Below are 141,154 nucleotides of genomic sequence, written 5' to 3'. Positions count from 1 at the left end.
GTTGAGATGAAGTTTCTACTTCTTGAGAGAAGGTTGGTCCTAAATTCAATGAGGTATTCAAATGGATTGGCTGTGTATCAGAAATGGTGTTGTGAATATCCACATTTTCATCAGTTAGGAGAACGTTCTCTGATTGTTCTCCAGATGCTTTAGCAAGCATATCCAAGTTGTTATCAGGATCAATTCTCTTCCTTTTGTTTCCAATATCAGTAGAGGTGTTGCCAGGAGTGATTTCCTTTTTCATGTGACTCAGATTTTTTGTTCCAAAAGTAAACCATTGATTATCAAAGAGTTGTTTAGACTCATCTACATGGTTATCTCTAAAAATCCTAGTGAGTAACATTCCATAAGGTAAGGCTATCTTTTTGATTCCAGAATTTGCAATTGTGATCATGTGTTGAAGAATCAAAAAAGGTAAATCAAGTGGAATACCTTTAGATAGATGATACATGACAAGTAGATCATTATCAGTTACCTTATCTTTGCTTCCTGTCCTAGGAAAGAAAGAATGTTGGCACATGTTGTGGAAGATTTTAAACTCCTTCTTAAGCAGAGATGATGGTGGTTGTTCCCTATGAGCTCCTTCATCAGTAAACATCTCAACGATCAAAGCATCTTTGTTTATGTTTTGAGCTGCATACCAGTCTTTTCCATACAGAGTTTCTCCATTTTTCTTCACTTCAAGTAGCTTACTAATTGAGTCTGCTGTAACATGGATTTCAACTCCTTTGATGTTGGAGATGATCAAGTCTTTGTCAGGATGTACCTTGGCATTGAAATAGAATGCTTGTACTAACAGAGGCATTGTGGTATCTTTCATCTGGAAAAATTTTGTCCATCCTTGTGGTTCCACAAACTTGAGCAAGTCTACTCCTCCCTTAGCAATTTCTTCAAAATCATAAACTCTTCCAGAAGCAACAGGTTTGGTTTTCCAATATTGATCAAACTTAGCTTCTTTATCAGGATGAATGAGTGGAACTTCAAGCAGCTCTCCTTGAGGTCTTTTCCTTTTAGGTAAGCTCTTCTTCTTTGGAACTTTGACAGCAGTACCAGAACCCTTTTTGATTGAAACAGGTGAATGTTTTGCAGGTACAGATTTTGATGAGGTGAGAGGTTCAAGCACAATTTTTTCAAGTTCAGAATCTGAGATAGTTTTGTCAGAATCTGAATCATGAATGGTGTGTACAGTGTTGTCAACAACAGGTTTCTTTCCTGTACCAATTCCAGACGTAATACGAGATGATCTTCTGATTTTTGAAGAATCATAAGATTTGGCTTTCTTAGATTTGAAAATGATTGGTGGAGTTTCAGCTTGACTTGGTACAACAATGGTAGGTTTAGGAGTGGTGGTACCATCCGTTTTAGGGTTAGGTTTCTGGGTAAGTTGGATGGTTTCTTCTTCTGAGGGATCGTTCTCAGAAGGTTCATCAGCTTGTTCTGCAGGAGGTTGAACATTTGATTGTGAAGGAGGTTCAATTAATTTGGGTGGAAAAATCTGAGAAAGAGGTTGCAGATCTAAGGGTTCATTTGGATCATAGAAATTGGATTGATCAAAGGTTTGAGGGTTTGAGGAGTCAGATGTTTCTGATGAAGATGAAGAGTTTGATGAGGATGAAGGTAGAGGTGGAAATGGAGCTCGTGTACTTCTTCTTCCTGGATTCTTAGTTCGTGCCATTTTTGAAGAAAGAAGAAAAGATAATTGATTGAAGGTGATGTGATGAAATGATGAGTTTAGGTGAGTATAAAAAGAGGTGGAAGCTTGGGAAGGAGGAAGAGTGTAGTAGGCTAGGTGTACTTGATGGTAGAGATGAATAGTGAGTTATTGTACTTGATTTTAGAAAGGAAAGAGGAGAAAGAGAAACCAATCGTGGTAAGCCAATGAGAGGAAGGAGAACATATCTTCTTTAATGCTTATCATAAATTTAAAAAGCAAAAACCAAGGAAAAAACCGTTTGAGAGTAAATTCAAAAATTTACTTAAACGCAGATCTGAGAACGTTCTCAGAAGGTTGCAAAAAGACTAAGTAATTTAATATTTCAAGTCTGGCTTGGATTTCTGATGATTTTTAACTTTTCCTTGATAAAATTGAATCGTTCCTCAACTAATGGCTTAGTAAAAATATCAGCTAACTGATTTTCAGTATCAATAAAAACTAATTCAACATCATTTTTGTTAACATGATCACGAATAAAGTGATGTTTAATTTCAATGTGTTTTGACCTAGAATGCTGAATGGGGTTTTTTGACAAATTAATAGCACTAGTGTTATCACATAAGATTTTAATTTTTGTGTACCTTAATGAGAAGTCTTCAAGTTGATTTTTGATCCATATTACCTGAGAACAACAAGTTGCTGCAGACACATATTCTGCTTCAGTTGTTGAAAGTGCTATGGTGTTTTGTTTTCTGCAACACCAACTTACAAGAGCTTCTCCAAGAAATTGACATGCTCCACTGGTGCTTTTTCTCTCAACTTTGTCACCAGCATAATCAGCATCACAAAATGCTTTTAACTCAAAATGTGATTTATTTTGGTACCAAAGACCAACATCTGGTGTACCAACTAGATATCTGAAGATCCTTTTTACTGCAGTTAGGTGAGATTCCTTTGGTGATGTTTGAAATCTAGCACATAGACCTACTGAGAAGACAATGTCTGGTCTACTTGCAGTTAAATATAGGAGTGATCCAATCATTCCCCTATATTCCTTTTCAGATACATCTTTTCCCTTTTCATCTTTGTCCAAGCTTGTTGATGGATGCATTGGTGTTGACATTATCTTGGCCTCATTCATCTTGTATTTCTTGAGAAGATCCTTTATATATTTTTCTTGACTGATGAAAATTCTATTTTCATGTTGCTTGACTTGCAAGCCAAGAAAGAAACTAAGTTCTCCCATCATGCTCATCTCAAATTCACTTTGCATAAGTTCAGAAAATTCTTCACATAACTTTTCATTAGTAGCACCAAATATAATATCATCAACATATACTTGTACAATAAGTAAATCATGTTTATCAATTTTTCTAAAAAGTGTAGTGTCAATTTTTCCTCTAGAAAAACCATTTTCAAGTAAGAATGAGCTTAATCTTTCATACCAAGCTCTTGGAGCTTGTTTTAGTCCATAAAGAGCTTTGGTTAATTTAAAAACATGATTAGGTTTTTGTTGATCAATAAACCCAGGAGGTTGATGTACATAAACTTCTTCATTTAAAAAACCATTTAGAAAAGCACTTTTCACATCCATTTGAAAAAGTTTAAAACATTTATGTGAAGCATATGCAAGTAAAATTCTAATGGCTTCTAATCTAGCCACTGGAGCAAAAGTCTCATCATAATCAATACCTTCTTGTTGATTATATCCTTGAGCTACAAGTCTTGCTTTATTCCTTATTACCTTACCATTTTCATCAAGTTTGTTTCTGAAGACCCACCTTGTTCCAATGATTGAGTGATTTTGTGGAAGTGGTACTAGATTCCAAACTTCATTCTTTTCAAATTGCAGGAGTTCTTCTTTCATGGCTTCAGTCCAAGATTCATCAGTGATAGCTTCATTTATTGATCTTGGTTCTATCTGAGAGATCATTGCCAGATTATTCTCCTTGTTTAGTAAAGCTCTTCTAGTTCTTACACCATCTTCAGTATATCCTATAATTTGTTCTGGTGGATGATAACCAACAGTTCTCCAAGTCTTTGGAGGTCCTTGAGCTGTAGGTTCTTGATTCTCATCATTTCTTTGTTCATTTCTTACTTCTTCCTCATCATTGAAGATATTGGTATATGATATATCTTCATATTCATCAAACTTGACATGCATGCTTTCTTCTAGAGCTTGTGTTTTCAAATTGTATATTCTATAAGCTTTTGAGGTTAGAGAGTAACCTAAGAATATTCCCTTATCTGATTTTGAATCAAACTTACCTAAGTTGTCTCTGATATTCAAAATATAACAATAACATCCAAAGATATGAAAGTAGGAAATATTTGGTTTAATTCCTTTCCAAAGTTCATATGGTGTCTTATTTAAAATTTTTCTTATGGTAACCCTGTTCAAGATGTAGCAAGAAGTATTGATGGCTTCAGCCCAAAAATATTTTTCAACATTTGATTCATTTATCATAGTTCTTGCCATTTCTTGTAAAGTTCTATTTTTCCTTTCAACAACTCCATTTTGTTGAGGAGTTCTTGGACAAGAAAAATTATGAGATATACCATTATTGTTTAGGAATGACTCAAAGTGAGAGTTTTCAAATTCTCCTCCATGATCACTTCTTATAGAGACAATATTGGTACTTTTCTCATTTTGAACTTGTAAACAGAATGTTTTAAAAGCTTCAAAAGATTCATCTTTATGTTTTAAAAATAACACCCAAGTAAACCTTGAAAAGTCATCAACAATGACAAAACCATAATTTTTGCCACCAAGACTAGTAGTTTTGACTGGTCCAAATAAATCTATGTGAAGTAGTTCAAGAGGTCTTTTTGTTGAAACAAAATCTTTAGGTTTAAAACTACTTTTAACTTGTTTACTTTTTGCACAAGATTCACATACTTTATCTAGGTCAAAATTAATGTCAGGTAAGCCTCTAACTAGATCAAGTTTAGAAAGTTTTGACATAGTCTTCATACTTATATGTCCAGCCCTTTTATGCCAAATCCATTTGTCTCTTTCAAGGGAAACAAAGCAGGATTCAGTAGGTAGTTCATCTAAGTATATGACATATACATTCTTTATTCTTGATCCATAGAAAAGAGTTTTGTCAGATTGTTTTATTTCACATGTATGAGATCTAAAAATAACTTCAAGGCCATTGTCACATAATTGACTAATGCTAATTAAGTTATGTTTAAGTCCTTCTACATAGTGAACATTTTCAATTTTTGCAGAGTTATTCTTACCAATAGTACCTTTACCTTTTATACTAGCTTTTTCATTGTTTCCAAAGGTAACTGTTCCTCCTTCCTTCTCTTCAAATGAGAGAAAGCTTTGTCTATCTCCTGTCATATGTCTTGAGCAACCACTGTCCAAGTACCAAGGCTTTTTCTTCATTGCTAGATGACATTCCTACATTTGAATTTAACAAATTCTTAGGTACCCATAATTTTTTGGGTCCTTGAAGGTTAGTACTCTTATAAGGCATCTTCTTATATTGATAAGATGATCTCTTATAAGGAGGTGTTGAATAAAAATTTCTTTTTAGATTGTTCTGAGAATGTTCTGATCTGTAGAGAGATTTCTTTTTAAAACAAAATGGTTCAAGATGTCCATCGTTGTGACAAAATGTGCATTTATATTTTTGAAATCTTTTTTCTTTATGAGGAACAAAAACATTTTCAATCAGTTTTTTATTTTGAAGAGGTTTGTATCCCAATCCATTTCTACTATATGAATTAACTTGTGATCCTAATATATTTTCAAAAGTTTCTGTGGTACTGACAAACTTAGTTAAGTCTTTTTCAAGTTTAGACACTTTTTGTTTTAAAATGATATTCTCTTTTTGAATCATAGAATATTCTTTCATTTTCTGATTGTCTCTAAGTTCTTTAATTTGCTTAGAGAGTCCTTCATGTGCAAGTTGCATATTTTTAATCATTTCCTTCATTATATTATTATCAGACTTATATTCATCTCTTTCTTTGGTTAACTTAGTGACTTCATCTCTAAGTTGACCATTTTTAGAATTTAGAATTTGAGAGTCATATAGAAGATTATCAAAGAGATGTTCAGTTTTTTGACATGATGAGCAAGGATCTAGAGTTACCTCTTCAATGTTTGCATTTGTCATGAGACACACATTAGCTTCTTGTTCTTCTTCTGCTTCTTGTACTTCATCCAACTCATCCCAGGTTGCCATCATGGATTTGTAAGGAGAGTTCTTTTGTTTAGGACATTCATTCTTGTAGTGTCCAAATTGGTTACATCCATAGCATTGTATTTTGCTGATATCCACTTCTGGTTTAGGTCCATTTCTTCTTGGTGGAAAGTTCTTCTTAATCTGATTTCTTCTCATCATTAGCTTTTGTATCCTTCTAGATAAAAATGCTAACTCTTCTTCATCATCTTCTTGAAGAAACTTGTTGTCTTCCTCCACTGCTTCTTTGTTCTTAGAATGTTCTTTAGTCTGTGAGTCTAATGCAATCATCTTGTTTTTCATAGGTTTGTCTTCCTGAAGAATGGACTCATGAGCTTTTAAAGATCCAATGAGATCTTCTAATTTAACCTCAGTGAGATCTTTTGACTCTGTGATTGCTGTTACTATGTGTCTCCAACTCTTTGGTAAACATCTAAGCACTTTTCTCACTCTTTCATGTATAGAGAATTTCTTCCCTAACGAGTTAAGTTCATTTATGATGATTGTGAATCTTCCATACATTTGATCAATTGATTCATCTTCCTTCATTTCAAATAGCTCAAATTTTCTAACACCAATGTCAATTCTTGTTTCCTTGACACGACTTGTACCTTCATGGTGAGTTTGGAGTGTTGTCCACATTTCTTTGGCCGTTTTGCATTCCATGATCCTGTCATATTCTTCCCTACACAAAGCACTTTTAATAAATAATTGAGCTTTAGTGTTTAGAAGTACCCTATCTGCTTCTTGAGTTGTCATTTCATCTTTTGTCTTTGGAGTAGTAGAGTCTTTTACTAATGGAGTGTAATCACCAACTTCAATCACTGTCCACATGTGTGTATCTTGTGATCTAAGAAATAGTTCCATCTTGTCTTTCCAATAGTAGTAGTCATCTCCTTCAAATAGTGGTGGCCTATGTGAAGATCCTCCCTCTGATATAAACTTTGCGCTTTTATTCATTACTTCCTTCCTGAATCTTTTCCTCTAGCACTTGTTAGATGCTCAACCTTAGAGGTAGAGCTCTGATGCCAATTGAAGTAGCAAAGTTTTTCACAAGAAAGGGGGGTTTGAATTGTGAACCTTTAAAAATTGTCCTTTTAAAAATTAGATATCAAAACATATGTTAGAATGATCTCAGAATAAATAGTATAAGTTAAGATAATGATCTTAGAACAATCTCTGAGCTGCAAACAAAACAATAAGTGATTTGTGTGTGTTTGTGTTTGCATAAAATTAATATGAGTTTAAGGGAGAGAAGAGGCACAATAATTTTATCCTGGTTCACACCTTAATAGTATGGGCTACTCCAGTCCCCACGCTCCTGTGAGATTGTCCACTAAGAGATTCTACCGATCTCAAGATACACTTCTTCTTTGATCTAATCCAAGATCACAATCTTCCAAGCTTCACTTGCTTGATCTACCTAAGTCTATCCTAGACTTTATGAGGTGTCACTCAATCAATAGTTATGTATTGACTTGAGCCAATCTTTACAATTTTGATAATGGTTTGGATCTTAAAGCTTTCTCACTCAAACTAAGTTGAAAAGCTAGTTACAATAAAATCTCTCTTTGTTCACTCAAAATGGATACTGATCCTAGTATGATATTACAATATATGGAGTGAAAGAGATCTTCAAAGAAGAGCTTTGAAAACTTGTATCACAAAGACAAGTAGATTGATTGTTGTAGCTAAAACTCTTGCTCTTCAATGTTGCCAAAGCCTTCCTTTTATAGTTGAACCTTGAGTCTTCAGTTCCTTGGTCCCAAAGGAAGTTCTCCAACGGCTAGTTGATTCAAAATAGACAGCTCATGCTGAATTGTTGAGTGGATAAGCTCAAACTGATCTTTCTCAGAACGTTCTCCCTGCTGTTCTTCATATTTTCACTTAAAAGGGCCAAAATGACAGCTTGCAATGGGCTGTAGATAGTTGTTCATTGCTTCCTCACCAAGTATATCCGTTATAGACCATTTAGGCACGTTTTGGCCAGCTGTAGATGAGCTTGCAACTTCAAAAGCAAAGGACAGTCATTCTCAGCATCATTCTGAGATCGTTCTCCAATCTGGGCGAATTTTGCACTTGATCTTCAAATGGAGAATGATGCAGACCTGTGGCCAGCTGTAGTATGAAGGGAATGCAGCTGTGATGTCCTTGCATAACTATTCACTTGTCCTTTCCATGTACTTCCTTTTCTTGATTAAGAATTAATCTCTTGGAGAATGTTCATTAAATAATGACATTGAAGGTACATGACAACTATGAGTTAAATGTGTGTTGTCTCATCCTTATTGGTCTATGTAATTCTTGTCCAAATATTCTTGATACACCTGATTAGATGATGCCTTGAGAAATTATCATGTTGCACATGCTTGATCATTAACTTTGTCCAAAGAGGAAAGTCACTTTCTTTCCAACTTATTCCTTGCCTTAATTGTTCATGAACTGTTGTGATCTTGTGAGTTAAAACCAAAATAAAGTGCTTCTTTGTCTTGTATATGGTTGACTTAATGATATAAGTGCTTTTGCATTTATTCTTGTTCATGAGGAGAATGTTGCACTTAAACCAGAGATCATTCTCAGACTGATCCTGAAGCTTCTCTTTTTGCCAAAACATAATGAATATCATTGAGATTAGAAGCTTAATTGTTCCTGACTAATTAAAACACTCAAGAGCACTTGTTAGATAACAATGAGATCAGAATTACATTTAAAATATAATTAAGATGTTTGTTATCTTTAAAACATCAAATTGGGATTTTGCATTTTGCCTCAACAATGTCATTCAGTGAAGTGAAAAGGAATAAAAGGAGCTTTCCAAAATGGAGCATAGCTGCGCTCATTATTTTGTATACATGTTTAGAACATTGTAAAAAGTTTCTCGAAAAAAAAAACTCAATAGTAATTTTTATGTCGAGATTTTAATTACATTTATCTTTATCTTTTGAAATTTTAAAAATTCATATCTAATTCTCCGCATTTAAAAAAAATTCAAGTTATATAAATAAATTTCGGGTTTTGCTAACGAGTGTCCTCGAACAATCTTTAAATATTAAATTTAAAAAAACTATTTCATAAAGATTCAGAAATCAATGAGATGGGGCTGGGCCCTTTTTTTTTTAATAATAAACGGTATATATATAAAATAAAATCACCATAATTTTTTTGATAAGCACCAAAACAAAATAAATTCTATGATAAAATAAAGGAAAATACTAACATGTTAAAACATTGGATATGGTAATTTTGACTCAAAAATTGTGTAATCAATTATTTTTATTTTTTTTGTTTTCACCCTCTGGTTCCTAGGGGAAGGGGGCACTAGTAGTCCAGAGTTCGGAGCTAGTTCTGACATTAAGTGGTTCCAGTCCCCTCCCAAATGCAGTTGAGGGGGATCGAACCGTGGTCCTCCCTACCAAGTTCAGCGTCAATCACCACTGAACCAACTAATATTTGGTAAAATGTGTAATCAATTTCTTAAATGTATCAATACAAAATCACTATCTTTAAATTCATTAACTAGCATAATATTCGTGCATATGCACGGATCGCAGCGTTGCCGCAATATTTTTTAATCGTAGGGTGAGTAATGTGTAGTACGAAATTAGTCCTGTTATATTACTTGGATAATATGATCGAAAATTAATTTTCAATCATTTTGAAAACGAATGGAGTAGTAATATGGGTTTATACCGACTTGTATTTATTTTAGTTATCGTTTTTTTGTTTACAATGTTGGCAATGAGAACCGAACCTAGGTCCTCATGCATACTATCCAAATCTTTCACCACTAGACCAAACCTAGTGGCTTTATTTTAGGCATCGTTCTTGTATTTTTTTTATTACACGTTTGTTTGAATTATAAATATTACTAAATATTAAAGTTGACAAATTTGATGAACCAAAAAAAAAGTTGACAAATTTGATGAAAAAATAATTTTTGTTTATAATAAAAAAATTGATATAATAGTTATTTAAATTTTTCATTAGCAACAACTTGTGTATAGTAGTTATTTAAATTTTTCATTAGCAGCAACTTATTTTCTCGTGTATAATAGTTATTTAAAAAAATATTAAAAAAAACATTAATGACAACTTGTCACTTATATATAACACTACCTCCGTTCCTTTTGAATGCCACTTTAAAAAATAAAAACGGTGGAAGAATTGGTTCATATAAAAATTGCATTTAGGGTGTGTTTGGTTGTGAGAAGAAATTGAGAAGAGAGAAATTGGTGAGAAACAGTATGAGAAGAGAAAAAAAGAAGAGAAAAAGAGTAGATTTGTAATATTGTTTGGTTTTAAAAAAAAAAAGAAGAGGAATAGAAGAGAGAGATTTTGTTTTTTTAAATAATAAATTAGTTTTTTGACAAATTTAAATACTAAATTTTTATACTGTCTTTTTAAAAAAAAAATTCTTAGGGTTAAATATATTTCTCAAGTTATATATATATAAATAAACTCCGGGTCTTGCTAATAAGTGCCCTCGGGACACTCTTTAAACATTCAATTTAAAAAAACTATTTTATAATAAAGATTCAGAAATCAATGAGAGGAGCTGAATGGGCCGATTTATTTTAATAATAAAAAGTATATATATTTCTTGCTTTTTCGAAAGAATTCATATAACAACTCGAAGACTTTGCAAAATGTAGCTTAAAGGAATCAAACCCCTTTCATGAATTTCAAATCTAAAACTTTTTTTCCCACAAAGCCAAACTAAAGATGATTAATAGATATCAATGATCATTTTATTATTGTTACATATGAGATTTGGTCTTTTACATTTATTTTAGGTTTTAAGTTGATCGTCTCTATGTTTAAAAAGTCTTAACCAGATCTCTTATGTTATTGATGTGAATATAAGTTCGTCATTTTCGTCAAATTTTGAGTTAATTTCATCTAAAACTTCCATATGGAACGCTAATAACATGTATGCCACTTTGTTAGCCACTTCGTCTAAAGTACTTAAAACGTCATATGATGATTTTAGCGTCATTTTAGTGTCGTTTTAAGTAGTTTTTAGTCAAATTGAGTCATTTAGGTACTGATTTAGTGAAGTTTGCAAGAAGTTGAAGATTCGGATACATAGCTCATAAATGGGTGTTTCAAGGCAATTATATGAAATTTTTTAGAAGTTTCGCACAACAGCTATTTAGTTGGATGTGCCACGCGAATCTTGATAGAATAGTTAGAGATCAGGTCCTATTGAATGTGCCTCGCGCGGCCCCGCAACAACGGATCATGTTTTTTTGCATTTCTCTATGTGTAAATATGAGTAGCTAAGTCATTTATTGATTAGGTTCATTAGATGATCTTCCTTGGATCAATTTGAAACATGTAAATTCTAAGAATCTTAGTATTGCAATTTTAATCATCTCTCAAGCTTAAATTCCATGCAATCTTCACATATTTATTCTATCTTTCCCATTGCATACAAAGAGTAAATTAACCATGTATTTTGACTAACATGGAGATATAGACTAGCTTATCAAGATCTTCTATCAAAGTAATACGATTTTCCTTTTGTGTTACCTTTGATCTTTTAAAATATTTTCTTCTGCAACAAGATGAGTCTAAACAAGCCAGAAACCGACTAAGACCTGAACTAATAGTGTCATTTCATGCAATAAGGAGGGAGGGAGGGGGGGGGAGAGAGAGAGAGAGAGAGAGAGAGAGAGAGAGAGAGAGAGAGAGAGAAGTATGTCTAAGATGCTGGTGACAGACTAACAGGATTGAAACACATCCTCGAAGAAAATGAGTTCTTGTAAAGATTATAACTCACAATACATATCCCAGTCCTTCATCAAGTTGCTAAAGCATCTTCCTGCTAAAACACATTCCAAATTTCTAGTTATGTTATGGAGTTCATGTCCACCTACAGACTTTTTTGAGAAAATCTATTTGAATTTGATTCTAGCATCTAGTTTGTATTTAACATTGAACTTATTCTTGAATCAAGATTAATCAAAAGTGTAGATTTGGCTAACCTTTGGACTCTATAAATGATGAAAATTTTTGAACAAATATAAATGATGAAAATTGATAGTACCAGCTCAATAAAATTCAAATTTCTTAGGGTCTAATATTTTAGCGGACATTAATTACTATTCACCAACGGTGGAAACAATTTTAATAGACATTCCATCATATATTTATACAGAGTTGGACACGCTGCTCTAATATCACTATTGGATCATGAGGGAAGTCCGGTGGATCATCTACATTAGACTAAGAGCAATCACATAATGTGAGTTTAACACCACATTTTTAACCAAAATTCATAGGTTTATGGGTCATCTCACATATAAAGCATTCAACATTCATTTTTTTATCAAATTTGAGATTTATCTCAACTCACAGATGCCACAAAATGGTTATAATTATAATCTTTGGTGTTTCACTTAAAATAACGCAAAATAAGCTCTATATCAACTCTTATTTCGACTAAGATGCTATATCTATTTCAGCCTTTCCCTTTGAGCTAAGCCTTGATTCCACAACATGAACAAAGCTTATTCACCAAAACACCAAGACTTCTTGAGGTGAAAAGATTATGAAGGTATATGATGAAACACACGAAAAAACACGTTTGAAATGTGTTTCCCAATTTTAAAATATTTTCTTAAGATATATTTTTTAACCAAACCAATTAAGTTCTTCATCAGATCATTTAACTCAAGTTAAAACATAAACATGAAGTTAAATCACGAAGAACTTAAGTAAAATAAATAAGAGAAGGGAAGAGAAAATAACACAGTATTTTTTATATTGGTTCACTAGTAGCCTGATATATAATCAAGTCCACCCTTTTTAGAATGCCTTTTGCTTTCTGCCAACAAATCTTTCATTATAATCGACCTGATTACAATCACTAAGGTATTTCTATATATTAAATGAGTCGTATCTCTCATACAGGCAAACTTTACGGAAACAAAAAAATATTAAACAATTAAGTTTACAAAAAACTTCAAAATTTTGCGATCAATTATTTTCGACTAAAATTTTGTTCCATAAAGAACTCCCTACTTACATTTTGACGACAATCATAAACAGTTAAATCTTAAACAGCGAGTATATCTTAACCGTTTTCTAAAAAGTAACAAAAAAAAAAATTAAATTTCTGACAATGTTAGGACGTTTCCATTGACATTAATAATAAAAAAAATCATTGTGTCACACTTGAACATATATTAGCAATACCAATTTGTGAAGTCCACCCTTGAACATATATTCAAGTGTGACACTTGAAAGTATGGGTAATATATTGTTCAAGTGTGACACAATGATTTTCTTATTAGCAATACCAATTTGTACTTATAATACTTTGTTAACAAATTCGTTTGACAACAAAGTATTATGAAGTTTCACACTTGAACATATATTGTAGTCAAACCGGCTATTATCTCTTCCTTCTTGTGATGAACTTCATCAACTACTTTGATGTCATAGTCATTAGTTATTAATTAGTATATAGCCCCTTATTAATTGGTTTTTTGTTGTTGATGAGGTGAGTTCATACTACCGCTTATTAGAGAATCAAATAATATAGGACAAATTTTATAAAATCTTGAGCTTTGAATCTATTCTCATGTCCACTAATAATCAAAGGGAAATTGCCCCAAATACTTTCGAGATGTCAGTTTTTTAGACATCTGAGATAGTTGTTTCTGAGATGGTTAAGATTGTTGCTTCTGAGAGGGTTGAGATAATTCCTTCTGAGATGGCTGAGATTGTTGTGTACACAACCTCTTTGATGTACCTAGATTTATGTAAAAACAAAAAAGTTGAATATATAAAAATAGAATATAGAAATAGAAATATAAGCAATAACTATATTATAAAAAAAATAAATTAGTCACCTTGTGAATCACCATATTCTCATTCAACATGTTCAAAGTATGATGGATCACAATACACATCATAACCCTTTGGTGTTTTGCCTTTATCTTTGTTCTTCACTCCTCCTTTGGTTTTTATTTTTTCAGGTGGTGGACACAATGAACTTGAGGCTGGATAAGCAAGTTCAAACACTTTACTCTTCAACGCTCTTTTGCCAACAATATCAAGTGACCGAAATCGAGTCCATATTGTCTTGGTTGCATGACTCATGTCCAACTCATATCCATCCTCTCTGTGTCATCCTCCAATGGTTCTTCCATAGTTAATTTCTTCCAGTGACCGTGAACTGAATCTAATGGTATCGGTACACCGTTGGTTGTATATCCACCCAATTCACAAGCACAAGGCAACTCACATGTTGACCTAAGTTTGCAACCACACAAGTTTTTATCTGTTCCAACAATGTCAATTCTCTTCATCTCATCAGAAATTAGTGTCATAGCGGCCCTGGAGACAAAGTTTCTCAAATATTGAAAAAATGGACTGTTGTGTGTCTTCTCTACATAGTAAAAACTATTTTGAAAAGACTTCTTAATTTTGTCAACTCCTAGTATTATGTTGTTATTCATGGCTTCCAATGACTTGCATAAGTCTTCTTTGTTGTGTTTCAACATTTGCTTCAGTTTTCAATGTGCAGACTCAACTCTAAATATCAAATTGCAAATAATAGTCAATTAAACGCCAAAAAAAATAAAAATATAATTACAATTTTGAAATTAAAAAAAATAAAAATATACCTATTAGTCGTTGTGTTTCCTAAATGAATCACTCGATTGGTCCATGCTGCAACAAATTGTTCTTTGTGAGGAGTCAACCAGGTGTTATTGACATATTCGACAAACTTGCTTGAATTAACACGTGCTTGCTGAAACGCATTCAGCCGCTGCTGATACTCCACCTCATCTTGCAATGTGTACAATGCCTGAGAGCTTTTGTGTCATTAATTTTTGGAGCATCTTTACTCTGAACCGGGATAGGATCACCAACAACTGACTTTTGTGTTCCAATAGGATCCTCAACACTGCAATTTTTTTTTAAAAAAATTCATGAGGTCATCCATAATGTCCCCATACACACCATTCTTTTTAGAAGCTTCTTTGCAAAATGTTGTCAAAACAAAACAATATGCACCAAAACGGGCAAGCTCAATCACATCGGAATCAATTGGATCATTAACATCCACCATGTTCAAATAATCAATTTTAGCATCCTTGGTCCATCGCGACAATACCAAAGTGCTAGGAATGTGATCAACATGTTCTTCCTTCATCACATAAAAATAAGAGAACAAGGAAGTCCACGAGAATCAAACAACCGGCACGAACATTGGAATGTATCACCATCGTAAACAACTGTTTTTTCATATTCATCACGATAATATTTAGTCAATGTATAAAACTTTGTATCTTCAATTTCCTTTTTATGTTTAACAATCAATTCACCGGCCTTCATAATTTCTTCTTTCACTTCTTTGAAAATCTCCGCTGTATAGATTTTAGCAGCACTGCTCTCAATCAAACGTAGTTGAGTTGTCAACACAGGTTCTGAAAACTTTACCTTAAAATCTTCAACAAGTTCATTGTTTCTGTAGCCGCTCTCAGAGCCTGCTCAAAATTTTGCATAAATTCAAAGATGCATCCTTTCTTTCTGACATAACTCTTTATTATTGCATTGATTGCTTCACATTGAGACGTAGTTCTTATACGTCCAAAAAACTTATCCCGCAAGTATGCAATTGCCCATAGTAACTTGTTCTCGTAGGTTTTGATAACCCAAGGATGTCCTTCAACTCCATTTTCTTTAATCATCTCTGACCAATACTCTTCAAAATCATCATTTGAAAAATTTGAGAACATGACTTTTTTAAATCCCTTCAAAAAACCTGAATTCTTCACATTATCACCTGCATTCTTATTCAAATGTCAGGCACATAACCGATGGGTCGAATCGGGGAAAACCTCTTTTATAGCCTCCCTCATAGCCCCATCTCCATCTGTCACCACAGCTTTTGGGCGTTTATTTTCCATACACTCCAAAAAACAATTCAACACTCACTTATACTTCTCCGTGGTCTCATCTGATACCAACGCAGCGCCAAAAATTATTGTTTGGGAATGGTGGTTACAACCTGAAAATATAACCAACTAGAGGTTGTATTTGTTCTTCTCGTATGTTGTGTCAAATGCAACCACATCTCTAAAACAGAAGTAGTCAGATCTACTGGTCCCATCAGCCCAAAAAAGAGACTTCATCCGTCCATTACTTCCGGCAGCAGCATATTCAGCATAGAGCATGGGATCAGTAGCTGACTTTGCATTAAGATAATGTAGCGATGCGGTAACATCACCATCTTTAACAATATCACGCATTTTTTTTAACAAAATAATTGTAAAGATCTTTCTTCGTAAACCCAACACCACCATATCCACCCTTCTGAGCAACCATGTACCCCATAATATGACAAGTTATAATTCCACGTGATTGCATACCATCAACCTGAGCTCTATCTGCTTCACTAATTTTACGATAAACTAGGTGTAAGTGCACAAACCTAGTTGATGTTAATTCATGGTTACGAGTCTCTTCAAACACAGATACTACAAATCTACCCTTATCGGCTTTGTATGTCACAAGAAACCTAGCCGTGCATTTCGTACGTGTCAAACGTCGGTGCTCTCTTTTCCTATCTAACCTAGATATGTGTCTCTTATCTCTTAAACCTTGTCTACTGTATACAAAAAGCTTGTTTGTTATTATTTTACTACCATCAGGCCCTATTTTCTTCTTATCATCACTTTTCCTAACGGAAAAACCTTTACATTTACCGTATTGATAATAAAATTCATAAGCTTCTTCAACACTACCAAAATCCATAGTACGAATTTCATCAGCAGTCATAGAATTAATATGTACCGCTCTTTCACCTACATATGCTTCATCATCAAAATCATGGGCATTTCCATCATCATCACCATCATCATCATCATCATCGTGGTCACCAGTATCATCGCCATCATCTGACTTATCATGCCCACTGGATACCGAATAGCTGGAATCCTCATCATCAGATGTATGACTATCAGTTGAACTAACTTCATTCGAATCAACATCTACATATTCATCATATTCTACCATTGTTGTGAACCTGAAACACAACAATTGTCACCATCAATAAAAATACCTCCTAATTCCATAATTAAAATGAAAGGTAATTAACACAACTGAAAATCAAATTTATACTCCCAAATTGGATCATGCCTCCTAGTTTTTGGGTGAAGTGCAATACTGATGGAGCCTCTAGAGGTTCTCCAGGTATTTCTTCTTGTGGTGGCATCTTTAGAGACCATCTTGGTACTTTTTTAGGTGCATTTTCGGCTAACATTGGTGTTGCAACCTCTCTTTATGCTGAAATTTGCGCTGCAATTTATGCTATTGAATTTGCTTCTGCTAAAGGATGGACCCATCTTTGGCTTGAATGTGACTATATCCTCTTAGTTCAAGCTTTCACTAATGTGAATGTGGTCCCTTGGAAGCTGAAGGTTAAATGGAAAAATTGTCTTCATATCGTTAGAAATTTTCGTTTTAGATTTTCTCATATTTATAGAGAAGGAAATACTTGTGCAGACAGATTAGCTAATGCGGGTTTTTTTGTTGATGGGTTAGTCTGGTGGGATCAATTACCAAGTTGCTCTAGAGAGAGTTTCTTTAGAGATAGAGTTGGTTTGTCTAATTATCGCTTTCGCTAATCTTGTTTTGGTGGGTTTGGTTTATGCCCCCCCACCCTTTCTTTTGTTTTTTCATTCTAATAATACTTTTGGTGAGATGGTAGAGGAGTGGTAGTGCATTGAGGTGCCAACATAGTTGGGATGTCGATGAATTACTATGATGCCATGCTCTCCATTTAAAAAAAAAAAAAAAAATTATTACAAATAAATCTGCAATTCAATTTCAGCATGAACCCTAATTTCCAATTGAAATCAAATTGATTTTCTGCATAAACACTAATTCCCAAATTGAAATCAAATTAATTCTTAATAACTATTTCTGTTTCGTATTTACCTTAGCAACTGCACACACAATCTTCTTTCACAAACTCGCCGTCGAATGGAGTTCCGTTCAAACTCAGAAGAAGGAAAACGATGAACTAGCAATGTCTGTTCGTCCAACAATGGCGAGCGTTTTGGAGGTTAATGTTGTTGTTTACACTTTGTTGGTGATAAAAAGAAGTTCAGGAAAACGAAAACGATGATGTTGTGTCTTTGTTGGTGATGAACACAAATTCAGAAGAAGGAAAACGATGAAGTTTGATTCAAAAAAAATTACAAAGATTATTTTGTCATGTTGTTGTTTTTTTTATTTAATTTAGTTTTAATTAATTTACAATCATAATTAAAATTAACAAAATATAATATTGGGGTAATTGTGTAAGTTTTAATATGTAAGGGACTTAGTTGAAATATTAAAAGATGCTAAGTTATATGGTAAGTACCATACATGAAGCTAGGTTGTACCATATCATTCAAAGTTGGTCAACACTGCATCCTCATTGGCCAATTTTGGAATGTACCAAAACATTCCAACTAAGGAATGTACCATAGAATTTTCCCAGAGTTATTTCAATATCATTATACATGTATAACTATACATGTAGGATATGGATTGAGTGCATTCACTTTCACCATGCAGTCATGCATTCACACCATCTAATGATTCAAATTTAATACTAATCAAATAAATAAAAAACAAATAAAATGATCCAAATCCATACATGTAAGTTGTAACCAAATCAAATTTAAACAGTTTAGTGTAAATTTTCATGATTTGATTTCACAATCAAAATGATTCATCATAGATGATAATAAGTATATTACCATATTAAAATAAAGGGACAAAGGCCAATGAAAGAAAAAATTATAGATATTTGACCTCGGGTAGCCTGGTGTCGCGCCGCGAAAAACGCCCGAGCGTAATTACGCGCGAAATGAAACACAGAGTCACCACCAAACTTTATTTATTCCCGAAGGAAAAAGAAAATATCGATAAAACCTATAAAAGGGGTAAGACATGGTCATCACAACTGATGTTTCGGGAGTCGATTATGCAAGGGGAAGGTATTAGCACCCTTCACATCTGTTGTACTAAACGAGAACCTTCTTATTAGCTTAGGGTTAAAAGTGTTTTTCAATTTGTTTGCATGTTTTTTATTAATTATTGAAGCTATTTACAAGGGGAAAAAATTAGTTTTTTATTATTGGGTTTGACAAGATGTTAAATCTTACTCCTATGTATTCTCAGGTGCATTCAAAGTTCGGTAGAAAATGTTTGTGTGTTGGTTGTTTTTAGTGAAAGATGTTTAAGTCGCATTCTTTATATAAATGAATGATATATTATATTGCATTGTTGAAACATGTACAAGTATATGGTGTATATATATCACAGGAGATATACATCACAGTAATTGAAAAGGCTATTGTTATGCCTAAACTTAAGCTAATTGTAACTAACAATAAAAGACATAATTCTATACAATTATCATATCCTTTAATGATTTTGATTTCATCGGATATGTGTTACAGCTGGCCCATTACGCCCCCTCAAGATTAAGGTTCCATCAGTGACCTTTATCTTGGATGTGAGTTCAGTGAACTTAGCCGTAGGCAGAGGTTTAGTAAGTAAATCCGCCAGCTGGTCCTTTGTAGACACATGTGTAACAATGAGTTTGTTCTCTTGAACTTGTTCCCTAACAAAATGATAGTCCAAGGATATGTGCTTCATTCTTGAATGGAGTACAAGGTTGGAGCAAAGGTAAGTAGCACCCACATTGTCACATAATAAACGAGGAGGGTCATTCATCGGAATTTGGAGCTCATGAAGCAGGTTTTGGAGCCACATTAACTCAGTAGTTGTAGTGGCAACTGCACGATATTCTGCCTCGGTGGAAGATCGTGCCACAGTTCGTTGCTTTCGTGAGAGCCACGAAATGGGGTTGCCTCCAAAGAAGATGATGTACGCTGAAGTTGATGTTCGATCATCGCTGTTGCCCCCCCAATCTGCATCCGAGTATGCTACCAGGTTGTTTGTAATTGTTTTTCGTAGCATAAGACCATGATTCATGTTGGTGTAAGCCCTAGAGGCCAATTACTTATAATTGAATAATAGATGTATTGAATAATTTACTTATCAAATAAAAGGCTTTTCTTTATTTATTTTATATATGATAAAATGATAAAGTCCCTAGAATAGTCAGTTCACTTATGGAACGTTAAGTATGACTTAATCGTGAGATTCCATTAAATATAAGAACACTATTCTTAAACATATCCATAGTCAAGTTTTATTGTGAAATGGGATAACGATAAAGCATAAAGACTATTATGTTGGTAGACTGATGATCATATCTCACTGATCATGGATAATGAGTTATCAAGTCTTCACATAGATATAAATGTTAAGGGTAACTTTATATCGGATTGACCCACCATGAGAATACTACATAGAGTGTTATGAAATGTCATAAGTTTTCTCATAGTGATAAAAGGTGTATTCCACCCTTCGACCTGAAACCACTATGTACCCTAGATGCAGGAGTGTAATACCTTGTTGTCATTCAAACGTTATCCGTAACTGGATAATTATAAAGATGGTTGATGGGTATCCCACGAATCATGCTGAGGGACATGAGTGACCTAGATGGAATTTGTCCCTCCTACATAACGGGAGATATGTCTATGGGCCCAATATTGAACTAGACAAGGATGACATACTATGCCTTGTGTTCAATATAGACATGAGGACAAAAGGGTAATTGTGCACAAGATATTTATCACGGAAAGGTTAGTCAGATCACGTGACATTCCTATGACTTGGGTAACAGTGATGTGTTGCTAGATACCGCTCACTGTTTATAATATTACGATTAATATTATTGCCAACGTCATAAGAACCTACAAGGGTCACACACATAAGGACAGTTAAGAAGGGAAAAATAAGTAAGACTTATTGTGGGGGTGCAGTTAGTGAAAAACGGTTATTGGGCTTGAGAAGCCCAATTTCGTGTAAACTAAAGACCTCATAAGAAACTCTATAAATAGAGCCTTATGAAGTTCAAAAGTTACACTTTTGAAACCCTAACTAAGTTTAGAAAAATTCTGAATTTCTCTAAACCCTAAACCGCACAAAATTCCCTCAGCCTTCATCCAAGAACAGCTAGCACTGTGAGATCGAAGGTTCCTGTTCGTGTGGACTAAGTGGAGGTGCTGCAAGTGCGGTGCTTGTGATCGATAAAGGCGGCCACAGATTTGTTCTTCAAAGGTAATATTCTAGACCTGATCATGCTCATTCGCAAGAATCCATTGATGGGAAATCTTAATTTTAAAATTCCGCTGCGTTTATAAAAGTGTTTTATGAAACGATTTCCCAACAATTCATTGTTTGTTTGGTGTACCGAAGAATACGTTTCAGATGCTGCAAGTGAAGAGAGGTTGGTTTATGCATGAACTGTGACAATTTATTGATGGCGTATGACAAGTCGGGACGAGTGAGATTAAGGTACTGAAGTCCACCAATTATCCTGCGATACTCGGTGGCATCGGTGGATGTTGTGCCATCATGGAGTTGTAGCACGGCTGTAGAAGAAAGTGGAGTGGAAGATGGTTTCGCCCCCTCCATGTCAAACCTTTGTAGGAGCTCACGAATGTATCTGTGTTATGTGAGAAAAATTCCATTGCTGGTAGGAATTATTTCGATACCCAAAAAATAATGAGGTTGTCCCAGATTTTTCAATGAGAATCTATGAGAGAGTGCCTTGATGAAGTGTTGAAGAAATGTGGAATTATTACCTGTGAGCAGTAAATCATCTACATAGACTAAGAAGTAAGCCATAATTTCACCCTTGTGATAAGTGAAAAGAGATGGATCACTTTTGCTTGTTTGGAATCCGTAAGATAGAATGAATGCCTTGAGAGAATCATGCCAAGCACGTGGAGCTTGCCGAAGACCATAGATTGCTTTGTGAAGTTTGCAAACATAGGTGGGATGTTCCACATCTTTCATACCCGGTGGTTGATCCATGAAAACCTCTTCAGTGAGTGCTCCTTGTAAAAAAGCATTGTTTACATCAAGTTGATGCATTGGCCACTGATTTGAGATTGCAAGCGTGAGAATAATTTTGATTGTTTGTGGCCGAACAACTGGGGCAAATGTCTCCTTGAAATCAATACCATGACATTGTGTGAATCCCTTTGCAACAAGACGTGCCTTATAACGAGCAATGGAGCCATCACTATTTCGCTTGATACGAAATAACCATTTGCATCCAACAATATTTTGTCCAGCCCTTGGAGGCACGAGAGAGAATGTGCCATTTCTGATTAATGCTTCAAATTCATCTGCAATTGCCTTGCGCCAATGAGCATGTTTCATGGCCTCACGAATATTGGAAGGTTCCAAGTTTTCTGGTAGGGGATGTTTGGATACAGTGTACATCCTCTTTGGTTTGAATATGTTATTCTTGGACCTTGTGATAATTTGGTTTGGCTCATGAGAGGGTGGTGGAACTGCAGAGTTATCAGTTGTGATAGTAGTAATAGAATCAATAGAAGGTGTAGAGACATCATTACCTGACATAGCATTTGAAGGCATGAGTTCCTGATCTTCAAGGGACATAGCAGATGACGTGAGCGGGTCATTGTTATGGATTGGAATGTCGGTATGAAGAGGTTGAGGTGTGTCAGTTATAGTTAAGGATGGTGATGGTGTGGGTTTGGTGAGTTGAATGTAAGGGAATATGTGATCAAAAAATTTGACATGCCTAGAAGTGTATATTTTGTGAGTTTTAGGATCAAGACATATGTAGCTGTATTGGGATTCTTCATATCCGAGAAATATGCATGGTTGAGACCTTGGTTGAAGTTTGTTGGAAGCATAAGGTCGCAACCATGGAAAACAGAGACAACCAAATGAATGGAGATGTGAGGGAGTTGGAGTTTTCTTATGAAGAGTTTGGTATGGTGACTGCATGTTAGGAACAGGTGTTGGTAACCTATTAATTAGGTACACTGCAGTTCTAAATGCAAATGACCAATATTCGGGTGGCAATTTTGACATATGTAGTAATGCTTTTCCAGTTTCAACTATATGTCGGTGGCGTCTTTCAGCTGGGGCATTCAGTTCAGGTGTATATGGTGGTGTGGTGAGGTGAGATATGCCATGAGTGTGTAAAAATGATTTTAGTTTGATAAATTCTCCTCCATTGTCAGAGTACAATGTGACAATTTTTTCTTTGAAATAATTTTCAACAAGATTTTTAAATGTAGGAAACAAAATAGAGACATCTGATTTATTTCTTAATGAATAGAGCCATACATATTTGGTAAAATGATCAACGAAAATTACATAATAAGAGAAACCATCTATAGATCTAATGTGGGCTGGACCCCATACATCAATATATATAAGTTCTAATGGTTTTTCTGTTTTAATACTAGAGACAGAGAAGGGTAGTTTATGACTCTTAACACTATTGCAGGATATGCAAGGTTCTTGTTGGCTCTATATTTTGCAAGATGGAAGTAGATGTCTTAGAATGCGGTCAGAAGGATGCCCCAATATGTGATGCCATGGTGGAGGAATGGATGTAGTTGTGACATATGACTTTGGTGGGAATGATGGATTGGGCATGTGGTAGAGTCTGCTGCTATGCTGCCCTCTTAGAAGAGGTTGCCTTGTCTTCAAATCCTTTATCATGAAATGATCAGAAAAAAATTCAATGGAGATAGAGTTAGTGTGACATAGAGATGAAACAGACAACAATTTTTGTGTAATTTTTGGCACATGTAAAACATTTGATAGATGAAGTGATTTAGAGGGAGTGTGCAGAATAGTTTTACCAATATTAGAGATGGTATGTCCTGAACCATCACCAACCACTAGTTGATCTGAACCTGTGTATGGTTGAGCGAGATGCAATTGATCCAGATCATTAATGATGTGATGGGTTGCTCCTGAGTCTAGAATCCAATCCGAGACACCTGGTGGCATGGCTCTAGTGTGATGAGCAGTGGGAGTCTGGTTCCTTCTTGGAGGATATCCACGCAGCTTGTAGCACACTTTGGCTGAGTGTCCTGGTTTTTCACAGTATTGGCACACTATGCGCCTTGATGGGCTTCCTGATTGGTTGTAGGCCTGTTTTCCAGTTCTATTGTAAGACTGCTTCCCTTTGTAAGCAGTATTTGCAGTAGCAAGAAGAGGGGTTTCTTGCACAGTTTCATCTCTCTTCAAATAGTTTTCAAAGTCTGAGAGGAGATCATGAAGATCATCAAATCCAATAGGATTTTCTCTAGTTCTGAGTGCAGCAGTGACCTCACGGTACTCAGTTCCAATTCCATTCAAAGTGTGGATGACTAGATCAACATCATCTACCGGAGAACTTATGATGGCCAGCTCATCAGATAATGCCTTGATACCATGAAGGTATTCAGCAATGGATTTTGATCCTTTTGTGGATCTAGAAAGCCTCTCTTTTAGATGCATGATTCTTGAGCGAGTTTTGCTCGCAAACATCTTGGTGAGAGTATCCCAAGCTTGTTTGGAATTTTTCACATTACCTAACATGGTAATGATGCTGGCATCAACAGAAGAAATAATGGCATGAAGGATCAATTGATCCTGTCTTTTCCAGCGTGTATAAGTTGCATCAGTTGTGGCTGGACTTGTATTAGTGCCATCAACATAGCCTATGAGGTCATAACCCACAAGGAGTGCATTGAATTGAACACTCCAGGCAGGAAAGTTGCTGTTAGTCAATTTCAGTGATGAATGTGTGTTGAGTGCAATAACAGAATCTTTGTTTGAGGTTATGGGAATTTCAGAAGTTGTGGATGAAGGCATGATGAAGAAAAAGAAAAAGAAAAAAATATGAATCAATGCTTTTAAGATATTTGCTCTGTATACCATATAAATGAATGATATATTATATTGCATTGTTGAAACATGTACAAGTATATGGTGTATATATATCACAGGAGATATACATCACAGTAATTGAAAAGGCTATTGTTATGCCTAAACTTAAGCTAATTGTAACTAACAATAAAAGACATAATTCTATACAATTATCATATCCTTTAATGATTTTGATTTCATCGGATATGTGTTACAGCTGGCCCATTACTTTAGTGGTTAAACTTATGCTTGTATATGGGTTTAGAAACCCATACAAACAAGTAGCAGCCCATATTATTAACAAAGATAAAATAAAAGAACTCAAATAAAATTAAACAAAACTAGCCAACTCTCTTTTGGAAAAGGAGTTGGGTGGATTTAGAGTATGGTGGTAGTGATGTTGTGTTTCTATGGTGGTTTTATTGTGTGGTGGTTATATCGAAGATAGTGGTAGTGAATGATGGTTCTGTTAATGAGTTGTAGAGATTTTGAGTGAAAGTGATGATGGTGAAGTGTTTTGCAGAGGTGGTGATACTGATGGCCGTCTCTGAGTATTTAGAGGTCCAGGGCAAAAAATAAAAATGGACCCCTTATAAAAATATAATATATCTAAATTGTAAATAATTTCAATAACATCAAAAATAATCATTCATTGTTGTGACTAATAAAAAAAAAGTCATATTGGAATTAATATTATCAAAATACATTTTAGCTACTTAAAAAAAAACCCTCCTTCTAGCATTTTTTGAAGCAAATTCATCAACCAAATCTTCATATTGTATATTCTCCAACAAGTCATTCTCAATTGCTTCGAGAAAGAGAGGAGAAGGGAGGATGAAAAATTCCCCTTTAGTTTCACGGTGCGGTGACGAAATTGGTGATTCGGTGAAGAGAGGAATCGGAGGATGAGGAAGTGAAATCGCTGAAGTTGATCAAGGGTGAAGAAGGGGTGAAAGAGAAAGTGTTTAGACGCAATATACCACTTTTCTAATTATGTTTTTTTTTTTTTTGAAATATATTTTTGTTTTTTTTTTTTTATCTAATTATGAAATATATTTTTGTTTTTTTTATCTAATTATGATTTTTTTTTTGTCTAATTATGTTTTGTTGGGCCATAAATGTTGCTGGGCCACTATTGTTGCTATTTAAACACCCCCAATATTACTACCTATTACCTTTTTTTTTTGTGGCACCCTTTTTTTTGTGGCCCTGGGCTGGAGGCCTGGAAGCCCAGGCCCAAAACCGGCCCAGTGATGAAGGTGGTTGTAATGGTTGGTTTGTGAGTGAAAGATGAAGATTGAAGGTGAGATGGTGGTTTATGGTTGTTATAACAATGCTTTCTCTGCCTCCATTTTCTCTTCTCTCCCAATCTTTGATTCTGATTTGAGCTTGAATTTATACTCAAAGGATTAGGGTTTGGTAGATAAGAGAGGAAAGAAAAACATCACCTCTAACCATTGTTGAGTATTTGATTGAATTGGGGAAAAAGACAAAGCTTTGAGTTTGAAAAAATGGAAGTTGAGGGCAGCAAAGTATTTTATGTAATCCCGCCCAATATTCTTAACAATACTGTCTAAGAGATAAAGAGATGGCAGTTTTTGGTCACTTGGTACCTGGAAAGTTACTAACATTGTTCAATTAAACATGCCTTTTCTTATGACAAATGCATAAACAAGCAATGGGCTAGAAGCAAGATTTCCCTAACAAATGTAAACGAGAAATTTAAACCAATAATAATAATAAATATCCCAATATTAGAACTTAGCATCAAGGTGAATTCTTCGGTATACGTATTATGTGGACATGTACCGGTACACTGCTGGGGTGACAAGCATTTAATGCATATTTTATTTCTTTATTAAGTTTTCTATTTTAAATACTACTTTTTAATATTTGCAAATGTATCCTTCACATTAATATAATCATCAATCATGTTCCATAATAAATCAAAGCATATCAAATCTTTCAACCTAGTTTTTTTTTTAACAAGATTTAAATATTTTAATCCTTCAATATTTTCACCGTTTGATTAAATTCATGGGTCATATAAAATGTGTATCCTTGGATTTTTTTTGAATAATTTTTTTAATATTATTAGTTTATAAAGTTTAATATTTATTTATAATTTTTTTTTTTGACAGTTATTTATAATTTTTTTTGTTTACATATTTATTTATCGTTTAACCATATATTTACTTTTTTTACAAAAAAAAAAATTATAATTTTTAATATGTGTATATATTTTATTGTAATACTATTAATTTTTAGTGGTTCGTAATATTTTATAGGGTTAAATAAGTTTTTAGCCTCTGCAAAATTATTAAATTTAATTTTTCATCTTCATAATAAAATATCATATTTTTATCCCTACTAAATTTTTATGCATGCAATTATAGTGATGTTGTTAAGTTGATGTGTATTTATGATTATTTTGCAAATATAAAACATTATAACAAGTTTGTCCAAAAATAAGGAGCTCAAAATTTGATTTTTAGGTCAAAATATTTGTTACCTTTATCTTGATATTTTGATATAGAAAATTCATATTTAATTCATACCCGTTTTGAAAAATACTAAAGTTTTGCAATAAACTTTATATATTGATCTATTCTAGACATGTGTCGCGGCGTGAAAAATCCTCGAGTTAAACACTCGGAAAACAGAGTTGCCACCGAATTTTATTTATCCCAAAAAGGGAAAGGAAAATATCGAAAAAAATCTTGAGAGAAAATGGTCCGAAAACCGTGAGATGGATTCGGGAGTTGGTTATGCGTGGGGAAGGTATTACCACCCCTCACATCTGTTGTACTCAATATGAACCTTTTAGAGGGAAGTTGTTTGTTTGCTTTAATGCGTTTTCAATATTTGCTTAAATGTGTGTTTCTTACTTCATCGATGTGGGGGAAAAAGTTTGTTTTTTATGATTATGCCCGACAAGATGTTGAATCTTGCTCCTACGTAGAAAATGTATGTTTGTGGGTTGGTTGCTTTTAGACGAATGGCGTCTAAGTCACATTCTCGTATTTAAATGTTGCTTGTATGCTCGCACTTCGGAGGCTTAAGCATTGTTTGTATTACGGAGAATGTCTCATTTTCGTATTTAAACGCTGCTTGTATGCTCGCACAGTGGAGGCTTAAGCGTGGTTTCTATTATGGAGAACAGACAAATTCACCCCGCTTGTGAAAAGAGTTTTATTACTTTTACTACGCGCGTGAGCAGAGAAAAGGTTTGAATGTGTCAGATTGCTTTTAGGAGTTTTTATGAAAACGTCCGAGAATGAGGATAATCCGAGTCATGAGCCATACGTCAGGGCCTCTAATCATCCAGGGAAAGAAATTCATACGTCAGACTATCCCTTTTTATTCCATTTAATGATTAAGTTCTTTTATTTGATTTGTTCAAAAAAAGTTCTTTTATTTGATTTAAGAAAACCAAAAGGAAAGATGAAGCATATGATGAAGTATTTTAACGTTTTTTAGTGTTCGAGAGTGAGAATGATTCAAGTCACAAGTCATACGTCAGGGCCTCGAATCATCCGGGGAAAGAAAACCATACGTCATACCTTCCCTTTTTCATTCTATTTATTATTAAGTTTCAAATGATTTAAACAAAACAAACAGAAACAAAGAAATATGCGTGGACTGAAGCTTTTGTCAAACCGATTAATTTTGTCAATCATGGTTGTTCAAATAAGTGTTTTGAGAATGAGAATGATTCGAGTCACGAGCCATACGTCAGGGCCTCGAATCATCCGTGGAAAGAAAGTCATACGTCAGACCTTCCCTTTTTCATTCTATTTATTAAGTTAAAGAACTTAAAAAAGGTACTTAAATAAAAGCATTCATGAGATAAAAGTACTTAATTAAATAAGCATTTATATGAGTAATCAATTATAAAAATAAGCACTTATGTGAGTAAGCACTTATTTGGATAAGTACTGGCTTTGAATAAGCACTTAGTGCCCGTTTGGCCCTCCTTATTTTAGCCTTTAAAGTTACTTTAATAATAAAGTTGAAAATAAAAGCTTTAAACTTAAAGTTAAAGTTATTTGGTATTTATTATTTTTTTCAACTTAATTATCACTTTTAAATTAAATTTGTTTGGTAAAATAGATTAATAACTAACTTATCATCAATTCATGATCATCTAAATTTAAAAGATAATTATCCTAATAATATAACAAACTTAAAAAAAGATAATAATAATAATAATAACAACTTAAAAAAGATAATTATCATAAATTCTTTTTTTAACCACTTATATTGTGTTTTTTTCATAAAAAAAAAAAAGATACTTCTTATTTTAATAACTTTATCAAAATTGTGTTTGGCCCTGCTTCTCCTTAAAAGAAGTAGAGAAGTAAAAAATAAGGAGGTCCAAACGGACACTTAATCGATTAAGCAATTTTAGCAATTAAAACTCAAAACCCACAGAGGATGCAAGCAGAGAATGGGGGCTAACATATAGCAAAACAGAAGGACCAGGCCCAAGCCCAGTCTCCTTCACGTCCAAACAAAAGAACAGATTCAGAGTGGTGAAGCTCTATGATGTGTGGTGCAGCGCTCAGACCCGGACCTTCAGATCTATCGGATGGTTATGATTTAAAAAAGCCAAAACAGATCTGGGTTATCAATTCTTTTTAAAAATGATCAGACGGCTGTGTTATAAACTAAAGAGGGAGCCAATGACGTAAAGACACGTCATCGTCTTCAACCTCTATCTTCTTCTACCTCAAGAAGAAATCACGATGAACACCACCATGGAAGCTCAATGAAGCTTTTCAGAAAAAGTCAAATTGGCCTAAAAAATCACAAACGAATATACCATTTCGCTTAATTTTTCACACTGATCATGAATCCATAATTAGATTTCACAGTAGAAATCCATAAATTAAGCGACACCATGGAGAGAGGCACTGCCGCCGCCGGGATGGGGCCAAAATTGAAGGTACAAGAACAATTTACTGTAACATGTTTTAAGAGACACACGAAATTGAAGGTACGGGATGCCGTCATGGAGAGAGACACACGAAAAGAGAAAGAAATGTTTTTTCAAAGAAATGTTTCAGGAGAGTAATTTACTGTAACATGTTTTAAGATTTTAAAATTATAATAATTTTCATAGGTGTAATTTGGAATTTTTGTAAATTAAAAGAGTAATTTAGAAAACTTATATCTAAATAAGTATTGAAATCACATGTTAAATTATCATTAATGTGGACCAATTAAAATTATACACATCAACGGTGTACCAGTACACGTCCATGTTCACCAGCATCAAATCAAATTTCACCAAAAGTTGACTTCAACCCTATTTGAGAAAGGAAACTGACCCCATGTCAGACACAAAAACACACGTTTCCAAAGATTCTTAACCCTATTTGAGAAAAGAAATTCAATATCACTTCCAATAACTTCTCAAACGAAAGAAACAAACATGTGTTATAAAAACCATATCAGATGTCATTTGGAGCCCTTCAAGCTTTACTTGTGAATTGTAAGCTAACCTAAAGGCATGATGACATGAAAAACCTAAAAGGGGGAATACTAGTAAAATGAAAAAGGTAACAAATTCCCATTAAGATTGGAACAAAAAATTCATAAACCAATTTGGGGATATACTGTTTTCGAACTTGAACCCAATGAAATTGATAGGGTATGCATTTATGTTCAGATTTACCCAGAAATAATCACAATCAAAGACAAAAATCAGATTACGATTCACCAAAATATGAGCTATTTAATGAATATCCTAAAAATGGAATAAATCATCCAAATCAAAATGAAAGACACTAAACAAATCACAATCATAGGGGGAAAAAAATTAGGGACTAACAAAAAGGTGAATGAAACTGAGATGAAAAGTTCATGCAAACTAACTTTGTGTTGGTTATGTGGTCGTGCGGTGGTGATGAAGTGATGCGATGGTGATGAGCATGACAGCTGCCTGCCTAGGTTCGTGACAGAATAAGAGGGGGAATGAAATTTTCATTTCTCCCCTTCCTAATCTAGCCGTTGCTATACACACTAAATCCGCCGCCAAAATACACACTAAAACCACCAAGGATTTACAAACAGCAAAGGCGGTGGAAAGGACGCCACAATAACCGTCAGGATTCAATAGAGCGGCGGCAGTTCAGTAGCAACTGCCTCAATTTGCCTATAGCTATTTGCTTATTTTCTTGTAGTGAAAAATGCAATTTAGTTTAACTTGTATGCAAAGTGTGGAAGCACTCTCACAAGGCATGAACTATTTTATGGCCTAATGGAGAAGTATTTAACAAAGATCTTTGGATGTGAATACATAAAATGACACCTACTGCAATCAGGTTTTTTGAAGAAATGTTTCTAGATGGAATTGAGCCTAATTGCCTATAATCAATCATGTTGGATACTAGTGCATTACCTCTGTGAAGGACAGGGTGCCTCTTGTTTCTAGCATATATGCGATTGTAGTAAAATGAAATGCTACCAAGAAATAACAATTGGCATATGCTTGCACAGTTTATTTTTTTAACATTGGTACAAGAATATCAATTACTTTCAAGCAGTGGTTAAAATAAAGGCAGGATCAACTGGTTTTTTCAGGCCTGTTCTATTCACAACCTCGAGGACAAGGTTGTCGTGGAAGTGGTGGAGTAATCAACAATAGTCGAGTAAATTTTTGCATGTATACAATCAACATTGAAGTTGCAGCTAATGTTTTGGTACTTCTACACTAAAATAAGTTCAACGAAAAAAATGCATCCACTAGAACAAGCATAATTGTCACATTTGCAGCAATCAAACTTCAACCAAAGCAATTGACAATTAAGCATAATGTAATATCGTTAATTTATAATAAGAAATACTGTCTACACCAGTTTTTGTTGATATAGAAATTCAAGTTGATCATCATTCAACTGTGACTGTTCAATTCCAGTAACATAAACACTGTTGTCAATTGTCTTCATCCAAAGACTTGACATTAAAAATGCATAAGTGAAAACTAAAACAAACTCAAATGAACTCCTATAGTAACCTATTGTGGAATTCCCTAAAAAGATTAACAGAATTAAAAGATCTCAGCTACTTATCTTCAACTGCAACAATCTTGTATTTTCCTGATACCTGTTGCTGCATCAAAAAATCAAATTAAACTTGAACATATAACACAGATCTACAAATTAATTTTATTCAAACACTCAATAAAAACAATCCTCATGTTTAAAAACAGTGCTATCAAAACTACATCAAGTAAAAAATATTTCAGAATTTAATAATCACTGACAAAAAATTGATTCCAAACATTTAAATGATAGTAATTTTAACATATTGGTGAATTTTTTCCTAATGAAATACAAAGCAGCATTAATAATAATTTATAACATTTATTCAGTCATCAAATAATATTGATAGATCTTCTTAAAAAACTGATTATAAAATAAATAAATAAATGTATCAAAGAAAGATGTTACCTTTTCCCAGAGTTGAGAGTGAGATTTGCAAAAACCAGCAACAACAGTAGCACCTTTTTTCCCTTCTTTATACTCAATACAAAGATCCTCTTTGATTCCACAAGTAATATGAAAACCCAAACCACATTTAGGTTCAGAACAAACCAAAGCACACCCATCACAGCACTCACAAACATAACACTTTTCCAACCACCTCTTCTTTGGAACTTTAGAACAATCAATCCCATCTCTCCCTTCTGGATCTACAAAAAACACTTCAGGCACAAGTAAAGCACAAACCAAGTGTGCCCATTTTCCATCTATTGTTTGTTTCATTGCTCCCTCTGTATTCGGACAGAGGGAGCAATGAACCAGATCAGTGTCGTTTTTAATAAAACGACACCGTTCACAAAACCAATCCCCTTCAGGGATTTCTTTTGCTAATGGGTTTCCATAGCAAGAAGCATGAACCATTAAATTACAACCGTCACAGAAAACAATTGGATCCTCCGCGTTAGCGTCTGTGCTCTGACACACACAGCATAAAATCCCATCATCATCAGCGACAACATCTTGGCCGTTGTCGTCGTCATTGTTGTTGTTATCGGTATCATGTTTTTGAGGTTGTTTCTCGGTTGGAGTTGGTGAGTGAAGAGCAGGGTTGTATTCGACATTGAGATCGAATTTTGAAACGACGTCATTTGGGGCATTGTGGTGGTGGTGGTGGTAAAGGTGAGGTTGGAGAGCACAGACTCTTTTTTTGGTGGGTAGAGAATAAATAGATGGTGATGGTGTTGATTGTGGATTGTGAAAAAGTGATGTGTTTCGAGATTCTTTGCGTTTTTTGGTGGGCAAGAGTGAACATGGACTATGTTGTTGTTGCTGTTGTTGTTTTTGTTGAATGAGTCTGATTCTCTTGTTGGGTGGAAGGTCGTTGAGGTTTGTGGTGAAATCCATTTTGAGGGTGAAGAGAGGAGAAGAATAGGTTTTGGTGTTATTAAGGATCTGACTATTTGATTAAGAAGGAAAGTTTTTTTGGTTTTGCGGGAATTTGAAATGAAATTGGGAGGGATTTGAAAAGGAGAGGGAAGAAATTGGAAAAAGGAAAATGAAAAATGAAAATATTTGGTGCGTTGAAAAATTGAAAAATAAAATATAAGGCGGGAGAGTAAAATTTTTGGAACCTGCGGGCGGTTTGTTGAATGAAAGAATTTGGATTGGGATTTGGGCGAGACAGATATGGGCTTTGTTTAGTTATTTCTGCTATCTGTAAGATGTTTTGCTTCCTCCACCCCCCCTATGTCTCTCGGGCTCTATAAAAACTTACAACTGAAAGAAAAATTACATCGAGATATATTTATTACAACATAAAAGTACTTTAAAATAAAATATTAGGCATCAAAATTAATAAAACATGAATGGCTTGAAAATTGAATTTGCCATTAACATCTCCCACTAGGGATAAAAGATGAGGTGGGGAACTTCCTACCACTACCAGGGTTTTTTTTTTTTTTGGAAAGCTCATTTGTGTTGCATTCCATTTAATTAGTCATAATGTTAATGGCCCATAAAATCATCATAAAAGGACATCGATGAGATTGTGAAGATTAATTGATGATGAACTATGCAACCATATACAATAAAAACTCTTTATAATTAATAATGTAGGACTGAAGAAATTTATTAATTTAGAAAGTTATTAATTTATCGATAAATTAATAATTATTAATTTAAAGAGTTTTTAAGTAATTATATTGTACATACCAAACAAAAAGACAAATTAGTCAATGCCTCTTAGAATTACGTTGCAGCGAACCTTGAGACTCAACGTAAATTAGTAACTACTGTGTTCATATGCATTGGAAACAGACAACTATTGAATCATATTTCAATAGAGTGTAATATTTTTTTTCTTCAGTTTGTATGAATTATTAATTTATGATTTTCTTGGGACCGAAAATTATAAAGGGATCTCCCGAAAAATTATTATCTTATTATTTTATCGAGTTTTTCAATTTTTTACATTGGCCCAAGTCTGGACCGGACAAATTTATTATTTTAGAGAATTTATTAATTTACCGAGTATTAATTTAAAGAGTTTCTACCGTACTACAAATGAAATGGTGAAAATAACATAAAGAAAATAATTGAGAGAAGTGAGTAGATGAGAATGAGAATGAAAGGATGGATGAAAAAAATATGAAGAAAGGTTATAATTTATAGACTTCAGCAAGGTGTGTGATTGGCCGATGTTATATCACAACTGAATCAGTGACCATTGGCCAACAAACACCATTTGACTATAATGCTCAATTTTTTTACTACCTATCAGTTCACATTTTAAAAAACGAATATCATTCGTATGATATGTTACAAACAATGGTTTTTTAAAAAGTGCATTTTTACAATGCCCGTTGCTTAAGATTTTAGGCGGTAAAATTAGAAAAGGGGCGCCCGAGAAGTTCGGGGGACATGAAAAGAAATTCTCTTGTTTGATAGGCAGTTGGGCAGAATCGTTATCCTGTCTTAAATTAGAATGACCACTTTAATTTCGGAGTATGAATCTTGAGTAATTCTCATGTGATCACAAGAGTTTAGACAATTTATTTTGGCACATAAAATAATGTATTTTTCTAAGGAGTTTTTTTTATAATTTGCACATGTTAAGAAGTTTAAAATAGTAAATTTGTATTGGAATTTGTGTATTTTATATTAATTGTATAATTTTTTAATAAATAATTGTTGTTTTTCAATAAAAATTTACTATTTTTAGTTGTTTTAACACGTGCAATATTATATTGTTTTTGGTCACGGCCAATTAAAGAAGTATGCACCATTAAATAATTTTAAAAAAAAGCCTAAAATCTTATCTTCTTGTTTCGTCTCTAACGAACAGATATTCTTGAGGTGAGGTTTACTTGATTGATAATATTAAATAATGTGACTAAATTATTTAATATTTAAATTTTTTAAATTGTGTGTGACTAAAATTTTTCATTTAGATTTATGTCCATATAAGAATTCCTCTCTTAACAATTTTTCTCTTGGGTTGTATATAAGGGAAATTCTTAGAAGAGATGGTATGATGGAATTAGATTTTGTTAGGCTAGAGAATAAATATTTCTTTACGTTGGAGCTTAGTTCTAAGAGAAGTTAGAGAGATCATCTACTACTATTATCTTTCAATCATCCATAATACACCATTTTCCCCTCAATTGTGTGTTTACTTCTTATTTTTTCTGTATCCATTTCTTATTTCAGTTGCAGGATTTTTTTTTTTATATACACAAGAGGGCCTTAGCCCGGAAGGAAAAAAAAACTCCTATTATCAGCAGAAAGTAAATCTACAACTTGAGGACATTCATCGAAGAATATGATATTCAAATCAAATGTTGCGTAGGTACGGGTACGGTACCGGTATCCGGTACCGGTACTGGTACGCGGTACGATATTTTTAGAAAATTTAAGGTGCGGGTACGTTAGTATAAAATATTAGAAAAATTATTTTTAAGTGAATTATTATCATCATGCTTTGAAAATTTAATTTTTTTTGTCTATCGTCTCAACTATTTTCATAAAAAATGAGAGATAATTGAAATATAATAAAAAATTATAATATTTTAAGAGAATTTTCAACGGTCAATATGTTTTTTCCGTATTCATCATCATAAATCAACCAAATAAAAATGGGTACGGAATCGGTGCGTACCATACGAGTACCATGGAGTATCCGGTACTGATACGTACCCGGTACTGATACGTACCTGGTACGCGGTACGATATTTTTAGAAAATTTAAGGTGCGGGTACGTTAGTATAAAATATTAGAAAAATTATTTTTAAGTGAATTATTATCATCATGCTTTGAAAATTTAATTTTTTTTGTCTATCGTCTCAACTATTTTCATAAAAAATGAGAGATAATTGAACAATCAATATTTGCCAAAGCATCCGCACACATATTCGCTTCTATATAAAAGTGAGTAATTCTAACTTCCAACTCCCTGGTTCAATAACCTTGTAATGCTTTTCATCAATGAGACTCCAGTAGCACTACTAGTTGCACCAGTTTTGATAACCTTTACAACCACCATAGAATTAATATCAAGCTCCACACATATTTCAGCCCCTCAAAACACCCCACAGCTCTGCCGTAAAAGCGCTACAAACACCAATTGCAGGATCATTGTATTCAAAATTTACTACCGAACATTTATTCAAAATTTACTAGAGAATCTAATACAATGTTATTATGGAACTTTCATCTTGGAAGTTGTGCATTCAATTAGTTAAAAAGATAAAAAGTTACATTATGAATATTAATTTTGTCATTTTTTTATATGTTTAACTATTGTCCGGAAGCATTAATTAGCATGACACTTATTTTTTATTTTTGGCTTAAATATGAAAATGATCATTGCAATTACGGCTTGTTTTGATTTTAGTCCCTGCAACAAAAAAAAGTTTGATTTTAGTCTCTGCAAAATACCAAAATTTTTAAAAAGATCCTTGAGGTGAATTTTTAGCTGACATGTCAAGTAGTTGATGATTTGGCAGATGCTGACTAGGATTTTTGATGTCGTAGAATTAACAGTTAATTTTTATTTAAAATTAAAAAAAATTGAAAATAACATGTCAGATTTAAAAAAAACAAAATAAAGTGAAAAAATAGAAATAGAAAATTACAATACACTTACAAAAAAATGTTAATATATTATTATATTTAAAAATATATTAGATTTTAATATCAAAATAGAAGAAATAAATCACACAAAGAAGAAAAACACGGTTTCTGCTCATCTTCTTCAAACCGATAGGGGCTAATTTTATTTTGACGGGAGGTTAATTGAAATTGAAAGTTAGGATAAGAAAGAGTTTGTTCATCCCCTTAAAATTATAGAGTTCTTCTTCGTGAGTTCTTCTACTGTTTGTTGTTGTTCATCTTCCTCAATTTTGTTTTTGTAATTTTGTTTTCTACTATTGGCTTTGTACATCACCATGGGTAATTGACATCCACATACATGAAGCTTTTCTACTAAAGAAGACGAACCACCTTTGCTACTCCACATTTTCTTTCTTATTTGCGTGATTTATCCTTCAATAGCAACTTTGATTCATGAACCCTAATTTTTGCCCCTTCTCTTTACGTGATTTCTTTCTTCTATTTTGATAATTTATTTATATATATTTTTTAAACAGGAAGTTGCTTCCAAAGCAAGCCCTCAAAATATATTGATAAAGAAAAGATAAGATACAAAAAAAAATAAAAAAATAAAAGAGGGGGGCATGAAACCTAACCCTCAACAAAAGAAAACTTAATAAAATCTATAATAAGGCATTGACGATTCCTACCAAAGTCACCTCTTAATTGAGGAGGGATTTGGTTCCACCAAGTAAATCCAGGTAAAGACAAACCTAAGCTAGCTAAGTTATCTGCACAATGGTTGCCCTCTCTATATATATGTGAAACAAAAAAGTTCATGTTGGAGTTCCTAACTAAACAGTTATCCCATCTATTTCTTAAGGTCCAAGGTACTACCTTTAAAGAGGAGAAGGCCATCACCACAAGCATGGAATCAGATTCTAACCAAAGATGTGACCAACCTTTGTTGACCGCAGTTTCAATGGCTATCATAGCACCAACAAGTTCAGCATTTAAAGAGGAGTACCAAGGTTGAAAGAGAAAGCACCTGATCAGTGCATTTTGGCACATATTTTATGGCTTTGTACTTTGACATATTGGAAGTTTTTCTAGCCTAATATTAAATTTTTATCATGTTTCTAAACTTTGGGTCATAATTGAGCTCTAATGTATTTCTTTGATTAATTTTCGGATTTAATTGCATGTTGATCCTTCTCAGTCCGCAGGTCATAACTTGAACTATGAGTATCGGATTGAGGTGTGCGAATATGCGTTGGAAAGATAAGAGAAAGAGCTACAACTTTCATGTTAAGTCCAGAACCCAGTTCGGAGCGCAAAGCAGTCAAATATTTACGTTTATGTTCCAGACTTTATGAAAATAATGTAATTTCGGGTCAAACTTATGTTTTTCGACCCGTAGCTTTTTAAGCCCAATTTTCTCTGAGTACTTAAGCAAAAACACAGCTAGGGTTTCATTCATTCTGAATTCACGCAAAATAGAAAAGAAAGGCTGCTACATTCTCATGGAGAACTAGCAACCCTATGTTGATTCATTGGTATACAGGAACATCGTTCATGACTTAATCTCTGTTTCGAGTTATATATTGTGAGACTTTTCGGATAGATTCGTCGCTTGTATGACTAGTTCGAATAGGAATTGATATAGGCTTTTTCGCGCTTAGCAAAAAGGGTTGGTCGAATTCTGTCATGATATAAACCGTGTTCTAAGTGACGCTTGTTCACTACCCATGGTTAGTTGAACACATTCTTTGCTTAATTGAACGAATTCATATAAAACTGCTTATCGCTTGTATAATTGTCTTATAAACCAACCAAGACATGAATATATAAACAATATTTTATGTGAACCGAGGATAGAATCATAAACGAAGTTTTCTGAAAACCAATGGATTGATCGTCTTTTTATCAATTGAATTTCTAATACTCTTTCGATCTAAACAAACCCAAAACCCCATATTTAATTGTGTTATTCATCATTCTTATTTTTACTAATTATCATATCAGAGGTCCTTGTGAGACGACCAAGGTTTAACTACCTTGTTACTACGTTTTATAATTATAATACTTATTTTTGACCGCGCACGACAACGAACAACACCTAAAAATAAAGCATCTGAGTTCCTAAATATACCTCCACAAGATGGAAGACCTGGATTACCCAATGAAGCGCCATCACAATTGCATTTAACCCAATTAAAAATAGGAGGCTGCCACATTATGTAACACTCCTATATTTCATATATGCATTTTATTGATTTTCATTTGATAGTAATATTAATTATTTTATATCCTATTTATTTTATTATTTAGAATAAGACCATGCATTGTGTTATCCTTTTCAATGGTGTTTATGTGTGCTTTGATCTATGCTCTATTTTATACGGCTAAGTTGTGTTTGGTTTTCTTGATATGGGCGATGGGAAAAAAAATACTGACCCTTACCACTACAGGTACAAAGCTTGAAGATGAATATTGTTGGTGTGTTGAATCGTTGCGTGCGCAGGGAAACAAAAGAGGGTTTTTACTTAAGTGTAATTTAAATATTTTTGAAGTTCATGACTTGTAATATTTTTGGATTCAATAAATTTCTATATTTTCGGTTCAACAATTGATATATCGAAATTTTAAGAAAATAGTAATGATTTGTTTTGTGATAAATTATAAATAATAATAAAAGAAAAGTTTATTTTCTAGAAATAATATAATTAAACGTAATATCAAAATCCGGGACGTTACACTGTGTATTCTAGTAACTTACACATTACTTCTTTTATTCTAGGAGCATTACCATGCTTCATCTTCACATGAAATTTTCACAATAACACAAATTCAGTGATATTAGATTTAGCTTGTAAACCAGAGTTATTACCTGACAAAGAAACTGAAGTTATAATAAGGTTAATTACTGACTTCCGATGCATCTTCTTACTATTAAACCTTCTTTGATTCCTTGCAAACCAAATGAAGTTTTACACAATTTATAATTGCAGCAGCTATGACCAAGTTACAAAGAGGTGACCAATTTGGGCATGCATAACTTGAAAGCTTCATTGACATCACTAAACTGACAGTTAGCATTTAAACAAGACCCAAGCCAATTCCAAATTTTCGTTGCAAAGTTGGAGGTCATAAAAAGATGAGAGTTTGTTTCAAAAGATAATGTATTTACTCTAAAAAAAAATGATATTTTTTTTTAAAAATATAATATATTTTTGAATCTAATATATTAACTTTTTTTTTTGTAAGTATATTAATTTTCTATTTTTATTTTTCAATGTATTTTTTTTTAAAAAAAACATTTTTTAATTTTTAAATAAAAACGACATGTTAATTCCACGTCATCAAAAATCCTAGTCATGTATCTGCCAAATCATCAACTACTTGACATGTCAGCTAAAAATTCACCTCAAGAACCTTTTAAAAAGTTTTGGTATTTTGCAGGGACTAAAATCAAACATTTTTTTTTTGCAGGGACTAAAATCAAAACATGCCATAATTGCAGGGACCATTTTCATATTTAAGCCTTTATTTTTTGGCAAATTCTATCATACATGTGATAATTCTTAATGTACCGGTACATCGGGTAATTAAATTAATATGTAAATAAATATTTTTTAAAGGGAATCATTTTTCTTATCATTAAAATGATTATAGTAACTAAATATATTATTCATCAAAATTGTCAAAAATATTAAATTTGATATTTTTTGAATTTTTATTCATCATTAATTCATTATAGTCAATGTTGAATTTTTTTTCTAAGAAAATATTAGAAAAATTAGTATCATGCTTATAAACATTATATTGTGTTTTTTCTTGTGATATTATTATTTTTAAAATAATAATAATCGGTTAATAATTTTTTAACTCATAAAAATAATCGTTAATTTAACAATTTACTGACTTGATGTACCGGTACATTCAAATTATTCGAATGTACCGTAAAAACTTCTTATTTTTTACTTTTGTTTCCACTACCAATATCCAACATTCCAATGTACCGAACCACTTAATTTGATTCGGGACATCAAGTGATTCCATTACCTACACTTATTTTAATATGTTAGGAGTAAAAAAATATAGAAATCGATTGAACAACAATTAACATCCCCTAGTAACTCACTCATAACTATAAAATCTTACTGTCCCACGCTGGTCTATACATTACTTCCCATGTTCTCCTTTATAGCAAACAGTAGTAACGCACAGTTTCCAGTTCCCAAAACATAAACTATGGTTTCCATCACTTAATAGCAACAACAAAGTCCTCGTGAGAAGCCTTTAATTTAGCTTTGAACGGTGAGCCATCAATTAAATTCAACACCAACGGCTACGATTTCAATTATACCCCACTAACGTAAATTTGGGGCCCAAGTTTCAACAATCATATTATAGCGGTGGACCTCATATGAACCTTGCCAACCAAACAAACAATCATGGTTCATGCAGCATTTTTTTATCTATTACCATTATTCAACATCACCAAATCTATTCAATTAAAACAAATTAACATTCCTTGCTCATCATTTCAACTTCACTACATTTGTTACACTAAAGTAGACAGCAAAAAAGAAAAGCAAGAAACTGATGGAAGGTTTATGGAATCTTGTAGACAATTTGAAGATTTCAACACTAGGTGCTATTCTTCTACTTGCATGTGCATTTTTTGCACTTGTTTGCATTTGCACTATTATTGTACTTAAAAGGAAAGGTAGTAGTAATAATAAGATTGTGAATCAAGAGGGTTTTATAGAAGAGAATGACTCTACTTCAACTGTCACAACGACGACTACTACTACCACTACCACCACTACTACGACAGATGTTAGTAAGACTAGTACTACTAGTTCTACAAAATGGTTAGAACCATGTTGTGGATGGATTTCAGTGAAAAGGATGTTGATGGAGTCAATGGTGTGGAGCAAGGCAAGAAAATTGGAAGAGAATATTGGATGGCAAAGAGAGAGGGGATCTCCATTGCTTGGAAGCTTACAAAGGCATAGTGTTGAAAATGGATGGAAAAGTGTTAGTCATGATTCAGCATCAGCAGTGTGGCAAAGACCAATACTTAGAGGGGAAAAATGTGAGCTTCCTAGTTTTAGTGGAGTTATTCTCTATGATGAAAAAGGGAAATTGTTAAATGATTCTGTGAATGAGATAGAATGCATGGAAGTTTCTAAACAGGTAATCATTTAGTCCTTTCATTACTATATAATACTGAAATCAATTATTGTAGATAGGATAATATGCATGTTTGTTCCTAGAAATGTAACAGTTTGGGCCCCTCTCTTAGGCAATCCCGGCACTGCCGTGGGAATCGAACCACGTACCCTGGGGCTCAAGTACGTGTTCAATCCATTCCCACTACGGGCTGCTCTAACAATAATGAAAATTGAAAACATTGAAACTTGGAAGAGATAATTAATTGATAATGAGTCATTACAAATGTAAGAATCACTTGTAGATCTATAAAATCAAACTGCTGAAATTACTTGTTTATAGCTGCATGTTACATGAACCTGGCCTGGATTCAAATACTGTATTGAATTTTTGAAGGAACAAACACTTAACTAAACAAAAGGAACAATTTATTTAATTTCTCAAAAATGTCTTATATAGAGACAGAGATAGTAACTTCTTATCGCTATGTAGAAACCAACATTAATTGCTTCAAGATATTGAAACCAAACAATGTTGCAAAGTCCAGTTTCAGATAACATATTTGCTGCATTTTGTTATTTCTAACACCAATAGCTTTTTTTGTGCAGGAAGACAGAGATGTTACGGTGAGAACTACACTAAAAGATTTACTATAGTACTTATGTTACTGTATTTTTCTTTCTGTTCTAAGTTATATCTGTTAGACAATGAGGTTTTACTGTAATGAAATTATCAAATATCACTCTGAAGTCTGAACATAAAACTATCAAGAAAACTGCAGTTTTTTCTGGTGCACTCAATCACACGTTTTGCATTTTACTGAATAATTTCCAAAGCAATAACACATTCACAACCTTCCAAAGCAATGACTAGTTTGTAAATACAGCTTATAAGCACAAAGTGAAGATAGTTCAATGCTATCTGGGAAATATGGAAACAAACACAAAATGATATTCAATTCAACTAACATGTGATCATTTCATTTAAAAAGAAATCCTACTTTAAGTGGAGTATTTAAAACTTAACACTAGTTTGTAACTACTCACAAAGTTGATCTGAACCTAAAGCAGATAGGTAAAATTTTCTCAAATGCAGATAAAATGAAGAATGTGGATCATATAGGTACCCGAAATCGGTAGGGTGGATAATATTGATTACGAAATTTGGCTATCTCGGAGATATATGCCTTTGTTACATTACAGTGTCAGAAAATTAAGGAAAGAACTATGAAAAAGGTTGGAGACTAGCTCTTTACAAGATGAATGAAATCTAAAAATCAAATTAAGTTGAAAGCTTTCAAAATCAAAGTTGACAAAAGACAACGCAAGAAATGGCCTTAAATATGATAAATGGGCAATTTCAAATTCAAGTATCCCTACGTACAAATTGAATCAATAAACATCGTATATTCAATCATTCAAATTACATAACAACTCTAAAACGGTAAATTCAAAGGGACACCGAGTGAGGTTTAAAAAGAAGTATGTAGTTCAAACCTCTAAAGCTAACATAATCACAAACTTACTAACATTTACCTATCGGAGAATATTTCATACATAATGAATGTATGTGACAAATATCAGGAAAACACCTCGAACTGACTGTGGAAAACAATAAATCATAGTCACAAATTGTGTGTTCACCTTTGCCTTTGTCAGCATTGAGCAACACGTTATCCGTACGACACTATCAAGGGTTCTCTAGAGTCATCGCTAGATGAACTCTTGTAGTAAAAGTATAATACTAATTGTATCAATCCCAAAACAGTACCTATCCCATTTGGTACCTAAAAAGTCAAATAAAAAATGTAGGTATACAAACCAACAGAATAAACTTGTGAATTCTAAAACTAAAATAAACATTTCAGAAAGAAACAGAGAAATGAGGTGAAATGACTCTTACATAAATGAAGACATCGTCACTGAGCAATCCATAAAGAAAGAACGAGACACTCATTAAGAAGGTAGAAAGTGAAAGATAAAATGGCATAAACTCGACACTCTTTGTTCGAATAACCAATTTCTGCGAAATATATATAGACAAACACTTTCAATTTCATCAATCTTGAACCAACAAAAACTAGGAAATTTCAGTATTGCATAGATTTCTAGGAAATGTCAAACTCAAACTTACAATTATAAACAGTGGAGAGGCAAACATAGAAATGAGAGAAGCACAACTCAAGAGTCCGACAATCATTCGGCGCATAGAAGTATCAGTTATTTTCAAACTCCCATATAGTATGATAACAAATATGCCAAAAACTGCCAGCAATAATCCAAACATTCTCACCTATAAAAATGCAATTTAGAAGATTAACACATTTTAGTAACAATTAACAAACCATTGTTTTTTATCTGTAAATTTATCATAATTTTTCCATGGCTTAATTGATGTTTATTTTAGGTTTCAATTTGGTCCCTTAAGTTTAAAAAGTTTTAAGTTGGTCTCTTATGTTATTGATGTCAACATAAGTTCATCCTTTTTGTTAAATTTTGAGATGATTTTGTCTAAAATTTTCATGTGGCACCCTCCTAAATTGTCCGCATATGCAAATCTGTTAGCCACGTAAACGTTTTAAATAGAAATTTGACTAAACTTAAAACTTTTTAAACGTAAGAGACCAAATTGAAACATAAAATAAACGCAAGGGACCAAATATGCAATTAAGTCATTTTCCATAATATTAGAAGAATAACCTTTTTTGGTTTCTCAGCATAGATTAAGAATAAGAGAATGTACACAAGCTGAAAAGCTGCTCCAATTGAATTAACAGTGGTAACCAACAAATTATCATGTGATATAAGAGGAGTTCCATACCACAAGCAGATCAAGCAGTTCAATAGAGAATAAATATATGGCAATCCTGAGAACATTTCTGTTGACCCATTTCTGATAATTCTCCTAAATGTGGGTCTATAATTCATAACATAATAACATAATAAAAGTTAATAATTACAAAGATAACCATCAAAGTTCAATTATTTTTTTTAAGAAACTTACATTGGGGATACAAATAACCCAAAAGCAAAGATGTTACCTACAAATAAACAAAACAAAAATTGAGATCAAATTAAAGATAAGTCTAAAGTGTTAAATGTAGTAATCTACTATTGAAGTAAGAGAAAGAAAAATTACCAGCAATTCCAGATGCATCTTTACCAACTTCACAAATGGAGTAAGCATCAAACAGAGACATTCTCCAATTTAGCACAAAAAAGCTAAAACCTCAATTTATGATTTATTTGATGAAACAGGTTTGAGATATGCATGCCACTGGCACTGTGTGGCTTTTGTTTCTCTCTGTCACTCTCTGCTTTTTGTAAGTCACAATTATCCTCGTTTTCTAAATCTGTGTATTGTTTACCTCAACCACTCACTACTAATGATTGACCTTTGGCACTTTATATATCGATTTTAATTTTTCAAAATTCACAATGCCTAAAGTTTTGTTTTTGTTTTTTTTTTTTTTTATGTTGTTGCGTTTTTTTAGTTGAATTTGAATTAGGGTTATGTTAACTTGTGCCCATGTTAAGCTACCTAAAAATAGAAATATAGCTTTTAATGATAGAAAACATTTAATGTCTAGAGAATTGAATACACCACAAGTTCAATAAATTTTTTCCACATTTATCTCCTTAACATGTGCCCTTAAGGGCACAAGTTAACATTCTCCTTTGAATTATTTAACCACTAATAAATTGAAAGAGTGCATTTGATAGGCAAAAGTATAGTTACTCGACAAAATAATATAGTAAATGTGATTGAGTTACTGGACAATTTTTTGTATTGTACTTTGTTTGATGATTAGTGCATATGACAATCAATTTTGTATTGTACCTTGTTTGATATGTTAAGCACCGGACAAAATAATACAGAATTTACTGTAATGCCGTTTTTGATTTAAAATGATTGATTTTACATTGTATAAAGTCACAAAACAAAATTTTGAAGATACTATAAAAATATTTTATTTATTATTTCAATAAAATAACAATTATTTAAACAATTAAATTATAAAAACTACATTGTATATCAATAAAATTTGTAATAATCAAAATCAAATCATAAAAACTCCATAAAATTAATATCCAAAACGCACACCAAATAATCATAACAACCAAAGTCTAATGTTGATAGGTTTCAACATAAATCTTAATTAAAACATAAAATATAAATGCGACTTGTCTAATAACACGTTTGAATATCATCATCAACTATTTTTGTTTTGTCATGTCTTTTAGTTTTTGCAAATCAAACGCACCCAAAGAGATTTAATCCCTGTAAGTTTAATTTAGGTTGTAGGATATCACACTATATGTGTAGGAGCCGGGAAATCGAACCCCGAACACTCTACTATTTATCTTTAAGGTGGATTTTCTAGTCAGTAAGCTACTTGACAAAAAAAAGAATTGAAAGAGATTTGAATTGGCTGCTGAACAAATTTTTGTTTTAGCAATATCTTTTCGTGTACAACTATATATAGGAAGTAATCCCTTGAGTACCGCGAAACTCAACAGAAACGATAAATTTTCTCTACAAATTTTAATGCTTTCGCAACATCTTATGTGAGGCTCATGCTTATAAGACAATTAAATTAATTAACTCAATTGGTAAATAAACTCTTTTCTTACTACCCATAATATATTGGTCAAGACCGGCCCAAGGGTAAGCCAACAAAGCAATCACCTTAGACCTAATTTTTTTTTATAAAATGACTTAATAAAAATGCCTCATATTCTTAATTTTTTGGTAAAAAAGTTCTCATGTTCTACTGTTTTCAAAATTAAATCAATAGATTAATCTTATTTATAATTAGGCTTAAATGTTGTTTTGTCCCCCAAATTTTATAATTGTGCAATTTTAGCCCCACAAATTTTAATTGCTTGATTTTAACCCCCAAGTTTCAATTGTTAAACTTTGGCCCCAAGTTTACCCCCATATTGTATTTGTTAGCCCTTGTTGACTTTTTTTTACTAAAAATTGCTTATGTGGCATTTTAAAAAATATATATTTTAAAACTAAATAAAATATGTTTTTCAAATTAAAAGTATGTTTTAAAAATTTAAAAATTTTATAAAATAATAATATTTGCTTTTATAAAAATGTATTAAAAATTGGTTTTTGAATAAAAGGTTTAATAATAATAATTTTTTTTTTAAAAAAAGTTTATAAAGTTTGTAAAAAATAGTTCATAATTTTTTTGTACTTTTTTATATCAAAATTATTTTATAAACTACATATAATAAAAAAATATTTTATAATATATGTAAAAAAACAATTTGTATCTTTTTAAAAAAAATTGAAAACATTTTTTTATTTTAAAATATTTATTTAATTTTAAAATGCCACATAACCAATTTTTAATCAAAAAGTCAACGGGGGCTAGCAAATGCAAAAGAGGATAAACTTGGGGGCCAAAATCGAGCAATTGAAATTTGAGGGGCTAAAATCTAGCAATTGTGATACTTAGGGGGTTAAAATCAAGCAATTAAAATGTGAGGGACCAACATCGCACAATTATAAAACTTGGGGGACAAAACTACATTTAAGATATAAAGATTAACGGCATATAAAAAAAATGCAAATCGTTAATTTTGATGTATCTAAATAACATATAAAATGATTTTGGATTTGTCTGAAGTTTTACATAAATTATCTATATGATATAAACTTTTCAATCTAATGATGGATTTTATAAAATTTATATCGGTTAAAACATTATTGAGAGGTGTAACATTTGATGTCAAACTAGTTGATATCATTTGATCCCGACTCATTTTTTTAAGAAAATTGGAAATACATTAACTTTTCAATAAATCTAAAACATTGTTTGATTCTTATATTAAGAATTGTCGGAGTAGTACTTTACATTAAATATATCTTTTTAGAAAGGACAAGTAATTATCGTACACTGTCAACTTTTCTAAATAGTAATATGTGGTTTATACTTATAAAAAGGAATGGAGGAAGTATATTTTGTTTTTTACAAAAACCATTTTTATCATACTATTTTTATGATTTCTAAGCATCTAGGATACAAATTTTAATCATAAAATTTTGCTATCTTACAAATATTGAATTTTATAAGTTTACAAATTTGTTATGACATGGATCCGGTAATTTCCGTATATAAGTTTCCACCCTATCTAAATAAAAATTAGTGCCAATTATTACCAAGAAAAAAAATAAAATGAAAAACTTTAGTTTAGTGGCAATGATTATTCCAGCGCTAATCAAATCAATTTTCGATACGGACATTGGAGGCGAAGCGCGTAAATGAAGAAATAGTGAGGGGTGTTTATGTAATTACAGTGATCCCCTGGCTCCCCTTAACTGTCTCGGTTAATACATATATAGACGCGTACATATATACGATTTCACAGCTCCACCATTTTCTTCTTCTCCTCTCTCATATAACATAACACTCTTAACACCATTTTTTTCTTTCATCTTGATCCGTTACCATTTTGTAAGTTTTTCTCTCACTTTTTTCTAATTCACTTTCCATTCTGTGTTTTCTATCATCCTCGTTATTTTTTATGATCTGTGTTACGGATCTGTTATGTGATTTTTGAAAGCGATTGTTTTTCTCTGTTCATGATTTTGGTGTTTGATTCTGCCACGTCAGCATTTCAAACCTGGTTCTTCTTGTTGTAGTCTAGAAAATAGATCTGTTTTGATTTTTTTAATTCTAGCTTCTAACTTATGCTTCAATATGTGCAAAATTAAGTAGTTACATTTTGAGGATGTTGTGTAATTGAATTGATTTTTTCGTTTTCGGGTTGAATTTTATGCGTTTCGTGTTCTACTGCGTTTTAATTTTGTCATTATCCCTAGATCATTGATTAATTAACAATGTAACCTTTTTTTTTGTTTGATTGTAGTTAGTTACCTTTTTTTGAGGTTACAAGTAGTTAGTTACCTTTGTTTATGCATATTAATTACTTGAATAATGTAACCTTCTTTATTATTGTAATGTTTTATTTATCTTGAAGTTATCTTCAGTTTTTGTTTTATTGTTTTCTTTTGGAAGTTAGAAACTAAAGATCTATTGCTAACTCCAATAAGAGCTTACTTATAATATGATTCTGTTTTTGTTTGAGATTTGAGATTATTAATACTTGTGTTTGTGATTTCTATTTGATTTTATATTCAACAGAGATAGCCTAACATGGCTTCATATACCCCAAAGAATATCCTCATTACTGGGGCAGCTGGATTTATTGCATCACATGTAGCAAATCGGCTTGTCCGAAGCCATCCCGAGTACAAAATCGTTGTGCTTGACAAACTAGATTATTGTTCTAATCTAAAGAATCTCCTTCCGTCTAAATCATCTCCCAACTTCAAGTTTGTGAAGGGAGATATTGGTAGTGCTGATCTTGTCAATTACTTGCTTATCACCGAGTCGATTGACACAATAATGCACTTTGCCGCTCAAACTCATGTTGACAACTCATTTGGTAACAGCTTTGAGTTCACCAAGAACAACATATATGGAACTCATGTCCTATTAGAAGCCTGCAAGGTTACTGGCCAGATCAGAAGGTTCATTCATGTCAGTACCGATGAGGTTTATGGTGAGACCGATGAAGATGCTGTTGTTGGAAACCATGAAGCTTCTCAACTTCTCCCCACAAATCCATACTCTGCAACAAAAGCAGGAGCAGAAATGCTTGTCATGGCTTATGGCAGGTCATATGGATTACCTGTTATCACAACACGTGGAAACAACGTTTATGGGCCAAATCAGTTTCCTGAGAAATTGATTCCAAAGTTCATCCTCCTTGCTATGCAAGGAAAGAATCTTCCGATTCACGGGGATGGTTCTAATGTGAGGAGTTATTTGTTTTGTGAAGATGTTGCGGAGGCATTTGAAGTTGTCCTTCACAAGGGAGAAGTTGGCCATGTTTACAATATTGGGACAAAGAAAGAAAGGGGAGTTATCGACGTAGCCAAGGATATATGCAGACTTTTTAAAATGGATCCAGAAAAAAGTATTAAATTCGTTGAGAACAGACCATTTAATGACCAGAGATACTTTCTCGATGATCAGAAGCTGAAGAACATCGGTTGGTCCGAGAGGACCACGTGGGATGAGGGCCTGAAGAAAACCATAGAATGGTATACCAAAAATCCTGATTGGTGGGGGGATGTCAGTGGTGCATTGCTTCCTCATCCAAGGATGTTGATGATGCCTGGTGGAATGGAGAGACATTTTGAAGGATCTGAAGGGGAAAATACCGCATCACTCAATTCATCTAATAATACTCATATGGTAGTTCCATCAACCAAGAACACTGGCGGTCAGCAGAAACGTCCTTTGAAGTTCTTGCTCTTTGGTAGAACAGGGTGGATTGGAGGTTTGCTGGGGAAATTGTGTGAAAAGCAAGGAATTCCATATGAATATGCAAAGGGTCGTCTAGAGGATCGTGCATCTCTCATTGCTGATATTCAGAATGTGAAGCCAACCCATGTATTTAATGCTGCAGGTGTCACCGGAAGACCCAATGTTGATTGGTGTGAAACTCATAAAACAGAAACCATCCGTGCTAATGTTGCCGGTACTTTAACATTGGCTGATGTGTGCAGAGAGCACGGGGTCTTGATGATTAATTATGCTACTGGCTGCATATTTGAGTATGATGCAGCACATCCGGAAGGCTCTGGCATTGGTTTTAAGGAGGAAGACAAGCCCAATTTCATGGGATCTTTCTATTCCAAAACTAAAGCTATGGTAAGTTTCCTTAAATACAATGATCTTATTTATTACCTTTGCATTATGATTTTTTTATTTCAAACTGTAAGTTCTAATTGAATTTTGATTAGGTTGAGGAACTCTTGAGAGAATATGACAATGTATGCACCCTTAGAGTTCGCATGCCGATTTCCTCTGATTTGAGCAACCCACGCAACTTCATCACAAAGATTTCTCGTTATAACAAAGTTGTCAACATTCCAAACAGCATGACAGTATTGGATGAACTACTACCTATTTCAATTGAGATGGCAAAGAGAAACTTGAGTGGAATCTGGAACTTCACAAACCCTGGTGCTGTGAGCCACAATCAGATCCTTGAGATGTATAGGGATTACATTGACCCCAGTTTCAAGTGGCAAAATTTCACGCTCGAAGAGCAAGCCAAGGTGATTGTGGCTGCTCGAAGCAACAATGAGATGGATGGTACCAAATTAAAGAAGGAATTCCCAGAATTGCTTTCCATCAAAGAATCACTTATCAAGTATGTCTTCGAGCCAAACAAGAAAAAATAAGCAGTTTTATGTTTTAGACATGGCGGTAATGTGTTCGAGCTACATAACATAGTTAACACATCATTATCATTCCACTGTTGTTAGTTCCACTCAGTTACTGTGTGTAGAGTGTGGCTAGTATTACAATTACATTATTATTAGGTAATTTTCCTAAGTATTAATTTCAATTTCTTAGTGTTCTCTGGTACTTGCAGCCTAAGATAGATGTCTTGTTATGAAACCAACTTGTGATGAGCAAACTTTTTTTCATCTTTGTAAGCCTTGTATTCTTTTATTGCTCATCGAGAATCAAAATTGAAATAAGAGAAGCTTTATAATTTTTGACATTATTATTGAGATGTACTTGGATATTTGTCTGTAATACATAGTGAAAATCTTGTAATAAGAGAAGTTATTTATCATTTTCATAAACTAAGAAATGTTAATTTCTTATCTGTGACTGTGTGTTAAATTTCAGGCGTGTGTTTCTTTATATAAGTTTTTTTCTAAGACGTGAACACTTATCATTTTGAAAATTATGATTTGTTAAGAAACATACATTTAATAATGTTTGTACCAAAAAAAAAATGAATAAATAAAATAATGTTGTGGAATATTAAACACTGGGCACTATTTAAATATACGGTAAATTCTAATATTGATCACTTCATCAAGTGGTCCATGGTGGACCATGAATAACATTATAATAAATATGAATTTTATAAAATCCACCGTTGGATTGAAAGTTTATATGATATGGATCATCCATAGAAAATTTAGAAAAATTGAAAATTATTTGATATGTTATTGAGTATTGAGACCCATCAAGATTAACGGTTTATTAAATACCGTAAATCTTGATGGGTGTCAATAACATATCAAATGATTTTCAATTTTTCTAAATTTTTTTATGGGTGATCTTTATGATATAAACTTTTAATCTAACGGCAAATTTTGTAAAATTCGTATTCGATAGATCACTTGTCCACGGTGAACCACTTGTGAAGGTGGTCCTCTGTAGCATTAGCCTTAAATATACTAGTATTAATTAAGAAATTTTATTTTAAAATTCGTGTATTCAATATCTTAAAAATGTAAAAAGTTATTTTTCAAATATTTAATTTGATATTTGATTTTCTTTTTTAGTATGATTAACAAATGTCCCGGTACACCGTTTAACATAACTCATTTTAAACACTATTTTTTTTGTTTTGTAGAAAACTTAGATAATCGGTTGGGAATGATGCATTAATTCAAGATAAGAAAGACCTTATAATGAATTGTTTGAGAATTTTTTATTTTATTTTTTGTTTACAATTGAACTGAAGATTGAACCCAAAACTTCTAGCATATTATCTAAACTTTTTACCACTAGATTAAATCTAGTGGCTTGAGGGAAAATTAAATTAAATTCCTACTAAAAATGCTAGAATTTACTTACCCACATGTGAACTCTAGATTATTAGAATTCCTTAATTTAACAACCAATTGATAAATACAAACAAAAAAATAAAAATAGGAAGACCTTAAATTCACAAAAATAATTATATTTATATTCTTTTAAAATACTAACAAAAGCGTAAATTCAGAATCTCTTAAACCGGAAAACTTTTTTTTTAAGCTCTTTGGAGTTAAACATTGGTTTTTTTTTTTTTTTTTTTTTTTAAGTTTGGATTAGCTTATTTTTCAGAGACCTATGTACCCTCTTTTTTCTGGCTACTTGAAGTATATTTATAATTTTTACTTCGGTATTATATTGTTCAATACGTTCACGGATAAGTTTACTAATTTCATCTACACGAAGGGTTACCAATTACCATTAAGATTGATTGAGTTTAGGCAAATAGTTTATGCAATATAAATTAAGTTTTATACTATTTTATAAGTTCACACTGATGAAAATTGTATTTTTATAAACTATTTTATCATAACTACCTTGACAAATTTATAATACTCCTTTCGGTCCTCTATATAAGAAAAAGTTTGATTTTTAGATTCATTGAAAAGTTAATGTATTTAGACAACATTGTAGTCTAGATATATTAATTTTGGGAATGGATTCTCTCAAGTGTGATTTACACTTGAGAGAATAAAGTGTAATCTAACACCATCTAAATTCATTTTCTCTAAATTTTTATATGTTTCTCTCTCTTGATCAATGGTAACAAACCACACTTTATTCTCTCAAGTATAAATTACACTTGAGAGAATCCATTCCCATTAATTTTACAATGAATTTAAAAAGTAAAATCTTTTTTATATATAGGACCGGTGAGAGTAATACATAAAAATTGCATAAGGTATTTAAATAAGTTCAAAAATAAGCTAATCTAGTTAGCTTTATTCAAAATATTTAGATAATTAGATTAGATTAGATATATAATATATTTATTCTGGGTTGTACTAAGTTTAAGATTTTGTATTCATCCTAACGAGTAGTACCACGCACGCATAATCATATGTCCGCGAGCCTCACGCTACACGCGAGATTATTAATTTACCACTGACAAATGCACGAGGCTTGTATATCTTTATTATTATTAATTTGATTTGATGAACGAGGCCTATTTAGCTTTATTATATTAGTAATGTATTTATTGGTCTCTCTGTCTGTTTCTTCATTTAAGCTTTCCTTGCTTGTGACTTCTATATAACTAAATTTAATCAGATAAATTAGTGCAATAAACTTAAAAAAAAAAAGAATTTTATTTATATTTTATCATGAAGAAAAATTTTTGCTTCTAAATATAAACACTATTTGTTCATAATTTTTTACTAATATATAAAAATAAATATTACCAGATGAAATATTGTTCAATTTGTCTCAACGAATATTTTCAAAATATAAAATTTTCATAATTTTTTATAAAAGATATATCAGTGAACAAAGCTGTGCACTGACATATGTATAGAAATCTAAAACGACAAATAAAAAGGAACGGAGGGAATATATAATAAGTCTTTTTTAAATTTTTTTGATATATTTATTGCTTCTTGTTCAAATAAACTCCTAGTTATTATTAAAAAAAATACAAAAAAACTCCTAGTTAAAAAAAAATATTTAAAAGTTGTTTCAACTACATCTCCACACATAAAACGGATACATAAACTACACTATCAACTTTTTTAACAAGAATGACAAAAGCAATAGATATTTATGTTTAGGGTGTAAGATGAATAAATTTGGATCGTCTCCAATTTTTCTCTTAGGTTAGTTATGTTGTAATAATTTTAGCTATTTATTCTTGTTGAATTTTTTTTTAGCTATTTATTCACTTTTTTTTTTATCTTCTTAAATTCTTTTTTACTTTTTGTGATTTATCAAACTATGGAGATATAAAATATTGTGAAGGATTAAAATCTATTAATGTAACCTGTAGTTGTTTGGCAAAGCACTTAATTCAATCTTGCAGTTGTCCCATAATAATTGTCACTTTTTAAATAAAATTTTGTCACTTTTAATTTTTAATGCAACATTAATTTTTTTCTCCAATTATATCATCAATCTAAATTTATAATTCTCCATTTTGCATTTATGTTAACAGAAATAAACTATGAATAACTGGATAAAATTACTACTATTATCTTTCTTTCATAATCATCTTTTCTGAATCTACGTGAAATGATCAAATGCGACGATTATTATGAGACACGGGTGTTAGAACAAAATGTGTTCAAACAATATCTCGTTCGTTATTTCTTTTGATGCTAACAAACACTTAATATAACAAAAGGAACAATTTATATAGTTGTGCATTTAAGTGCGTAAGAATGAGATGAAAGCCTAAACATTATACAAAAGTCCCATGATCAACAACACAAAAGGATTAAGCTAGAGCTTAATCCTCTAGACAAGCACAGTAGAAGAAAAGAAATTAAAGATTATGTTCTATCGATCATCTGGACTGCACTCCAAGACTTCCCCAAAATGAAAAAAGTAAGAAAGTCCGGTCTCAATATGCAAGAAGAGATATATAAGATTGTGTTTGTCTAGCTCTATCATTTTCGAGACAACATAGAAAATTAGGAAATCAAATCAACATCTCACTCCATATTCTAGACATCAGTTGATGACCTTCATCTTTATCTCAGGCCAATCTCTACAAATTTGGCGAAGATGTGTGCAATCATGATTCTCAACCAAGTATCATGATTTTATGTGGAAATAGAAATGCACCAAAGTTTTTATGCCTTGAGCTTTTCACATGGGAAGTATACACATGTGTATCTTATGATTATCACATATCAAAGACACTTTGAATATATCACTCTAACTCGAATCAATGTATTAAGATGCTTTCCGGACTCGTGATTCTTTTATACTCCCAATATTCCAATTTTAACCTAGTAGAAAAATTCGGTTCGCACAAATCGAATTTTTTCTAGTGCAAATTCAGAGTAAATTTCGATTTTTAGAAATCGAAATTTGTTTTCAAGGTAAAAAAACTTCGGTTTCTACAAACCGAAGTTTTTTCAAGAGTAAAATTGGAAATTCAGGAGTATAAAAGAAACACGGGGGGTCGGGAGAGAAAACATCATGTATTAATACTAATCTTAATCTGTTCCGAACTGGACTAAAGACTATTATGCCGGTAGCCTATTTACGGACTATGCCCAATATAGCTTATTGAAGTCCCAAGCTAAGGGGTATTACTCTCTTATGGTACACTACCCATAGGGGATAAATAACCATTGTCATGAGATATTTGTTATTCATTTCACTCACACTATGAGACCCTTAACATGGTTATTTCCATTATCTCCTATATATGCATTGTTGCACTCATCCTCAAGGCACACACATTTCACTCATTTCATACACACTTATATTAAGTTGTCACTGACTTGAGCCTTGAAATGCTAACATTTTTGCAAGTACCATTTCCCCATTGTAACCGAGCTTCAGCACCAACGTTTGCAGCACCTAATCTCAATATAGGAACCATTCAATTATGTCTAGCAGTGATGTCGTTCTTGTTCTGGACTAGGCCTAGAAGCCCAATCACCGAGGAATTGCCAAATGGACTTAACGAGCGAGGCCCAGCAAAGAGCAGCCCATAAACAATTCCACAAGTCAAACGGTCACAATGCTCGATGTGTTGTAATGGCCAATCACCGGAATGATGAGCATTAACCGCTCATCATGGCTTTTCTAGCCGTTTTCCGGCTGCCACTTGATGGACATTAATGCCACCGAGGGTCTTGGCCTAGCGCTGGGGGCTATATAAACAATCTTCCTTCAACATTACAAAGTACATTATCTTTACTCCTACAACCATTGCTTCACCCAAATCACTAACTTTAGCGTCGGAGCAACTGCAGGTACACAACCTCCTCTCATTCCGCCGGGGTTCGGAGCGGACCAACGCCAGACACAGTCGTCTCTCTGATTAGGTAAGATCAGTTGTTAAACCAAAATGGATTTTAGGACAATGCCCCTTATGTTTTGATGACAACAATGTATAAAGAGAATATTGGGATACTTTAAAGTATGTTCAATTGTGCAGGACAATAGACTAATATTCTACATCTGATATCTGATAGTAGAAATCTACATCTTCATTGATTGAACCCGTGTATTAGGGAGGACGTGGTTGTGCTTACTTCGAGCCTTTATCCTTCACTGTGCAACTTAAACGCTTATATCTCTATTCAACACACACACACATACACACACCCCCCCCAAAAAAAAAAAAAATTGATATCAATATATCCCATATTCTTTTGTTTTCTTTTCATTTGATATTTCTTATTGGCTACCCATTTTTTTGGGTAGAAGTTAGAACACTTTTGAGGTGCATGTAAAGGGAATGCTAGAATTTGAAACTTCACACAATCAGGATTGAATAAATTTGATTTTGGTTTGTATTCAATTTTTATTTGTTTTTAATCCCTACATTTAAAAATATTGTATTTTTAATCCCTCATCATTCACGAGTCTCTTATGAAAGACTAAAACCACACAATTTATAAATGTTTAGGGATTGAAAACGAATAATTATTTTGTACGGATAAAAATCAACTTGTATCAATGTTTACAGAGACTAAAAATATATTTAACTATATAGTAAAGAGTGTGGTAATGCATCCGCTAGTTCCATCAGAAACTCTACAACATGATCCGGTGAGGCAAGAGTATACCGAGCATTCGTTCGGTTTCTCCCTACAGCACATGAGAAGTAATTCTCTTTCTTGAGGTCAAGGACATTCCATGATGTATTTTCTTGAGCAGGGCGTCGTGGTGAACTGCAAATTTGATTATTTGTTTTCTTCTGATCAGAATTTGAGACTGGTTTTTGTACCTTATTTTGAGATAATGATTTTGGTCCATTTTTACTACTAGCTGGGATCTTTAAAGCTTGTTTCTTCTCAGCAGGAAACTTTACTGCTTCTGTTGTTGACTTACTTCGCGGAAGACTCACACCAATAGATGGAAGATCTGGCTCAAAAAAGGTATAAAGATCTTCATCCTGTAACAAGAAAAAATGTTCAATCCTCTAAAGTATTTATATAGATAAAAAGGACCACAATTTCATCACAATTAGACATGTAGCACTTTTCATTTTATGATTGTTCATCGCATGTTTTAGAGGAATATATATACAAGATAAACAATATAATAAAACAATGATAAATGAAAGTATAATTCACCTTCCCCAGAAAATGTCCTATACAAAGAACATAATCAATTGGTGATGTCATGGATTTGCTATGAACTATCTCACCAAGGATGCGGTCAATAGCGGCTCCCTATTTGTAAAAAGAATTTAGAGTAAACATTTAAATATGTACAAAAGAAAAATATTTTTGATGAAAATGAAACTGAATCCCCTACAGCTGTGATACTGTGCAACATCTGTAGGGATTGTTAGATATAGAGGACCTGGGTTCGATGAGAATACCTTTGTAACACCAACAGCTCTAACTTCAACAGATCGGCTCCCTTGAACAACTTCAACCGACGAATTAGAAATCGGACCTGTCCATAGATGTTGCAGCATGTCTCTTGCTTGAAGTTTACCAAACTCAACATCTGCTTGAAATTCAAGAATCAGTAACAGGATCAAAAGAGAGCTGTGAAATCAAAAAAATCAATTTCTATATGAACAACTCAAGCAAGCACCTGCATATTTGTAATTCCAAACAAGTGAAGTTTCCCTCTCCTCGAAATCAAAATGTGACCGCGGTGTTCTTTCTGTGAAGTACTCAAAAACATGCTGTAATACAGAATTGGAAATGTAAGTCGACGTCATATATAAGCAAAGTCACATTAAAAGAAGTGAAATTTCAAAATGAGCGCTGACCTTCACGCTGTCGACCCATTCCATATTCAGATGCTCTGGCATTGTTGTCATCCATTCACCCTTTGAAGGTTGTAAAAACATCCCATTCTCTGCTGCCAACCACATGTCGTATTCTTTGAAGTTCTGCTATAGAAAAACTTTAAAAGTGTATTCATATTACATTTCATAAGGAAAACAAGTAAAGTGCCAAGAATTACATCATCTAGGACTTTTCTACCACTTCCACTGAGAACAACTACTGTGGTATTTGGATCACTGCAAAGTGCTGTCAAGGGTTGTCTCAATTCAGGATGCACCTTAAGTTCCATTTCTTTAATCTGATCTCCAGTTTTCTCAACTGGTTCAGTTAAAGTTCCATTGAATCCCTGTATGTGAATAACAAGTCTCAGTACAAATGTTAACACAAGAATCCATAATAGGAATGCATTGTAAAAAAAAAGTTCTTCAACGATAATTGTTTTGCTTTAGCGGTGTAAAAAAAAAAGTTCTTCAACGACATGTATCGGTATCCAACACTGACACACGCAATTACATTCAATTAATTTATTTTCTCAAATTATAATAATCGGTGTCGATGTGTCAGTGTCATGATGTCCATGTGAGTGTTCATAAACTACCTTACTCTTGCAAAGTTTTACTCTTTGGGGATATTTATATATTCAGGAAACCTCGTATGAGGAGTAGTAATAGACAAGGAAACAAGTAATTCAAAGAAGTCATGATTTTCAGAGTGAGACAGCATACCAAAATGAGCAATCTATTAGTTGAGTGTAGATAACGTCTGATTGCAATGTCAGTTGGAAGCCTAGGCGGAACTTGTCTTGTCCTTAGTTGTGCCTCAATAACAGTATCATTTAGTTCACTGCAAATAGTCAAAGATTCATAAGGTAATGTGGATCTTCCTGAAAATCAAAGCAAGATATGATTTCTTTACTTACATATTTCGGTTAATAAATTACCATAACACATCATTTTGTCTTTCTACTATTCCTATTAATACAGAAGCAACACGAAAACAAACATCATATTTAAGCATGATTCTATTCTATCTGCATATAATTGCGTAAGTTTACGAGTCTTATATCTAGAGACCAAGTTTTTTTTAACAAAAGGGAGTTTATAATTAGGAACACAGGTAGTACTTTAATTCTATGACATGTTTTTAGAGCATAATTAAAAAAATCCAAATACTAATATGCATACCTTACAAACGTTCCTGCCCATTCTTGTGCAGTGTGGGATTTCACATGAAGAAAATTATGCTTATGTCTCTTTTCTCTTTCTGCAGGTAGCATATTCAGAGCTCTTCCAATTGCAGTAGCAACATCTGTAACATTCCACGGATTGACGAGAATTGCCCCAGCACCAAGAGACTGGGCTGCACCAGCAAACTACAAGAAACATACCAAATATCACGTGTCAGATCAGCATTATATATATCTAGTTACATGAAAGAAATATGAAAATGTTAATTAATCTATACCGCAGATAAGAGCTTTTTATAAAACAGCATTAGAACTATAAATATATAGTTTAGACAGGAATAAAAAGATGAAACATCAATACCTTTCATTTATTTAAGAAGATGAATTCTAAAAGATAACTGGTGCCAGAATCGATTTATAAATTTCTATTTTCTCTACGAGGAGATTGTGAAGAATGTTGTGGGATCTCAATAAGAGGAGAAATGCTCCTAAAAGCTTATATACATAAAGGCCTTTGGTCTTGAACCATGAACAATGCTCCTGCCCGCACTATCTTGCGAGTAAATTGAAGTTTTATTTGGAAGAATGTAGGAGGAAAGGATTTAAATTTAAAAATCTTGACCATAGAGGCACACATACCATATAAAAAACACTATCCTAAAAGCTTAAGCTGTCAAGTAAAAACTCAACACTATGCAAAAACACTATCCTAGACAGTTTTGCCAGGACCAATTCTAAGATCTTTTTAAACTATTCTTTATCATATACAATAATTCAACTTTATCATAGCATTAATCGAAAAATTGCAAAAAAAAATATATAATTCTATAATTACTTCACTAAGAATGAGAACCCCTTTCTTTTTCTCCTGGCAGGCCACAAATTCATAGCTGACAAGATTCATTCCATCCCTTAAAGATGTGACTAGCGCTACATCTGTGTAAAAAATAGAGAAAATGAATACAATTAGCAGAAAACTTACAATAACAAGAATTGAATATCAACAATAAGTTTCGATTTTCCAAAGACAATAAAACGGTCATAAAAATGTGTGGTAAAGTAGGTATCATCTATCCCCTCACTAGTTGTCTTAAAGCTAGACTTTATTTCACACAAAACACATTTATTTTCATTAAATGTTTTCATGATTGCTGCATGTATACTTATGAAAAATAACATGTGGCCAATGAAAACGGTTGAAGCAAATCTCTTTCGATTGTAAATTTTGTATAAAATGACTTATTTGCATAAAATGTTTGTTTTCTAATGTCACAAGAACTAAAATCAAATGACAGCAAGTGATGAAAATGTTAAACTTGTTGCCTTTTCAAAAAACAAATAAGCATAACCGTGCATGAATAAGTGAATAGAAAACACAATGATTTAGAAGAGAAAGCATTTTGTTTATTAAAAATGCACTTTGATTCTCATGAAGACAACTAGCATATCACGGATGCTTCATAGTGTTCAGATTTTAAGACCATAAGGTAAGACTCAGGATGCAGTTTGGTTGTAAGGTAACCACTCTCAGAGATCATAACTTGTCAAATCAGTTTCAAACCCTTTATCTTTCCATGTGCATCATAAACTTATAGATGAAGTGAAAATTCAAACAAGAAAAAATCAACCAAATTACTGCAAAACTTAATAATGCTGATGATTGACAATATCATTGAAAAGTAGCTGGTAAAGCTAAAAAAAAAATGTAAAAGTACACAAATTTACCAGTAACTGCATACAAAGCACATAGTTCATGAAAGTCAAGAGAGCGATCCTGTAGAAACAAAAAGAAATCATGAGATTGTGAAACATAACAAAGTCATCAGTGAATTTAAGACTCATAATCTATGAAGGTCAGATAATTCAATTGTGAAAAAGTAGATAATTCAATTGTGAAAAAGTTTCGGTGTCCAACACATATACGATATTGATAATTCTTGATGTGTACTTCATTTTTTTTCTTCTTTCTTCAAACAAATTCCCCAATACACCATCAATAGCTCTTTCCAACTAAAGACACATTGTCACCGAGATACAACTAGTCAATGATGACGGCCTTTTTAACGATTTGAATTTTGTGTTTTCCAGGAGAAAAAGGAATTTTTTTGGCACCCTCCCTGTCTTCCTTGGTTCTTCCCTTAGTTGTCCTGACTCCTGAGCCTACTGGTTGTGGTGGTATCTTTAGAAACTATCAAGTTAGCTTTGATGGCAGTGATGACGCTTATTAGTGACTGATAAATTGTTATTAGTATTTAAGACGATAGAGAACATGAGGAAGAGAAGTTATCACGGTGTGATGGCATTCAAAGGAGACACACTCAATTGGTGGTTTTCAAGGAGAGAAATCAGTTGGACTGTTACATTCTTCACCTTTGCGAACACATTAAAAATCTCCCTAAAGGAGGTTGAAATAACAGATAATATGATAGAAACTAACAATATTATTACACGGGCAGGACCTCTAAATTTGATCATCCGTTAAAAAGAAAAGGATGTACATGTGATGGTAAGTCAGATTATCATCATATCAAGAGCGTACCAGGTGATGTATAGGAACAGTAGTCAATGATCCAAATCGTCCATTGATGCGACCGACAATTTCATGAACCTGACTTGTAAGCTTTTGATCTATATATAAGAAAAGAGTATAACCAGTCATGATTCAGAAACCGGAAGTAAAACCATCCACCACAATGAAATAAACCATTTTCATGCCAGTTTATATGCTCCCACGGAGTGCAAAGACTATTGTTTTGTCCAACTTAAGATTTTACAAAATAATAGTATAAATTACAGTAAAATAGAAAACATTATAACATCCATTTATTAAATAAAATAAAATATAAATTAAAAGAGAGGAGCCTAATTTAAAGAAAAATGTAGTGTAGATGACATTACAAATAATAAAATAATAGCATACATTCAGGAACATCTGTTCTTGTTGGGACAGCGATTTGAAGCAAAACTACTTTATCGCGCCAATAAGCATTTTCTTCCAAAAACTTTTCAAATGCTAGAATTTTTTGAGGAATTCCTTTAATCATATCAAGCCGATCAACGCCTAACATTACCTGCCAAGACAGAATAATTCAATTCATAGAACCAAATCAAATTAACAGTTAGCTTTTATAAGAAATGAAATGTGGATCAAGGCTCTGCATATCAAATAAAAACAACTTGAAAAGGTGGAAAACAACATCTTCACTACAAACAATTCAATATAATTTTTGGACAATTTCAAAAGAAAAACAATTCCTTATAATTACCACACAGAAATAGCTTGATAAAAGCTTGGTGCATAGTGAAGTTCAATGACCAACTGTTATGGTGTTTAGGGATTCCATATATTTTAAACACAATTCTCACTTCTCTTTCTACCCTGTGTGTTTCAATAAACATCGCCGATATTTTATCTTGACGATTCTTAGATGTTTTCAGCTTTGTCAAAATAAGAATAAAGTCCGTAATTATTAAGAATGGTAAGTAAGATTTAAAATTAAGCATAAATTTAAAAAATTATAGGATCAACAAGTGCAATAAATTTCAAAAATACCTTTCTGCCTTTGAATCTTTCTTGCAATTCTTTCATATTCTCCTGCACCTGAGTAAGGTCTAGTGCACGTATAAATCGTTCCGAGTCAATCCCTATTGGAAACTGACATTGAAGTGCAACAGAACAATTTTAAGCTCACTGTGGTGATTGGTTACTCTAAATGAAGTTTTACACAAACTTCCCCTTCTCTTCTAGTAAGTGAAATTTTATTTAACTTTAAATAATAACTATTAATAAGCAATATACAAACTATGTGGGGACTTACTGCGGCAACTCGAGTTAGCTTCCCTTGATACTCAACCCCATAAGGTGTACCCTCAAGTCCAAGGATGCGAGTACAAGCACTAACAAAATGTCTTGCATAATCATACGTGTGAAAACTGTGCAAGGAAAGTTCAACTTATCCAAATCAAAACAATGACGTAATAAAAAAAATTAAAATGATGAAATGAAGATGGATACAGCATGAGAGAACATTACAAGTTATAGAATATGAAAGACATAGCCTAACGGCAAACTTTCATGCTCACCGTAATGTTTCAAAGGCTCTCGTGAATCAAATAATTATTTTGACTAAAGCAAGTTGAACAAACAAACTAACAAGAATGATAAAACAAAAAAACTATTATTCCTAAATGGGGGAGCAAGTTGAGAACTGACCCAACTAAATCAGCTGCAAGAACAGAATGCAGGAGCTCAGAACGAGAAGGCAGCGTCCTATGAATTTCAGAAGAAGGAAAAGGGGTGTGAAGAAACCACCCAACTTTCATTTTACTATTATATTTCTTTAAGCATTTTGGGAGGAACATAAGATGGTAATCATGGCACCAAACAACATCACCCTCTTCATAGTGTTGGTTCACAACATCAGCAAACATTTGATTCGCTTTCTCATAGGCCAAAAATTGAGATTGGAAACTGCGAGTTGTTGCAAGACGGTCTTCTTGTGGAAGTCCAAGGTAATGGAAAAGGGGCCATAAAATGTTGTTGCAATAACCATTGTAATATTGATGAACAATCTCTTCATCCAGAAATACAGGGATACACCTCTGCAATGTTAATACCACAAGCAATATGAGGAAAACAACTTCTCATCAATATTTTGATATTCATTCAAAATTGTAAGAATCCTCAAATTTAGAAAACTAAATTGTCTAATGTTTACGATTTTAAGGAACAAAAGATTATTATGAAAAATAAATATGAATACCTTTTCGGCTAATGCTTTAGTGAGTGTCTTCTGTCCAACCACGTCTGGAACATTCACTCCGGCCCAACCTATCCACCTTGCCTCAAACTCCTTCACACCTTTGTTAAAGGGAAACAAAGAAAGAAAAAAAAGAGTGATGTTACCTTAAGGCTTTGTTTGGATTGGTGGTATGAGATGGAATGGAGTGGTATGTGGTGGTATGAAGTGAAGTTCCATTGTTTGGATTCTTTAAAAATGAATGGAATGGAGTGGTATGTGATGGTATGAATTCCATCCCATTCCATCATTTTATCTTATTTTTCTTCCCCTCCAATTTGGGGTGTATGGGATGGAATACAAAATGTCCAAACAATGGAATACATTTTATGCTCCATTCCATCCCGCTCCGCTCCATTCCATCTTATTCCATTCCGCTCCATTCCGTTATGTACCATCAATCCAAACATAGCCTAATAGATAGATATATCCACTTACTATAAAATGATGTTACACGTCTTGTCAAATGTCATTTTAAAACATCTTTAAATACCTTCTTAGTTTTTATTTTCCTAACATAAATAAATGCTTACATTTTTTATTGGTTAAATAGCCTATTGGCATGAAACCTTGAAGGTAAAGATGACAATTTGACTCGTACTTAATAGGTACCCACAAAAAATACTACAGTAAAAATTCACTATTTGGGTACGGTTATAGGTAATTACCCGCCAAAATGAGCGGATATGGGTGTGGGTACAGGTACTTTAGTACCCACCCAGTCTCATACCCACATAATATTTATTTATTTTAGGCTTAAATGCAGTTTTACCCCTGTTTTGAAAAAATCGGAATTTTATCCTCCTATTTTAAAATACATAATTTTACCCCCCTATTTTAAATTTTTTTGGATTTTGCCCCCTCCGAAATTCTGCACAAAATCTACTTTCGAGTCTCAACTTCAAAGCTTCACATAGAACTCAATTTGGATCAATAATTCACCAAACTGATACCAAAATGACCGTAGGGTATTATATAATACTATATGTATATCAATTTTAAAAAATACTTAGGTACCCATAGGGTATGACCACATGTACATAAGTTGTTACACATGCGTATATGAGGATGGATACAGGTATTTTTTCATATTGTGGGTATGAGTACTATAATACCCTACCATCCCCTACTCATTGTCATCCCTACCTAAGGTGAATAAATGGGGTATCCGATATTCGAACTCCAATTTCTACATATATAATGGAATGTCTATGTCTCTATCAACTGAGCTAAATTAAATAGAGAATATTTTATTTTTAGTTGTACAAATTTTATTTTTTTTATATCATAAGAGTCTTGAAAGACATCTTCAAATACCTTTCTTAGTTTTTTTTTTAGATAAATAAATGCTTACTTAGTCGGCTAAATAGAGTATATTTTATTTTTAGTTTTACAAAACAATTTTCTTTTTAATTGTTTTTTTACATCATAAGAGTCTTGAAAGCAACATCGGTGAATCGATTGAACGCGTAATTGAACCCATTCCCAAACTTTGGTGAATGCTATTTATGCTAAGAGAGTTGGGATTTTGAGTTTAGCTCGGTTATTATTAGTATTAGAGCTTTGTTAAATGTTTTTTCAAATTTTAAGGTTAGGTTTATTAGAAGACAAGCAAATTTGGTTACTAATGTTTTAGTTAGAGCGGCTAATTTTTTAGCTTGTCACCATATTTTTCAGATTACTCCACCTTGTATTGACCTTATTTTAATTAATGATATGAGTTAAGTGTGTTTTGTTTAAAAAACCAAAGAGAAAAAATAATTTACATTTTATAATGATTAATTAAATAGGAGTATTTGTAAAGAAAGCATTAATACAAATAATCTTATATGAAGAGATAATTAAAAAGTGAACAATGGTATAATTTAGGACATAAGCTAGTTTTGAAATAAGACAAATTAGATTGTTTTTTATTTAATATCTCATAAGGAGCGGTCGTATTTTTAGACTTTGGAACTCTATTTAGGACTTAGCAAACAGTCAATAAACTTCCCATCCCCAACCCACTAGTGAGATGCAAGACCAGAATTTAACATAATAACAACAACTAATTTAGTAAAAGTTATATTCTTTCTTTCTTGTGGACCATTCATTTAAAGAGAATATAGTGCACTGGTTTCATGTATAATTTCATATTGTTTATAAAAATGATTAAATAAACTAGAATCATAGTCGGTTCCCCTATGACTATGAAACCTCTTAACTTTCTTATTAAATTGATTTTCAATTTCATTCACAAACATTAAACATATCAAGTGCTTCACTTTTATTCTTCATTAGATATACAATTGTGTAATCAAAACAATCGTAAATAAAAGTGATAAAATAATGTTTATTATTTTTAATTAAAGTTCCATCAAGTTTACAAATATTAGAATGTATTGGATCCATTGGCACAGATTCTCTAATTATTGATTTATATGAGCTCTTAGTTACTTTAGCTTGAGTGTCAAATTCACATTTTTCTATGTCATTAACATTTAACTTTGGAATTAAACCTAAGCTACTTAAATTAGAAATAGAGCGCTTATTAATTAACGTGACAAAGTCTAGTTGTAGTGTCCTTTTAGAACTATTCACAATGTACTTTCCAAGTACATCCTTCTTGATCGAAGATAAACACAAATCGACAAATAGTTTAAAACATACAATTGAATAAAAAATAAAATAAAAAATGTTACCTAGATGAACCGATTCTGGAACAAATGTAGCCGAAACAAAATTATGAAAGACAATTGTGAAAAGGCCGATGATGGAGAAGTGATTCTGGAGCCTAAGGAAGCGGCGATCTTCAAGGATCACAAGTGAAGCAGCGACGACGACAAGCGAAGCGCCAGCGAAAAAATTTGATGTTACGGAGAAAGAAAAGATGAATAGGATTTGTGAAAAGTATTTTTTAGTAAATAATAAGAATATGTGTAACCTAAAATATAATTAATGAAAAGTAGTAACCTAAAATATAATTATTTGAAAATTAAAGTAGTCAAAATTACTTTTTGATAAAAAATTATTTATGTTTGACTTGGACACATATGACTGAATTTAATTGGTGTCATGTTAGCATATGACATCTACCCTCAATTTATGTGAGGGTTAATTAGAAAAAACCCAACAGTTAATGTAAACATGCCATGAATGGTGTACCATTTCCCAACAAAAATATCATTCTAGTGATGGTGTACAAAATTGTCTCAATAGTCTAACTAAACTCAACCTTATTCAGAAAAATATCATCCTTCAAAATTAGAGTCTTCCTAGAGATGAACTTCAACTTTACATCTTTAATACAAAACAACATTAGTGGTGTGAGCATCTCCCAACAACACTTTCTTATCTTCAACAAGCGTGTATGTTTGAACATAGCACGTTCATAATATACATCATGAGAGGCACCAGTATCTATCCACCGATCATGTTGATTTCGATTATCATAGCAATAAATTGCTCATCAGCCAGTTTAACCTACGCATTATGGCCAACGGAAGATTTTGGCATGTTCCTATATTTTTAGCCATATGATATGATTTTCCACAATTGAAGCATGACAAAATACCAGAGTCATTTCTAGGTGGCGGTGGTTGTTTCCTAACAGTTGGGGCCCTTAATGGGTTCCCATTCTTAATTCGGATACCAGCATTGTGGTTTTGATTCTTTAGAGGTTTGCCAGTTGGCTTCAGAACTGCACCAAATTTCTTTTTGTTGTTAGAAACGACAAAATTCTTCTTTCTGATCTTGTCTAAGAGATTCTTCTTCAATTCGGAGGTGGCTAATCAGACTCTCGATTGAAAATTCTTTTGTTTTGTGAGAAGAATATTTTTAAAATCTTTCCAACTACGGGGTAGTTTGTCAATATTAACAGCAATCTGAAATTTTTCATTTAGAGGCATACCTTCAGTGATGATCTTGTGAGCAATCTTTTGAATTTCGTGTGATTGAGTCTCCACATATCCTTCATCAACCATATGGTACTTCAGTAGCGACTAAAAACATACTTCTTGGCATCAGTCTCCTTGGTAGCATACTTCTTTTTCAGAGCCTCCCAAACTTATCTAGCAGTATCGCATTTCATCGGTCAAAACGTGAGCAACTTTATTTATGGTTAAGAAAAATAACATTTTTGTTGCCAATGTTCGAAGTGAAGTCCCCCAAACTTCAAGTTAAAAAACATTTTGTTGTCAGAACCAACAAAAGTACCAATAATTTCTTCGGTAGTCATGGCAGTAGAAAACATCTTAAAATTGTTGTTTTTGAATTTAAAATTCGGTTTTAAAAATTAAGCCACTGAAGAAATTATCGGGTTGAGTCGCGCACTAGATTGCTCTCTTTAAGATGTTTTGCAGCATTGCCCAAAATTGTGCAAAACATACTATCAACCTCACCGTCCCTAGGATAAAATAGCTCAATTCAAATTGATACTGAATAACTACTGCATTGTTTCAGTCAATAATTACACCCTTTATGGCAAATATGGCCACTCAAATATGGTATAAAACCACTCGAATATGGCATTGTGGCCACTCTAAAAAATAGAAGAAAATAAGAATTTTTGAAGATGAAAGAGAGAAGAGAAAACTTGAGAGAATTCAGATTTTTGGAATTCTAGAGCGAAGAATATGAGAGGCAGAGACCTCTATTTATAGTTGAACTCTGGAACTGGAAAGGAGAGAAACTAGAGGAGTATATCAGTCTACCAAAGAACTCGATCCACAACAGATTCGATGAATATGATCCAAAAAAACGTTGGAGCAGAACAAACCGGAAGAGGATCAAGTTGAATTGAAACAGATAAGATCCGAGTTACCAACTTCCCTCTATATTTGAAACTCGTTCGTTCGAACAACTAAATATAATATCCTTTTAGTACTGCAAAAAAAAAAAATCCTTTTTTGAAAGAAAAATATTGTTCTTCATTTATAAGAGCTTCTTTGAATTTTCAACCACGTTAATTATTTCTTTAACAACATATTTCTAATTATTTTATCTCTTTCTCTACAATTTATAAAAAATGTTATAAATAGTAACATAAATAAACTTCTTCTCTTGAAGGATATACTTGTAAAAACAACATTCACTATTAACAAATTCATTATTACTACCAACAGACTTTCTAAATTCTTGTGATTTACTATTCAACAGAATCTTATATTAAGGGGCGGAAAGATAATACTATCTCTATCTAATCCACTTGGGTTTGGTATAGAGGTGTTTGTTGGGTTGAGATTATGGAGTGTGTTCATCTCAAGGTCTTAGATTCGATTCTTCATGGTGTCAATTTCGGTGGGCTAGTCTATTAAGAGCAAAAAAAAAAACTTCCGCTCTAAATATGGCCGCTCTAAAAAAACTTCCGCTCTAAATATGGCCCTCACAAATGGCTAGTCTATTAAGAGCAAAAAAAAAACTTCCGCTCTAAAAAAAAAATCTCTATCTCTAAATATAACCTCATCTAGAGTTTTTGTTTTCCTTTTTATGGTGTTGCCTAAAGTTTTATTATATTCATTAAGAATTAACAATATCTTATAATATAAGCTTGTATACACAAACAAACCCTAAACCTAATTTTTTTTCCTCAATTTTTATATTGCAGTTTTTTATTAAAAAAAATACAATTCTGTCTTGACTAGGATTCAAACCCACATACCTTTATTACAATACAACATTTCAACCACTATGACATGTAGACCAATTGTAATTAAAATTATGTTCACAAAGTGTTAAATTTGACTCACGTTATGAATCAATTATATATATTTCTTGCGGAATTAATTTACATCCATATTGAAGAATCAATTATCATCAATCAAATAGGAAATATTTCATAGGATAATTAAGCACCATCAATTTTCATTGCAAAGTTTATACAATTTAAAACCGATAATTAGAAATCTAGCAAATCATACATCTCTTATATTATAAGCTTGCTAACATAAGCTAACCCAAAACCTAATTCTTTTTCCATTCATTTTCCCTCTCTTTTTATTGCAAATATTAAAAAATATATATATACAAATTTGTCCATAACGAGAAACGAACCCGCATCCTTTTCTTACAATAAGGTTTTTCAAGCGATAGAGCATATGCTTCAATTGTGATTAAAGTTAGGAATCCTAATATGTTAACCCCGTGTTTCAATAAATTTGAACGGCAGAATTAATCACAATTTCTATTTATTTTTTTATTTTTTTGACGGTCTATTTATTTATGGTTGTCCACTTAAGTTTATGTAGTTGATTGTATTCTTAATTTTCTTAACCTTTAATTATCAGCAATTTTGTAACCCTTAATTATCAACAATTTTTTTTATAAGTAAACAAAACGATGGAGTTCCAAAATTATTAGAAAAAATATAAAATAAGCACATAAAAAAATATAAAATAATTAATGGGTTCGGAATCAACCAAATTGATTGGGTTCCAAAATTATTTAAAAAAAATTACTAATAATTAAAGGTTAAAAAATAATTTTTCATTAAATCGTTGAAGTACATTTTTTGGGAAATGTGTGATCTTGGAATGTAAATAGAAATATTTACATTACAAACAATATAAATGGAGATTTATTAACTAAATTATTCAAAGTATTAAAAATGTCCAAATATAGACATACAAATATTAAAGGTTAAAAATTAGTTTTTCAACTGATTCTTTAATTATCAGCAATTGTTTTCAATAAGTAAACAAAACGATGGGTTTCCAAAATTATTAGAAAAAATATAAAATATAAAATAAGCACATAAACAAATATAAAATAATTAATGGGTTCAGAATCAACCAAAACGATGGTAATATCTAATCATCCAATTATTTTCTTCGGTTCAGAAGTTGTTCATGCTACAATTAATTCTTCGGTTATTTGGAATTTTTGTGAAGTTTTAACATTGAGCAAAACATTGAGGCTTCTTAGTGGTGCTTCGAATACAGACACAGAACAAAGAAGATTGTTTTATGAATGAGTTTTGGTGATGGAGAAATTGAAGATGGCAACGATAGTGATTTAAAACTTGACATTCCATTAGATTTACTGATTTCAAATTCAGATGATCCTCTTGCTTCTATCGTTGAAAGCACATATCCACATGTTTTATAAAACATGAAAAATATAACATATTTCCAAAATAGAGTTTTACTAGATCCTAAAAATTTCATAGTCGACACAATAAATGATTATATGCTGGATTTGATTCCTGTTGAAGAAAAAATATATTTGAGTTACGATACTCCAGTGACACACAATGTAGATGATCATGTAGTGGATGATGTTCACACTCCCGAATTTTTGAACACGATTTCTATGTCGGGACTTCCAAATCACAAGTTGATACTTAAAGTTGGAGTTCGAGTTATGTTATTATGGAATTTGAATAAAAAAATCGGATTATGCATTGGAACAAGACTTATTATTACAAGAATGGGAAGACGTGTTTTTGAAGGAAAAATTATTTCATGAAGTAATATTTATGATCAGATTTTCATACCTAGATTGATTGTCTCTGACACCATCTAACTTAATAATTCATTTTAAATTTCAATGGAGTCTCCTTTAATCGTTTCTTTGGCGATGACTATTAATAAGAGTTAAGGACAGTCTCTTTAGCATGTTGCGATATATCTTCCGTCGTCAGTGTTTTCACATGGTCAGTTGTATGTTGCAATTTCAAGAGTTACTTCGAAAGAAGGATTGATTATCGACGAAGAAGGGGAGAATACTAATAAGACTTCTAATGTACTATCCTATAAAGAAGTATTTCGTAATATATCATAATTTTAGTTGTATGAACATTTTTCTAAATTTATTATTGAACTAATTTTTAATGTTATAATTATTATATTTTTTTGTTAATACTAGGCTAATTAGCACGGGTCGAAGTTCTAGATATAGGATAATTACACATGAATAAAAGTCAAATAGAAAACAAATTACTGTACTAGTACACCGCTAACCTTTAGTAGACCCATTTTAAATTTTCATCTGCATTAATTATATTTTTACTAACCTACTAATTAATTTACATTTTTTTGTTTTTTTGATAGTATTTACATTTTCTTTTTCAGTAATATATAATAAATATTTTAGTGTAAAACATCAGAGTTCGGATATGATCCATTAGCTTATCCTCCATTACCTTGCTAAGATCGTGACACGTGGATAAAAATTTATCAATGGTCTAGATTTAAAAATGTAAGGAAAAGTAAAAAAAACAAAAAAAAAAAACACAATCACGTAATCTTCTTTCTTGTTACTGCAGTCATCTTCTCACACAAATCTCTCTCCGTCCAAAAGCCGTCGCAGTCCAATCTCATTGTTAGTACTAACACAGTTGCTCACGTTGCTCTCACCCTTCTCTATCCGTTCAATCTTCGTCGCCGTCATTATTGCTTTTCAAAGTTGGGAATGAGTATTATTGTTGTTATTATTACTTTTCAAGGTATTATTGTTGTTATTATACTATGAATTTTATACTGTAATGGTTTTTCTAGTTTCATTTTCATTGAAATCGAAGACTGATTGGTTGAAGTTGAAGATTGTTTGGTTGTAATTAATTTTAGAGTGTAACATTAAGTTGTAATCTTCCCCTTTTTGTTTTTGTTGAATCTCTGCATTTTTTTGTGTTCTGCATAAAATTTCCTTGTTGTGTTATTCTGCTATACTAATAAGTGAACGTTGATTACATTTTTACATGATTTACGTGATTGTGTGTGTTTTTTTTTTTTTTACTTTTCCTTACATTTTTAAATCTAGACCATTGATAAATTTTTATCCACGTGTCACGATCTTAGGAAGGTAATGGAAGCTAATGGAGGATAAGCTAATGGAGCATATCCGAACTCAAAACATCAACCAATTCTTTTTTTAAAAGATAAATTATAAAATCAACATTAATTGTCAATTTAATATCATAACCGACTTTCTTAATATCCTATGTTTCAGGACGAATGTACAAATGTAGTATCAAATCAAATTAGTCCTAAAAGTTTTATACAAGGAACAAATTAGAGATTGTGTTTGGACTCATGAAAATGTGAGACTAATTTAGCATTAATTTGCCATAAAAATATCTCTGCTGAGCCTACATACAGGACTAAAAAAGAGCATGAGAGAAGGTAGGTACATACCTAAGAGAGCACTAACTAAGCCACCTGCACTGATCTCCAAAGACCAAGAATCTTCACCTTTCCTTATTGCCGACACGGGCAACCTGTTTGCCACAACCAAAAGTCTCTGTCTATATTTCCCATGATCATCATTTTCTTGCCTCTCAACTCTATTTCCCTCTTTTACGGGTATCTGTTCGTTTTATGCAACGACTTGGTTATTAATAATAATATATTTACCGTTAAAAAAAAATAATAATTGATGATGATGATGATGATACCTTCTCAACATTGTGATCCTCCTGCTCCAAATATTCATCACCCAACAACTGTTCATTGTTGGATTGAATTCCTCTATTTCCACTTTTCCTTAACTCTCTTTCTCTTAATAACCTCTCTACACGACCTGGTATATGATTTGAATCACCGTTGTATTTATTCCCTGGCATATATACCACTCCTTCTAGTTCTAGTTATTATAACTCCCTCTCCTCCTGCATAATTTCCCAGACATATATACTCAATATTAATTCATTTCAATTATCATATACTAACTGAAAATGTTCAAATTATTATAGAAATAACATTATTAACATATTTTATGATCTATACATGATTGAAGCTGTAAGTAACAATTAAAATGAAAGAAAATAAATAGAGTGGAGAAAATTTTATAACCGGTTTTTAGAAAGAAAGTTTATGATGGAGAGGAGAACAGAGTTGAGAGGCAAGGCATGAAATGAATGAATGAATGAATATTGCAACAAAGTAATAGTTTTATTACTGAGAACATTTTATTATTGAATAAAATTGGTGAGAGAGAGAGAGAGAGAGAAGAAAGTTGGTTCACATGAAAAATTGAGTGACCTCGGAAATTAGCGGAGAGTTGAAGGAAGACAGGTGTGTGTGTCCTTAAAAACAGGGAACTGGAATGGTTTTAGTTTTTTAGTAAGACTATAAGAGCATTCACAATGGGAAAATACTCAAAAAGAGTTGTAATTTTTGGTTTTGGTTTAGTAAGTCAATTTTTTGGGAAGGGTTTGTTTGTTTGGACAGCATCTTAACAGCTGGGTTCCTGTGAGAGAGACACTTTGAGATGAATTGCAGATATCTTAACTCGTGATTTCATTGCAAATTCTTAGTATCTTACACAATTATAATAGTCCATCATAATCTAGAAAGTCTCCATGCTTTAAAAATTAACTAAGTATCGTGTTATAGATCATGGGAAAATAGATTCTTTAAATTTTTTTATTTTTTTTATAAAAGTTCAAATGAAAATTTGGTTTAAATAGTTATTTTTAAAATGTTATTTTAGGTATTTGATCATTTTATTGAATTTTTTTTTAATATCAAAATTTTGAAAAATCATTTATTTTGAAGCTATTTCAAACAGATTTTCATAAAAATCATTTTTGAAATACAATTTTTTCAAAAAGTTGTGATTTTGACTATATTTTAATATTTAATAATGTGTGTATATGTTGTATGATGTTAAAATTAGTGTTTGAATTTAGAAAAAACGAATATAAAAAACTTATAATATTTTGAAAAACTGTTTTAAAAAATCTATTTTAAAAAATACAAAGAAAAATCTATTTTTTTAAAACTGAAACAAACAAGCCCCATATCCAACACCAATATTAAGTTAGTCCAAATTTATTTATTGATTTGTATAATTTTTGTTTTCCATGTATTTGTTTTTATGATACAACTATGTGTAGTAGGATACATATAAGAGATGTGACCTATATTTTCTACGTCCTCTCACCGGCATGTTTACGTATTTCTACATTGAGATGTGTAATAAAAAAAATACTAAAGTAAAATTCAAATTCATGCGGCGAAGAAGTATAACGGGGATATCCGAACTTTATCATGTATAAATTTGAGGTTATATTTTTTTATCCCTGCTTAAAATTGGAAATGGTTTGGAAATACCCGAACTTTATGAATTTGGGAAGGCAAAATCTATCCCCAGCTAAATTTAATCTCCAAAAAAAATTGATCTTATATAGTCACTTATTAAATTAAACTTGGTCACAATAATCCTTCCGTAAATATTTTTTAAATCATGATTAGGATTATTGAACCGTAACTAAGCTTATGTGTCTTCTTCATTTATTATATTATATACAAAAATAAGGGACATTTAGGTCACTACAATAACAAATAATTTGGACAAATTTATCTCCAATAATAAATTTTTGAAAATAGATTTGTTTGGATTGTTTGTTATTGTGATAATGAGTGTTTTACCTTCTCAACTGGTGTGATAACTTATAATCACGTTATGTTCGATATAGATAGAAACGAGAGTGAGCGAGAATGTGGGAAAATGAAGAGGAGACTTTAAGATAGAGAGAATGCATGTGGAAAGAGTAAGTTACTAATTTACTAAAAAAATTCACTTTCATTTTATCTTTATTATTTTAACCAAGGGACTAAATTGTCTTACTTGTTCTACTAACATTATTATGCCACTTCAGAAAGCTAATAGTACATGTCATCGTTGGAGATATGGTTAACAGAGAGAAATTAATTTATGGGCCATCACAGTCATTTATCGACCTGATGTGGCTCATTACATGTACTATTAGCTTCTCATATGGTTAACAAATTTATCTCCATTTCTCTCTGTTAACCATATCTCCAACGATGACATGTACTATTAGCTTTCTGATGTGACATAATGAATTTTGTTTTTGAATTGATGATTGTTCTGAGATTTTGCATTCACTTTTGATTTGGATCTAAATCTTGCTTTATGTCCTTTGTTTTCTTTGAGATCGATGTAGACAATTGTCAGCTTTTGCTCTGTTTTGTGGATATAGTTATATGAATCGTTGTTGGTTTCAGACTTGATCATTATCATATTTTTTCAGTCTGGATATGGTTTCTATGAATCGTATTTGTCTTATGCTTGTATAATATGTGGATCTTGTTGATTCTTTTTGGACGCAGGTTGATATATATATATATATATATATATATATATATATATATATATATATATATATATATATATATATATATATATAGGGCTGCTAACTTAGACCCAGTTGAGTCTAAGTTAGCAAAGTGCACCTTTTCAGTTGGACCAAAATACCCATTCTTTTTAATTAATTAACCAAATTACCATCAATGGACGCGGATCCAGTGTCGCGCGCGTACCGCAGGACCATGGTTACAAGCCGTTGATTTCCATCAGACGGCCAAGATCTGATCTCATCAAGACTGTCTGATCAATCAGACAGCCCAGATCATCCGAATCCATCAGATTCCAGCGCGTGCACCACACTAGATTACACCCTGGAGAGAGAAGAATCTACTTTTTAAAAGCAGGACACGTGTCGCTGTCTGATTGGCTGGGCGTGATTTTTTTCCATTTAATACTTTGAACTCAATTATTTCGTTGTAAATTAATTAATTTTTTTTTTTTATACCAAAATTCATAATTTTTTTTCTCTACAAATAGAGACTGGGTTCGTTTGATTTGGACACAGAAAAAAAAACCCAATTTTTCACTACCTTAATCTCATTTTTCACTACCTTACATCAACTCACTGAAACCATTCTACCAGGAAAATGGTTTCAAAGTACAAATCTCTGAAACCATTCTACCAGCTAAATGGTTTCAGAAGCAAATAACTAAGAATCAACTTACTGAAACCATTCTACCAGCAAAATGGTTTCAGAAGCAAACACAATTAATAAATTACTCACTGAAACCATTCTAGCAGTAAAATAGTTTCAGAGTACAACTATGTGCAACCATTCTACAAGCTACATGGTTTCAGAAGCAAATAACTAATAATCAACTTACTGAAACCATTCTACCAGCAAAATGGTTTCAGATTACAACTCTCTGAAACCATTGTACCAGATAAATGGTTTCATAAGCAAACACAATTAATAAATTACTCATTGAAACCATTCTACCAGCAAAATGGTTTCAGAATACAACTATGTGCAACCATTCTACCAGTAAAATGGTTTCAGAAGCAAACATTAGTTTTTAATTACCGTTTTATCTCATTTAATTAACTAAAAATAGTTTCAGGTCTCCAAAAATTTCATAAAATATACCAAAAGTTCCAGAATATTATCTACTATTTTCCTGGTATAATGGTTTCAGTGAGTTGGTTGAGTGGTGCGTGTTAAATTACAACACACAAGTAACGTATTTAGTAGACAAAAAATGAGATTAAGGTAGTGAAAAATTACATTTTTTTTTCGGTGTCCAAATCAAACGAACCAAGTCTCTATTTGTAGAAAAAAAAATTATGAATTTTGGTATAAAAAAAAAAAAAATTAATTTACAACGAAATAATTGAGTTCAAAGTATTAAATGAACAAAAATCACGTCCAGCCAACCATTGTGTGACACGTGTCCTACTTTTAAAAAGCAAATTTTTCTCTCTCCAGGGTGTAATCCAGTGTGGCGCACGCGCTGGAATCTGATGGATCAGGATGATTTGGGCTGTCTGATTGATCAGACAGTCTTGATGAGATCAGATCTTGGCTGTCTGATGGAAATCAACGGTCTGTAACCATGGTCCTTCGGTACGCGCGCGACACTGGATCCGCGTCTATTAATGGGTATTTTGGTTAATTAATTAAAAAGAATGGGTATTTTGGTCCAATTGAAAAGGTGCACCTTGCTAACTTAGACCTAACTAGGGTCTAAGTTAGAAAACCTCATATATATATATATATATATTCATATATATATATATACTTTGTATTTTAGGATATTTTTGTGAATCAAGATAGTGCTCCCAAGGTGTTTTTTTAAAAATTTTCATAAAAGAAAAATTAGGATTCCTTTGATGTTTAATTTGAATCAAGATTCATTGATTGCTTAGTTGATTCACACGGTGAAGTGCTTTGTCATAAATTATGCTTCATTTATTTATTTAACCCAAAAACTAATAATCCTAATTACTAACACTAACATTTATTGTTTCTCGAATATACAAAAAGTCAATGTGAGTGTATCATTACCATTATAGAAGTGAGTTTTTGTCTAACTCAACTGAAATAAAAATATCGAAATTATTAGACTGGACGTTATGAATGGGGTTCGAATTCCGGCTCCCGCACTTATGTGTGAATTTATGATGGCTTTATCATTACGTCTGCTTATTCTATTTTTCCTTTTTTTTCTTTTGTAGAACTATTTTGCCTATTTATTCTTTGCATAAGTGAATTTTTTTACCGTACAGAAGTTATTTTTTAAGTCAATTAATTAATGTAAAAAAAAGAAAGAAAGAAATGCTATCTAAAATTAGATGAAGAAAAATAAAATAGGTATACTTGCAAAAGATGTTCATGATATTCTACATGTGACAAAATGGATTAAAAGGTCACTATAGAAAGCAACAAAAGTAGTCATCAACATCATCTACAAAAAAGATTTGCAATTGAATTGTGCAGTCTTCTTTTATTTGATGTTTTTCTCTCCTAAGTAAATAAAGGCAAGTGGAGATCGCATTATTAACGTTGCCACGGACATAGGATCTACTTTAAAAGGCAAGGACTCGTAAAGGCTTACACAATGGCCACATCATATTGAGTTGGGATCTTGTTCAACAAAAAAAAAAAATATATCGAGCTTGGATCCTCTCCATAATATCAGCAAAACAAAAACTATGTTTATATTTTTTTTTATTGATAGTTGTTTTTCGTCTTCTAAAACTGATCATAATTTTTTTAAATCTCCACTATTTATTGGAATATATTTTTTGTAAACAAATTTTAATAGAAAATATTTTTCGATAATATAAATCTTATTATAAATTTTCTATTACTAAAAATTATTTTTCTATAATATTTTTTATATTATGAGCAATGCAGAATGAAGAACAACAATCTTTTATATTTGTAAGGGTTAAATATGTTTTTTATCCCTATAGTTTTTCATAATTTTTATTTTAGTCCCTGAAGTTTTTTCCGTCAATGTTTTTAGTCCTTACTTTTCATTCAACTCGTGTATACTTTCACATTTTTGAATGATTTTTTTTGTATTCATGTTTGTAATATTATAAGAACATCTTCGATAAAAATTTAGAATTTTTTAATATAAGATGAATTATTTATGAATTTTTATGTGCAAAAAACTAAAAAATTCATATTTAATTCATCTTTTGTTAAAAAAATTTAAACTTTTGTAATAAAGATTCATATAATGTACTAAACATGAATGTAGACAAAAATTTAAAATTTAAAATGACATGCACGAGTTGAATGAAAAGTAGGGACTAAAAATATTGACGAAAAAAACTTCAAGACGAAAAAAACTTCAAGACTAAAAAATGTAAAAAATATCTTCAGGAACCAAAATAATTTTTTTGATAAACTATAGAAATTAAAAACATATTTAACCCTATTTGTAATTGTGGCCACAAAAGTTATGGGCCCATGTCAGACACGTAGCCCAACCCAAATTACCTAGTGACCAATGACATTATTTGGGGCATCATAATTCATATCATATCTTTTATTTTCGGTACTTGAGGATCGATGAAAATTGTTTGATTTGAAAGGACTATGCATAATGCATTCTGGAAATAAAGGCTGATGATGATGTTTATAAAAAAAATATAGTAATTACTTATGTCTGTTAGATAATAATATTATTAGGGCTTTAAGTATTGGGCTTTATATGTTAGTAGTTTAGTAGTCCATTAGGAATTATTATAAATTATTTTGTAATCCTTATTTTGTTAAGTAATGCTATTATAATATTATTGAAACCCTAGCCGTCACTTTGTGTTTCTCTCTGAACTTTAACATGGTATCTAGAGCAAGGTTCGATCCACCTTGAACAATCTGTCGTTTCCGCTGTCGAGTTTCCAACAAAAATTGGAAATATATTTGTTGTCGAAAATCTGATGAGAATGAATTTGTTTGAGTTCCTGTAGCTGCGATTTTGGTCTCTCTTGGTGTGATTTTTCCATTGAGGCAAATATTTGCTTGTGTTATGAGATGAGTGTCTTGTGTCTTTGGATTCTTTGTGGCCATGAAGTGCTTGTTTCTTGGGGGCTGTACGTTGTGCGTGTTTATGTTGGACTAGTAGCTTTTTCTTGGCATTGTTTACTGATGATGCAAATTCTTTGCAACAACAACTCGGTTAGTTATGATTCTTTGAACCGTGAAATTTGTTTGTTTTCGCTTGGTTTTCTTTGGTGGAATCCTATTTGATTTTATTCTGTTTTGGTTTGATTAGTTTCGTTCTGTCTGATTGATCCTCTCTTAATTTAGTTTTGTTGGTCTGTTTGGTTTGGTTTGGTTTAATGTGGTTTGTTTCGTTTCAGTTGGTCGGTTCTGTTTCATTTGGTTATGTTTAGTTTAGTTTCTTGCGGTTTATTTTGTTTTGTTATGGCTAGTTCTATCTGGTTCTGTCTGGTGAGTTAAGGTAATACTCACAATATGTCTGGTGAGCGAAAGCTCGCAATCTGTCTGTCTGGTGAGCGAAAGCTCGCAATCTGTCTGTCTGGTGAGCGAATACTCACAATTTGAAATTTGAATCCGGTGAGGGAATACTCACATTGAATCCGGTGAGGGAATACTCACAATTTGAAATTTGAATCCGGTGAGGGAATACTCACATTGAATCCGGTGAGGGAATACTCACATTGAATCCGGTGAGGGAATACTCACAATTTGAAATTTGAATCCGGTGAGGGAATACTCACATTGAATCCAGTGAGGGAATACTCACATTGAATCCGGTGAGAGAATACTCACAATTCGAAGTCTGAAGAACTTGAATTTGAAGCTATTAGTTAATTTAGTTTATTTTCGGGTTGATTTGTAACAAGCTCAAAGTTTAGTACGCTTTAGCTTGAGGGGTAGTATTAGAAATAAAATATTTAGTTAGAGTAGTTTGATTTTCGTTTTTTGTTTGACAAACTCTCGATGATTATCTGATAATGCATCGTGAGTTTGAGGGGAAGTGTTAGATAATAATATTATTAGGGCTTTAAGTATTGGGCTTTATATGTTAGTAGTTTAGTAGTCCATTAGGAATTATTATAAATTATTTTGTAATCCTTATTTTGTTAAGTAATGCTATTATAATATTATTGAAACCCTAGCCGTCACTTTGTGTTTCTCTCTGAACTTTAACAATGTCATCAAATGAAATTGCTCATTGTCAAGGCGGCTACATCACTAGCTCGTTTTCATAATTTTATTGATATTCTTACATGTATTTATGATATTATTACGAATGAGATAAGCTATTTTCAGTAAAACAAAAATATTTGCAACACAATTTCTTTTTTTATTCCTTTCCAACACATCAAATTCTGAAAAGGCTATTTTATGTTTGACAAGTGGAATGACATCATAAATCATGCAAAGAATTTCCTCGTTGCCACAAAACCGTGTGTAACTATAGCATCTCCAATGGTGTAGTACTTATTAGGTACTCATGATACTTATTAGGTATTACCATTGGAGCAATATCCATTTGAGTACCTAATAGGTACTGGTTCTACAATAAGTATTAATACCTATTTTATTTTTGTGGGGTCTCATTTATAATGATGTATAGTTATTAGTGAGATGTGTTATTGGTAGAGTCTATTTAGAACTTTTTAAGACCATCTCCAATGGTGTAGTACTTATTAGGTACTCATGGTACTTATTAGGTACTACCATTGGAGCAAAACACCTTTGAGTACCTATTAGGTACCACTTCTCATATAAGAACTCTCTCTCTCCTCTTGGACCCACCTTACTTTAGATTAAAATATTCTTTTTATGGGACTCACACATTTTTAAATTAATGTGAAATTATTGATGGACCCATTTAGAATTTTTTTAAGAAGTGCTAGGTTGGAGGAGTTGAGTACCTATTAGGTACTATTATTAAAAAATAATAAATAAGTGATGTGTCCACATGGGACCCAATTAAGTACTCAAAATTAGAGTTCTCCATTGTGGATGCTCTAAGAGATGTTGGGTTGGAGGGATTGAGTACTTATTAGCTACTATTATTAAAAAATTATAAATGAGTGATGTGTACACGTTGAGTCCAGTTAAGTACTAAAAAATGAGGATCTTCATTATGAATGCTCTAATATGTCAACAGAAAACACCAATGTTAACAAAAATATTAGTAGATGATTAAAAGTAAAAAGTTGCCTCAAAAAACAAAAATATTGTCCAATACGGTATATATACACGAGGAATCGGATTGTCACCATCGGAGATTTCACTGAATTATCTCTAGTTGTAACATCCACCACTCAAGCATATCATTTTTCAATATTTTTATTTTAAAATTTGTCTCTTATTTTTTTAAAGGTCGAGATTTGACTGTATGTGAAAGCAAAAATTTCTCACGGAAAACGATCTACTCCCATATACACGGTTTAGTTTTTTCAATTACTATCTCTTTCAATCACATTCTCATCAAATATTTATAAGTGGTGTACATTTTTTATATGGTTTTTTTTTGTTGGTTACATTTTTATATGGTGTTTTAATATACAGTATTGAGTGTTTAATGGTCATATAAATCACTCTAGAAAACATGTACTAGGTATCATAGATAAATTTTCTTACTCTCAAAAAAAAAAATCATAGATAAATTCTAGAGTATCTATAGAATGATTAAATTTAAGCAAATAAGTTGAGTCGTTTAATCTTTGTGATATAATTGCTTAATCTTTTCGCTTAAAAGTTTTAGCAACCAAACAAAATTCATATTGTTATCTACTCTAAAATTAATCAACTCAGTCAAATCAAAGCATTGAAATCAAAACAAGATCACAACCAAAATCTAAAAGCAAAGAAAACAAGAGTGCAACAACATAAAAGCAACAAGCACTTCTTCCATATCTATGGACAAATTGTGTTACCATCATATGATTCAAAATTCTACTTAATTCAATCAAAACAAGAAAACATAAAATTGATCTACAACAATAGAGAGAGGAATTAGTAAAACTAACCAGGAATATACAAAGGTGATGGTGCTTCTTTGGCCTAGAAACTTACTTGTGTGTTAGTGAGGCAAAGGAAAGCATCAACAAAAAGATAACAAAGAATGAAAGAAAGTAGCACTTGGAGACATTCTATATATCGTCACGAACAGATTCTTTTCTGTTGTGCCCAATTACTTGAAGGGAATTTGTTCCATCTTTTTTTCCTTTTCAAAAGTTATAAACTTTTATTATTTTTTTTTTTGTCAAAAAAACTTTTACATTATTTTTGACTCAATATACACACGGTATGCACCAACAAAAAGTAATACAGTCACCAACGGTTATGCTTTAAAAAGCACATTCTCACTCACTCTTTTATTCTCTTTACTACCATGTTTAGGGTAGCGCTGTCAAATAGGTCAGTCCGATTCGGTGTGTCAGAATATATTAATAGGTCAAATTGGCCCGGTTTAATTATTATTGGGCTATGCATTAATGAACCCAGCCCGACCCCATATGGGCCATGTGGACTAATCGGCCGGTCCGATCCTTTTCAAACAAAAAAAATCTTCTGTTTATCAAATTTTTTTGTCACTTTGATGTATTAGTATCTCATAATTATCAATTTTATTCAGATATGATTATATGCAAGTGTAAATAATTTTTCCATCAGTACTAATATCAATTAAACCCTCATTTGATTCAAAAAAAAAGAAAGAATCAAATTAATAAATTATAAAGTTAATTTTTTTAAAGTTTCAGGTCAATATAATACATTTTAATAAGCTTACACATTTAAGTTTTAACTATATTTTTTATAATAATTCAAGTATATGATAATTTTTTTATGTTTTTATTGATATTATTTTTACAATGACAATTTTTTTTTTATAATGAGTCGGCCCGAAATCCAATGGGGTATCCCGGTCCAGCAGAATTTTCATACGGGCAACATGGACTTGGGTAAAAAGGCCATATTGCATTTGGGCAACTTTTTTTGAATTTTTTTCCCTACCCCTACATTTAACATTTCACCCCTACAAGTAACTCAACATTTCCATTTTACCCCCTTTATTATTCTCATTTAGCCTCAAGTGTTCAGGTAAAAAAAAAAAAAGTGTGTAAAAAAATGTGTTCAGGTAAACATCACTCCTAGACCAAAATGAAGTTACAAATTTTTCAGTTGTTGGGGTAGGAGTATAATTGTAAGGGTATGGAAGAAATTTTTCAGTTTTTTTACGCCTGATCTGTCGAAGCCCCAGGGCTAATGAACCGATTCATCAGCTCATAAAGACCATGCATTTTATCTAGTTTTAATCCTTCTAGAACGCCCCATAATTCTTCTACATAAGCACTACAAGTACCTAGCCCTCAACCATATCCACTCTTCATTGCTCCCTCTAAGAAGGGAACTTGATTCTCTCCAGTGCAGTTTCCACTGCATGTAGGGGTGTGCAAAAAATCCAAGTATCTTTAACCACACCATTAACCAAACCATATCCAAAATTAATAACCAAATCCATTTTAGAAAAAAATACACCAATCCAATACAAAAAAAACCAATTATAAAGCATATCCATTTCTTTAGATGTTTTCTCTCCCGACCCCCCATGATTCTTTTATACCCCCAATATTCCAATTTTGCCCTTGCAAAAAACTTCGGTTTGCATAAACCGAATTTTTTTTAGTACAAATTCAGAGTAAATTTCGGTTTCTATAAACCAAAGTTTTTTGCAAGGTCAAAATTGGAAATTCAAGGGGTATAAAAGAAACACGGGGGTCGGGAGAAAAAACACCATTTCTTTATAATTGGTGGTTTCTAAATTGAGGCCCAATAAGAAAAAAGCCCAATAGTTTTTTGTTAAAAAAAACCAATTTTCAAAATTCAATTAATTATATAATTTAATAAATAAATAATTAATAAGGTGTGGAGGGAGTTGGTCAACGAGGCGGTCAACGCCGGACCACCGGCGGCCGGCGCGGCGGAGCTCCTATGTGTACGACGGCTGGCGGTGATTTTCCGGCGACCGATGACAGACTTCCGACGATCGGCACGGTGATTAGCGGCAGCGCTCCGGCGGCCGACCACCGTCAACCACCCATTAATATTTAATTATTCTTTTATTTAACAAAATTTATTTATTTTCAAAATAATTATAAAAAACAGATTTTTGACGATTATATTCTTAAAAAAAATCTGTATTTTAATTATTTCGGGCTTAAAAAATCTGATTTTTTGAGCTTAGTTTGAAATATTTTGGGCTTAGAAAAAAAAATTATGGGTTGATTATAAACCAATAATTCATAAAATTAAAGATTTTTTTTTTAATATATATGAATTAAAAGTTTAAAATTAAAAGTTATAAATATATATGGCTTAATTATATAAAAAAAAAACTCGCGAATGACGTGGCCCATCTCAGTTTTTTTTTCTCTAATTTTTGTTTTCTTTTTACAAAAAATCCAAAAAAGAAATTGGAGAAAAGGATGCACTCTGAGGAGCATCACCGTCTCCCTCAATCTCTTTATCACATATGATGCCGAATAAAATATTGTCCGATTTCCAGTTGCAGATAGGTTTTGATTATTCCTGCGGAGGTTTTTGATCAGTGGAATTGATACCTGAAGAAGTTTTGATGGTTAAGATACTAACTGGATCTATGGAACCACGATGGTGAAAGAATCGAAGTATTCGATTTGTAGATGCAGAGAAAACTTCCATTTGTGTTTTTTTGTAGATGCAGAGAAAACTTCCATTTTTGGATTGTTTATGTCTATATTGTTGATGAAATTGATTCATAGAGATGCAATTGCCCACAATCAAATATCTTATAGAACTTATAAATACATGAATAACAAAGATGCAATTTGTTGTACTGATATTGTGAAAGTTACTTTAGAAGAAAGTTCAGTAATTTGAGCAAGGGGATGGAGTGTTGGATTGATCAGAGGCTTGGTTACAAGGCTCAAAGCACTACACGTGAAGATGAGTGAGTTGGTACTTAATACAACACGTGACTGACCATGCGTTCTTGCCTTTCTTGTGGTGTTCCTTCGTACCAAATAGCACTGCTCTTCTTGTAATTTGAACTTAATTGTTAAGAATGTTTTCCGTTGCTGCCGAAAGTGAACATTTAGGGTCTGTTTGGTTCAAAAAAAAAGAAGGGGAGGGGAGGGATTTTAATAGAGGGGAGGGGAAGGGAGGGGAAATGTTTTAATTAAATATATGTTTGGTTCAAAAGAGGGGAGGGAAGGGGAGGTGAGCGATTTTAATTAAATATATGTTTGGTTCACAATGGGAGGGGAGGGATTTTGAAACTAATTTACCTTTTTACCCTCAATAAAATATATGATTGACAAAGCAACAATCAATTGAGCGAGAGAGCGAGAGAGCAAGAAAGGGATTTGACAAAGCAGCAATCGATTGTTAGATGTTTTACATTTCATGAAATATAACATATACAAATTGATTATTAGATGTTTTTCATGAAACATATATTTAACGTGAACAGGAAATGAAAATAGCATAGTATATATCATGCTATAGTCATATGTTTTTGTTGATGTTGCTCGTACTAATCGTTAGATTCATATGAGTTTCTCCTCGTATTATTATATGTTATTAATCGATAGCTATATGTTTGACAAAAGTACGAGACTCACTGAGTAAAAATTAATCAATATACTAAGGATAATTTTGGAATTTTAGAATAAATTTGAGGATAATTTTGTAAAAATAATAAAAATATAAATAGCTCCCCTCCCCTCCTCTCCAAATCCCTCAAATTTGGGGGGAAGCAAAAAGTGCTCCTTGGAGGGATTTTGCTCACCTCCCCTCCCCTCATAAAAATTGAACCAAACACAAAATATTTAAAATATTACCTCACCTCCCCTCGGCCCTCCCCTCCTCAACCCCCGAACCAAACACACCTAGGAATTTAACGTAGTAATGACTAATAGAAAAATTAGAGGCCTTATAAAAATAAATGACTTGGGATCAAACCTAGGAATTTAAAAACACAGGCTATTCAACTTTTTTTTTTTAAAAAAAGCTACAAAATGATATTAGATTAGAGTACTTTTTCAGTTTGATTAAAAAGGGTGTAAATAAAAAGTTAAATGCCATATTAATCAAAATAAAATTTGTAATTGGTTTAATTTTTAAAATGATGTTAACTTCTTCAACAGACACAACAGTGTTGCCCACAGATGGAAATGTCACCTTTTTGTGGTTGTTTTGGTGATTTGAATGGTCATATTCAATCAGCTAGCTTATAAGCTCATCCGCTATAGGCTAGTTTATCAGCTATCCGCACAAGTCATACGCAACAGTGAAACACAGAGTAAAATTGAAAGGAGGCTTGTGTAATTGATTTGTTGAGCGTGTTATTTATGTTGTCTTGGTTTGTTGCCGGTTGTTTTCTGATAGAAGTCACAGATTGTTTTAGTTTTGGGAACTGCTTTATAGTTAGTTACATCTAGGAAATGACAGCAACATTGTATTGATATGGGCACTGTAACTGCAAATGTGGCGAGCTCTATGGAAAGAGTAATACCACCCTTTGTTCTCCACATCACCATCTAAGTAAGGAGAAAGTCTTTCATGGGCACAACCCTAAATAAATATTATTTGGACACACTCACATAAAACTAAAAAAATTAAATAAAAAATATTTAGTCACATCAATTGATATATTGTAATTTTATTTTCCTTTAAATTTTTCTTGGTTTTGTGTTCGTACCCAAAAAAAATTATTTGGGGTTGTGACCAACCAAGTGTGCCTCTATTAAGTAAGAGCCAACCAACAACATCCAACATGAACTCACCATTGTAAGGTCATATACAAAACCCCCCAAGCCAAGCCACCACAATATTCTCGAATGTTTGTTTTTTGAGTTCATAGAATGTTTGATGTATCCGATTCATGATATTCCTCTACCATAGAAAACGACCACCATACCAGGACCATATTGTAATCTCCAGTCACAATTGAGAACTATGATAGGGTGATAAAATGAAATGACACTTTAATCACAAATTGGACCCCCTCTTTCCATTTTCTCTACATCTTTCTCCATCCTCTCTGTCTCTCTTAATTTTACTTACTTTTTTTATTATTTTTTAATGAGGAGAGAGATTCAAATTAAGAGAGATAGAGAGGAAGGAGAGAGATGTAGAGAAAATGAGTTTTATCAACCATATTGTTTTTTTTAAATGACAGTTTTATCAACCATTTTTTTTTAAAATGGCAGTTAAAACTATGCCATAATGCAATTGTTGAAGATCTTGATTCATCGAGATTATTCACTTTGTGCAGCCCTATTGTAGGAACAATGAAGCATGCAAGGGGGACTCCAGTTATAACAACAAGGGCATATGCAACCCTCTATACAAAATCAGATTAATCTGAATGAAACTCCAATACAAAACATCTGAAGGCTAAGCAAAAGCATTAGATGTAAATGTGAAAAATCTACTTTGTTACTCTAAGAATATACATTGCTTCTTAATATTTTCAATATATCACTTCCCAGCAAGAAAGGAAAGTAGGGTAACAGTACAGTTAACAATTCTAAGATAGCTTCTTTCGTACGACCTGACATTGCCCATAAATAAACGGAAAGATTAATATTCAACAATGGAAAGTGGAAAGATTAAGAACATATGATACAAGTTTCATAGAAGAATACCTGGGTAAAATTAACTTCATTCAAGGAGAAGGGGTGGAGCAGAATGGATTGGGGATGGGTTTAAATCTGATAAGATGTCAGATTAAGACAAATGCATAAGAAATAATCCACCAATTAAGAATTTAGGATTATTCTTTTTTTTTTTTTTGAAGCATCAATCAAGCAAGAACATACCTCCTGATTCATTTCGGAGCCAAGCTTGTGTGCACACCAAAGCCTCTCGTGTATCTGGGTTTAGCGAACTGCGAGAAGAATCTAGCACTCTGCCCCCTGTGCTAAACGCCAATTCGGGAGCCAAAGTTGACATTGGAGTCCCAAGAACATCTCGTGCCATCATAGACAAAATTGGGTATCTCGGCATGTGGACTTTCCACCAGTTCAATATGTTAAAATCAGAATTACGAGGAAAGATTGGTTCCTCTAAATACTTGTCCAAGTCTGATGTCACCGACTGACTCTGTGATGTCTCGTGAAGGAATCTGTCAAAGCCTTTTAGTCTATCCCTGGCACCACAACTAGTGCTTGGTAAGCTACTTCCAGGCAAGGCTGACCCTTGGTCAACCATTGTTGAACAGATAGAATATGCATTAAAAAGTTCTTTGATACCATCAGAAACTTCCTTGATACGTTCCAGAGCAGTGCTTCCATATATTAGGGAGTAGTAGTACTCAACCAACTTCATTTTAAACCGAGGGTCTAGGACTGCGGCTAAAGCTAAAGCCAAACTGCATTTGCTCCAATACTTATCAAATTTGGCTTTCATCTTCAAAGCCATGAGACTAAGAAAATTGTCGGAACTTCTGCTCCAGTCAATTAATTGAATATGAATGTCACAGATCTCAGGGAAGAATATATTAGCCGTGGGAAATCTGTCGGCTGAGAATATATTCATAATTTCAACTAGGAGTTTTAAATATCCAGTGACAGAATTAGCCCATTCCCACTCTTCGTCGGATAGAGTTGATGAGTAGGTTGGATTATGTTCTTGGAAGAGTGAAAAAGCACTCCTGTATTCTAGTGCAGTTTCAAGCATGATATATGTAGAATTCCAGTGAAGTGGATTATCGAGAAATAAGGCTTTCTGAGAGTTGATCCCAGCACGTTGAGAAATTTCATTAAATTTCCCTTGCACTTCTTGTGAACTTTTAATGTATCTGATGCTCTCTCGAATCTTTTGGATCACCTCATGCAATGCATCCATGGCATCTTGAACAATGGAAATTATGAGATGTGCTGCGGAGCGTACATCAAGTATTTGTCGAGTACTTAAGAAAGGCCTTTTCTCAGAAACTCGCTCTTTGATTCGTAGAGTGATATCATCATCAACGGAACAATCATCAAGAGTCAATGCAAACAGCTTGCAGTCAATATCCCATTCATCAAGACATTTGACAATCACTTCTGGAAGCAAGTCTTCAGTGTAAGAAGAGTCAAGTGTAAGAAAGTTCAAAATTTTCTTCTGCAATGTCCATTTTTCATCAATATAATGTGCAGATAGACACAAATATGAGGCATTTTCTGTCGAAGACCACATTTCCATAGAGAGATTAATCCTGCCACATAATTTGTTTATCACCTCATACACTTTCACTTTCTCCCTCCTGTAGATTTCTATGCAAGAAATCTCTACAGCACTATTTGGCAAAAACTCAAAGAGAGGCTGGAGGTTCTTCACAAAGACCTTGAATCCTACTTCTTCGACCAAGGTCACTGGGTATCCATGTAATATGATCATACGCGCGAGATCATGTTGACTCCTCTCCTGATCAAACTTACTACTTACAAAGTTAATGATTTCATCTTTCTTATGTTCCTGTTCGAACTTAACTAGTGTTGGCTTTATATATTCTTCTTTCCTCTGACCTTCATCAAAACTAATGTTTGCAAGGCTGACGGTATTATCTTTTTTCCTTCTCTTTACTGTAAGTAGTTGAGAAACATCAAAGTTCGATCTTTTCAGACATCGCATCAAGTGATTTCTCAGATGAGTAGTTCCACTATTACTTGATCCACTAAGTCTCTTATTACAATGCACGCAAACAGCATAACATATGTCAGCCTTTCTAATCCTTTCAAAGTGATTCCAGACAACAGATGTTAACCTTTTTGGTTTCTTAGTGCCAGAATCATTTGATATTTCCATCACATAAGCTTGAGAATTACAGTTATTCTACATGACATACAAAACAAAGTAACACATCAAAACCCAAAAAAGTACACGAAATAACTCAAGTTAAAATATATATATATATATATATATATATATATATATATATATATATATATATATATATATATATATATATATATATATATATATATATATATATATATATATATACAAGGATTGAACAAAAAGGGTAGGTAGAATTTAGTCACAAAGCCAAGTAATTCTCAACCTCCTGTGAATAACAATAACAAAGATGCAAATGGATAAAATATAATTTAAGTTCACCCATAAAAATAAAAAAAAAACTACTGTATTTAGGCTGGTAATATTATAAGAGACTAAAAAGCTGACCCAGTTATATAAAACATCACTCAAAACTCAAAAGAAAGATTTAAACTGCAGTTTGTTTTATCTTTTTTATTTGACCGATTGTTTAATCTTTTTTAAAAAACTATTTTTATAGTGTATGATTTTTTTGTTAATTACTTTTTAAAAAGGCTTCGAATGAGAAATTGATTTAAATAGCTTCACATAAAAAAATTTATTAAGTATTTCATCATTTTGTTACAACTTTTTTTATGATAACTTTTTTTTATTTTAAATAGTTTTTCATAAAAACCATTTTTGAGAGATATCTTTGTTAAAAAAATGTGATTTTTATTTAGTTAAAATCTCTAACATGAATATCTAAGTTATTGAATGTCAAAATTACTCTCTTAATTTTATAACAAATGAGTTCGAAATAACTTTTACTATTATTGATTAAGTTCTCATAAAAATCATTTTTAAAAATACAAGTAAAAATTACTATTTTTTTTAAAGCTAAAACAAACAGGCGCTCAGTTACATTTTGATCTTTTCTGAAATCACAGGAAATATGAGAATAATGTGACTACAATTGCAATTGAAAAGACTTGAGAAAACTTAATAATATTGGCATTTGCAGACATAAATTTATTTAAAACACTACTCAAAAGTGAAGATATCTAATTAAATCATACTCCTTATATGGAAAGAACCATGAGTTAAAATCAGAATCTAGATATATCATTACTCAACAACCTAACTCACAAAATAAACTCCGGCTAGAACCAAGGAAGACTGTACTGTTAGAGAAATCAAGTTAACTAAACACATCCAAAATAAACGAACAAATAATCCACACCATGAAGGGGATATAATATAGACATCAAGCAAGCATAACAAAACCAGATATCAGAAGCCACTAGGTTTGGTCTAGTGGTGAGGGGTTTGGATAGTACGCTATAGGTCCTGAGTTCTATCCCCAGCACATTGTAAACAATAAAAAAAACCAGATATCAAGAACAAATGATACAACAGTAATATCCCTATTGTCATAGCCGCTGCAACTCCACAGAGCAAAAATTTTCGACCAAATCGCAACTGTAACCTCAATTTAAAACCATACTAATATTTCAACAGATAAAAAAAATCTACAAGTAATAATTGAACAAAGACAACACATAATATTCCTCAATTATGGCACACAAACATTAGAAACTGAACATCAAGCTAATTTAAGGAACAAAAAAATAGATTAAACGATTCCCGAGAGGAACAATTTCTTGGTCAAACTTACTTATCTAGCAACCGAACTTTAGACTATTAGGGACCCATTCTCCTAGGAACTAGAGGATTAAAAAAAATAATTAATTAAAAAAATAAAAATAAAAAAAAAAACTAGGGTATGCCTGCAATTTAAAGCCAAGAATTTAAAAGGTTCATTCCAAATTTTCAATCTACAAAAAAACAAGTCTCTCTAAATAAGATAACAGAATAACCACAAGAAAAAATAAAATTTGTAAAACAAGACGTAATTATACAATACAACTATTGCAATTTAAAAAAAGTGTTTCAGTAGTTGTTGCAAATTTAACAAATGCAATTGTAAAAGAAAAAGTTGAATTGAAGAGAGAGTCTTACTTAGAGAGAAGGAAAACGAGGGAAGATGGTTGGGTCCGATCCGGAAGAAAATGATAGGGTTTGGAGAGGTAGAGAGAGCGAAGCACGCAGAAATGACCCGATTGTGGTGGTCTGGGTTGGATCCGATTCCAATAGGGCTGCAGTTGTTGAAAGGAAAGAGGAAACGGGTCGGATAATAAGCATGGATTCCATTATTTGGTTTCGGTTTCGCCTTTTCACGTTAATAAAGGATTTTATTGGTTACACTAAATTTCCTAACAAAAAAAAAGAAATGGTTAGTTTTTTTCAGTAATTAGCTTATTTTTTAGTTTATATAAACGGTTTATACAATATAAATTAAATTTTATGTTATTTTATAAGTTTACATTAGTGAAAATTGTATTTTTATAAGTTATTTTATCAATAACTACCTTGATAAACTTATAATAATACATAAAAAATTGCATAAGTCGTTTAGATAAGTTCAAAAATAAGCTAATTCAAACGAGGTCATTGTCTACTTCTAATATACTCTCGTTGTTTGTTTTTAAGTGTCTTCTTGAATAGTAACAACACTAAATTAGTGAAGTATATTTTCCACAATTTTTTCCTATTATACTCTCATTTTAATCCGTCAATAAATTACTATTTTTTTCACACACTTTTTTACTTTTGTTTCAATTTTATTGCTAGCATTTAATTTAAATGTTTTTTCTCATAAAAATTAAATGCACGCATTTTATTCAATTTTAAATTAAATAAAAAATAATAATACATGGAAGAAAATATTTCTCAGTCTTCCTTGCCACGTTAGCAATTGCAGCGCCATATCAATAAAATGAGAGAGAAATTTAAAAAAATGTTGAATTCAAAAATAGAGGATCAAAAAATTGGATTTTAAAATAGGAAGATTAAAAATGTTTGATGTCAATTTTCTTATATTTGTTATTCTCTCCTAAGTTTTGACAATTTTGGGAAGTTAAATATTATACACTTTTCTTCTTCTCTGGTAAGTTCTTTTGTTGTTTTTAGTTTATCGAATCTTGACTCACAATCACCCCTCCAATTTTTTTTTTTTTATAAGTGTAATTTTTATATATTTATTTGTTTTGATTTTCCATCTTCGTACAATGTATTTTGTTGTCTCGTATTTGTGAGCTCTATTTTGTTTTTCCGTGCGATATTCATTTGTTTCAGGTTGAAAGATTAGTTATGATCAAATGCAAATCCAATCAATGTCAACTTTTTTATCACCAATGCTACATATCTGGAGGCATGAACATTTAAGCCACTTTAATATAGTCATATTCGTAGACTTATGCAATTTGTCGTTTTATGCTATTAATATAGATGTTGTGAGTTTGTTCACAAATTTATCCTTTTTGTTTTTAGCCAATTTGAATTTATATCACATCGATGTATTATATCAATTTGAATGAATGAACATCATTTATTTTTAGTAAAAAAAAAATAGGGGATCAAAAGTTTAAAAATATCAAAATAGAAGAACAAAAATGCATTAAAGCCTAAGTGTTTTTTGTGTGATGTAGTCTAGTCACTAGAGCCTAAGGTTTTTTTTTTCTTTCTAAATTATCCCTTTATAATTTGGGGATATTTACCCATCAACCAATAAGAAGGAACCATATATATGTGAAATAAAAGTTGGACAAGTTAGTTGTGGGTATCACATGCAAATATACTCTCTAACCCCTCTCAACAAAAATGGCTCTTACACTACCAAAAGCGGTTATGACTGGCTTCTCTCACTACGAGACCCAAGAATAACCTCTAACCCCTCGCATTCCTGGACTTGGATCTGGAAGCTCCATCTTCCTGAAAAGATCAAATTTTTCTTTTGGTTAGCTTGCCACAACTCTGTGCCCACTCTCTCCTTGCTTAACCACCGCAAGATGAACCCGTCTGCTTCTTGTGTTCGATGTGGCCTCCAAGATGAAACTTTCCTTCATTGCATTCGAGACTATGAGTTCTCTCGTAGCCTTTGGCACTATATTGGGTTTACCAACCCAGATTTCTTCTGTAACATGGACGTTTATGATTGGATCAAGATGGGCGCCATCGGGACCCATTCTCTCATTTTCTCAGCAGGTGTCTGGTGGTCTTGGAGGCACCGCAATTTGATGAGCCTCAATAACGAAACTTGGTCCTTAAGCCGACTCTCCTTTAACATCAGGTCTATGGTTGAAACTTTCAAGAATTGCTTCACTATCACTTCTAATGGTGTTCAGTTGATAGATTTATCAAGTGGAACAACAACAATTTCTCTTGTACCATTCTTAATGTTGACGGAAGCTGTCTCGGTTCCCCAGCTCGATCAGGTTTTGGTGGAATCATTAGAAACACTTTTGGTCATTATTTGGCAGGGTTTTCTGGTTACATTCAAGGGTCTTCTGATATCTTGTATGCTGAACTTTATGCTATCTACAAGGGCCTCTTGTTGGCCATAAACATGAGCATTGACGAACTTGTCTGGTATTCAGATTCTTTACAGTGTATTAACCTCATAAAAGGTCCCCAAGTTAAGTTTCATATGTATGCAGTTTTAATCCAAGACATAAAGGATTTGATTTCCCAAAGTAATGTTTCCCTCTGTCACACTCTTAGAGAAGGTAATCAATGCGCAGACTTCTTCGCAAAATTAGGAGCCTCCTCGGATGCTGATTTCACTAACCATGACTGTCCTCCAGAAGGCGTTCAAGATCTGCTCAAGAACGATGCTTTAGGAATTTTATTCCAAAGAGACTAGTCTTTCTTTTTTGTCTTTTTTTTTCTTTTCCCTTGTAGTCTTTAGCTTTCTTACCAAAAAAATCACATGCAAATATACTTATATGTTATGTAGTTCATTAAATACCCCAAATTATGAAGTGGTAGAATAGACCTCACCTTATGAAGTGGTAGAGTAGGCTTCACCTAATTTTGATTTTGTATGAGATATCAATTTTTCTACAAATTACCTTTAAATTTTATTTAAACTAATCTTTTATTTTTAGTTTTGATAAGCAACTAATCTTTTATTTTTATTTTATGGTTACAAAATAATCTTTGTGCTATGTACTCATACACTAGTTTTTTACAAAAAGCCAATTCGATTTAAGAAACCAATAAAATATAACCAGGAACTTGGGGGCTCAAAACAAGATTTAAGACGTTTGATTTCATTCTTTATACTCAAATCAATCGAAACAAAATCGGCCAGTTCATTTCCTTCAGAGTAGAGAATTTTTCAGCAACACACTTGAGTTTTCACCAATCACCGTAAACTACACTGTGAATTATACAATTTAAGCTAGGCAATGAAATGATATGTACATAGTTCCTGCTACCAGCTCTTCATCTATGCAAACTTAGTTTAAAATATCATAGCACATTATGTGGACTACAAATTCATATATGCAAACTTCATATCTGTTTTTCTCTGCTCTTTGTAAGCAATAACTAACCGAGTAATTTTTATTAGAAAAAGAGCAAAGAAACAAAGGCCAGAACCAAATCAGAACGCTCAACTGACATAGATTGTTAGCCTCCTTTGAGCCTACAATCTGAAACACCAAAATACATGAAGATTATGAAGTGTAGAGTAGACGAAATTAGCAGACTAGAGTTTTTTCCTCACGTGAATAAGTTGGTGCGGTTACGTGAGAGCTGAGGTCGCTTTATTGGAGAGAGTATCAAGTTCCTCAAATTCATTGATGGGTTACCAGTAGCACCAGGTCCAAAAACAGGATGACCACCAATCCTTCTGTTCCCAGCATCCCCCGCAATGATGTTTTGTTTTGCTGGTGAGCCAACAGATATGTCGAAGTGGCCAGAGTTATTGCTATTCTGCCTCACTGGCCATACATCCTCTCTTGGTCCTGGAGTGGTAGGAGTGAACACCGGCAGACCTGCAACAAATAAGTTATCTAATTTTGGAAACATCTAAAAGCAAAAATGAGGTCATTAACTCATTATCATAAGATCTTGTTTACATTATTTTGTTTAAATTATAGATACTTCATTTGGTTTTAAAGCTAACTGAAACTTTATATCATAGAACACTTCTAATTGAACCTAAAATGTAGTATCCTCTGGTGTTGAAAGTAAAAGTTTACCTTTTCGACCAGTTTCTCTTTCATCCAATATGTTAGGCGGGTTGGAGAACAAATCACGCTCATTTCTGGAATAAAAGTTGCTTGCAGGCTGTATGGCAGACCGCTTCACAGAGTCAAACTCATTTCTCAGCTGATCATACATTTCATCTAATTTTCTCTTCTGCCTGAAATAGAAATTTACTTAAGAGTCAACAAATTTACTTAGATTTTTACAAGCTGGAAAAGTGATTGACACTGACCTGGATTTTTCAGCAAATTTTTCCTGAAGTTCTTGATTGTCCTTGGTTAAGCTCTCAATTTCCTGTTGCATCATCTGGCACCTCTTGGCCATTTTTTGGTAAGCAGTATGCAACTGCTCTAGTTTTTCTGTAAACTTTTCTTGCATCATCTCACATTTCTGCCGGCATTGACCAACAATCTTGTTCATTTTACACTGCATCTCCAGTTCTTTTTGCCCAATGTAGAACATCACACTTTTATATGCACTCTTCATCACTAAATTTTCTTAAGGTAAAACAATTGGTCAAATATAAACTTAAATTTCTGAATATGCACTTCGTTCACGGTAGTCAAACCTTCAGGTACTACATAGTGCTATAACATGCAACATTAATTTCATATTTTCTATGCAGTGCCTTCTAAACAATGGGCATAAAGGATACATATCTGTGGAGACACTCCCGCCATGGCCATCTGCAAAGGAACACATCACAGTAACAAGGAATGATATCCTTCAAATCATTACACAAAATATCTAAATTGTATGTACTATGTACTTAGTTGTGCATGGGAGAATGCTTACTCACATTGACCCATTCATCATTGGGATTGACATCCACAGGTTTCATGAGACTGATAAGAGAAACACATAAATTAGACAAAAACAAGTAATCCATGAAGCTTATAATTGACAACCCAAATTAATAATGATGACAGAAACATCACATTTTGGCCAAGTATCGGTAATTAACATTGAGGAAATAAAAGTGCCACTAAATGACCAAATCTATGACGATTCAAATAGACAACATATACTCTAGATTAATGACAGAATACACAACACAAATGTATGTACAGATCGCTAGGGTTGATCAGTGCCATCAATTGGACGGCCTTTTTAATTAGGGTTTAGTCATGTTAATAACAAAATCACAACTTTTTTGTCTGGATAATAATCAACAGATCCCAATATAATCCTTACCTCTTTGAAAGGACTTGATCACAAATAGGGCATGCTCCATCATTGCTTAATATCTTATTGGCATCTTCAGTGCCTATTAACTATGTTAAGGAAACCAGAACTATGTGAATAACCACTTGAATAACAGAACAAATAAGAGTATCTACCTAATTTGATATGAACTATACTGATTTTATTTTGTTAGAAGTTAAGGAACTCAAGGACAAAATTTCTGGCAAATGGATACACAGTAGGTGACCACATGTTGTGGAAATTGCCCGCCCTTCTACTTCTCTCCAGCATGCATTGCATCTCATTTCAGCAGTCAGATACTAGTTTCATATGTCCAAGGGTTGACATACCTGCAAGACAAACCCATGCATCAGGATACTACATAGATCAATGCAACTAATGGCATTTCTAAAAGGCAGAAAAGAGCTAGCATATATACTCAAGTAGCAGGCATAAACGGTGAAACAACCAGTGTTGTAAATCAACGATTGCTGAAGATAGCAGTTTGTTCAAACTTTGCTATGCTACAATACAATGCTATAGCGCCACTATAGTTCCTATTTGACAATGCTTTTTACTAAATAGCGTATCACGGAACAATAGCTATATGTTCAAATTCTGTTACGCTGTAGCACTGTTACGCCACTATAGCATCTATTTGACAACACTGGAAACAACTACGATAAAAATGATAATAATCAATACTATAATTTTTCTGTTAAAGCAGCCTATCGCTTCCAACTTAAAAATAACTAGCCAAATACAAAATATCTGGACTGTAATCTCCAGACCAGTCAAGCAACAGAACAACTTAGAGTAAGAATATAAGAAAACATCTTAATAAATAATTTCCGATATAAACAATACATATACAATTTTTAATGAATAAAGATTAAATACTTCAAATCTTAAAAGGATGAAAATTTTGAACACTAATTTTAGATCCATAATTGATGCTTATCTAAACAAAGAGATATGAAACACGGGACTGTCACAGCGCGCTAGTAATCGTATTAAATAGTAGAAACAAACTTGGACACTAAACAGTAAATGTAATAAGATTATAAAAACAGACTAATTTACAGTTTAAAGTTCAGACTCCTAACGTACTGAATTATAACCGCATCACTCTCTATTTAACGCATTCTAACCGGCCCACACACAAACTTTGATTAATAACACCAGCTCTCACTTTTTCAGTGAACTAGTTTGTATGTATCTATCAATACACAACAAAGTAACAAATCGTTATCTTCTGATCAGAACTTCTATTTCCAACAGAATTTTAACCAACTGATGAGTTAAATAATTGCATTTTAACCAATGAAAATTTAAACTTGAATGCTGAATAAAAATAAATTACACTTCATAATGGTTTATATAACCAAAAGTGAGGGGGGAAAGACCAAAAAAGTGGAAAAAACATGACAAACTTTTGTATAATGATATCATCAACAAATCTTTCACTCATTACCATAAATATCACAAAAATGGCTGCACGATTTCTGTTTTTATCTTTCATGTCAAGCAAGTATATCATCTCTCATTACCCTAATTAGTACTATTTGTGAGGTACCAAATAGCCAAGTTTCAAAAATACTAATCAGAGAGCAAAATATAATTTAACTGACCTAAGCTAGAGGGAGCACTCAAAAACCAATCATGTCATTGTCAACAACTCAATAACACATATTAAATTTCTCAGTTAACTTAGTTTTTCATCAAAATACAAATTAAATTTCAGAAAAAATGTCGATTAACTTTAGAATTTCAAATACATTCAACTTTAACCTAAAAAACCTAAACAGCCAGCAGAACAAATTTATCAAAACGCTAAAAATAATGCAAATAAATATAGAAAAAAGATAAGAAAATGTATCAGAATCATCACTTACAATTCAACGAAACGCCAATTCCTAATTTAATTCTTCGTTTCCACAGAACTTCAATTCAATCACCGTATCCGAAAATGAAATCTGCACTGGTGAGAAAAATGTATGAGAAATCAAAATCACAGGACTAACTCTGAAATTTTGAAGAAAAATTTGAAGAAAAAAATAGTAACTAACAAGGTTTAAAATATGGAGATTTTTGTTTTCGGTAACATTTATAGAAATCGTAAAGAAGAGGAAGAGATTGAAGAACAAATCACTTACCAGAGAGTAGAATGCAGATCGAAGGAACAAGAGAGAATTCGAATGGAATCTGAGAGAGAGACCGGTGGAATTTTGGCGCGAAGGTTCTTCCGTTAGCAACAGTAAGAGAAAACGTGAATGGAAACTGAAATCGAGAAAATGAACACACACTTCTCTGGCCTTTTTATACAGCCTGTAAATAAGGCCAATTTTTTTATGTCAAAATAAAATTAATTTAATTTATATATACTTTAGCTAATGTAAATTTATTTTACGTATGCATTCAATAATATATTGACACATCTTGTAATGTGTTTTAAAACATGTGTTATATTCATTAAATAATGTGTCAACATATTATTGGTAAAATAACTTTATACCGATAGTGTACAATAATAAAACTCAAATAAAATTATGACTCTTGTTTATTCTATGTGAAAATCAACGTTTTAAATTGGTTAAGATAGGTTGATTCAACCGGTTGGACGAGAATGATTCCCGGCAGTTATGCAAAAGCAGTAGTCAAAAGAACCTAAAAAAATTGGAAAATTTATAGAAATAGGAATGAGCTTGAGTATCCGTGGAACTCGACTGTCTTACTCGAAATCTAACTAAAATCAATTTTTTTCCTTTTCTTTCTTCTTCAAGTCATTTGACTTGAAAATACATGAAAGCGAGGATGTGGACGAAGAATGTTATCGGAGAATGTTGGAATTCACATGAGAGAGGAAAACCGTGTTAGGTGTTGTATCAAGAGAGATATTAAAGAAATATGAAATTAGGGTGTGATATCTTTTACTAAGTTTAGCTGTATGTGATGAAAATGAAAGACGTAGAAATTAGAAGTAGAAACAATAAGCGCAACAACAATAAAATTAGCAGTATTGTAAAAAAAATTAAAATTAATGAGTTAGAAAATAGAAGGGGTCTCGGCCCTCATTATTATAAAAAAAAAAAAAAAAAAAACAAGTTAGAAAATAGAAATGCATGAAACTGATATTGTGGTATTGGATGAATTAGGGTTAAACTGATGTATTTACTTTATGAATTATTTTTAAGTTTGAATTTTCTAATTTTACCAACTATCAATTTTTATAGCGAAAGCTGAAACAACGTGATACCAATATCAGAATTTAATTTTTAAAAAATCGCGAAAGCACTTTTAAAATTAATTTAGAAATTAGTAGTATATAACCCATTAACCCACTTGGGTTGGTGCATTGGTATTGGCTTGGGATCTGGGAGTGTGCTCCTCTTGAGGTCTGAGGTTCGATTCTCTCTGGCGCCTATACTTTTCAAAAACACTATTTTAAACTTACATCCGGATATGTAACTACTCTGAGTTTAAAATACGGTACCGGTTATGTGAAAGCAAACATAACCTAGCTTTAAATTAAATTTTTACTAAAAATAACTATTTTAAGCAAAAATTGATTAATTTTCAAACGGAATTTTGAAGTTATAAGGCATACACGCGAAAGCGGTCGAATAGATTATAAATTCAAAATTCGTAGTCAGGCGCACGAAAGCGGACGGCTTCTTTAATTTAATCTTTTTGCGCGAGAAAATACTGTCATGTTATAACTATAAAATAAAACTTATCGGATACCAATGGTCGACGTGAATTATATTATGGTCTCTTGTCTTTAAAAAATTAATTAAAAACAAGTCATTTTTCTTATTTCGCAATCAAACTAATTCGCACCGCCTTAGATAAACGTGACAATAGATAATGATACTTGACAAATTGGTCTCAGTGGGATCGACAATCTTTTATACTATAACTGATATTTTTATGCACTTGCAGACCTATCCATGTGATTTCTCTCGTTGTGTGTTGAGCTCACAATGAGCAAAAACTCTTGTTGGAATTATGTTAAATTCAATGAGAGTATAGTATTATTCTCGTGAATAACTGTGGTGTTTATTGTATTTTTAATTCTTATACTTTTATGCTATAAGTTTGATTCAAGGTCCGATCAACTTAGGATTAAATGCAAATTTACTTAAAGTGAAATGAATTAGTGGAAACTTATTGCCATTTCATTGCCAAATTTGAACATTAATTTCTTTTAAACTAATTTTACTTTTGAATCTGAAACCATAATGTTGTTTGGTAATCTCTTTGCTCATGGATATAAAATGTTATTTTGTTTGTTTAATGTAAAAGTTCCCTTAAACAATCATTGGATGCAATCTCTTTCTTATCACTTGCTATTTGTAAGATTGTGTATACATGCACAACATTTTTACGCAACACAAAACAAAGCAGTTTGAATATCAGTACCACATTTTATATTACTCTCTATTAAACGACTCCATTTTTTTTTTTTTTAACTACTATTCAAAGACTCCATTGATTACACATTTGCACCTGTTCTTTTTATTCTAATTATTAAGTTCCAACCTTGCATGAAATTTTCAAACATTTTTTTTTTTTTTGACTTTCACCACCAGTTTAATCTGATTCGGGGGTCAGTTCTGGCATCAAGTGATTCCAGCCTCCTCCCGATCGCAGTTGCGGCGGATCGAACCGCGGTCCTCCCTACCAAGTTCAACGTCAATCACCACTGAACCAACTAACGATTGATTAATTTTCAAACATATACTATATATATATATATATATATATATATATATATATATATATATATATATATATTCCAATTTTTTATATTATTTTGAAAAAGGACATCCTTGAGAAGTTTTGGTGTTATCATCGGATGTTTTCTTTCCGGCTAGAAGGCCTCCCATCATCTCTGCAGGGTCATAGTAAATCTCCACTTCTTCTGCTTTCATTAAACTGTCAACCTGTTACAGCAAGAGAATCAATGCTAGCAACTCTCCTAAATTAGTTTTTTCTAACAAGAGTCACAGGAATTATTTGATTTACAAAAGTAAGAATCGAACAAAATAACATCGGACAAAATAGTATAAGACAAATTTTGAAAATATTGAACAACTTTTTTGTCTTGTTCAATATTCGAGGTACATGAATCTTAAGATTATTAGACAACTTGTACTTTGAACAAAAAATTATAATGTGATTTATTGAGGTACATGAATGTCAGTATTTGTACGGTTTCTTGTTCCTAATTTGTCTAATCTTAGAAATAGTTTAAAATCATAATGTATCTAAATTTATCTTGTTAATGTATAAAAAAAAAAGTTATCTTGTTAAGTCTCTCATTTGTTAACAAATCAACCGCTTAGAAATATTCAAATAACACACTCATTTTCAATTAGGAGTTGACATAAATATGTACCACATATTAAGTTTATTATTTATTTTATAATTTTTTTTTTAAATATAAGCCTTATTAATATTATTAGTTTATATTTACCATTCAAAACGGTTTTGTAGGATTGAGTTAAATTCAACTCTCAATTTTAAAAGTCACGACACAAAACCCTGGGAAAAAATAATTAAAAAACCATTAATTTCAATTTCAATTTCAATATATTAAATAGATACCTTGAGAGTTCCAATGCCATAGAATTCAACCATGTTGCCGGTAGGTGCATGTCCCTTGTAAGGACCCTCAAAGAATCCCCAATGCCTAAACTTGTAAGCAATATCAGGGAGTCCACTGTAAACTTTGATGACTTCCCATGCGAATCCACGAGGAAATGCTGATCGAAATGCTTCGTGAGATGATTCAAATGTCTCTTCTTCCGCTTTGTAATACTTGTATTCTTCTGGCAATGAGTTTTTCATCAAAGCATTATAACTTCCCAACCTTAATGTTTCCTCTGCAGTTAATCCCTCCCTCCCTACCAAAATTGAACATTGAGATTTTTTACTATAGTATTAGTTAATATAATCCATAATATATAGGCCAAATACAACCTTCAATATTAAATATTGGCAAAATTCATCTATATGTCTTTAAGTTTTGCGTTTGTAACAGATAGATCACTTAAATTTTTTAGGTAATAAATACGTTCTTTAAGTTTGTAATTGTTTGCACCGTTAACCTTCCCATAACAAAAATAATATTGTGGCCGTTAACTTGCTTAAGTGGATGCTTACGTGGCCATGCTGACATGGCATGTTTAACTCAAAAAAATATTTTAATTAATTTTTATTAAAAAAAAATCAAACAGAAAAATAAAAGAATTATTAATTTTTATGGGTTCCTGTGAGTTTTGTTGGGTTTTTTTTAATAAAAATTTTAAAATTTTATGGGTTCCTATGTGATGGGATGAAGAAGATGAAATTTCTTTAATTTATTATTTGTTTTGTTGGGTTTTTTTAATAAAAATTAATTAAAATATTTTTTTCTGAGTTGGACATGTCATGTTAGCATTTAATGGCCACACAAGCAAGTTAACGGCCACATCAACATTTTTGTAACGGAAGAGTACTAGTGCAAATAATTACAAACTTAAACGACATATTTATTATCTAAAAAAGTTAAAGGACCTATCTGTTTCAAAAACACAAAACTTAAAAGACTTCTAGATGTATTTTGTCTTATAGAAAACAATTAACAAAGAGTTTTTTTGGTACAAACAAGATTTTTATTTTGAATAGAAAAGAACAATAATTGTTAGCCAATTCATCATGTATAATAAAACAAATTTTGCCTCTTAAATTTGAATAAAACAAATTAAATTGAAAAAATTGGGGAGGTGTACGTTCTCATGTGGATCTCAGTTTTTTTTTTTACAAATGTGATATTAGCTAGATCTATTTCATTCTCTAACAAAAATAAAATAACTTAAATTAATTTCTAACATATTTGTATTGGTGGCAAATTCATCGATCCGTTAGTTTATCTAAATGGGTTAATTTTGAGTCAAGAGGAACTAATTTGTATTTGAATGAAAATGTAAGAAAATTCTGGATAGAATGGAAATTATGAGGAAAGACTCTTTTGAAAATGAATTAAGTAACAACGATGATATTATTGTTTTTTTCACACAAGAAAATATCGACAACTTTGATAAGAACGCGTTAGTAGACAAAGTTGATAGCGAGATCCCAAAAACCTAATTATGGCACGGAATATGCGAGACACACAAATAAGAGAGTTTTTCACAGGTGGTTCAGAATGATATAGAAATTATTAGACAAGCATATCAAGAGAAATAGAAGAGCAAGAGAAACCTTTCACGACTTATGCCTCTAAACGATATAGCAGAACAATATTAAGCAAACCATATGTGCTGGGATATATATATTACCACACCTGTTTTAAAGGTGTTCCTCCTCATCATTTATCTGTATGAAGCTCTTCGCCTTAGTGTAAGGCCTAGTCCTCCCCTTGTACATATGTTGTTTCTATTTTTATTAAAATATTTATGAGATATAGGCATGAGAACGACTATGAATGCCAACATTGTTGTTTCTGTTTTATTAGCTAGTACATTTGTGTTTTTAAATTTTAGGGGACATAATTTGGTTAAATGAACAAAATTTCTAAATAATTACTAAAATTAAATATCTTCGAATATATTAATAAATTTTAATCCTCCAATAGTTTTAAAAGAGACACAATTTGATTAATAATTTTTAATTTTATAAATTAATTTATATTTTCAGCCGTTATTTTTTTTTAATTGCACTAGTTTTAATATATATATATATATATATATATATATATATATATATATATATATATATATAATTGAATTGTTTAATTGTTTAATTCAATTTTAAAGACTAACTATTCATACGAATGAGGAAAATGGTTTTATGTTGTTGTCATTTCATACCAGTTGAGAATAAAGTCGGATGTATTTTATACTCAAGCAAATATTATTGCTACGTACTCTCTTTGTCCTAAAACTTTGATTTTTTAGTCTTGTATTTTTCTTCTAAAATTTTGGTTCTTTCAAGAAATTAATGTACAATTATTGATGTTTTATCATTTTTATCCTTACAAAAGTAAAAACATTTATTAAATAATTTTTTTTCTTTCTTAATAAAGAAGGGGTAAAGATAACTTAATTTATCAATAATTATATTTCTTAATCTATATGCAAAATTTTAAAAGAATATAATAAGATTTGAGACGAGGAAGTATTTTTTTTTTTGGTAAGGTGTAGGAGGAAGTATTTATTATAACACATGATTAAGCAGAGGTTAATTATTTTTTAAAATCTTTTTTATAAGCACAGAGGTTAACTATTTAATTACCATTAACAAAGAGCTTAAACCTTTCAGGATTTATAGTCTTAAAATCTTGCACGCGGGTTTTGTGTGAAAGCTCCATCTCCCATGATTTTATGGCGTTTTGGACTGTCTCCTCTAACGATCCTTCAGGCCATTCCTACAAAATTACATACTAATTCATCAGAGAATATAAATAATATTTTTCATTTACAAAAAGAAATTAAAAGAGACCATAGTGACTGATATATGTTAATTAATTAATTATCTATAAAAAAATATAAATACATAAATCGTGCACCTTTGTTCTTCCTTGTTCAAAGAGCTTGTTGACAGCATCGTATATGGGTGGTCCACCGTGTCTCCAATGTGTGGTATGAGCTTCATCATCTAAGAAAGATCTGTATTTGTCTCCTTCAACTTTTCCAGGTACAACTTGGCTGGCCATGGTGGATGATTGAGCTTCGACACAATACACAACACAAGGTAGGTATGCATGCGGTGATCCGTGTTGTTATATATGACATGTGATGTCCTCATCTTGGATACACATCACAAGATAAGCTATCTACGTGCTAAATTTCTAGGCTTCAAATTAAGATAAATTATATAGTGCAAAAATAGTGAGATAAGTCTTGTATCATAATGTATATTCTGATTAGATCAAAATGAGATAACTCCGACGACAATGTTTGAGGCGGTTAACGTGATAGTGAAAAGTGATTGAATTGTGTACTTTAGCGCAAAAGCCATGCCTTTATATAGGGGGAAACAATTATAACCCTTTGTGATAGTGGCCAATAGCTGACATAGAGCAATGAGAGCCGTTAGGATGAACCCAACAGTCTAGACAATGTTTACGGGAGAGCATTCACTATAAGGGGTGTATACGAACAATGGTGTCTACTATCCTTGCGTTGTACGTGAAACCATCAAAATGGAATGGATTTGGACTAGACATTGGAGTGTTATTGCTGTGCAAATTGGGCCTTGGTCCCGTCCGAAACATTTGCCTCTTAAGTCCTTGTTACTGAGTGTAAGAAGCAGTTGTGATCCGTCTAGAGGTTGGTGGGCCAAGAATCTGCTAAAATGTTTGTGTTGAACATGCTTTTGTTAGTGGGGTGCAGTCGCCTCATATCTTCAACGAATCTAGTGCATTAAATGTGTTGTAGAAGACGGAGGAGACGACATGAAATATTGAAAGGACGCCTGATGGTTCTCACTCGCGCGTAGGTGTGGGTGGGTGGTTAAATGTTGACCACTCGAAAGTTAACCCCATTAAACATGGTTGTCAAACTCGTGAGTAGACTCTTAAACTCGTACGAGTTTACGTATCTAGGAAGCAAAAACGAATTGAATCGCTCATAGAATCGATTTTTGATAAACTGGATAAGATTCGGATAGACTCACATAGACTCGTATAAACTCGCGAGTTTATGGCGAGTTTACGGGTCTATAAATTTTTCTAATTTTTTATTTTTTTTTATAAATTAAAAAATCCCCATAAAAAGCCCAAAACACAAAATTTAAAAAACAAACAAAACAATTGAAAACCCTTAAACCTTTTTTTCTACTATATATACGTAATAGAACTATGAAACTAGTTGCCGTCGACGAAGAAGGTGTTTTATTTGGGCAGAGTTTGATGATGATGGTGAAGATGATGGTGATGATTAATTATATTGGTGGTGATAATTTCACCGGAGCTTTTGATGTTTGAAGCCATTATCATATATATATATTTCACCGGAGCTTTGCTATTTTGTTTGTTTTATTATGGAGATTTTTTGCTTTGAAGTTTGAAATTTGAATTTTTATTTGAAAATTGAATTTCTATGTTAATTGGTGTTTCATTATATATATATATATATATATATATATATGGGGGCTGCTAATTTAGACCCAGTTGGGTCTAAATTAGCAAGGTGCACCTTTTGAGTTGGACAAAAATACCCATTTTTTAATTTTTTGGAAGAAAAGAGCAACAGGGGCATTTCTGTAATTTTCTGCAATTTTACACGGGCCCCCCACTTCTTTTTCCCCCCCCAGACACGTGGCAGCTTCTCATTTGACAAAAAACGCGCGCGTGCAGCACACGCGCCGACAGGCGCGCGTGGTGGAGAGGAACACGCGGAGAGAGAAAGCCTTTTTAAAAGGCAGGCCACGTGTCACATTTTAATTGGCTGCGTTAATTTTTTTTCATTTTATACTTTAAACTCGATTATTTCATCGTAAATTAATTTTTTATTTTTTAATTTTTATACCAAAATTCATAATTTTTTTTTCTCTACAAATAGAGACTTGGTTTGTTTGATTTGGACTCCGAAAAAAAAACGCAATTTTTCACTACTTTAAACTCGATTATTTCGTCGTAAATTAATTTTTTATTTTTTATTTTTTATACCAAAATTCATAATTTTTTTTTCTCTACAAATAGAGACTTGGTTCGTTTGATTTGGACACCGAAAAAAAAACTCAATTTTTCACTACCTTAATCTCATCAAATAACTAATAATCAACTTACTGAAACCATTTTACCAGCAAAATGGTTTCAGTTTACAACTCTCTGAAACCATTCTACCAGATAAATGGTTTCAGAAGCAAACACAATTAATAAATTACTCACTGAAACCATTCTACCAGTAAAATGGTTTCAGAATACAACTATGTGCAACCATTCTACAAGGTAAATGGTTTGAGAAGCAAATAACTAATAATCAACTTACTGAAACCATCCTACCAGGAAAATGGTTTCAGATTACAACTCTCTGAAACCATTGTACCAGATAAATGGTTTCAGAAGCAAACACAATTAATAAATTACTCACTGAAACCATTCTACCAGTAAAATGGTTTCAGAGTACAACTATGTGCAACCATTCTACAAGCTAAATGGTTTCAGAAGCAAATAACTAATAATCAACTTACTGAAACCATTCTACCAGCAAAATGGTTTCACATTACAACTCTCTGAAACCATTGTACCAGATAAATGGTTTCAGAAGCAAACACAATTAATAAATTACTCACTGAAACCATTCTACCAGTAAAATGGTTTCAGAATACAACTATGTGCAACCATTCTACAAGCTAAATGGTTTCAGAAGCAAATAACTAATAATCAACTCACTGAAACCATTCTACCAGCAAAATGGTTTCAGATTACAACTCTCTGAAACCATTGTACCAGATAAATGGTTTCAGAAGCAAACACAATTAATAAATTACTCACTGAAACCATTCTACCAGTAAAATGGTTTCAGAATACAACTATGTGCAACCATTCTACAAGCTAAATGGTTTCAGAAGCAAATAACTAGTAATCAATTTACTGAAACCATTCTACCAGCAAAATGGTTTCAGATTACAACTCTCTGAAACCATTCTACCATATAAATGGTTTCAGAAGGATTTCGGTGTCCAAATCAAACGAACCAAGTCTCTATTTGTAGGAAAAAAAAAATTATGAATTTTGGTATAAAAAATAAAAAATAAAAAATTAATTTACGACGAAATAATCGAGTTTAAAGTAGTGAAAAATCGCGTTTTTTTTTCGGTGTCCAAATCAAACGAACCAAGTCTCTATTTGTAGAGAAAAAAAAATTATGAATTTTGGTATAAAAAATAAAAAATAAAAAATTAATTTACGACGAAATAATCGAGTTTAAAGTAGTGAAAAATCGCGTTTTTTTTTCGGTGTCCAAATCAAACGAACCAAGTCTCTATTTGTAGAGAAAAAAAAATTATGAATTTTGGTATAAAAATTAAAAAATAAAAAATTAATTTACGACGAAATAATCGAGTTTAAAGCATAAAATGGAAAAAATCAGGCAGACCCAGTCATATGCTGACACGTGGCTGCCTTTTTCAAAAGTAAAATTTTCTCTCTCCAGCTTATAATCTAGTGTGGCGCAGACATGATGGTAGGATGATCTGGGCTGTCTGATCAATCAGACAGCCTTAATGAGATCACATCTTGGCTGTCTGATGGAAATCAACGGTCTGTAACCATGGTCCTTCCGTACGCGCGCGACACTGGATCCTCGTCTATTAATTTTAAAGAAGGTGGGGGCGCGTGTCTTTATTTTTTTTTTATGTAAAATTACAGAAATGCCCCTGTTGCTCTATTCTTTCAAAAATTAAAAGAATGGGTATTTTGGTCCAACTCAAAAGGTGCACCTTGCTAACTTAGACCTAACTAGGGTCTAAGTTAGAAAACCCCATATATATATATATATATATATATATATATATATATATATATATATATATATAGGGGTTTTCTAACTTAGACCCTAGTTAGGTCTAAGTTAGCAAGGTGCACCTTTTGAGTTGGACAAAAATACCCATTTTTTTTTTTTTTGAAACAATAGAGCAACTGGGGTATGTATGTAATTTGCATCATAAAAATACCCTTTTTTTTTTTTTTTGAAACAATAGAACAACTATTACATTTTTTAAATTTCTTCCAAATTTCGACCTCATTTTACGTGCGAATCGAACGCCGATTTCAAAAACTAATACCGGAAACCTTTGTAAAATTGAAAAACGATCAAAATTCATATAAGGAACGTCGAGTTTCGTTGAGTATTGAAGGAGATCGAACCGGGTCAAAAACCGGGTCGCACGACCCGTTTCTGCATAAAACGGGTGGGAGGGACGATGAACAGTGCGCGTCGCCCACGCCCACTCTCACCGGCGGCGCGTGGGGGCGCGGTGCGGCCTCAGGGAGGCTCTATTTTTTTTTTATTTTTTCATAATAAAATAGTAGATAATATTCTGGAAATTTTGGTATATTGTATGAAATTTTTGGAGACCCGAAACTATTTGTAGTTAATTAAATAAGTAAAAAGGTAATTAAAAATATTATAATTCCATAAAAAATTTCCAAAATTTTATGTAAAGTACTATGAATTATTTAGAACCCTCTTGTGTACCTCACTCTCCCTAGTTCAAGTCATGAAATTATTTTCACAAATTCCGCTGATTATTTAAAACCATTTAACAAATAATAATAATAATTTCATAGATTTGTACTCTGAAACCAATTGTTTTTTTATTTGTTTCTAATAAAATATTAGATAATATTCTGGAACTTTTGGTATATTTTATGAAATTTTTTGAGACCTGAAACTATTTTTCGTTAATTAAATGAGATAAAACGGTAATTAAAAACTATTGTTTGCTTCTGAAACCATTTAGCTGGAAGAATGGTTTCAGAGAGTTATACTGTGAAACCATTCTAGCAGTAAAATGGTTTCAGAAGCAAACAATTAAAAATCAACTCCCCTGAAACCATTCTATCAGTGAAATGGTTTCAAAGTACAACGCTCTGAAACCATTGTACCAGCTAAATGGTTTCAGAATGGTTTCAGAAGCAAACAATTAAGAAATTACTCACTGAAACCATTCTACCAGTAAAATGGTTTCAGAGAGTTATACTGTGAAACCATTCTACCAGCTAAATGGTTTCACAGTATTATATAAAGATAATTAAAGGTAGTGAAAAATTGAGTTTTTTTTTTTGTGTCCAAATCAAACGAACCAAGTCTCTATTTGTAGACAAAAAAAAATTATGAATTTTGGTATAAAAATAAAAAAATAAAAAATTAATTTACAACGAAATAATTGAGTTTAAAGTATTAAATGAAAAAAAAAACACGCCAACCACCCAGCAGTTGACACGTGTCCTGCTTTTTTAAAATGAAATTTTCTCTCTCCAGGCGCAGATCTAGTGTGGTGCACGCGCTGGCTTATCATGGAGATGGATGATCTGGACTGTCTGATTGATCCGACAGCCATGATGAGATCATCGCTTGGCCGTCTGATGGAAATCAACGGTCTGTAACGGTGGTCCTGCGGTAGGCGCGCGACACTGGATCAGCGCCAATATGTTTTTTTTTTTTTTTTTTTTAAAAAAAAAGAAAGGGTATTTTTGTCCAACTCAAAAGGTGCACCTTGCTAATTTAGACCCAACTGGGTCTAAATTAGCAGCCCCCTATATATATATATATATATATATATATATATATATATATATATATATATATATATATATATTATGTCATTTATGAGTAACTTATAGGTTTTTGAAACTCATTTTTAAGTTTCCATAAACTCGTACGAGTCTATGAGTCAGGTTTACGAATCGAGTCTGCGACCCTTTGCAAGTCTGAGTAGACTCTCGAGTCTGACAACCTTGCCATTAAAAAAATAATGCCTCTAACAATAAGGAAGTTCAAATAACAACCTTGCATATGGAATATTAGATTTCTTCTCCTTTATAGCTTCACACATATGATGAAAGATATACGCAGACATATTTAGCTTCTCTCTGTTGAGTAGAAATAATAAGAAGTGCTTGTGATCCCATGAGATTTGATTAGAACTTCCTTCTCTTGGAATTAGACACGTAGTGAGAATTCTAAACAAGATTTTGTTCAATTTTCACATGTTTCTGAATGCACCAATAGACGAGTTTCCAAGAACTATTTCCATGATTTCCTTCTTATAATGAGTGGATTGAGACATCTTGAATGCATACCAACTATCATTTTTAGCTTTAATCAACTCAGTTATACGATTTTGAGTAATGATCACTTCTACCCTCATTGCTTGTGACCTAATTTCTATCTCCTTAAATTCACTCAAACCAAGCTCTCTAAAAGTTTTGGTCTTGTTGGCAGGATCTTGAGCAAAGTACTTTGTTCAATTCATCATTTGCAGCGTCCTGGTCATAAACTTATGCTCTAACCCAAAATTACTTCACTAGATTGAGATAAACAGGTCCTTTAACCACATTGAAGAAAGGTGTCCAACCTTGATCTCAAAGAGTTCTTCTAACTTGAAACCATTTTCCCTAAATGATTCGAAATCCACCACTTTCTCAATAATTAGCTGCAACTCTTCATCTCTGAACTCTATTGTTCTTGGCTTGATAGTGAGTCTTTTCCTAGATTCAACAACGATCGAAACTTGTTGAGAAGATGGTGAGTCCATTTGTTCTGGAGTTTAGGGTTCTAAGGGTATTTGAAAAGGAGATTTTTCGGAGAATATCTTAGAACGAAAGTGTATGGAAGTGAATGAATGTGTGTGAAGTGTAGTGAGTGTTTCTTTTGATAAAACCTTTGAGTTCAATTTTGATTAAAACAAAACATAATGACAAAGGAGGTGCGAGGTATAAAGCATTCAATTCAAAATAATATTGTCTAATAACTGATACTCAACAGTTAAAGACTACGTTGAAAAACATTTCACATACATGACATAGTAGTGGTACATGTGTTATAAAGCAGTTATAAGACTTTTCCACTAATATGCTATGAGACTCAAGAGTTCAGATTTTAGTATTCAGACTCAATAAGTTTTGTCAGATTATGCTTTTCCATCAGAAGTACTCCTTCAGAGACTTTGGTTATAGCTGATTCTGATGGACATATACTGGGGGGCGAACTTATTTCAATTGAGTTGTTTCTTTCTTGAAAAACATCTGAGATTTCCCCTTGAGTTGTTTAATTCAATATGACTATTCGAAGTGTTAATTGATGTTTTAAATTAGTTTTGTTTAGTCTTGAATGTGTGACACCCTACGTGACACTTTAATAATTAGTATATTTAATTGATTTGAGATGTTATTTCCCTTTGAGTTGTTTGATTTGAAGGAAAAAGGAAAAAAATTATTGAAACCAATGAATAAACATAGACTAAAGCTAATCAAAGACATTCAAATGTAGTTGAATTAAATAATTAAAAAGTGTAAGCTTAACTTAGTAAAAACATTATATATATATATATATATATATATATATATATATATATATATATATATATATATATATATATATATATATATGGGGAGATATCAAATTACACCGTTGTAACATTTGAGTAATGCTACACCGCTCAATAACACTTTAACGAATATAAATTTTACAAAATCCACCGTTGGATTGAAAGCTTATATCGTATAGATCATCTATGTTGAATTGTATAAAAATCTAAAATCGTTTAATATGTTTTTGAGATAGATCAAGATTAACGCTTTATGTGTTTTTATTGAATACCGTTAAGCTTGATCAATCTCAATAACATATCAAATGATTTTAGATTTTTGTAAAATTCAACATGAATGATCTATATGATATAAACTTTCAATCCAACGGTGGATTTTGTAAAATTTGTATTCGTTGAAGCGTTATTGAGCGGTGTAACATTACTCAAATGTTACACCGGTGTAATTTGATCCCTCCCCTATATATATATAGAGTCAGGATCCGTTGACACCAACTAGTTTGACACCAAATGTTACACCTCTCAATAACGTTTTAACCGATATAAATTTTATAAAATCCACCGTTGGATTGAAAGTTTACATCATATAGATCATTTGTGTAAAATTTCAAATAAATCCAAAATCATTTGATATGTTATTGAGATACATCAAAATTAACGGTTTTTGTATTTTTTTAAATGCCGTTAATCTTTATGTGTCTCAATAGCATATCAAATGATTTTGGATTTGTCTGAAATTTTACACAAATGATCTATATGATGTAAACTTTCAATCCAACGGTGGATTTTATAAAATTTATATCGGTTAAAACGTTATTGAGAGGTGTAACATTTGGTGTCAAACTAGTTGGTGTCAACGGATCCTGACTCATATATATATATATATATATATGAGGAGGGTTATATTGACTCCAAGAGTAAGTTATAAAAGCTACTCCAAATCATGACCTTTGTTTTTAATTTCAATTAATGGCTAAGATTGATTCATAATAATTAGTTGGGTGAGACTTATTTTTTGATCACACTGAAAAATGAACATTATCAAAACTTTCTTCAAATTAAAGAGAATGAATTAATTATAATCATTAATTATCAAAACAAGATCCTCCCTCCCTTATTTTTTTTTTATTTTTTTTATTTTTATGCATACAAAATTTAACAACAAGAATTAAACAGCTATGCTATATATAGCGAATTAACATTCCACGAATATCGCGTAACATTTTTTTAATTAACCGTTGCTCTTTTATTTTTCCTCCCAAATATCATTTTCTTTTTTTTGACAACACTAAATATCATTCTCTATTCACATCAACCGCTTGCTTTTTTTCTTCCACTAAATATCATTTTCTATGCACCTCAAATCAAAACATTCTCTCCCATTTCCGGTGTCTATTTTACACCATTACAAACTTGAATCACACTGTTTATCCAAAAGAAATCAGTAGCAACTTACTCTAGTTTAGTAAAAAAAAAGCAAAACCTCTCTCTCACTCTAAACTTAGATTTGTTTTTTGTTCAATAACAAGAAGAAATAAGTAGATTATCAATTAAGAAAGGAGGGAGAGTGCCAAAAAACTATGATGAATGAATTAGTTAATGGAAGAGGTGAGTACACTTGTATTATTTTTCAACTAGTCACTAGAGTAGAGATGATTAAGAATTAAAAGAGATAGAAACTGGATGAAAAATGGTGGTGTTTGAAGGGGAAAAGAAAGAGAAAAAGTTAGTGTTTCTACTAATAATAATGTGTTCGAGATATTTTCGTGAAGTTGTTCGCTATATTCAGCTTTTCCCAGAATACAAATGATTCCATAGAAACAAATCAGTGATCTTGAACAAAAACAAAATCGATACATGTTATTATAGTAACAATGACAAATTCATCAAATAATCAACTCCATATTTAAAGAGTTTGTGAAATCCTTGTTTTCCGGTGTGATCAAAAAATAAGTCTCAATTGATGATTATAATTGATTCATTCTCTTCTATTTAAGATATGTTTTAATAATTTTCCAATACAATAAAAAAATAAGTCTCACTTTGTGTTTTATGATCAATCAATCTTAGCCATTAATTGAAATTAAAATCAAAGACCATGATTTGGAGTAGCTTTTATAACTTACTCTTATAACCCTCCTATATATATATATATACTAGCGGGCCAGGCAGGCGCGTTCCGCGCCTGCCCGTGTCTAACTTATGTACCCAAAAAAAAAGATACGCCTTATGTTATGGTGAGTTTGTTAATAAAAAATTTTTGTTGCTACTAAAAAAAAGCAAGGGTAATGTTGGTATTATGAAAATTCTACCCAAAAACTTATGTATTCTTATTATATATTACTAGCGGGCCAGGCAGGCGCGTTCCGCGCCTGCCTGTGTCTAACTTATGTACCCAAAAAAAAAAGATACGCCTTATATGTTATGGTGAGTTTGTTAATAAAAGATTTTTGTTGCTACTAAAAAAAAGCAAGGGTAATGTTGGTATTATGAAAATTCTACCCCAAAACTCATTTATTCTTTTTATATATTATAGTATAGAATAGATATAGATGAAAAAACCATAAAAAAAAGAGAGAGGAAGTTAAGGGCAATCATGCAATAATTAAAAAACCATAAAGGAAGTTAAGGGTAAAATGGACCAAAAAAAATTCAGCCCAAACTCCCTTATCCCCTTTATATATTGTTATAGAAATAGTATAAAATAGATATAGATGAAAAAACCATAAAAAAAAAAAGAGGAAGTTAAGGGCAATTATGGAATAATTAAAAAATCATAAAGGAAGTTAAGGGCAAAATGGACTAAAAAAAATCCAGCTCAAACTCTCTTATCCTCTTTATATATCTTTATATATTGTTATAGATAATATAGAATAGATATAGATGAAAAAACCATAAAAAAAAAGAGAGGAAGTTAAGGGCAATTATGGAATAATTAAAAAACCATAAAGGAAGTTAAGGGCAAAATGGACCAAAAAAAATCCAGCCCAAACTCCCTTATCCCCTTTATATATTGTTATATATATATATATATATATATATATATATATATATATATATATATATATATATATATATATATATATATATATATATATATATATTATGCAGAAGTCAATATTCGAACTCCGAACACTTCAATTATATATTTTTTTGGCTTTCACCACCAGTCTAATTTGGTTTGGGGTCAGTTCTGACATCAAGTGGTTCCAGCCCCCTCTCGATCGTAGTTGCGGCCGAACGCTTCAATTATTCACCTCGTGATTTTTTTTTTTAGATTTCACCCTCTGGTTCCTAGGGAAAGGTGGCCCTAGTAGTCCAGAGTTTGGGGAGAGTTCTGATATCATGTGGTTCTAGTCCCCTCTCAAATGCAGTTGCGGGGATGAAACCGTTATCCTCCTTAACAAGTTCAATGTCAATCACCACTAAACCAACTATCATTTGATTTGGTTCACTGATGAAATTTAAACAAAAACGGAAATATTATTTACCTCACTCTCGCTCTACATTATCCCTCTACTTTATCAACCGAATAAAGGATAGATATATAGATAGAGCACATAACACAGCAACCCAGAGAGAGTGAGTGAGAAACATCGGCACCAACAATGGCTTTGCTTTGTGGTTCACCATCCGTCACGTTCCCTTCATCTACATTCCCTCATCACAACAATTCAACAACTAAATTTTCCTTTGTTACTTCCCAATTCCCACTTTCAAACCTTTCATTTTCTTCAATTCGTACCCATTTCTCTCCATCTTTCATTGTTCGTTCTCAGCAGGACACTTCATTGGTTGAAGAAGATCCACGGTTCATCTGTCTTGAACCTGAGCCCCGATTTCAAGGCCCGGTATAACCCCTCTTCTCTCTCTTTCTTTTTATTTTTATTTTTTAATTTTTTTATTCCGTTACCTACAAACTGTTGTGGATGATTTATTTTGTTACCAATTTCAATTTTTATTGTGTAAAAAATTTTCAAATTTTAGTGCTTTTCTAAATCAAACTGTTATCCTGATGATATCCTATCTTTATGTACTTTATATCCTATTCTGTTACTATCCTATCCTACGCACCAAACAGACCATTTAGTTTTGTTATAAAAGAATCAAACTGGAATATAAAGTTACTAGTATGTGGTAATTAAGCATTGTTATCTTCTTTTTTGGAATTAGCACTTTAGCAGTATTCATTTGTTGTAATAATTAAAATAAATTAAGTCTAGATTTTCATGACTACTAGCAATTATGCCTACATTACTTATCTCATTATCCTCGAAGAGTAGCCCGGTGGTGTGGGTTGGGACTGTTGGGGAGTCCGGGGGAGTTCGGGAGAAACAACGGGCCAATGTTCCATGACCGCGAGAGAGACACTACATGTAAGGCATTAGGTTAATGAGTCACCTCTCTTGTAAATCCAACATTATTCCCATTCATAGTCGATGTGAGACTTAACCATACCATCCACACTTGAAACCCAACAGGGACCTCTATTTAGAGCCGTTTCCGGGTGTTTGACACTGACACATGTTATTATATTAAATTATGTTAATTTCTCAAAGTCTTATTGGTGTCCGTCCGTGTCGTGTCCATGTTTGTGCTTCATAGGTTGGGACACAAGGAGAAGGAGTTCTATGCAGGAGAGTAGGTCCAAGGTTCAATGCCTACCACTAATTAGCTTGGAAATTTATAGGCTATTTCTTTTTTTTTTTCCTTTTAAATTTTCAGTTTTTCTTTGGCATGATTGAAAGATGAAAGTGCTTTAAATCTTTACTTCAGTGTTCACATGATATAAATTGAGCCCGAAAAGTATGTGGGTGTGTTGGTGCTGATTTTAAATAAATAACGCTATTTGCATTTAAATACAATATTTCTGTCTGTATGGTCGTGTATTATTTTGAAAGCTTTTAAACCCTAGATGATTTTTTTCGATTCAATGAATTTGAAACTGCCTAACCGAAAAAAAACTAATGATTGCAGGACATTTGGAACACAACCTGGTATCCAAAAGCTTCCGATCATGTCAATACAGAGAAAACATGGTATATTGTTGATGCTACAGATAAAATTCTTGGAAGACTGGCATCAACCATTGCTAATCACATCCGAGGCAAAAATCTAGTGACTTATACACCCAGTGTGGATATGGGTGCATTTGTAATTGTGGTATGTATTTCTGCATAAATTATTTAACTGTGTCTATTTGCAATTGGCATGAAAGTGCCGTTTTTATGGTTTATTACGGCCCCATTTGGCGCTACTTATTTTCTACTTTTCTACTTCTCCTTAAGAGAAATAGAGAAGTAGAAAATTGTATTTGACCCTATTTCTCCTTAAAAGAATTAGAGAAATAAAGTAAAGAAGTAAAAAATAAGGAGAAATTGAGTCAAACACAATTTTTTACCTCTTTACTACTTTTAAGGAGAAGAAGAGAAAGTAGAAAATAAGTAGGGCCAAACGGACCCTACTTCTACTTGAACATCTTCCTTGTTTACTTATTTTTTTTGGTTTAAAATGGGTTGAACTTGTGCAATGTTTAACCAAGTTTTAAAAGAGAAATCCATGCGGTTCAAGAGTCAATAAGATGACTCCCCAAACTTCCTAAAGCTTGCAATGTAATATAAAGATAACCCTCTATGCTGAACCCTGGTGCCTCAAATCGCAAAGACATTGTTGAGAAAAAGATGGATTTTCCCTAGAGGAGATGGTTCTTAGTATTTGTGCTAATAATGAATGATTGCTTTAACTGAATAACTAAATTCTTCTTTTTCTGTCAATTAACTCGATATGGGGATTTCTCAATTGGTTTTCATTAATAAACAAAAGGTTTAAAATAGAAAATGAATTTTTGGACGTTGATAAGATCCATCCATCTAGCAGCACCTTAGGATGACATAGACTTCAAGTTAAGGCTGGGGTTCAATAAAAAAAGAATTGAAAGAAAAAAAGACAATGCCTACGCTAATATTAAGTAAAAAAGCACGGCGCTTCAAGTTTGATATGCAAAAATAACTTTATTATGGTATCTTGTAACTTTCATTCTAAAGAAATAGAATAACAGAATTTCACAGAGATGAATTCTCTCTCTTCTCTCTTTTCATTATGGTATCATAGAGCCTAGTTCCAATCATGGAAAATTCTCCACCACCACTTGAAAGAGATGAACCCCATTTCCAAAGATTAAGCACTGCAGAACTTTGAGGCAATGCATGTCATTATGCCCAAAGGCCACCACACTTATTCAAATGTCAATATATCTCTCCCAGTCCACCCGTCTTATTTCTCTAATTTTTCTTATAATATATATTGTCTACTATACATTTATTAAATATATTTTCTGTTTATATCTGCCCCCTCTATTACATTCAAAGTTTTTTCACCGCCCCACCACTTCTATACACAACTTCACCCTCTGTGCAATATGTTCAATCCAAATTAAGTGTAAGTTTGGAAAAGCTTCTACAAGATATGGTACCCAATCTGATTAGCATATATATATATATATATATATATATATATATATATATATATATTTTTTTTTATTTTTTTTTTTATTTTTTTTTTTTTATCATCAATCAATTATAGCTTTAAAACAAGAAGAAATCTGCTTTCAACAAGGGAAAAAACAGTAAGAACCGACTGTCATTTGCAGAGCATAATATGTTTCTTTTCTTCATAAAGATCTAGTTCGAAGGCACGCCGCCATGAGTGGAACTCGTAAACTGTCGCAGCCGCCGGCGAACTTGCCGCTGATAAATGCTGTTCTGATTCGAAGGTCTTCCAGTCGCCTCTGTGTCAGTCACTGGGTTTTGAAAGGTCATGCGACAAGCAAATCGAAATGCTTTCTGTGGCGACATTGTTGATTACATTTTTTTTTATGTTTTTTTTACTTTATTTTTTATTAACCGTTAGATTAATCCAAAGGTTGAAAATTGCACAGGAGAGATGGCAGGAGGGAATATGGCATGAGAGGATCCAAATCCGTATGTTTTATGTGGATGATATAAAATTTGTTTTGAACATGACTGTCAATATTTAGCAGCCTTACCCCTCCCTCAAAGTTTTATGCTAGGACTATTGTCAATAATTTTCTGCTTTCATACTTGGACTCGATTATTATTTTAATTAGGGTTTTTGTGTAGATAAATGCAGAAAAGGTTGCTGTAAGCGGGAAAAAGAGGACCCAAAAGCTTTATCGGAGGCACTCAGGTCGACCTGGTGGTATGACAATCGAGACATTTGACCAGCTGCAGAACAGAATTCCTGAAAGAATTATTGAACACGCTGTTCGTGGCATGCTTCCCAAAGGGAGGGTAAGTTGAACAAAATTTTAAGTAGACATGTTAAAATGGATCATTGATGCATGGTAATTATGGAGAACTTTATCTAATTCGAAAAAAAGAAATTAATTTTCATGACTAATACACATGAAAGATTTTATTTCCACAACTGATGAAAGAATATAGTAGATTAGTAGGTAAGAATGAAGTGAAATCTCATCATTTATGCCTAAGAATACAGTTTATGGATCGAAATGGTCGCTTGGATTTTTAAAGGATCGATATGCCCATGGTTGCACTCGGATAAGATTGTCATTTTGTGCTGTCCAGTACATAGGTTCTTTAACGGTGCTTCATTGATAATTTCTTGGAAGGACTAAATAACTCTTGTATTCATTGTTAACAGTTTAAAAGATAGGTCTCTGTTGGTGATTGTATATTCTAAGGATAAGGATGGTTCCTTATCTCATAATATTTCATCTATTATTTTTTAAAACGATTAAGTGTTTATATATAGTTGAATGCACAGTAACAAAGGGTTGGTGTATGCAGCTTGGCAGGACTCTATTCACACGTCTGAAGGTTTATAGCGGCCCAGATCATCCACACGAAGCACAGCAGCCCATTGATTTGCCGATTAGGGATAAGAGAATACAGTTGCAGAGCTGAAGTCATAGGTGTTGCATAGAGCATGGAATGAAATACAGAGTATATGACAAATATTGGTCATTCATATCCATTTTCAATGAACTTCAAACTTTTTGCTATAGCTGCTACTTTTAATGTATCTCATTTGATGTTTATAATGTCTGTAGAGGTATCTCATTACTGTATTGTATTGTTTATATCCAAAGATCTTTGTCTAATTTTTGTATGAACTTATATTTTTGTACCTTTGAATATTAAACATGTAATACCAATTTTTAATATGTTTTTTAGTTCACTAGCAATGTTTCCTTCTTAAGGAGCATTACCAATTTACCCATATCAACTTGTTTCAGATTTTAAAAAAATAATTTTGTTTTGAAATTTTTTAGAGATATTTTTAAAAAAATTGAAAGTTAATTTTTGTTTTTTTTTTTTTTTTGGTGTCGGAAGAAACAAAAGGAGAAAGGGGGAATCAAAACTTCAAAACGGATCTTGCTAATAAGGGTCTTAAAGAGTGTCCCGAAGGCACTAGTTAGCATTTGCCGATAAAAAATAAGGCGGCCAAAACTGCGACATCCAATTAAATATTAAAAAATGGAGAGCTCCATTGCACATGTGTATCTTCTTTCCTCATACAATATCTTTTTCCCCACCTTGTCTCTCCCTCTCTCATTTCTTGCGTTTCCTCTGCACAAAATCCAGTCCCCGCTGAATCTACCCCAACCACCCTCTGCCACTCCACCCACAACCCCTTATTTGTTGCACCAGTTCATCCTCTACTCCCTTATTCTTCCGTTTTGAGAGTTGTGGAACCATGACAACATATTGTGGTGGTTCAGCCACATCCTGACCCTGCGACTGAGGCTAAGGCTAATCAAGAGGGTCCTCCGCATAAGAAGTTGGAAGGTCCACATTGGTCTTAGTTTATATTCGGAGATGAAGGTTGTTGGTCTGAGCGTACATTGGTTAAGTGTTGTTGAAATAGAAGAAAAATTTAATGACATGGATAATATTTTAGTCAGGGGACTAAAACTCAAGAAAAATTGAAATAGGGGACCAAAATATTGGTTTTTAAAATAGGGGGAATCAAAATTTCAAAACGGATCTTGCTAATAAGGGTCTTAAAGAGTGCCCCGAAGGCACTAGTTAGCATTTGCCGATAAAAAATAAGGCGGCCAAAACTGTGACATCCAATTAAATATAAAAAAATGGAGAGCTCCATTGCACATGCTCTAGCTATGCTTTATCGGACGGATTCACGTGATGAATGAGATCAAACATGGTCAAATTTTCTGATGGGTATGATGGAAATAAAGAGGAGGAAGAGCCGAAGAAGACATTGATGAAAAGATCACTGATATCTTTTCTTCTAATGGTCATGGCGTGCAAAACTGGTGAAGTTCCTAATATTGTTGATGGAGGCCCACCTTTAATATTGTACTTCATTGCAGCAGCAAGAAACCATCTTTAATCTTTAATCCATCACATGTGCGTTGGTTGTATTATAAATTCAAGGTGTTGTTCTTCTCATAACACACATTGTGTGTTTAACAATAAAATTTCTTTTGTCTCCAAAATATTTTATCTCCTTCAATTTAATTTCTCAACACAAACAATGTCTGAAAGAAAACCATGGACAATAGAAGAAAATCAAAAGTTTGAAAATATCGTATTTACTATTCCGCTGGACGATCCTAATCGCTATGAAAAGATGGCGGCGCAAATGAACAATGGGAGGACGGTTGAAGAATTGAAAGAATGGACTGAACTCTTGGAGAGGGATTTGGTGACCATTATGAATGGCACATATGTCCACCATGGCATATATGTCTATCATGCATCTGCTGCCGCTGGAACGTCCTCTACTACCGCAGCGGTGGTGGTGGCTGCAAAGGAGGAAGACAAATCACCGTAAGTCTTTATTCTATGTTTCTTAATTAACTACTCCTTTGTACACTGGTTAGCATTTTCTTTAATTTATTTGTTTTAACATTTTTATTTTTAACTCATCTTCTACAGTTCGACTTAGATTGACTAGGGGATTAAACCACTGGCGGGACAGGACCGGGGAAGAATAAGAAGGGGAAATTAGTTTTATCGTTGCTCATCTAGGCCTAGCTAGTTTATTCAAATAATCTGTGTATTGTTTTTTCTTTTGTGTGATCTATGTTGCCTAGGTACGGGTACAGTACCGGTATCCGGCATATGTACTGGTACTCGATACGACATTTTTAGAAAATTTAAGGTACGGGTACGTTAATATAAAATATTAGAAAAATTATTTTTAAGTGAATTGTTATCATCATTCTTTGAAGATTTAATTTTTTTTGTCCACCATCTCAACTATTTTCATAAAAAATGAGAGATAATTGAAATATAATAAAAAATTATAATATTTTAAGAGATTTTTTAACAGCCAATATGTTTTTTCCGTATTCATCATCATAAATCAACCAAATAAAAATGGGTACGAAATCGGTGCGTACCACACAAGTACCATGGAGTATCCAGTACTGATACGTACCCGGTACAGGTACTTCACCATTTTAGGAGTACTCATACTACATAGTGTGTGGTTGATGTATTTTTATTTTATTTTTTTGTTATTTAATTAACAAAATGTCTTGTTTGTTGTTTAAACATTGTGTGCTAGACTTTGATGAAGTTCTATATTTCCCTACGCTGTATCCTAGACATTTATTGTTCATATTTGCGTTTTTGTTGATGATTCTGCTTAATAATAAAATGTTCTACCTTGATGTAGTGGTGATTGCCGCTGAACTTAGTAGAGAGGATCACGGTTCGATCCCCCGCAACTGCAATCGGGAGGGGGCTGGAAGCACTTGATGCCATAACTGACTCCTGAACCAGATTAAACTAGTGGTGAAAGCCAAAAAATAAAAAAATAAAAAAAATAAAATGCTCTTATTTAACAACAAAAATATTATTTTTTTATTTTACTGAACACAAAAAAGAGTTGGTATAAACTGTTGAGGTTAGATTATGTATAAAATTGATTACGCTGATTAAATAAATCAGGGTCGTTGGATAATAATTTATATATGACTGAAATCGCCTAATGTGTGAAGCCACTAGGTTTGGTCTAGTGGTGAAGGGTTTGGATAGTACGTTATTTGATCCCCAGCTCATTGTAAATCGCCTAATGTGTGTAACTGCTTCAAGTAGTTACAACATCTGATCGGCATCCGTACATTTCCTTGGTAACGAGGAAATGTACATTGTGTAGCTGCTTGAATCAGTTACATAATTAAGAGAAACGTATTGCTTAATTAATGCAAGTTCTATAGTTTTCCTAATTTCTGTGTTCCCTGATTGAAGAATCTGTATCATATATAAAGGCACGAGAGTCATCTGTTTGGATGCTTTGAGCCTCACTCGTGCTATTTTCTCCTATTTGTTTGTAATATTGTTGCATCACCTTGTATTTTTTATCATCCAATACCTCAGTTGATTCTGCCACCACTTCTTGAACATTTGTTCTTCCTTCAAGCATGCTTACTACTGAAGACATGGAGGGCCTGAGCGATGGCGAAAAATTAGTGCATAAAAGAGCCACGTTGATCATCATTCTTACCTCCTCTTTTTTAAAATCTTCACCCAATCTCCGATCAATGAGTTCCATTAGATCATCTTTTTCCTCCAAGAGGTGCACCTGTTGATGAACAATTCAAAGTTTCAATTAAAGGTCTGGTTACCTTGTCATTCACAATAACAATATTCGTATTAAATCTATAAGGTGTAATGTTTTTAATCCCTACTTTTCATTCAACTCGTGCTTACCATTTTAAATCTTTTTATGCATTCATGTTTAATACATTATATGAATCTCTGTTATAAAAGTTTAATTTTTTTTAACAAAAGATGAATTAAATATGAATTTTTTTGTTTTTTGCACATAAAAATTCATCTTATGTTAAAAAATTCTAAATTTTTATCGGAGACGTTCTTATAATATTATAAACATGAATACAAAAAATCATTCAAAAATGTGAAAGTATGCACGAGTTTAATGAAAAGTAGGGACTAAACACAATGATGGAAAAGACTTCGGGGACTAAAAAGTGTGGAAAAAATCTTTAGGGACTAAAATGAAAATTTTAGGAAACTATAGTGACAAAAAACATATTTAATCCTTTTTTTATATATAAAACATTAGAGTGCATAGGCATCACATGATAATTATGACATCCCAACTATGTTGACACCCATAATCATTACATATCATTTGAAGCACCCTAATAAATATATTAAAAAGAAAGAAAAAAGAAAAAATCTTGGGGGGACTAGGCCAAAACTCAAGATAACAATAATGCAAGGAACCTACCACCGCCTCATTAAAAACCTTTCCTGGAAAGCCCCGAGAGATAAAACCAAGGATAAGGGAAAAAGAGTGCAGTGGAGCCAATGAAATCTAAAACACGGAAGACCCATATTATTAAAACAAGAAAACTAATAATGATAATTGGTAAACTCCTTTTTTTGGGTAGCTATGTTATAGCTGCAAATTATCCACTGTCTTTAAAATTGACTAATCTCTATAGAGAAACCTAAAAGCACAAAAGGTGGATGGATAATACTTTCCAAACCAAGCTTTTCCCATTTATAAGAGTCAGGATTCGAACTCTTAACCACTTGCTTAAGAGGCCCGATCTCTTACCACTCAACAAAACCTAAGTTGGTTCAATGTTATAATCCTAATGTAAATTAACTAATGTTCAAGAAAGCATATATGAAAAAACAAAGAAAAAATTATTAGTAGAGAATCAGATATTCTAAATTACTCTAAGATACAACCTAAATCAAATACAGTAGTTATATATGATATTTAATCATTATATATTCTAGACAATGTACACAACCATATCAGATATTCTCAAGGTCAACAAGATTGGAATGAATCAAGGAGAGCATAAGAACATAAGTTACCCAATCAAGAAGAGAGAAGCATTCCTCCTGAGGATGGCTAACAGTGTAGTTGGTTCCACTAACAATTTCCAACATAACAATTCCGAAACTATAAACATCTGCTTTGTCCGTCAAATAGCCATGCATAGCATACTCAGGAGCCATGTATCCACTGCAGCATATAAATAAATCAAATACAGTAGTTATATCAATAACATGTTGATGAAGTTATTATATTTGACAAGGATTTCAATATTTGCTTCTTAAATGCATGAAAAATCGATAAGATAGTATCAAGTATGGGAACTCACTAAGTGCCAGCTATTCTGGTGTTCATATGGGTTTTGTCGTCTTCATTGAGCTTTGCCAAACCAAAATCTGATATCTTGGGGTTGAGATCTTTGTCTAGCAACACATTGGTGGCCTTGATGTCCCTATGAATGATCTTTATTTTGGACTCTCCATGAAGGTAAGCTAAACCTTTAGCAATGCCAATACAAATTCTCTTCCTAGTTTTCCAATCCAATCTCAATTGACGATTTTCCAGGTCTTCTTTCTTGGCTGATAGAAATTAGACAAAATTATCATTTTATTCATGAACAAATATGTTAAATGTTCAAGATTGTAAATGATTACATATACAACAATGAAACTTGAACGCTGAGAAAAGTAATTACCAAATAAAGCATGAGCAAGGCTATTGTTTTCCATATATTCATATATCAACAACAACTGATCATCTTCCATGCAGAAGCCATATAGCTTAACAAGATTAGGGTGTTGTAAAGTAGAAATCATGCCTATCTCATTAATAAATTCACGAGATCCTTGTTTTGATTTAGAAGATAGCTGCTTAATCGCTACTATTGTGCCATCTGATAGAACACCCTGCATTGTGGGGAACAATATACAAGATATGATTAACAAAATCTACAATTTATTATTGAGGTCATAACACGTGATCAAATTGTGACTATACTTTGTAAACTGGACCAAATCCTCCTTCTCCAATCTTGAAAGATTCATCGAAGTTGTTTGTTGCAGATTTGATTTGTCGTAAGGTGAATAAGCCACTTTGTGAAGCCTTTTTCTCTGCCCATAAAAGTAAACAATATCAGAGATATCTTGCATTAGGAAAACTAGCACTCTTTAGAAATCAATGATATAAGCGAGTTCATCATCTATGTCGGAATGTACTCTCTTCAAGTGAAGTTAATGAAATGCTTATGCAGGAAGGAAGGTCAGATAATTTCGTATACATACTGATAAATCACAAACTCAAAAAATCAATTCATATCCCTCATGTGCTAAATCCAATTATGGTGCACAAGATTTCCTGAATTTTATTTAAAAGGTTGGTAATCAAGATAATTAAAGTAATTTCTCAGTGATTACCTCTTGTTCCTAAACATTTCAGTCTTAAACAACCCTTCCACCACAGTATGCCAATTATCAAGATGATAACAATTGCTCCTGCAGCCACAATTGCAGCAACAACTCCTGCCGATATGCTTCTACTATTTTCCGATGGGGGTATAAAATCTGAATGATTATTACGTGCATTAGATTTTATGTGAACAACAAAGGTAATTGAAGACAAGACAAATTCTCAAAGAAATACAACTAACCGGGATCAACTGATATAGCTGATATAAGAGGACCATATACTGATCCAAATGGTATAGTAGTTGTTCCTTTCCCCGCCCAATATAATCGAATCTCCAATGCATTTCTAGTCACACTAGCAGTAAAAATTTTAATGACTTCCTTACCAACGCCACCTGCCTCTTTTACAATATCGAAATCCTTTACCACCAACTTTCTCTGCCATATATAAATACTTCAAATGTAAAGTATTGAATTGAATTTTTCTACCAAAAGAAAAAGTATTGAATTGAATTTCATTCTCTGATTTGGTTTTAAGAAAAATTGGTTGGTCTCATCTGGTAAAATGAAAAAACAAGAACCTGAATGTAGATGTCAAATACACGCCTTCCAATGCTACTAAATGTTTTATCATCACTGAACATTATTTCAGCAAAATGGAGATTGACAGTGTAGTTTCCATTTCCAAGGCAGAATCCATAATAAGTTAGAGAATTTGGAGAAACGCGTGCATCCATGTAAAGTTCAGCATCATTGTCCACAGCAAGCTTTGTTGTATTAGACCATTTATAGTAGTCAGGGCGCCCACTATCAAAGAAGTGACCAGAAGTTATTAGTGCCCAGTTTGTCCCAAATTGACGATACCTTGCTGGTTCCATCTCACTTGAATCATCATCGTATGTCTTATTTCCGTCGAATGTTATGCTCTTTCCACCACAATTTATATAGAGAGAGTACCAAGCTATGAAAACAAGAAATAGGAATTAGTTATCAAAAGACACATTACATTTTCTCTTCTAACTCAAACAAGAGAAATTTTTTTTTTTTTTACTAAAACAACAACAAACAACAATGTTAAAATAATTTATAGGAAATAATGGTTAATAATATATAGGAAATCAATGAAAAGTGAACTTACTTTTAGGACAATTATAGTTTTCCAAACATGAAATATTTCCTCTGAGGAGATTAAAAATGGAAGGAGAGAACAAGTTAGCATTCAGAAACATATACTAGTTATATACTACTAAATATGAGGAAGAAAACACTCACAAACTGTTTCCCTTCAAAGAAGATGCAAACAAGTTCCTGTGGCATATGGGAATTGACTGAGGCTCAGTTCGCTTGATAAAATTACAAAACAAGAAAACAAAGAAATAAACTAAATCGAAAAACTACATATGCTAGGAATCTTACACACTTCCTTGCTGACAAGTCTGCTGCTCAAATTTCGTTATAGTGAAGTTGTTATACGACAGGTCTCTGCATAAAGATTATAGAATCTGATTCAGAATAGGTGTACTATAGCTGTAAATTATACAACTCAGTTCTTATTATAAATAATATTCATTGAAATTTCATCTGCTATGTCTTCTTCCCTACACTGTAAATATACAAATATAAAACCAGATTGAATGGTTCAATGCTAAATTAGTTTTTATTCTTTAAAATCTGTAAGCACCTTCAAACTTTTATTTTTGGCAAAATTACATTTTGGTCCATTAACTTAATTTCAAGTAACACTTTAGTCCTTTTTTTTATGACATTTTAGTCCTTATGTTTTGATATGGAATTCAAGGTTCAAATCTATAGTTTTCTTTCTTTGCGCGGTCTCAATCAGAAATATATGTTCTGCCCTAAAATAAAATCATAGATTTGAAGGTTGAAAAATCATATATAAACATGGACGACGACCAAAAAGGACAAAAATGACGTAAAAAAAAAAAGATAAAGGACTAAATCGTTGCCTGAAATTAAGTTAAGGGACTATGAGAGTAATTTTACCTTTATTTTTTTTTATAGTACAAACAGGAAATGTGTTAACATTTTTCTAATGAAAAGAGTACATGATGGCTCATTAGCATACACATGAAGGTAAAGATGCAGTTTTAAAAGAATAAAGAAAACACAAAAGAAATGATTCAGTAGCATACGAGACAACTTACACAAAATCTGGTTTATCTATCCAGTCAGGCAGCGGTCCAGACAAATGATTCCCGGATAAAAATCTAGTGAAATCAACATCAAAGAAAAATAAGTATATATCTACAATTTCAAGTAATCATAGCAGAAGCTGCAGAAAATTTCTTACAGCAAATACATGTTCTTTAGATCATGGAAGCTCATGGGGATTTGTCCACTTAATTTGTTGTTGCTGAGTTCTCTGAAAAGGAAATTCAGAATAAGTTCTTTTTCGGATAAAGAGTTAGAAAAAATTTAACATTAGAATGAATTCAATAAAAGAAGAAGTGTGTCATAGTTGTTTCCTTCATCAAATCAACTAGTATAAAATGCAAGGATCAAGAATACAAGTTCTTAAATGTATTTGGAAAGTGTACAAGAAAATTTGAAAGAAGTATACCATTACTTACATCACTTTCAAATTAATTAACTTTCCAAGATAATCAGGCAATGCTCCAGCGATATTGCAACTCCTCAATTCCCTGTAACCAATTAGACCATATAAAAATATTTTGCAGCAATTTCTCCTTATTATGTTTTATGATAGGACATTACAATATGGTTTGATTTATGCAGCCCACCCTAAAACAAAGCCTTGTTGACGGTATTAAATGAGTGATACGAATAATAAATATAATGAGAAAATTTAACTTACAATTTTGACAACCTTGACATGTTTTCAAGATGTGGAAAAGGTGAATCAGATCCATTCAAATCAGTAATAGTCCTAGGTATCACATTTTAAGCATAGTTAATCACAGTGAAAATGAAAGCTTTAATTATTTGTGGAGTGTGTGTGTCATACTTACAAGTCAGTAAGGTTTTTCAAAAGTGAAATTCCAGCAGGTATTGGCCCACTCAAACCACTCCCTCGGATCACGCTGTGAAAACATTGAGGATTCGAGAAAATTACTTCAAATGAAATGACAATACTAAGCAACTTAAAGAAACTAAATTTTATGACAGCAGAGGAGAAAAAGAATCACACAGCATCTCAAGATGTATCCAGTTCTGTATAAATTTGGGCATTGTTCCAGATAATTGACTGTCACTAATTCGACTGCATTACCCAACAAATAGAAGTCGTTATCAACTTGGAATTATGTAACACTGCAGATATAAAACACTAGCCTAGACACAGAGACTGAACATGAAACAGATAATCCAACACTAGAGTGATTGAATGTAACCACATCTGCCAGTGTCGTACGTATGTTAGACACCGACATGTATCAGATAATCCAAAACACTTTTAAATTGAAGTGTCGGTGCTACCTAGAAACACGGTCTAACATTAATATAAGTAAGATATATACTTACAATTGCTTCAATGCAGTGAGGTTAGCAAATGTTGCAGGTAATACTCCAGTGAAATTGTTGGAGGAAAGAAGCCTACAGCAACAACAAAGAATTGAAGGCAAATATCAATTACTGCAAATAAAGATCACCAGATCAGTGTCGCTTAACAAAAATCATATGAAAGGCTTACAGTCTTTCAATCTGGGAAAGACTCCCAAGTTCTGGAGGAAGATTTCCAGATAATTGGTTGAACTCCAATACCCTGTCAATTTTTTTAAAAAAAAAAACCTCAAAATTTTACAATAAATATTTGAAATGGGACAAATTCTTAAACCAGAAACTTACAAGCTTTTGAGAGTGGTGATTTTTCCAAACTCCTTTGGAATTGGACCGGATAGACGATTTCCATAGAAGGAACTTAACCCAAAAGAAATATTGTACAATTTTTCATGTTTCATGAATTTTGTACAAGATAAATAACCGTTAGAAAATATGAATAAATAAAAAATTATTCAAATGATATGCATAGTGCATATTTGAAAAAATTTGAGTACTTTTAATTTGCAAAAGATAAGAGAGAGGTATTTCAGTATTTTAGACAATTTTTACATGAAACAAAAAGTTGTTTCACCGTTTAGTGAGCGACAAAAATTTTAGTTTTAAAATCAAACACATACAATTGAAATTGTTCCTTCAATCTCTTATTTTTTTCAACAAATTAAAGACACTTAAAAAAGAAGAATCATAAGAGAGAAAGATAAATATGTATTACATGTTTACAAGATTTAATGTGGCCCATTGTTTGGGAATTGTACCATTAAGATAGTTGAGGGTTAGGTCACTGTACCAAAAACAAATAAAAAAGAATCAGTAGGATAAAAATTAACAAAATCCATATATAATTCAACAGTGAGATGGTTTTTTAGTGTAACATACATTTCTTGGACAAAAGGCAATCTCACAAGATCAGGTGGAAGAGTACCCGAAAGGTTTTGTGCTTTTAGAACACTGCAAGACCATTATACCATGAATGTTGTTAGAAGTCAAAACATACAAAATAAAAAAATTACACCAGGGATCTTTATCTTATTTATTTGTAACACTATAGTCTTTTATCTTCTTTTTTCCCATTTAGGTTATCATTGATCTTATTTATTTGTTTATTTATAATACTTTAGTCTTTTATCTTTTTTTTTTCCTTCATTTAAGTCGTTTTTTTTTATATGCACATATAAACCCTTTTTCTTACTTATTTATTATAAAAATGCATAATTTTTTTTAAAAAAATATTTATTTATTGAAATTAAACAAATCCAGAATTTGATGAACAATGTTCATCATCTTCATCAATATCTTCATATCTTCATTTTCTTTCTTAAAAAAAAAATCAAAAATAAAAAAAATCCCAAACTTGAGTTGCAACATTAGCATATAATGTGACTCTAGATTTGTTTATGCTGCTGGTTGATGCTAGTTATGCTCATTCTAACAACCAGCCTATAACTAGAATTGAGCTTGGAACCTTGAATCGATTTCACTTTCCTAAAGCAATTTAAATCGAGTTTATTAGTCGCTAACGCACCAATGAGGACCTAAATGCGCAACCAAACATATACATAATTTGATAATCCATGTATCCAAAGTTATAAGTCATTTTGAGAGAAAATATTGTCTCAAATGATAAGTCATTTTAGAATATTAATAAAACATTATTTTACTTTCTTTTTTTTGACACAACATTATTTTACTACTTATTACTCTTATTTTCATAATTTTCTTACCATTCAATATTAGCTACATTTTTTTAGGATGTATGTAGTATCTATCTTTTATCCATCAAAAACTTTTATTTTTTGGTTTTGAAAAATAATTTTAATAATTATTTTTTTTCTTTCTAGATATTAAAAAAATATTCTATCACCAAGCCCGGCCCGGCCCGATCCGCTCCGATCCGAGCCGGCCGGACGGCGGCGCGTGTGTGTGATATTTAGCATGGTGTGCCCCGTTTACAAAACTGGGTACCCCTGGGGCGTACCCCAAGTAGTGACCTTCTAGTATATAAACACTACTAAAGTGTGTGTCCTATCCAATGTGAGACTCAATGTGAACTTTTTCAAATTCACACAGTCTAGCTATTTCACTTGTGTTTATTTCAATACCAAGTTCATCATACAAGTTGTAAACTTGTTCCAACAATCCCCCACTTGAATTTAAAAAGTTGTTTCAGTATTAACGATTAACGTTTCCATAAGATTGTGCATAAGCAAAGGTGACGCTTGTCTTGAACCTTTGCATAGCGAGTAAGAGCCCGATTTAACAAGAGTGACGCTTGTCTTGAACTCTATCTCAGATTTTTCTCAAACCCGCACACAACCTTTTCCTAAGGTGTTTTCTAAAGTCCGTGCTTTAATGGCCTTGCACGACTATCCTGGTTTCGTGAACGCTCTAGGAGTTTGCCCCAAAACTCCATAGGAACCGGCCTCAGTTCCACATTCATATAGGTGAGTCTATCTCAAGTACCCCTGCAGCTAGGTACTCCTCTGACACAGAGTATAGATCTCATTAAGAGTTTCTATTAACTCATCCTTTTCGCTTCAGGATACATGCCCTCTTGCATGTTCTTTCCCTATTACTCACGACTTGTTGTTTACCCATTGAAACCTAATTCTTGGGATCTCCAGTCTTTTAGGTTGGGTTACCATCATAAGTAATTCGCAGTAGGCATTAGTCCCATCTTAACAAATGTATTGTAGACTTTCTCTCTAACTAGTCCTTTCGTCAAAGGATCGGCTAAGTTATCATCAGTGCGTACATGATCCACTCTAACAGCACCTTTAGTGAGCAAATCTCTCACGGTGCTGTGCTTTCTTCTTATTTGACGTCTTTTACCGTTGTAATAACGGTTCTCAATTTTAGCGATAGCCGCGGTACTATCGCAGTGGATCAACACAGCTGGCATTGGCTTTTCCCATAAGGGAATCTCAGATAGCAAGCATCTTAACCAGCTTGCTTCTTCACTAGCAGTTGCTAGTGCTATCATTTCAGACTCCATATAGTGGACTGTGCCAAAATGGTATGTTTCTTAGACTTCCATGATACAGCTCCTCCGGCTATACTAAATATGAAGCCACTAATTGCTTTGGAATCATCTGACAATGTGTTCCAATCAGCATCACTGTACCCTTCAAGTACAGCAGGAAATCTCAGATAGTGTAGTCCGAGATGCATGGTCTTTTTAAGATATCCCATGACTCTATTTATAGCTTGCCAGTGCTCATTACCAGGTCTACTGGTAAACCGGCACAGCTGTCCCACGGCATATGCAATGTCGGGTCGAGTGCAATCAGTGACATATCTAAGACTGCCAATGATGCTCGCATACTCAGTCTGTCTAATACTTTCACCAGTGTTCTTAAATAATTTACCACTGGCGTCACACGGAGTGTTCATACACTTACAGTCAAAGTATCCATATTTCTTTAGGATGTTTTCTACATAATGGGATTGATCTAAGGATATTTCTCAGAACGAGTAATTTTGATTCCTAGAATCACACTCGCTTCACCAAGGTCTTCAATATCAAAGTTGTTGCACAACGGTGATTTCACGGCATTTACGGCAGAAAGGTTTGATCCAAATATAAGCATGTCATCTACATAGAGACATATCATAGTGCAAATGTTATTATCTGTTTTATAATAAATACATTTGTCACTTTCATTGAGTTTAAACCCATTCGATACCATTAAGTTATCAAACTTTTCATGCCATTGCTTTGGAGCTTGTTTAAGACCATAAAGAGATTTTTCTAACTTACAAACTTTAGTTTCTTGCCCATATACCACAAACCCTTCAGGTTGTTCCATATAGATTTCTTCTTCTAAGTCACCATTTAAAAAGGCGGTTTTAACATCCATTTGATGTACTACTAAGTTATGAATAGCAGCAATTAAAATAAGTACTCGAATGGATGTAATTCTTGTGACCGGAGAAAAAGTGTCAAAGAAATCTATATTTTCTCTTTGCCTAAAACCTTTGGCTACAAGGTGTGCCTTGTATTTATCAACAGTACCATCAGGTTTTAGTTTCTTTTTCAAAATGGCTTAATTAGTTAATTGGTCCCTTAAAGACATTTTAGGTTTCATAATGGTCCCTTAAAGAAAAAAAGGTCCGGATTGGTCCCTTAAAGACATCTCCGTTTGTCAAATTGGTCCTTTCCGTTAATTTATGAACCACAAATGTATTAGGTGGACCAACATTGAAGGTGGTCCACCATATACCACAATATATTTTTTAATCTTAACCGTTTGATCTTATTTGAAAAAAAGAGACCATTGAATTTTGCATGTTTATCGAATCTAATGTAATGGTACACCATCACCAACTAAATTATTTTTCTATTTCTTCATCTTCTTCCATCCATTCATCTTCAAATTGTTCATAAATTCATCAATCACTTTCAGATTTTGTATCAACTTCAAACAAACACAGAATTTTTTAAAAATTTTCTAAACTTTCTAAAATTTTAACTTCTCACAAATCCTAAATCTTGAAACAAAAATCCTAAATTTCCAAAATCTCATATCTCTAAATCAACCCTCCTACAAAATCCCAAATCCTTAAGCACACCTTCAGACAAAATCCTTCAACGAATTAGAGACGACAACAACATCAACACCACCCTCTGCTGAGCTTGAAATACAATGCCAAAACTTGAGCTACCACGTTGCCATCACCGCTCTATCTGTAACCCATTAGTGGATTGATGGATTAATGGGTTGGGGGTTGAAGAATTAATTTTCTACCTGACAACGAGGTGGAATATTTGATGAGTTTGTTTGAACAGATAGAGTAACATCAAAATTCTCCCCCTAACAATAAGGTGGGATGTTTGATGAGCCACACATAATGGGTCGGAGGTTGAACGATTTTGTTAATGTGTTTAAGAATTTCTTGAATTTTGTTGGAGGTTGAAAGTTGATGTAGAGATGTGGGATTTTAGAAATTTGGGATTTTTGTTTGAAGATTTGAGATTTTGAGAAAACTTGAAATTTTGGGGAAAAAAAATCTGGGTTAGTTTGATGAATTTATGAAGAACATGAAGAAGAATAGGTGGAAGAAGATGAAGATATAGAAAAATAACTTAGTTGGTGATGGTGCACCATTAGATCCCATGGACATGCAAAAATCAAATGGTCTCTTTTTTTAAAATAAGATCAAATGGTTAAAATTAAAAGATTTATTGAGGTATATGGTGGACCGCCTACAATGTTAGTCCACCTTATAAATTCTGTTAGGAGTTAACAGAAAAGATCTTTTTCACTAACAGATATATCATTAAAGGACCCAGACGGAACATTTATTCATTAAGGGACCAAAGTGAAACCAGAAATTTCTTTAAGGGACCAAAATACTAATTAAGCCTTTCAAAATCCATTTACAACCAATTGGTTTGCAGCCAGGTGGCAAGTCTACTAAGTGCCATGTCTTGTTAGATTCAAGAGAATCCATCTCATCATTAATAGCTTCTTGCCAAAGATCAGCATCCATCGATGACAAGGCTTCTTGAAGATTTGTAGGATCTTCATATATAGGCCGCATAATCAGACCCATAGTCTTTAGCAACTCTTACTCGTTTACTCCTTCGGAGTTCTGTTTCTACTTCATCATTGCTATTCGAATTTCGTATCACAGGAATGTGACTCTGTTCAGGAATATTACTATTACTCTGTTCAGTGCCCCCACTATTTCTCAATTTAAAAGGAAATTTCCTTTCATGGAAATCTGCGTCAACAGATTCTATGATTACTTTTGCATTTAGGTCGTAAAACCTATATGCTTTACTGTTTGTTGCATACCCAATGAATACACATTCGTAGGCTCTATTAGCGAAAAATAATTATTTAAAAAAAAATAATTTTATTAATTATTTTTTTCTTTCTGGATATTAAAAAAATATTCTATCGCCCGGCCCGATCCGAGCCGGCAGGACGGCGGCGCGCGCTTGTGATATTTAGCATGGTGTGCCCCGTTTACAAAACTGGGTACCCCTTGGGGCGTACCCCAAGTAGTGACCTTCTAGTATGTAAACACTACTAAAGTGTGTCATATCCAATGTGGGACTCAATGTGAACTTTTTCAAATTCACACACTCTAGCTCTTTCACTTGTGTTTTTTTCAATACCAAGTTCATCAGTAAACTTGTACCAACAAGAACTATAAAAATTTCATCTATTTTTTGAGAAATAGATATACGATCTTTACCCACTCTTGGCCCATAGATTTATTTACAAAACCGTTCATGGTATGTGGACCAGTAGTATTGACTAGTACAATATTAAATTCTATCATTATTAAAGTATCTATCCTTCAAAAGAAATACTAATAATAAATTATTATCCAGACACCTGAGCACTTAGATGAGATGATGCAGACCTCTTCTAGTTTAACTAAACTTATGGGTTCGACTCTTGTCTTAGGCATACAACAATACTAAAACTCTCACCGAGAGTTTGCCATCAATTTAGATTCCACAAGGCTTGAGAGAGTAATCTATGCAGTTACGCATAGTGGATATGCGGTTTAAAAAAAAAAAAAAAAATTACTATATAGACCAAATAAAAATAAAATACTCCATTATTATGGACAGCAAGGCACATTAAAAAAAGAGAGATAGAAGGAAGAGTAGGCGTACACGCTAACAACATGGCAGAGAGTGTTATTTTGATAAGAGCAATTGCAGGTAACAGCATTTTCTTCAGATTTTGATATCCAGTTATTGCCACCACTACATGGATCAACGCTGAAATCCCAATCCTTCTTTCCAAGTGTTTTACCTATGTCTTTCAGAGCTTTAACTGTAATTAACAATAATAAATACAGTAGTACACAACAGAGAGATTAGAATTTAGAACAATAACATAAAATGCAAAATTGGTAAAATTGGTTGTTGTTGTACCTTCATCTTCTTGTAGAGTGGCTCCCATAGTAAATGAAGAAAAGCAAAGAGGAAGGAACAAAAGGAGAGAGTATATAGTGGGGAAGAAAAAAGTCATGTTTTTTGGTTGATTTGATGATGAATGAATAAATGTTGAAATTGAAGAATAAGAGCACCTTTCTCACCTGATTGATGTATACTATATCACCAAAGACTTATCAGTTATCACTTCGCTAGAATAGTCAAAAATCAATAAGAATTCCTCTTACGAGACTAGTAGTATAAGTATTTACCTACCCAAGAAATATCTTGATAAAGGTAGTACCTACCCCGACAATTTGGAGGCCCGGCTCCGAATATTAAGAATAGAAGCCTTAATAAAAAAAATGCAAAAAATTTAGAAAGAATAATTTTTATTTAAATTGTAAATAACATTAGTGACATAAAAAATTGTCATTCTTATAACTAACATACAAAATATTCATATTTTAATTAATCACAACAAAATACATTTTAACTACATAAACGCAACACTTAACTTCTATAGTAGTTTTTGAAGTAAATTCATCGAAACAAATCTTCATATTGTATTTTTTTTGTTCACTTTATGTTTTTTCCGGAAGCTTAGCCATTTTAGTTGGGCCTTTGAAATTATATTTTAACAAAGACAGGTTAAAACAAATGTTGAGTTCTTATTTTATTTTTGTGAATCAATTTTTTTCATATTTTTGCAGAGATCTACTACCAAATAAATTTTTGTTGAGGCCCCGATAAAACTGAGGTCCGGCTACGTAGCACACCCTGCACATGCTAATAGCCGGCCCTGCTACCTTCCTTCAAAAAAAAAAAAAAAGTAGTACCTACCTAGCTTGTAAACGGTTGGGACAAAATCAATAAATCAAATTGTTGGCCGTGAGATTTATCATTTCAAACAAACAAACTCAATGTTGAATTTGGGAATTGGGATTTAATTGTAGGGGTATTAAAATTATTATTTTTTAGCATGTATGTGTGCATGTATATATATTTTAGGAAAAACATAAACTCTAAAACAAATTAGGCTTCTCAGATTGATGTATAGATTGCCCACATACATGTAACATATGCATATATGATAAAAAAAATAATAGTTAATATATTAAAATCATTTGCAACAAAAATACAAGGAGGATGATGCACGTTCGGATATATCGATAGATATATATTTAACTAATTTTGTTATGATTCTAGTGTTTCGTGCTTTTGTAACCTCTGACGCGACGATTTTTCTTTGGGTTTCTGGGATATGGATGAAGATCCGGTCGAGCATTCATATGGTTTGTGTGAGCAACCATATGAATGTGTGATTTCAGGTTCTTCCTCGAAAATCTTTGATGGTAAGAAAAACACAAGAAGGAGGTTGAATTGTGTTTTGTTTTTCTAAAAATTCTTTGCGTGTTTAAAAATAAAGTTGAATGTATCGGAGTAATAACACACAAAGAGAAAGAGAGCAGAGAAAAGACAAAACAAAGTTTTTATATTGGTTCCTCCTATAAGAGAGTAGTTGAGTTCCCTTTCACTTCCAAGGAAGTTCACTATAATCACTTTTGATTACAATTGCCCAAACACCAAGTTTAGGGCTTCCTTGTTCAAGTACCACGTACAAGAGACTTCAACTAACTTAAAACAAATTTAAGTAAGTTTACAAAGATTGAACACTTGATATACTATCAGAGGTGTTCACAAAATATATAATAGTTTCAAAACTCTCTAACACTTAAATTCTAAGATACAAAGTTTGTAAGAATTCCTCAGTGTTTACACAACTTTTGAATTTGACAGAGTATA

At 32.5% G+C, this 141,154-nt stretch overlaps 11 protein-coding genes across 23 annotated transcripts; 4 read left to right on the top strand and 7 right to left on the bottom strand.

The window, feature by feature from the left end:
- Positions 1–31,503: 31,503 nt before the first annotated feature.
- Positions 31,504–33,180, bottom strand: LOC123897881 (protein Jade-3). 3 transcript variants are annotated; one of them, XM_045948680.1, is made up of 3 exons: positions 32,722–33,179; positions 32,151–32,691; positions 31,504–31,809 (listed from the first exon to the last, which is right to left on the bottom strand). In XM_045948680.1, exons 1-3 carry the CDS (start codon positions 33,084–33,086, stop codon positions 31,762–31,764), a joined length of 954 nt encoding a protein of 317 aa, XP_045804636.1. In that variant the 5' UTR covers positions 33,087–33,179; the 3' UTR covers positions 31,504–31,761. The 3 variants fall into 3 exon arrangements, with proteins under 3 accessions (XP_045804636.1, XP_045804633.1, XP_045804634.1); XM_045948677.1 differs by having other exon boundaries at positions 32,151–33,180; XM_045948678.1 differs by having other exon boundaries at positions 31,504–31,803; positions 32,151–33,179.
- An 8,052-nt stretch (positions 33,181–41,232) lies between these two features.
- Positions 41,233–43,084, top strand: LOC123899406. Its single transcript, XM_045950518.1, has 2 exons — positions 41,233–41,975; positions 42,560–43,084. Exons 1-2 carry the CDS (start codon positions 41,379–41,381, stop codon positions 42,605–42,607), a joined length of 645 nt encoding a protein of 214 aa, XP_045806474.1. The 5' UTR covers positions 41,233–41,378; the 3' UTR covers positions 42,608–43,084.
- Positions 43,085–43,282: 198 nt separating this feature from the next.
- Positions 43,283–45,347, bottom strand: LOC123899405 (bidirectional sugar transporter SWEET2). Its single transcript, XM_045950517.1, has 6 exons — positions 45,090–45,347; positions 44,955–44,991; positions 44,651–44,867; positions 44,085–44,243; positions 43,854–43,973; positions 43,283–43,737 (listed from the first exon to the last, which is right to left on the bottom strand). Exons 1-6 carry the CDS (start codon positions 45,148–45,150, stop codon positions 43,624–43,626), a joined length of 708 nt encoding a protein of 235 aa, XP_045806473.1. The 5' UTR covers positions 45,151–45,347; the 3' UTR covers positions 43,283–43,623.
- Positions 45,348–48,190: 2,843 nt separating this feature from the next.
- Positions 48,191–51,659, top strand: LOC123898643 (trifunctional UDP-glucose 4,6-dehydratase/UDP-4-keto-6-deoxy-D-glucose 3,5-epimerase/UDP-4-keto-L-rhamnose-reductase RHM1-like). Its single transcript, XM_045949661.1, has 3 exons — positions 48,191–48,423; positions 49,114–50,691; positions 50,784–51,659. Exons 2-3 carry the CDS (start codon positions 49,126–49,128, stop codon positions 51,225–51,227), a joined length of 2,010 nt encoding a protein of 669 aa, XP_045805617.1. The 5' UTR covers positions 48,191–48,423; positions 49,114–49,125; the 3' UTR covers positions 51,228–51,659.
- Positions 51,660–57,048: 5,389 nt separating this feature from the next.
- Positions 57,049–83,863, bottom strand: LOC123898642 (alpha,alpha-trehalose-phosphate synthase [UDP-forming] 1-like). 6 transcript variants are annotated; one of them, XM_045949658.1, is made up of 19 exons: positions 83,572–83,863; positions 73,885–74,097; positions 73,625–73,796; positions 64,479–64,576; positions 63,929–64,317; positions 63,534–63,648; positions 63,269–63,370; positions 62,636–62,786; positions 62,255–62,343; positions 61,441–61,489; positions 60,551–60,651; positions 59,714–59,901; positions 59,255–59,372; positions 58,708–58,875; positions 58,511–58,633; positions 58,330–58,423; positions 58,109–58,239; positions 57,858–57,956; positions 57,049–57,676 (listed from the first exon to the last, which is right to left on the bottom strand). In XM_045949658.1, the coding sequence occupies exons 2-19, from the start codon at positions 74,050–74,052 to the stop codon at positions 57,263–57,265; spliced, it is 2,769 nt and encodes a 922-aa protein (XP_045805614.1). In that variant the 5' UTR covers positions 74,053–74,097; positions 83,572–83,863; the 3' UTR covers positions 57,049–57,262. The 6 variants fall into 6 exon arrangements, with proteins under 6 accessions (XP_045805614.1, XP_045805613.1, XP_045805615.1 ...); XM_045949657.1 differs by having other exon boundaries at positions 58,511–58,636; positions 83,572–83,741; XM_045949659.1 differs by lacking the exon at positions 83,572–83,863 and adding an exon at positions 74,471–74,675.
- A 5,040-nt stretch (positions 83,864–88,903) lies between these two features.
- On the bottom strand, positions 88,904–93,636 carry LOC123897950 (zinc finger BED domain-containing protein RICESLEEPER 1-like). Its single transcript, XM_045948784.1, has 4 exons — positions 93,350–93,636; positions 89,410–91,405; positions 89,236–89,301; positions 88,904–89,141 (listed from the first exon to the last, which is right to left on the bottom strand). Exons 2-3 carry the CDS (start codon positions 91,376–91,378, stop codon positions 89,252–89,254), a joined length of 2,019 nt encoding a protein of 672 aa, XP_045804740.1. The 5' UTR covers positions 91,379–91,405; positions 93,350–93,636; the 3' UTR covers positions 88,904–89,141; positions 89,236–89,251.
- A 2,835-nt stretch (positions 93,637–96,471) lies between these two features.
- On the bottom strand, positions 96,472–100,933 carry LOC123897670 (E3 ubiquitin-protein ligase CCNB1IP1 homolog). 4 transcript variants are annotated; one of them, XM_045948390.1, is made up of 10 exons: positions 100,786–100,917; positions 100,525–100,605; positions 98,865–98,979; positions 98,639–98,711; positions 98,244–98,289; positions 98,100–98,130; positions 97,677–97,932; positions 97,438–97,601; positions 96,960–97,230; positions 96,472–96,885 (listed from the first exon to the last, which is right to left on the bottom strand). In XM_045948390.1, the coding sequence occupies exons 3-10, from the start codon at positions 98,932–98,934 to the stop codon at positions 96,879–96,881; spliced, it is 918 nt and encodes a 305-aa protein (XP_045804346.1). In that variant the 5' UTR covers positions 98,935–98,979; positions 100,525–100,605; positions 100,786–100,917; the 3' UTR covers positions 96,472–96,878. The 4 variants fall into 4 exon arrangements, with proteins under 4 accessions (XP_045804346.1, XP_045804348.1, XP_045804349.1 ...); XM_045948392.1 differs by having other exon boundaries at positions 96,960–97,200; positions 100,786–100,916; XM_045948393.1 differs by having other exon boundaries at positions 96,472–97,200; positions 100,786–100,933.
- A 2,507-nt stretch (positions 100,934–103,440) lies between these two features.
- On the bottom strand, positions 103,441–107,330 carry LOC123899457 (pathogen-related protein-like). The gene is made up of 4 exons (XM_045950591.1): positions 107,184–107,330; positions 106,910–107,042; positions 104,240–104,538; positions 103,441–103,575 (listed from the first exon to the last, which is right to left on the bottom strand). The coding sequence occupies exons 1-4, from the start codon at positions 107,328–107,330 to the stop codon at positions 103,441–103,443; spliced, it is 714 nt and encodes a 237-aa protein (XP_045806547.1).
- Positions 107,331–118,172: 10,842 nt separating this feature from the next.
- Positions 118,173–122,852, top strand: LOC123895664 (50S ribosomal protein L13, chloroplastic). Its single transcript, XM_045946130.1, has 4 exons — positions 118,173–118,524; positions 119,651–119,836; positions 121,813–121,983; positions 122,503–122,852. The coding sequence occupies exons 1-4, from the start codon at positions 118,282–118,284 to the stop codon at positions 122,617–122,619; spliced, it is 717 nt and encodes a 238-aa protein (XP_045802086.1). The 5' UTR covers positions 118,173–118,281; the 3' UTR covers positions 122,620–122,852.
- A 1,212-nt stretch (positions 122,853–124,064) lies between these two features.
- LOC123895651 (probable leucine-rich repeat receptor-like serine/threonine-protein kinase At3g14840) lies at positions 124,065–140,506 on the bottom strand. Of its 3 annotated transcripts, XM_045946111.1 has the most exons (26): positions 139,349–139,652; positions 139,085–139,247; positions 133,327–133,398; positions 133,163–133,231; positions 132,736–132,807; positions 132,581–132,652; positions 132,412–132,483; positions 132,080–132,151; positions 131,901–131,972; positions 131,747–131,818; positions 131,502–131,573; positions 131,222–131,293; positions 131,076–131,138; positions 130,327–130,392; positions 130,183–130,218; positions 130,049–130,089; positions 129,492–129,871; positions 129,153–129,348; positions 128,920–129,066; positions 128,504–128,616; positions 128,202–128,412; positions 127,836–128,085; positions 127,546–127,696; positions 126,194–126,271; positions 125,353–125,460; positions 124,065–124,484 (listed from the first exon to the last, which is right to left on the bottom strand). In XM_045946111.1, the coding sequence occupies exons 1-26, from the start codon at positions 139,443–139,445 to the stop codon at positions 124,464–124,466; spliced, it is 2,838 nt and encodes a 945-aa protein (XP_045802067.1). In that variant the 5' UTR covers positions 139,446–139,652; the 3' UTR covers positions 124,065–124,463. The 3 variants fall into 3 exon arrangements, with proteins under 3 accessions (XP_045802067.1, XP_045802066.1, XP_045802065.1); XM_045946110.1 differs by lacking the exons at positions 124,065–124,484; positions 125,353–125,460 and adding an exon at positions 140,192–140,506 and having other exon boundaries at positions 125,527–126,271; positions 139,349–139,560; XM_045946109.1 differs by lacking the exons at positions 124,065–124,484; positions 125,353–125,460 and having other exon boundaries at positions 125,527–126,271.
- Positions 124,100–124,794, top strand: LOC123895667 (protein RADIALIS-like 3). Its single transcript, XM_045946135.1, has 2 exons — positions 124,100–124,509; positions 124,618–124,794. Exons 1-2 carry the CDS (start codon positions 124,214–124,216, stop codon positions 124,625–124,627), a joined length of 306 nt encoding a protein of 101 aa, XP_045802091.1. The 5' UTR covers positions 124,100–124,213; the 3' UTR covers positions 124,628–124,794.
- Positions 140,507–141,154: the final 648 nt, after the last annotated feature.

The sequence above is a fragment of the Trifolium pratense genome, linkage group LG7 (genome assembly GCF_020283565.1).
Source record: "Trifolium pratense cultivar HEN17-A07 linkage group LG7, ARS_RC_1.1, whole genome shotgun sequence".
In the NCBI taxonomy this organism is placed as follows: domain Eukaryota; kingdom Viridiplantae; phylum Streptophyta; class Magnoliopsida; order Fabales; family Fabaceae; genus Trifolium; species Trifolium pratense.
Note: the sequence above shows the minus strand (reverse complement) of the source record. Positions and strands in the feature narration are given on the sequence as shown.

Coding starts and splice junctions, on each gene's coding strand:
- LOC123895651 (XM_045946110.1), bottom strand. CDS start 139,445: ATGACTTTTTTCTTCCCCACTATATACTCTCTCCTTTTGTTCCTTCCT. Junction 133,232..133,326: donor TTGCCTTTTGTCCAAGAAAT/GTATGTTACACT, acceptor TTTTTGGTACAG/TGACCTAACCCTCAACTATC. Junction 129,872..130,048: donor AAACTATAATTGTCCTAAAA/GTAAGTTCACTT, acceptor TTGTTTTCATAG/CTTGGTACTCTCTCTATATA.
- LOC123898642 (XM_045949657.1), bottom strand. CDS start 74,052: ATGCCAGGGAATAAATACAACGGTGATTCAAATCATATACCAGGTCGT. Junction 64,577..73,624: donor CTTAGTTAGTGCTCTCTTAG/GTATGTACCTAC, acceptor CCTTTAACAAAG/GTGTGAAGGAGTTTGAGGCA. Junction 63,649..63,928: donor CTTGCAGCTGATTTAGTTGG/GTCAGTTCTCAA, acceptor TTCCTTGCACAG/TTTTCACACGTATGATTATG.
- LOC123897670 (XM_045948390.1), bottom strand. CDS start 98,934: ATGAGATGCAATGCATGCTGGAGAGAAGTAGAAGGGCGGGCAATTTCC. Junction 98,712..98,864: donor AACATGTGGTCACCTACTGT/GTATCCATTTGC, acceptor CATAGTTAATAG/GCACTGAAGATGCCAATAAG. Junction 97,933..98,099: donor GGGAGTGTCTCCACAGATAT/GTATCCTTTATG, acceptor AAGAAAATTTAG/TGATGAAGAGTGCATATAAA.
- LOC123899406 (XM_045950518.1), top strand. CDS start 41,379: ATGGAAGGTTTATGGAATCTTGTAGACAATTTGAAGATTTCAACACTA. Junction 41,976..42,559: donor GCATGGAAGTTTCTAAACAG/GTAATCATTTAG, acceptor TTTTTTGTGCAG/GAAGACAGAGATGTTACGGT.
- LOC123898643 (XM_045949661.1), top strand. CDS start 49,126: ATGGCTTCATATACCCCAAAGAATATCCTCATTACTGGGGCAGCTGGA. Junction 50,692..50,783: donor ATTCCAAAACTAAAGCTATG/GTAAGTTTCCTT, acceptor AATTTTGATTAG/GTTGAGGAACTCTTGAGAGA.
- LOC123899457 (XM_045950591.1), bottom strand. CDS start 107,330: ATGGCCAGCCAAGTTGTACCTGGAAAAGTTGAAGGAGACAAATACAGA. Junction 104,539..106,909: donor GTTTAAGCTCTTTGTTAATG/GTAATTAAATAG, acceptor CAATTTTGGTAG/GGAGGGAGGGATTAACTGCA. Junction 103,576..104,239: donor ATGGCATTGGAACTCTCAAG/GTATCTATTTAA, acceptor TTGCTGTAACAG/GTTGACAGTTTAATGAAAGC.
- LOC123895667 (XM_045946135.1), top strand. CDS start 124,214: ATGTCTGAAAGAAAACCATGGACAATAGAAGAAAATCAAAAGTTTGAA.
- LOC123897950 (XM_045948784.1), bottom strand. CDS start 91,378: ATGGAAATATCAAATGATTCTGGCACTAAGAAACCAAAAAGGTTAACA. Junction 89,302..89,409: donor GCTCCGAAATGAATCAGGAG/GTATGTTCTTGC, acceptor ACATCTTATCAG/ATTTAAACCCATCCCCAATC.
- LOC123899405 (XM_045950517.1), bottom strand. CDS start 45,150: ATGTCTCTGTTTGATGCTTACTCCATTTGTGAAGTTGGTAAAGATGCA. Junction 44,868..44,954: donor GGGTTATTTGTATCCCCAAT/GTAAGTTTCTTA, acceptor TATGAATTATAG/ACCCACATTTAGGAGAATTA. Junction 43,974..44,084: donor CCTCTCCACTGTTTATAATT/GTAAGTTTGAGT, acceptor TATATTTCGCAG/AAATTGGTTATTCGAACAAA.
- LOC123897881 (XM_045948677.1), bottom strand. CDS start 33,086: ATGGATTTCACCACAAACCTCAACGACCTTCCACCCAACAAGAGAATC. Junction 31,810..32,150: donor ACTCTCAACTCTGGGAAAAG/GTAACATCTTTC, acceptor TTTTTGATGCAG/CAACAGGTATCAGGAAAATA.
- LOC123895664 (XM_045946130.1), top strand. CDS start 118,282: ATGGCTTTGCTTTGTGGTTCACCATCCGTCACGTTCCCTTCATCTACA. Junction 118,525..119,650: donor AGCCCCGATTTCAAGGCCCG/GTATAACCCCTC, acceptor TAATGATTGCAG/GACATTTGGAACACAACCTG. Junction 121,984..122,502: donor GCATGCTTCCCAAAGGGAGG/GTAAGTTGAACA, acceptor TGGTGTATGCAG/CTTGGCAGGACTCTATTCAC.